Source organism: Triplophysa rosa, linkage group LG5 (genome assembly GCF_024868665.1).
Source record: "Triplophysa rosa linkage group LG5, Trosa_1v2, whole genome shotgun sequence".
NCBI lineage: Eukaryota > Metazoa > Chordata > Actinopteri > Cypriniformes > Nemacheilidae > Triplophysa > Triplophysa rosa.
Genome location: NC_079894.1, coordinates 29,069,874 through 29,172,373, shown reverse-complemented (window position 1 = coordinate 29,172,373; position 102,500 = coordinate 29,069,874). Strand labels below are relative to the sequence as shown.

The following is a 102,500-nucleotide window of genomic DNA, read 5'->3' as shown; positions in this document are numbered from 1 at the left end:
GTATTTACATGAAACCCGAACGCCCTGTGTTTGTCTCTGGTAAGCGTGTCAGGTTGAAATGGAGTGGAGAGGTAGAGGGTTGGGTGCTGACAAATAGATCATGTCACTGCCAGTGATGGGGGAACACTGGTTTGTCGTGAGGCTGCTGGGAAATTATACAGCAGCTACATCGCGAACGACACGGAGCGACAGGAACAAGCTACCGAGGACGCCCAACATTCTGAGATCGTCCCCATACAAGACAGGATCAGTGTCAAGAAAGATTTGACTCACAATTATTGTGTTTGGTCACCGTCTCCAAGGCCCGCAGCTGTTGCCGTTTCCCATTGTAAGGAGCCATTTTTACTCTGCAGGCCTATATGCAAATGTTTTAAGGGCCAATTCTCAAACCTGACACCTTAACTTTATGGGAAAGTTGAGAATTGTCATTTTAGTGCGCTACTTTCCCATTAGCTTAAAAACAGACATATATTAATTTCACGTTCGGGGAGTCGGTTTCAGACATTCTCAACCTACCTCCTGAACTTTTATGATTTACATTATTACGATATAATTTAACATAATAAAATCAGGTTAATCTGACTAATTCTATATAATCACTTTCCATAAACTGGAGTCTGAAGAAAATGATTTAGAGCTTGCCTAAAGTGGGGCTTATTTTAATCATCCTGCTCTATTTTTTTGTGTCTGTGTCTGCATTTCTTTTGGAAGAAGTTAACCTTTAACGTTTAGTACTTAAACACATGAGTCATACCTGCGCAGTTTCTCATGAGAATTCGTATGTATTTTGCATAAATGTGATTGTACAAAACGTACATTTATGTTTGCACAAACAGTAAAACGCACAATACTGACGTATTGACGACAAAATTTACAGATGAATAACTTTACAGAAAGAAAAATGAATCCTTATGAATATCGTAATCGCGGCATTAACAATTATCTTATTATATTGTATTTATTTCTCATATCGATGGCATTTTGTTTTCAATTGTATTTATTAAAGTGGTAACACTTTACATTACGGTACCCTTTATGAATAATTTATAAATGTTTTCATTAATGATTAATGAGTAGTTTACAAATGCATTATAAAGTAGTTGTAACCGCATGAATAAAAAGGGGCATTCTAACGAAATACCTGCCAAATAGTGAGCCATTTTTAACTCACATGTTATAAAATGCTTAACAAATGTATTTATTCATTATTTATTTGACTCGAATGCAGATTCATTATTATCTTGATGATGTTTTCTAAATAGGCTGTCAGACTGGAGAATGTAGGGTGTTATGTTGGTTTTTCTTAGTATTGTATATTTCATTTTCACAGGTTACTAACCTTCATAACTTATTAATAAATGGTATACAGGTAATCACTTTACATTAAGGTACATTTTCACAGGGTACTAATGTTCATAACTCATTAATAAATGGTTCACATGAACCCACTATATTAAGGCACACTTTCATGGTTTGCTAAAATGTATAACTCTTAACATTTATAAGTTAGGTATTTTGAATTCATGGGCTGTCAATGCCTTTAAATGTATGATTCACATCAGAGATGTAGCCTTGTGAGCAAGCATTCTGTTTCTACAATAAATAATAGATAAATGTTTTCTGGTTTTGATTAACTATTGGAAGTAATTGAATCATTAATCAGAATCAGAAGAGCTTTATTGCCGAGTGTGCTTGCACACACAAGGAATTTTCTTTGGTGTTGGAAGCTTCTAGTACAGACATTCAACACAATGACAATACAATATAATACGATTTACAGTCGAAAAGATTCTAAATTGTGCATATATAAAATAAAGACTATTTTACAGAAAATGGGGGATAATAACATATAAGAGACATTGTACAGGGTAGTATATAGTAGAATAAACATATTGTATGTACACTTGTGCAAATGGATAATTTAGTAAGTAGAGGTAGTGTTATATGCATGTATACATAAGATGTAGATATAATAAGGCACTATAGTGCACACTATAGGAGTAGTGGAAGTGGAATATTGCTCTTAAGGAGCAGTTATCTGTTTAGGAGGGAGATTGCCTGGGGGAAGAAGCTGCTTCTGTGTCTGGAAGTCCTGGTGTTTGGTGCTCTAAAGCGCCGGCCAGAGGGCAGCAGATCAAAGAGTTTGTGTGCTGGGTGTGTGGAGTCAATGATGATTTTTCTTGCCCTGTTTTTCACTCTGGAATCGTACAGGTCCTGAAGTGTGGGCAGAGGAGCACCAATAATTTTCTCAGCACTACGAACTGTCCGTTGTAGTCTTCGTAGGTCTGATTTGGTGGCCGAGCCATACCAAACAGTAATTGAAGTGCACAGAACAGATTCGATGACCACTGAGTAGAACTGGGTCAGTAGCTCCTGTGGTAGGTTGAACTTCCTCAATTGACGGAGGAAGTATAACCTCTGCTGGGCCTTCTTTACAATGGAGTCTATGTGGGACTCCCACTTCAGGTCCTGAGAGATGGTGGAGCCCAGGAACCTGAATGACTCCACAGTATCCACAGTGCTGTCCAGGATGGTGAGGGGAGGAAGTGATGGAGGGTTCCTTCTGAAATCCACTATCATCTCCACTGTCTTGAATGCATTCAGCTCTAGGTTGTTTTGACTACACCAGGCAGCCAGCTGAGCAACCTCCTTTCTGTAGGCAGATTCATCACCGTCTTGAATAAGGCCAATGACTGTGGTGTCATCTGCAAACTTCAGGAGTTTGACAGAAGGGTCTGTAGAGGTGCATTCGTTTGTGTAGAGTGAATATAGCAGTGGAGAAAGAACACATCCTTGAGGAGCTCCGGTGCTGATGGTACATGTGCTGGATTTAAATTTTCCCAACCTCACTAGCTGCTGCCTGTTCGACAGGAAGTTAATAATCCACTGACAGGTAGAGGTTGGCACAGAGAGCTGGGTAAGCTTGGGCAGGAGGAGGTCTGGGATTATGGTGTTGAAGGCCGAGCTGAAGTCTACAAACAGGATCCTGACGTAAGTCCCTGGTCTGTCTAGGTGTTGTAGGATGTAATGCAGTCCCATGTTTACTGCATCGTCCACAGACCTGTTTGCTCGGTAAGCAAACTGGAGGGGATCAAGAAGTGGTCTGGTGATGTCCTTCAGGTGGGCCAGTACAAGTCTCTCAAATGACTTCATGACCACAGATGTTAAAGCAACAGGCCTGTAGTCATTAAGTCCAGATATTTTGGGTTTCTTCTGTACAGGGATGATGGTGGAGCGTTTGAAGCATGAAGGGACTTCACACTGCTCCAAAGATCTGTTAAAAATATTAGTGAAGATGGGCGACAGCTGCTCCGCACAGACTTTCAGGCAGGAGGGTGAGACATTGTCTGGGCCTGGTGCTTTTCTGATCTTTTGTTTGCGGAAAAGCTGGCAAACATCCTCTTCGCAGATCTTAAGTGCAGGTTGAATGTCAAGAGGAGGTGTTAATGGTATAGCAGAGATAGGGTCAGGGCGGGTGTGAAGGGTGAGACTCTGCATTTCAAAACGACAATAGAAGTCGTTCAGGTCGTCAGCCAGTCGTTGATTACCCATAGACTGAGGGGATGATGGCTTGTAGTTGGTAATGTCTTTCAGGCCTTTCCACACCGATGCAGGGTCGTTGGCTGAAAACTGGTTCTTCAGCTTTTCAGAGTAGCTTCTCTTAGCTGCTCTTATCTCCTTTGTCAGTGTGTTTTTGGCCTGATTATACAAGACTTTGTCCCCACTTCTGTAAGCATCTTCTTTGGCCTGACGAAGCTGTCTCAGTTTCATTGTAAACCATGGTTTGTCATTGTTGTATGTTAAGCGAGTCCTGGTGGGAATACACATGTCCTCACAGAAGCTGATGTAGGATGTCACTGTGTCAGTTAACTCATCCAGATCAGTGGCTGCAGCTTCAAAGACACTCCAATCCGTGCAGTCGAAACAGGCTTGTAAGGCCCGCTCTGTTTCGCTGCTCCATCTCTTTGCTGTTCTTGCTACAGGCTTGGCAGATTTAAGCTTCTGTCTGTAGGTCGGAAGAAGATGAACCAGGCAATGATCAGAGAGACCCAGAGCTGCTCTGGGAACAGAGTGGTATGCATCCCGTATTGTGGTGTAACAGTGATCCAGAATGTTGCTGTCTCTGGTGGGGCATGTGATATGCTGCCTGTATTTTGGCAGCTCACGGGAGAGGTTTGCTCTGTTAAAGTCCCCAATAATAATAATAAGAGAATCCGGGTGTTGCTGCTCCGTGTCAGTGATGTAATCCGCCAGCTGTTGCAGCGCCGCGCTCGCACAAGCATGTGGAGGAATGTAAACATTCACGAGAATAAATGAGGAAAACTCGCGTGGCGAATAAAAAGGTTTGCAGTTGATAGAGAACGCTTCTAAGTACGAAAAGCACATCTTCTTCAGTGTTGTTATATCTCTGCACCAACCTTCGTTTATATAAAAACATAATCCACCACCACGTGTCTTCCCTGTTGACTCGGCAATGCGATCCGCTCTGAACAGCTGAAAACCCGGCAGATGTAACGCGCTGTCCGGTATGGTGTCATTGAGCCATGTTTCTGTGAAACACAGCGCAGCGGAGTTGGAAAAATCTTTGTTTGTCCTGGTGAGTAAGAGTATTTCGTCCGTTTTGTTGGTAAGGGAGCGGACATTCGCCAGGTGTATACTCGGCAGCGGGGTCCTAAATCCGCGTCGTCGGAGTCTGAAGAGCGCACCCGCTCGCTTTCCCCGCTTGCGTCTTTTAGAGCGTTTGTACAGAGCTGCCGCTCCTCCGAGTAAAATGTCCAGTAAGACGTCTGAATTTTCAAAATTAGGGAAAAGATTGATAGAAGGGCATTGCTTAATGTTAAGCAATTCGTCCCTGGTAAAGGTGATAGAAGAAGAGTAGCTTAAAACAGGAAAAACAAACAAAAAAGACATAAGTACTAGAGCACTCCAAACCGAGGCAGCCATCCGCGGCGCCATCTTGGATATTTTGAATCCAATAATAAAACATCGTAAACAAACAAGTGATCAAAAGTTTGATGAATTTATCTTGGTAAGCAAGAAAAAAGTAGGACGCTAAAAAATGCTGCAAATCAGACATGCCATGTTGCTGGTGAAGTGTTTGTAGGAGAAATGCGCGCTTTTTCACGGAGGGTCATTTCACTGCATATTTTGGTCTATTACATTTTATTTATTTTGATATTCTCTATAAAATGGTTAGGTTTAGGTTTGGGGGTAGGTTAATGGGTCTTAAAATATAATTTCATTTATCGATACGATTATAAAAACAAATATCTTAATGATATAAACACTTTGTAAATATTCTACGTTTTTAGCTAAAAATATGTAACAATTTTTACGCTTATACGTTGTAGTACGTCTCAATTTAACATTTCAGCATTAATAAAAACATACAAAAATATAAGTTTTATGCTTGTAAACTTATATGTATAAAAATGAGACTAGGCTGTACAGGCATAAAAGATACTTCAAATCATATGGCTTGAGAAGGAGAGGTGTGCATTTACTTTTCCAAGCAAACAAACATCAAACATGAGTCATGTCTTGAGACCTCAGTATCACAGAGACTAGATGCATTGCTATTTATTTTTGGTCTGGCCAACCACTCAGAAGCCCTCAGCAGCATTTTATTATTTCAAAGTGCCAAGCATGCGTCACTAATTGGCTTTTTCTTTAATTCATACATTAACTCTGACTGCATGTCTATGTTAAAGGTCCTGTAAGGTTAATTCACATTCCTCCAGCAAACATTTTAAGTTCACTGAGAGATTTAGAATCAGCGAGTTTATTGCCATTTTTTTAGAGTGAATTAGGCTTTACAGGGTTGCAAAACATTTTTGGATTCATGAGTTGAATTTGCAACAAGATGTTGGACATCAAACATTAAAATCAGAAAAAAAGTTCATCATTTTTTTCATCAAAGCATGCTTACTGTGGATTGGACCTTTGACTCCATTTTGAAGACGATGGTCCACTAAAATAAAGCTAATTTGCCCTTTCAAAACATTGATTTGCTTTTATACCATACACTATAATCTAAATATAATTATTCTGGTAATACATCATATGCTGCATTTATGGTCTATTTTATATAGACAATTCTGGAAAATTGTACTTCTTTAAATGTAAAATGCTGCCTCTTGTTTGCTACCCAAATTCTGTTCTGAAATGGAAGTCAGTCACTTCTGTGTTGTACAGCACCTCATATTTTTATGTTGCACTTTTTAATGGATACGAACATCCACTGCTGATCAGTCATGATGTCACAAATCCATCAAAACTTATTCCTTCATCGAATACAGTTTTTTACGATCGCTATGACAATTTGTTCAATACTTTTAACAATTTTGCTAAACTCTTAACACAGTTAGCACAACATCTGTCTGTGTAGACTATACAATTAACACATTTATTGTTGCTTTGACACAAAATGCATACAGTTAACACAAATTTAAAATGCTTGAACTTCTTTTACACACAAGCTCAATCAAGACCAAAACAATGTAATTTTACTGCCAAATTTTCATATGCTTTCACACTGTATGTCAGAACAGATAACATCATGTTCTGAACCTAACTTGTAGGCTAGAGCCAAAGTGAACAGCTGTATATATATATATTGTGAACTGAAACACAAATATACCCCCTGTATTTTATTCCATTGCTAATGAGAAACAGCTGATCAAAGTTATGCAAATATATACATCACAGCTGAACACTGCCAGGGGTGGATAAGGCATACCAAAAGATTCTTCCCAAGGTGCCTTGCCAGAGAAGATATCAGATGTGATGTGGATGAGAACATGTGGCCAAACGCAGAAGACCGGGCCGATTAGATTACAGTTTTTTTTTTATTTTTATTCTTCGGTGGGTTTTTTTGTTTTTATATTCACATAATACAGTAAATGACAGCTATCTTGCATATGTTGTTTTCTTGCATTCTTGTTTTCTTTCTTGTTTTTCTAATGCAAATAAAGCCTTTACTGCAGCAATTCTGTCTCTGTCTCTTTTTTTCCCACATAAACCGCTCATTCTATAAAGCTACTCTGAGATTGGTCATTCCATTTTTGTATTTAATTTCTGCAGCAAAATAAACAAAATAAACCCAAATAGAAAAATAAACTGTACTGTAAAACACAATCTATGATCAATGCAATATACTCTCTATTTTATAAGGTCAGACCTGACACCTAAAACAACGCAGATTCTGTAATTCCATTTGATGTCAGTGTTTTTATGATATTGTGCTATGATTGATTAAATGTTCCTGTTGGAAGATAACATGTATTAGTGTTTTGAACTAATAATTTGATTTTGAGACATGTTTGCGGTGTTTTTGTAGATGTAGTGTATTGTGTTAGTATATTATTGTAATTTGAAAATTAGTGTTGGAGTTTAGTTTGCAATGTGTGAATTAGAGCATGACATTAACTGTTTTGTCAATTGTGTGTTGTAGGTGTGTTGGTGCGTTAAGAGTTTAGGAAAATTGTTAGAAGTATTGGAAAATATGTCATAGCGATCGTAAAAAAACTGTAAATCACCAAAGCATATTGATCTAGTGCACATTAAATGAAACATATTTTTACATGCACTATTCAGATTTTTTTTCTATCCTAATGCCATACTGGATGCAATATATAAATATATATATTAGATACTTGTAAAGTTTTGTTCCATCAAGTTCTGAATAATGACCTCAGAATAAAATGTGAGTGTTTGAATAGTTGGAGTTGTGTTTCCAGCAGGCAATATGTGTTTTGCTCATCTAAGTATTCCCATTTAAGTGTCCAATGCTGTGCTTTATTTTTATTCAAACCATCTGTGCTTCAGTGCTCAAATATTTGATAGCTTGAAGGTCACTGCAATTTAATTTTAATTTACTTAAGCCTCTTCTCTCTCCGTGCAAAACGACTCCTTTTGTACTAGACCTTATCTGAATACTGCTAAAACATCTCACTAAAAACATTCTGTTTAAAACTTACAGTAACAGATGTAATGCAGCTCAGTCTTTTCTCTTCTGATAAACAAACAGGCGATTTTCTTTTCAAATAGGGGACGCTAAAAAATGCTGCAAATCAGATTGCAGTAGATATTCGCACAGATAGAAGACACACAGGTCAAACCAGAGCAGTAAAAAATAGCAAATTATGAAATACTTGGAATTATTAGTTTTTTTATAAGATGATATTGACGTATAGTGTCTAGAGAGCACATAACTGGACAAAACTGTAAACGCAGTGCGAGATGAGTCAATGTTTTGTCCGTACTTCTGGAAGAGACAGACTTCGAATTTTAAATGTCTGCCAAAATAAATTTGTGTCACTGACATGAGTTTTTATGTCTTGTCAGTTCAAGGCAACATTCACTTGCTTACCATGTGCTTTTCTCATAAAAAATACAATTGAGAAAACTGAACAAAGATGTAAAGGGATCAATTCACTTGAAGAACTTTTTGTCATCACAACTTGAGAACTCTTCTGAAAAAAGTCAAATTAACAACAAAATAAACTGAAATGTTTAGTCAAGACACTTCCATAAAATAAAAATTATTTGATTGAAAGAGTAAATAATTTCTTTTTTATTAAACCGTTTAATTTTAATAATAAACAATAACTTATTATCATTGTTATTATTGGCTTCTTTGAGAGTAAATGTCAGCAGTCACAGCAGACGTTAAATCAAATTCATTTTGATTTGCTGTCCTGCGATGTCCCGTCATACTTCAGTTTCATTCCAGTGCTTGTCTAAATCCCACAGAGATTTAGGAGCCACAACAGAGGAATGTGTGAAATATTATTAATGCAATCAGCCAAAGCAGATAAATGCAACATAGTCGTCCAGGACAAACATTTACTCAGTTTGCATTTAGAACATTTATTATTACAATTTTATACAGCTAGTAACCACTATAAAACATGTGTTGTGTTTAATAAACGCATTATGTGCTATTCAGGGTACTGCATATTACTATATTTCATTTAATAACATTAAAAACTTTTGACTTTTAGTTCTGTCTGTGTGACAGCATCCTCTTTGACATTAAAATCACATTAAAATGACATTATAATGTAATTTAATTTATGCTTTTCACAAATGACCAAGAAAGAATGCACAGCAACGCATTTCAATCTCAAACTTGAGAAACTCAAGTAACATTTCATTGATTAACCTAATGCATTTAATTTAAATGTTGACTGAACTGTAAACAGAAAATAATACTAATTATTCCCAAAAAAATTAACCATGGATTTTTTTCATGGATCAAGTCTTCACTTTTTATAATCCTACCATTGCTGTGCCCCCAAATCCCTCTAAATTTGGACATGTTTTACACTGATGGCTAGAAATAGACTCCATGCAAATGTGCTGGCTTGAAAAATCCTTCAGAACTGCTGGAAAAAACACAGAGAAAAGTAGGTCAACATCACAGGCCCTGCAGTTTGCATAGATAGACACACTCTCTCTCTCTCTCTCTCTCTCTCTCTCTCTCTCTCTCTCTCTCTCTCTCTCTCTGTCTCTGTCTCTGTCTCTGTCTCTGTCTCTGTCTCTGTCTCTGTCTCTCTCTCTCTCTCTCTCTCTCTCTCTCTCTCTCTCTCTCTTTCCACCTCATAGACATTGCTGCATATAAAACATTAGGGTGTAGTGCATGATTATAAAACACAAGAAGAGAAACAAGTAGTAAAAGACCATACAGACTCAACTCTATTCATGTCATTCATGTCAAAATGAGCCGGCAGCTTTTGAGAGAACATGGAGTTCAGAGCACAAAGTTAAAGTGAGGACAAAAGACAGTTCAGAAAAGTTGATATAATCACTCATATAAGCCTCTATAATCACATTCTTACATTCATTGATTCATCACTAAACCTGATAAGTTCCTTTTACACAAACACACGCTCACGCACACGCACACGCACACACGCACACATCATTTAGCTTAGTTCTTCAATAAATGATTATTGCTGCTTTAGCCTCGAATTACATGAGGTATATTTATGAGGTATAACTAAAATCCGTCTACTTTACATGATACAGTATACATTTAATAAATGTGTGAATCCAAACATTTATTCATAAACATTAATCATCTTAGAAAAGTATATCAGATATTGTAGACTGTCAGTGTACACAAAAATGGGGTCAGTGCACCATAAAATGTATGGTGTGTTATGTGGCAATGTGCAGAGTGATCGGCATGCCCGTTTGAAATTTTGTCCGACTTGGGCCAGCACTGACTGTCATGGTCCTGCCTTCTTGTTCATGATTTTCTAGTCTTGTGGCAGGATTGTGACAGATCCCTTATGTTTAGTGTGAGAAAGTCATGGGGTGTTTACCTTTGACAGCCCATGTGCTTTCTCGTGTCTCGTCATTGGCCCCGCCCCTCTGGTTTCCCGTATCACTTCCCAGCCGTGTTTCATCACCCTCACCTGCCCTGTGTTATCATCCCTCGTTTGTGTTCCCTTTATATACTGTAGTCCTCATGTTTCATTGTCCTGTGTTCGGTCATTGTGTGTGGTTGCTGTGTTTGTACACTTGTGCGGGCTGCTTTATGTGCTTGTTCCTGCTCTGGATTACCTCGTTAAGCCTTAGTAAGTGTTTAGTCTAGTTTGTGTCAAGTGTTGTTTTAGTTAAGTGTAGTTAGTCATAGTCCTGTCGTGTCATATTATTATATTCCCCTGTTTCGTTGTGTTACCCCCTCGTGTGTTTTTGTTTTGTTTATTGTTTAATAAAAATCTTTTGTTAACCCCTTCACTCCCGCTGCCTGCAATTGGGTTCTTCTCCTCTGTGACCGTGACACTGATGTCATGTCACTGTGATGTGTGGTATTAACGTGTGGTAAGAACGATTTGAGAGATATTCTAAAGCACAGATTTCTGATGACGACACAGCTTTTAATGATTCACTGTAAAAAAAAAACTTAAAAAAAGTTCAAACAACTAATTTTGTTGTGTTGGTTGTGCAAAAGTCCATGAAAAAGTTCACAGAACTTCTTTTAATAAGTTCATTCATTGTAACCAAACATTTTCCTCATTAACTTAAAAACATGAGTTGTATGAAAAATTCGTTGCAAGTTCACTCAAAAAGACCTCTAAAAATGTAAAAAAAAAATAGTTACGTCAATGTACAATGAACAAACAATATTGCAAGAGTTTGAAAGTTCCCAAGATGCAGTTCTTGCTCGCTTAATTTACGCTTTAATCTCGTTGTTATTGTTTGTTATCTGTTGTGTTTAGAGTTTTTTTAATGAATGATGGTTTTTGATTGTTACCATGGTTGAGGTTTGTGTGTTCAATGTTGAGGTGTAAGTGCATGATCCAATGCCTAAACCGGTATAAAGGCACTCAACACAAACTGTTCAAACAGTTATTTGATCAAAGTTTTGGTCTGTTTGAGGCAGAAAACAAGTAGCCTACAATTGTAGTAAAGGACAAATATATTTGATTACTTTTAAATAACCAATTTATATTCTTTATGTTCAGCCAACAAAACATATTTTGTTCTGTTGTTCATTAGGTAAACATGAATATGTTGTGACAACTAATGACTTAGACATAATTTTTTGTATCTCTCAAGAAAACCAATACTCCCAAATTACCTCAATTAAGTATTTTTTTGTATCTCCAATTAATTGTTTTAAGTCAGTAGAACTTCTATTCCAAAAAGTTGAGTGAACAAGAGAAAGCAAGGGGAAATTAGTACTAAGATTTTTTTTGTTATGCAGGCTTAATTTTTTTACATTGTTGGTTAGACTCACTTAAGACAACATTTCATGTTTATTCTAACGCCTTCATTTCCACTAATACTCATTAATTTAATTTTTAAAACAGGTGAAGCTCTGTTCACATAATCGTAATATGTTACATTGTGTCATTTAATTGAATAAAAATTTAGAAAACATAGAAAAAATAGAACCAACTCTATTGGTACTTTGATTACATACTTTCCTGTTATTTTTGGCCATACAGTAGTAAGCCACTCATATGTCATATATATATATATATATGACATATTGTATATAAACTGCTTCTGGTTGCTACTTTTTAATTGAAACATTTGCTTATTTGACAAATATCACATCTAATCCACTTCGTCTGCAATTAAAAAAGGAAACAGCACAAACATCACGTCTCCCTTTTTCATCTAGATCGTATGTGATTTCACTGAGGAGACATACTGTAGCCTATAAATATAAGAGTCTAATGATATTTGGAAATAAATGCAAAAGGCCCTTTTTGCATAGCAGCTAAGAACTTTACAGGTTCCCTCCCATTAGTACATACACATTTGTTATTTTATGTTACTTCAATGTGCATGTACTAATGTGACTACCCGTTCTCATCGATCTGCGTATAAATAACACTCTGTTGCAATATTGTGTAATACGTACGCCAAAATTCAATTGTGCGTGCATATGATACGCCAATGTCTGTGTGCACCTCGATGGAGAGCAGCCATTTTGTAATGTACATGAAGAGGAAACACTGAAATAATTAAAATAATAACATTAGGTTTGGGTTAAGGTACAGGTCAATAGGACAAATTGCGTTTAATATGCACGCACGCTAAATGTGAACAGATACAAATGTTATTAAAAAATGTTAATATGAAATGTATTAGTAAATTCACATTAAATGTACATAACAGTAATAAATGCTCTTTTTATATTTATTTCATTTAAGCATTTGTTAACTAATGTCAACACAGTCTTGGGGGTGGTTTCCTCTCAAATTTTGCTTTTAGCAGAAAAAGTGGTCATATTTTTCAAACCCAAAATTAATTTCCCCCAAATCCTCCCTGCTGAAAAATGTGCCTAATCATCAATGAGTAACTTCTGAAAAACATGTTTCAATACATCATGAATCTCTGAAGGTATATAACACATAGTGGGAGCTAAACATGTTCTCCTCTCTCTCGTAAAGTAACATAAAGGGCTACAAAGTTGTAAAAGACTCTTTGTTGTCATAAATCAGAACAATACAAACTTGAGGCTAATTGTAATGAGGATGAATGTTTGAAAGGCAGTTCTTGTGGGATTCTAAATGTGTTTTCAGTTCAAACTCTCTATAATGTTGCATTGCTCAACGACTTCAAATAATCAGTTGCCAGGGTAACACACCCTTTAAATACATTTCACAACCGCATGCTTTCAGCTAAATCTGTTTGCTTTTAAAAAGCTATCAAAAGATTTTCAAAAAACTGCGCCCAACTTAAGGAACCCAACTGGATGAACTTTGCTGTCATTTATGACAAAGATGAATTGTGTGTCAATAATAAGCCTCTATGTTGATTTGACTACTTAATTTGATGATTAGCATGTAATAAATAAATATGCTACACAAAAGGCTGTAATTCACATGGACACTAGCCAAGGACTGTGATTGTACATGACTGTGAGGATTTTTGTTAATAGTTTAGTTGGCTTTCGAATGAAACCATGGCAGAAAAACTTAAAAAAATAACTTTCAATTGAATTCTTCATTTCTGCCTCATAATCTCTTGCAATATATGAATGTAAGATGATCATTGATGATCAAAAGACATTTCCGTCTAGCTGTTTTTCAACATTCTGTACTTGTGACTCAAAGTAAATGTTTTCTCTATACTGCCTAAATGAATGTCTGAAGGATGAGTCTGGGGTCTGCTTAAAGACACCATAAAAATTGATGTAGGTATATGTTGATGTGAAATTGTATCTATTATATGTTGCTTTTCGTTAACCCCACAGTACTTCAGAAGTGTGTTTGATAAGTGATCATTCATAAACTCTTCATTCAGATCATGGTCATGGTCAGGCCAACAGATCCAGTTTCTTTTGCTCTATGACAGTGTCAGCAACTTGAACAGGCATCTACAGGCAGCTTCCAGCAGGAGAAACGTGAAGTGGGCAATTGTGGGTTCACTGCAGACTAGAAGCGCCACATTCTGGATCTCAGACTTTTTGAAGCTGCGCAGCATGTGCAGCCGACATGAGACCAGTTATATCCTGATGTTATAGAGTACAAATCTGTAGTAACAGCAGTCAGAGCACTGGAGTAACTGAAACAAACACTTCTTTGAATGGTAATATTAAACATTCTGGAGTCAATATAAAACCTTATTTACAAAGACTTTATTTGCACTGGGGTTTAAATACATAGAACCTAACAAGACACACCTGGAGGAACTAATTAAAACTAAAAACTACAAAGGACTACAAAACATGGCAATGAACAGGAAGTAACAGAAAAGTTCACCAACACAGGGGAAACACGGACTGGGATCGTGACAATCTTTAGTGTTCTTTAGATTTGTTCAAACTACATGCCATCCCAACATGAAAAGATGAACCTCTCAAAAAAGACACCCCAAGAGATTGTTTGTGCGAGCAGTTTATTACAACCTATAGTTAGAAAAACCACCCAATAGCTTTTGTAAAAACAAATCAAAACAACAGGATGGGGTCGTGTAGTGTGACATCATGAAACATGGTTGACAAAAAAATAACTACAAACACTGTAAAACACTTACTGTAAAATTCATAAGTCCTTATTCTTTCTTTCTCTGCTTCCCATGATTTTTAGAATTTCTAATATTTTACTTTATGGCGATATTTTCCTTGTTAAAAAATGAATGTTACTCATCCTCGTTGCAAATCGTCCTTATTTATCTTTTTGTAAAATGATGACCGATTAATGGCCATGGATAGGTTTCTGTTTGAAACCCCAGATAAAAAATATTGACGGTGTCTTTGCATCTCTATTAAAAAGCACACTGGTGGCCTAAACACAGACAATAGAGGAGGTGTGCTCAATGTACAAGAGACCAACATCCGCTTTAACAGAGAAAAAGTGCTGTACTGTATGTACAGTAAATGGGACAATGGGGGGAGAGACATCAAATGAAGATCTAGCTGATGAAATAGATTAAATGGTGTTAAAGTCTGAAAGGTCCAATAAATCTCAGTCTTAACGGTCGTGATGGAAGTCTTCACCAAAGCTCTCAAGTGAACCATTGCGCTGATGTGCCAAGGTGATATTAGAGTACCGAATGGCGATGTCAATCAGTCTGAGCCCTCTGCAGATAAAACATGAACATTTCCCACACCCGCTCACTCTTCTTTATCCCTTCATAACCTGAAGTAGTAAAGCTTGCTAGACAAAGAAAGAGAAGGAAAGACAGACTGCACTTGAAACGGGTTCAACTGACTCAAAGTCCAATCAGACCAATTTTGATCAACCTGACTTTAGCATTGCCTTGCACATCAGGATAAAACATTGTATTCATTCAGCAGATAAGATAATTATACAACAGTGGGGATTTCTTTAAGACTGCAACGGAAGCTCGGCTTCCCCTATAATGTCCAAAAATTAATGGTCAAATATGTACTATTGTGTTAACATTTTGTTGACTAAAAATGCGTTAGAACACGTTCATCACGAAGACGAGTTCGTTCAGAATCAGCTACATATAGCAGGTCGGCTGACTCGATTTCCTTCTCAAACATTCCCGTAGTGTAACAGTGCATTTCCCTGTTGAAGCCTAGCGTCCATTGACTTCAATGGGGCTGCTTTGAACAGTTTTTTTCAGTGCTTCAAAACTAGACGGTCATTGGATAAATGCTGCGATTATGTCCCGCCCACGGACGCTCAGCGTCTCTGGGGGTGAATGGAGGAGTGGGCTGGCTTGGACTCCGGGCTTCTGCGTGATGATTGGAGGGTCTGTCGAAAGACTGCATCTCCTTTTGATTGACAGCGATTTTGTACTATAAAAAGTCGCTATTCGCTATTCGGTGAAGCTATTCGAACAGGAGCTGGTGGCTGCCGTCGCGGTGTTGCCGGGAAAGCAGGCGCTGATGGATGCCGTGGTCGTGGTAAGGAGGCACCCTAACATCACCACAACCATGGCACTATAAACAGGACTGTGCTTCCCCGGTTTGGTGGCCTGGACCGGTAGCACCGGGACGGCCACCACAGACCGGTAGTGTGCCCCCCCAAAAAAAATCCAGGGGAGGCCCCCCGGTCGTAACTACCGCCCAGATGCACGCCACTGCAAAGGTGGCCACAGCGGTGACCTCGGGAAGACCGGACAGGACCGGCTGGGAGGACATCGGAAAGCCGGAAGGGACCGGCTCGAAGACCGAAGCGCTGGTGCATGGGTCGGAGCTGATACTGCGGGTGTTACATCCTGTCAACTCTGTTATTAATAAAACAACTAAATATTGTTAAACATAGATTTTTGGTTTATAAACATGTGTAATTATGTCCATATTAATTGAGATATTATCTTATTTGCATATTTACACAGTTTTTACTTTCAATGCAAAAAGTAATGCTAATTATACTAATATCTTATGGGTGAAGTTTCATGATAATATTTTCATGTTCAAAACTTACCAGTATACCAGTAATCACCAGTAGTGTCTTGCCTTAATGTTTAAGCAGGTTTCTGCACTGAACCTGACCCCTAACCCGTAATAAAACCATGTAGTTACCAGTTGTATAATTACATTGTAAATGCATGAGCTGTAAAACGTGTGTATTTTATCCATCGAGAGTATTGTGACAGGTATAGAAGCAGCCTGAAATGTTGTGATTATTTCAGCTCACAGGCTGTGAGTTGCCACACTTACAGGACATGACTAGATGTCTGAGGTAGGCCAGGTCTATCCTTGAGAACTCCAGTCACCCGATCATAAGCTCTTTGATCTCATACCATCTGGCAAACGGTGCAGAAGTGTTTCATTCAGATCAAACTGACTTGGAACGTTTACATTTAAGCATTTAAGTGCTAACCTACAAAGTTCACATGATAAATGCGTTAAATATTGTGAGGATCAAAATTAATCATGTATGAGTTATAACAGACAAGAAATGAGCGATAAGATCACAAAACGTCTTTGGAAACAGCAGTTATCTTTCATACCAAACAGCCATCATTAAAATGATCAACATTTTTAATGGACTCCTAACAGTCATTTCTGCACAGCTGTTGTTGTGTATGATGTATTTGTTCCAATGAGAGTAACAGTTAAAATCAATATGAATTAGTTGCTAGGAGAAGGCTGCACCTCCTACATAAAACATTTAACAACTTTCAGATGGATTGCCTCATTATTTTCGATCTTACTAATGGTTGAGCAATATAATAACCTGAGTTTCAATTACTCAACATTCAACGAGATTCAGAAACATGATCATGATCCATTTTCCAATGATAACAATCAACCAAAACCAAATGTCACAGACTGTGTTTCATACAACTCGTGTTTTAAAATCTGAATCCAGGTAAACTTGCAAGGGTAAAAATGCACAAAACATTCAAGCAACTTGCAAAAGCGTGGTTACTCAGTGTCCATGTTAACAAGACATCTGTACATATGTGCCAGTGAATAAAGGATATTCATTACCACGGTAACCATGGTGCTGTCATCACTAACCTAACCATATTGTATTGTACAGCGTTGTTACAATTGAATGTTTCTTGGACGGTTTCAGGTGGTATTAGCACAGCGTGCTCTTGCAGTAGCAGGTCAATTAGCACTGAGATTTTTCTTTATAAAGTGCGATGTATACTGAACCTAATATACAAGAAGCATGTTTGCACTGAATATAATGATAAGTTAAACACTCAAAGCACAGTTTTAGTTTAGCTGTGTAATTCAGCGGCTGGTGGAACAGCGTTGCGTGGGGTAAGTCAATAAGACGCACTATTACTTTACTGTTTTATGGAATTCACGGTTTGTGTTCATGAACATGAACATTTTTCAATCAAAGAAACATCAATGCAAAGCTTTTTTCCATTACAGTTTGTTTAAAACAGATCAATATGATCATGTTTTCATTGCCTTTAATAAGGCAGGGAAAAACACACATGTAGATAATGTAGCGTTCCTGTAGCTCAGTGGTTGGAGCATGGCGTTAGCAATGCCTAGGTCATGGGTACGATCCCAGGGATTGCACATACTCAGAAACAAATGTATAGTATAATGCAATGTAAGTCTCTTTGGATAAAAGCATCTGCCGAATGTGTAAATGTAATGTGTAAAAGCTTGGTGATTGGGTGTCCATACTAACAAAGCATCATTACACATCAGAAGAGCTGCATTTGTATGACCCAATGAACAACAGGTATTCATTACTGCAGTAACCAGAGCTCGGTATACAGAGGTAATGGTCTTGTTGTGGGGTAGACATCACAATTGGATAGGATCTGACATGATCAATAGCAGAAAATATCATACAAACATAAAGATTCTTTTGTGTAGGTCACAGGATCATTTGGAAACCGGTCTTCCACAGATGAACCTCCAGTCGTGTCTTTAGACACCAGCTTGTGTCAGATGTTTAATTAATACCGAGAGCTCCAATTATTCAGCAGCGGCGGAGAAAGGCGGGCAGCGACTGCTGTACATTATGCACGGTATCCTTGATCTGCTATGCTCTTCTCTAGTCTGTATTCTTCCTCAATGCTCACATAAGCTAATGCCTTTGTGATCCCATGCACTGGCAAACAGCTTTGATGTTAATACCTTAATGTTTCCACTGCCTCCCTTGTGTGTAATCCTCATGCTCATGCTCATCCTCTGGACTGCGCAAGCAAGCAGCGCTTTACAAAGAGAATTACAGAGCAGCTTCTGCATTAACAAGCAAGTGTACAGCGTCAACAACACATCTGAGAGCACACAGCAACAGATTTCCACTGATGAACTGGCCAAGCAAACAACCAATGACTCAAACACTGACATTTCAGATCGAATATAAGAAGTCCACTGATGAATGTAGCTTTTCTTTTTCTGTGAAAACTGTTGTGACTTACTGGCAACACATGACCAAGAGGTTTCTGTATTTGCAAAGTGACAGTGCAGTACTTTATAGCTGTGGCCAAATATTTGGCGGCAAACATTATGGGGCGGGCTCCCGGACAGGGATTGTCTTAAACCAGGACTAGGTCTAAGTTAAATGATGATGTTTAAGCCGTTTTTAAAAACATACTTTACAAAAACACATTACTGTGTGCATCTTCAGACAAAACAATCGCACTGCAATATTTTAAGATATGTCAGTGCTAGTTATTTTCGTTTAAGACACCTCTAACATTTACGTAAATTAGTCTGGCACTAGGCTTATGCCCTGTGCAGCAAACCTGTGCCCCTAAATGGCAAGCCAGTTTCACAGCTGTTTATTGTGCGCATGTTAAAATCTTATATAATAAATATACATTTAAAATATTATGTAACAAAGATAAAATATAATACATTTTCATTTCAATTCATTTATTTATATAGCACACATAAACACAACAGAAGTTGACCACAGTGCTTTACAGAGCCAGCATAAGCAAGAAATACATAAACATAATAAAGATACATTATTATAAATAATAATCTTTTTATCAAATAAATCTTTAAGAAATCGTAAAATCAAAAACGGAAATGTTTTCATATTTCGATGAAATGCATTGACCTCACAACAATACGCAATATAAACTTGATATCAGCAGATCAGAAAGAAACATTTTGTAGTAATGTTATTGCAGCAAAAGAGTGGATGTCGAAATTGTACATTTGTCAAAAGTTGACAAGCAGTAGTTTACGGCTTAAAAAAAATTGCAGGTTGAATGCGTTAGTAAACTGCAAAATACAAATAGTTGAAAAAAAAAGTAAAAAATAAGGCAACCTGCTGCAATGCGATTTTTGAGTTCAATAATTTTTTTAACATTTAGTTAACATAAAAGTATGTTAATTCCTGCAATGCTTGGCCACATTTTTAGGAAATACAGCATTAGTTTTCACTGCTATGCCGACGACACCCAGCTCTACTTGTCTTCTAAGCCAAATTCTACCCTTCCCTCTTCCTCTCTCTTGGATTGCTTAGAAGAGATTAAATCCTGGTTTACATGTAATTTACTTAAGATGAATACTGACAAAACAGAAATTCTCCTCGTTGGAACCACATCTAATTTCTCAAAATCCAATAGTTTTTCACTTTCAGTTGATAATTCTATAATTTGCCCATCTACTGAGGCCAAAAGTCTGGGTGTTGTCTTCGATAGTACTTTATCCTTTGAAAAGCATGTGAATAATATTACTCGGTCCGCATATTTTCACTTGCGGAACATCAGCCATCTCCGTCCATTTCTCATACCAAATTCTACAGTTATTCTTGTACATGCTTTATTTACTTCACGTATTGACTTGTAATTCCCTTCTTTTTGGGTTACCTCATAAACTTCTTTACAAACTTCAAATGGTCCAAAACTCAGCCGCCCTGGTAATCACTAGAACTTGATCTATCGATCATATCACTCCTGTTCTTCACCATCTTCACTGGCTTCCTGTTAAATACAGACTAGGCTACAAGATTCTACTTCTCACTTTTAAAGCTCTTCATAACTCTGCGCCACCATATCTACGTGATTTGCTCCATATCTACACCCCGAAGCGTAAACTCAGATCTTCTTCATCTGTTTCCCTCGTTGTACCTTCTGTCCGTTTAGCCACTGTGGGGTCTAGGGCATTCAGTTATGATGCTCCTAATCTTTGGAATTCGCTTCCACAATCTATCAGGGAAAGTGACTGTCTGATTACTTTTAAATCATGTCTTAAAACTTATTTGTTTAGATTAGCTTTTTTCTAATCAATTTTAAATTGTGTTATACTTTTGGTTTTGTTGTATTGTTCACCATGTTTTAATTTCATTATTTTACTGTACGGTGCCCTGAAAGGCACCTTAAATAAAATGTATTATTATTATTTATTATTAGGCCTATGCTACTTTTTATTTTGCTAATCAAGTTAAATATTTTATATTTACAAAAATACAAAAATATGTTTTGTTTAAATATTTTTAGATGATACAGCTTCGCACTGATTCAACAAATGCCAACAGTTTTACAATGATTCAACAAAGAAATGTATGGGATCAGTGTGAATTAGTCTATACACATTATTGTCTGAAAAGACACCAAACGATTTGTCAAATAACTGTTCAAACTCTTCAGGTTGAATGCGTTTTCAGTAGCAACAGTGTGTCACTGAAAACACAAACCAACTTTTAAACATCATTCATTAAAAAGCAACTTTAAACACAACAGGCAACCAACAATAATAACAACAACAGCAGCATAAATAAAATCGGGAAAACCCTTTAAAAAAGTTGAATTAACCACTTAAAATTGTTCATCCAGTCAACATAAAAAATCTTAATGTTTAAGCTTCAGTGTAATCTTGTTCAGTGTATGCAAAATAATAAATGTTCAAGTTACACTGTTTCGTTTGTTAGGAAATTATTTTGAAAACAGATTTTTTTCATGTATGCACCTAACACAGAAAAAACATTTCTAAAACGCAATGCTGCTGTCTGTATGCCCAGGGCCGGATTAACACAAGGGCTATGTGGACCTGAAGCAAGGAGGGGCCCTTGATTGGCTGGAGGAAATGGGAGCTATCCTTACATCATTGATTGACAATTCATATAGGCGGTTGATTATAAAATAACAAGAGACTATTGGAAAATGTTCCAGACTGATATAATTCACCGTCCAATCAAAATCACTTTATAGTTTGCGCCATTACGTCAGGAAACGCCTCTTTGCGTTATGCTTCGCATGTCCAGAATTCCGTTTGGCTCGCTGGTGTTCAAACTAGTCCTAACCCCCCCCCCACACACAAACCTAATCCTAACACCTAATGTTAGTGGGGAATGGGGGAGTCATAATTTGGCAGGAGTCAATTTTCGGCACCACACCGGCTCTTACATCAAACAGCTCATCTGATCGGTAACAAATGCGATGGAGTGAAGAGCACTCCTTCTCAAAATGATCTTTTATTAAGTCTCGTTTGCGGTCATCAGTGGGACAAGAACGACTGAGCCATTTAACACAGATTTTCATGGAATGCGACACGTCACATGGTTAAAAGCATGGATTTTAACACATCATTGGGGGTTTGTGCTCAGCTAAAGTTCGAAAGAAGACTTTTTAACATTAAGACCCTATTTAAAGTATTTATTGTAAACTACTCATTAAGGAAGTGATTGCAAATGTTTTTGCTGATTTTGGAAACCTGTTTGTTTGAAGTTCATATCTGGAGTTAATGTTAATGTTTTTTAAATAGCCTAAAAAGTTTAGTAGGCTTTGCAAACTTGTGCTTATATAAAATAGAAATGAAATATAAGTATTAAATGTAAAATTAAATTACTGTAATAGAAAATTAGATGAAATAATTAGAAAAGTAAATATAAGAAATAAATATAAAATGAAATTCAAACGGTAGAAAATTAGATGCAACAATTAGAAAATGAAATATAATAATACTAGCAATAAAATGTAATAAACACTGCAAAAGACACTGTGGCGTGGCAATAAAATGAAGGGGGCCCTTGGGCTTGCTATAGCCCCAGGGCCCAATGTGTTCTTAATCTTGCCCTGTGCATGCCATACTACTGACAGTGTTCTCGGTGTGATTGTCAGTGGGAAAGGCATCTGACTAAAATCTTCCTCCAAATTGCTGAGTCGCTCACATTCTTCTGGGCCAGCTCCAACTGAGAAATGATATGAGTTTCTTTCAATAAAGGCTTCTCTATCTGCCACCCATCCATACCAGCAAGATTTATGAAGGAGGAGCGCTATTGTTCTCATTCAGAGTCTCGCATCACCGTTAGGGGAGAATGAAACATCTTTAAATTGGACTCTTAGAGCCCAGATAGTCAATTTCGGTGGATGACCAGTCCTGGCCAGATTCATGGTTGTTTCACGTTGTCTGACTTTTTCCAGTGCCTGGGATTTATTCCCAAATTTTTGGCCACATATTTCAAGATTCCTGTTTTAGGTCTGCTGGGAATATTCGTGGGTCTTCATGCTGTATTGTGAAGACGCGTTCATGTGCAGATGTGTTTCATCTGATATGGTGCTAATACCAAACATAAAGGTGAATTCCTGTCAAACAGATGTGTGAGTTAGTGCTGTAGAGGTAAAGTGCGTTAGATGAGTGTAAGATGCTTTGCCTATCTTCACATCTTTTCTCCTACCCTAGTTTAATATGTAGAGACATGTCAACTTTTGAGTTTAGGGAGAGTCTATTTGTCCTACCAACCGCGAGGGAATGTGTTTGGTAACCCATCTGAAATAGAATATTAAATGAGAAAGAAAATGTAATCCACTGGGAAATTACAGGATTATGAAAAATGGGTGTTACGTACCAGAACGGAGCCAGGTGTTTTAGAGGCGGAGCAAGCTATTGTATTTTTGTGATATATCACATAACATGAATTGCACGCATAAAGACTTTCAGTTTTTTATTACTTGATTTCAAGTGAAGTAAAACATGTCATTCTTTACTTTTATATTGAACAATTGATTTTAATGATAGAAGGCAGAAACATTTGAGGATGAACACATTATCACAGTCTCTTTGCTGTATTGAACATGAGCCCAGTGTTAGGCACGCTCCTGAAAGAAAATGTGAACTCCCTGTACAGTATTTTATGTTTTTTTGGACAAAGAAAGGGATAGGATTGTGACAGCTGACCTAGTATGTGATTGGTGCCTGTCTGTGCTATTGCAGTATTGCATGGCAGCGCTCGTGGGGCTGTTGCAGGGGTATCAGTGAATATTGCTCCAAAGGGACAGTTCACAATCTCTTATGTGCTCTAAATTGCTATGCCTCCATCAAAAGCGTAACCAACAGCTCCCAAAGGAGCAATAAAATGCATCCACTAACCCATTTTAACACTATTATGGTCAGATCCATACTCCCTTTATAAAGGATGTTTGTCTGGTTTGAGTAATTCTCAGTTGTCTCTTTTTGTAGGGCAGCAGCATGTGCAGCATATGTGTCACAGCTCTCCTCTTCTGCACCGATGTGATGACTGAATTTCAGTAAGGATAAATTCAACATATACTGCATATACATTGCACCTTGTCTAATTCATTTAATTCAAGTAACCTCATTTGTTTCCAAATTTAAATGTGTTCAGTGTGCATATAAGATTTCCATTTCGAATCATGCTTTGCAGAGAACCATAAACGGAGTGTAAAGGTAGAAATAAAGTGCTTTTTTTATCCAGTAAATAAAATGAGACAAAGAGAAACATGTTAGTGTTTAAGATTCAATTTTTTCATGTTGTTTTTTTGTTATGTTTTCGTTTTAAGTTTGTTTAATTACTGTTGTGCTGAACAACATAGCATTTGCTTATTTTTGTAGTCAACATCAAACAGCATTTCATAACACGTTTTGCTTTTGTAATCTGACAGACTGGATTTGATCCATCGGGAATTGATCAGATTGTGAAAAATCATCTCTAAATGACAGGTGGTAAAATCGTGATAGAACATGTTATTACATTGTGGGTAATTACTACAAAGCACAGACACCGTAGGATCAATAGCATGCATTAAGAAATTGAATAGCACTGATTTAGATTTACTGTATACATATTGATAATATATTATCGGGATACCTTATATTTTCAAAAAACATTTTAAATAGAGCTGATTTTTCCTCAGATTAAAAACAATGAATTGGTGAAACTGGACCTTTTTCCAAGTGATTTTTTTACACATTAAAAATCTACTTTTATAACTAACCTACATGTAAATACCATTATTTTTGTCTTTGCATTTTTATGTTTAGTTAATTTTTCAAATGTAGGCTTCAGGACTGTCTACAGTCCCAGTTATTTTGCATTTGGGAATCTTAAGCATTCATGTCTTTTGGACTTTCTTTCATGTCAGGTCTTGCTAGCTAAAATCAAAGCTTTTAATATCTATACTGAGCATTTAAACTACACTGTAAGACTTTGCTGTAATTTCGCTGCAGGTTTGCCAGTAACTAACTGTAGATTTAATGTACAATTTTGTTTTAAGCATAAACTTACCTAGTTTATATACAAAGTATTTTTCTTTCATAAAACAAGACTAAATATATTGGGTCACTTTTCTTTTTATGTAAATGTATCGTAATTTAAGAAGTTTTAAATATTTTTACAGAAAACAAGAGAAAAATGCTCAGGAAGAATGCCATTTGTTTACAGTGTTGCTGTACTAATGCCAGTTCGAATTCTTGCTCATTTTGAATCTCAAAAGTCAAAGTGTTTGAATTTTGATTAAAGTAATGGAAAACTGTACTAATTGTAAAGTACATTAAGTAGTAATTAACTGGCAAACCTGCTGCAAAAACTACAGTAAAGTTTTACAGTGTAGTCAAAGCTCATGATAAAATGCATGAATCTAACAGATTATTGAGGCATGGGCATGTACATCATATTTTATTGTGACTTCCGAATTATGGTTTTCATAACCACATTAAATAAACTGGAGAAATCAATGACCCAAGAATTAATCGAATAGAAGAGTCTCAGGGGAGCAAAAGCCATTTGATTTATTGGTAATAAAACCAACTGGTTTGCTGCCATATGTTAGTGTTTCCTCTCTGAGACGACTCTTCAAGAGACAGAGAAATCTAAGCAGTCAAATTATCAACGTATTGTATAAGTCTTTGCTACTGGGAAGCAGGCAATGAGTAATGTCTAGATCTAAAGCATGAGTAATTGTATCGTGTCACGCTATTATACTCCATGAACAGAGTGCCCTCTGGTGGTTGTTTGCTGGAATGTCAAAAAACAAGAACAGCAGGAAAAAAGTGACATGAATTAAAGAAGTTTTTCCTGTCACACCAAAATAAACCCTCACAACTGAAAAAATAACAATAAATACATTCATCTTAGTTAGATTTTGATATATCATTTTGAAAGCTTGTGATAAATGATGCCATCTTGCTAACATATGTTCTTCATCAAACCTATTACATTTAACAAATGTGTGGATGTTCATTTGATTTAAAATATAATTTCTCTTTTGTTTCCCTCTCTCGTGTATTACCACTATGATGAACAAGCCCATAATTGTGGGAACTGTACCCAGAGAAAAGTATCAAGGAATAATTGTAGTGTTTGTCAACCCCAGTCTCCCCTATTCTATATAGGACATTACATCATCTGATAGGCTGACCATTCATTTATAGGGACTCATATTTATTCTAAGAAACATATACCCAGTGGAATCAGTATCAAGGTTGCATCTGTTTGCTGATTGCATGATGAGACTCCAATTGCAGTCATTATGGACTGAATTGTAATAATCCCCAAACGCACACTAAGACTGCATATCTGGGTTGAAAAGGACACAAAGTTAGATATTTATTCTAAAAATACGTCTGTGTCGTTGTGCTTGGTATGTAAACTCAAGCTCAGCTTTAAGAATTTAAGAAGGTTTGGGGAAAAAATGATACACAACACATGAGTAATGCTTACTGAGTCAAGTTCCAGGAGAATGGAACAATTAAGTAATAACTGATTAAATTGTGGTCAATGTATGCTTGATTTTGTTGTTTGCCTTTTTGTATTAAAGTCGGCATGAAAGCTGCAATGGTGTTTTTCCATTGAAAATTCCATTTCCAAAAAGTGAAGGCTTGATTTGAAGAATGCAGACTTGACTGATTTGGTCCTTCGGGATTGATTGGAAGCTGGAAGCCTTGCACGGGACAGTGTCGAGACATACATCATGCAAAAAAGAAATGTCATGTGGAGGGAGAGGAGAGGTTACGTAACGAAAAAGCACTTGCCAAATGACAGTTTGGTATTTCCTTATTAAACATAATATAACTGAACATGTTGTTTAATACTGCTAACTATGTTTAGAAGGGAACTTAATGAGCGATTTGTCGTAAAACTCAACAAGAAATGCATTACACAAGTTTATAGGCCAGATTAATACACAAGCACACAAATGCAAACTAGACATATCAATTCCAATAATATAAAAATAGCAAACTAAATGTGAGAACGATTATCTCAAATGATCAAAGAAACTCGAGGAACGTCTGGAATGTCCGATTAAACCACTTCTTATGAAAGAAAAATGAATGCCATTATTCATTTCTGACCCATACGTTATAGGCCTACATTCTCCTCACTGGACAGTTAAACTTCCCCATAAACTTTTCCATATGTAAAGAGGAATTGACTACGTGTTCATAAGTTCAGAAAGTTATATAATGGACAAATACACTCATGACAGATCGACTATTAATATGCACTTAAGCAATGCTCAGATAACTCACACAACATAACACACTGCATTCATATTACACAACAACAAACCCAAGTTACATTTAAAAGAAGTACTTCTAAGCCCCATGCAGTGAATAAAGTGTAAATACAAGTGTTTCTGTCAAATCGTTCTGCCCCCCGGTGCCCCTGTCACGACCACAGACGAGACGGTATGTTAACAAGGCATCCTCTCTGTCTAAAATCCGGGATGAAAAGCACATGAAAACCAACAGCGAGATGAAACATCTCTGTAGTATTTGAACGCAGGGTGTCCTGCTGAGGAGCTCTGCCCATGCCTGCAGCTTTGCTCGGATTTACTTTAACATTGCTCTGTCAAACACTGGATTTGTTAGCAGCTTTCAGGAGATTCAAAGCTTTGACATATTTGTTTGATGTGACATAAAGTGAGAGGTTTTAATGGACGCAGCGGGGAATGTATGAGGATGCTCGACAGGTGGGCAGCGGCGGAGAGAAACACACAGATGAGCCACAATGACTTTATTACATCTCTCAGTTTATTTTCAGAATTTCTGCCTCCCAAATACCTGTGACAAAAATAAGACTTTAAGTGGATACATATGTCTCCCATTTAGTAAGGGAATAAAGCTTCTATATAATTACTTCTTTTGTGTTTCTAGGGAGGAAAAGACCACAGCAAAATCAAACTACCTCCTACAAAGATTTCAGGAAAAATCATAATCTTTTGACTGCGCTCATGATACTATCATAATAGAAACTTCACATAAAATTCCCTCAAATCCAAATTTTCCAATTTAAACCAAACCTCTCTAAACCTCATCTAAAAAAGTAACAGTAGCAGAAGACAAATGTGATGTCTCCATTAGGTGTTATCTGCTATGAAATAGCAACCTCTGAAAAATATTTTCAAAATATTAACATGTTATGAGTCAATGACGTACGACCACTTATCATGTGGTGCGACCAATAATAATACCAATAATTGTGTTAAATAAAAAAATAATTATATCTAATTTTTGTGGCTGAAATATGAACCACTGATACAGTATGCTTCCGTTTTTAAACATTTATATCAGTTTGCGATTTTCAGGAAAAATAAGTTTGTTAATTTAAGAAGACAAAATTATTGAACAAAAATATCAGATGATTACTTACCAAAACTCAAAGAAATTCAAATACTTTGTTTCTAAACACTTTAAATACTAAAGAAATGTAGAAAAAAACTAAATACTAAAGAATTTTAAGATAAACTAGATAAGTACATTTTCTGAAGAAAATGTGAGTGATGCTTTGAGGCAAACCGCGGAACTGGGCAGGGTGATAACACATTAAGCCACGAATTAATCTAACCAACCCCCATGTCTCTACGATGTTCTGATCCAGAGATATACATATTGCTAAATGGTTGCTAGGCTAATATGTTTGGTTGCTATGGGCGTGGCTTGGCATCTACAATTGATAATACTCTAACCCAGTGTTTCCCAACCTTTTTTCTGCCGCGGCACAGTTTTAATTTGCAAAAAATTTCACGGCACACCAGCATCACATTAACCACTAAAATATAACAAAATTGCACTAAACTGCATTGCTTTAAATTGCTCGTTAAGACAGCATATTATAATAAACGTAGTACTCACATATGATGTCAATGTGAAACTTGAGCTTGTTTTGATGAACACAAAGATGATATCCTCGCTGGAATTGATGACAACGACACACGGAGCTCTTGGTCAACTGCTCTCAATCTTTCTCTATTTTTGTTCTTTATATAAGTCAAACTGGAAAAGCTGAGCTCACATAAGTAGGTTGTGGAAAAAGATAACAACACTGAGATTGCACTGTCTGCAATGACTGGGTACTCTTTGGCAGCAGTCAACCAGAAACTGTCCAAAGGTAGGTCACTGAATGTCATTTTCAAACCACGGTCCTGTCTCATTTCAGTGAGCTGCTCTCGTTGCTGCAGCGACAGTCCATTTGCGTTATCCATTGCAGATGAGCTAAATGGGTCTCGAACCCAGTCAAAGGCTTCAGGTGATGTTAAGGGGAATTAAAAAGAGAATTTTTCTTCGAGAGTTGATAGATGCTTATAAATTACCTCACACAATGCTGCAAAGTTGTCTGAATGTCCAGTTTGGGCAAGGGGAAACATCTCAAGAGAGCCTTTTTCCACATGTTGTCGCCAGAGGGCAAGCTTTGATCTGAATCCTTGCAGTTTGTCTGTTCTAGTTAGTACATTTTCATTTCTCCCTTGCATTCGCGTGTTCAGTTCATTGAGGTGTGCAAAAATGTCCGCCATGTATGCCAACCGTGCACACCATTCCTCATCTGCCAACAGCAATGCGTACTCCGATTTTTCCGCTGTTAAGAAGGTTTTCAGTTCTTCCCTCAGTTCGTACACACGCGACAAAAGTTTACCACGGGACAGCCATCGGACCTCCGTATGAAGCAATAAAGTCTTATGGTCTGCCCCCATCTCCTCACATAAGATAGCAAATAGTCGGCTTTTCAAAGGCCTTGTTTTTATAAAGTTGACAATACGCACTGCACCATCCAACACATTCGACAGCTCCTTTGGTAACGTCTTGGCAACAAGTGCCTCGCGATGCAAAAAACAGTGCGTGACCGTGACGTTCGGATTTTTTTCTTTGACTCTACTGACGAATCCCTTGGTATTCCCAGTCATGGATGCTGCTCCGTCGGTACACACACTCACGCAGTTTTCCCATTTTAGTCCTCCTTGTTCAATGTAATCGGATGTCACCCGAAATATTTCCTCTCCTGTTGTTTTTGATGGCAACTCTTTGCAAAAATAAAAATTCTCTCTGATGATTTCACCATCCACAAAGCGCACGTTTGCTAATAGCTGAGCATTCCCACTTATGTCTGTTGATATTAGACAGCAACCTGTCATTTAAAAATCACATCTCAAATGTCACAAAAACAGCCTTCTTCCACCTTAGAAATGTTGCCAAATTGCGAAATATTTTATGTGTGGCTGAGCAGAGAAGCTTATTCATGCATTTGTGACCTCAAGACTTGACTACTGTAATGCACTGCTTAGTGGTTGTCCTGCAGCATCAATAAACAAACTACAGTTAGTTCAGAACGCAGCTGCCAGAGTTCTAACCAGGTCCAGAAAATACGATCACATAACCCCAATGTTATCAACCCTTCACTGGTTACCCATTAAGTATCGTATTGACTTTAAAGTTCTTTTAATTACTTATAAAGCCTTAAACGGTTTAGCCCCTACCTACATAACAGAGCTTCTACCACACTACAACCCATCACGCTCTCTAAGATCTCAAAACTCCAGACTTTTGATAACACCTAGAATAACTAAATCCACCAAAGGGGGTAGAGCTTTCTCATACGTAGCACCTAAACTCTGGAATAGCCTCCCCGATACTATTCGAGGGTCAGACACACTCTCCCAATTTAAATCTAGATTAAAGACACATCTTTTCAGCCAAGCATTCACTAAACATAGCTAATGAACAGCAGCTACGCTAATTATTCTCTTTCTGCCCTCGCCTCGGGATGCCCATCCCGAGGTAGGGAGAGATTCCGCCAGGCCCAGATGAACGTCATATGCCCATCCCCAACTAGAGATTACGCCAGCTACATCGGAAAATCCCGTCCATCCTCCTGCGAGAGCCTGGGACTGACTGACCATCCCAGCTCCATCCAAGGCAATCCATCACCACCCAAGAAAAAGGCGACCATCTGCCGGCCCAGCTCAGACAATTCCATCCCCAACCAAGAGCAAAGACGGACTACCTGTCACATAAATGCTAAATTTACAATACTTGGTATTTAATGCTAAACTTACATCACATGACAGCAGTTTGAAGTTATGGCTGCACTCAGTGACTTTGATTGGAGGTAGCTGGGTGGGTGTTGTAGGGAGTGGGGGGGCTTGTTGGTTGTGGTTCGGGGCGTTTCATTTGTTGGGACTGTGTGGGTCTGGTCTGGTTGGTCTTGTTTTGTGGTCGATGTCGGACAACAGAGGAATAAAGTTAATTATGCCATTACTACTTTTCCCTGGTTGTTCCTCTGTTGTCTGTTGTTGATCGCGGAATGGGACCGGGTTGGACCTGCACGGTTTCGGCGGGTGGGGCTTCCTGGGTCGCGGCTCGTGGGCTCTCCCTGTTCTTCGTGGACGTTGCTCGGTGGCTTTGGTCGGGGTCACTGATTGCAGCTATGACACGTCAGAGGAGATCTGGCCCTCCCGGCTCAGCCTGGTTTCTCCCGAGTTTTTTTTTTCTCCATTATTCATCATTGGAGTTTGGGTTCCTCGCCACAGCAGAGCAGTGCAGTGTTGGCTTGCTCACCGGGAGACTGCATTTATTAATTCATTTATTTATTCGATATTATTTATTATAATGATCTTGCTTGGTCTATAAACACCATGCACTGTGCTGTGTTTTACCTTTCTGTGTTTTTCTTATTTGCTCCTGTAAAGCTGCTTTGGAACAATGCACATTCTGAAAAGCGCTATATAAATAAAATTGAATTGAATTGAATTGATTCATCAATTTGGAGTGCAAATTTGACGCTAGTTTTTATTTTTTCTAGTACAACACTCTCAATGTCAGCGAACATATCATCAATGCGTCTGGCGATTGAATTGTTTGAAACGGGCACTTTTGCAATTTCTTTGGCAGCATTTGGACCCAACATAATTAATGACTCCGCCACCGTATGTGGCTTTTTCGATTTTGCCACTAAATCAGCAACCAGGTAGCTAGCTTCGAGAGCTTTTTCAGACACTGTGGTACTCTTTCTCATCAAAGAAGCCTGTGTCTCCGTTTGATCTCTCAAACGCACAAAATAGTTTATGTCTTTTTTAATAAGTGATGGATGTTTTGTTTGTAAATGACGTTTAAGCTTGCTAGGAACCATTGCATGGTTAGATAGTTTTTCGCCACAGACTAAGCATAAGGGTAGTGCTGCCGAGCGATCCCCGGTGAAAGTGAATCCATATGACAGATAACTGTCGCTGTATTGTCTCGAGCTCACCGTTTTTGCTTTCTTTCCTGTGTCTCCGCTGCTAGAGGGCCCAGGTTCCGATTTAAGGTCGTTAGATTTTCTTTTCAAGAATTTATCCATGTTTTCCCGTTGGTTTTAGTAGCGTGGTCGTAATTATGTGTGGAATTCGCACATGGGAAAATTGCGGGCTACGAGGTCACGTATACGTACAGTCTCCTGGATGAGGTCACGTATACGTGGTCAAATACGTGATGAAGTCACAGTTGGTTTACTTTTAATTGTAAAACATTGCTGTACATCTATATTTTATTTATTATTATTAAAAATTGGCCATTTTCCACGGCACACCGGACAACTAGTCTTAGTTGTGACTTGGTATATGCCATTGATGATGCTCTAAGCTATGAGTGTAAAGAACCAACCCCCGTCTCTCTATGATGTTCTGTTGCAGAGATATAAGTTTTGCTAAACGGTTGCTAGGCTAACCTGTTTGGTTGCTATGGCTTAGCATCTGCAAATTCATAATGCTCCAAGCCACAAGTAAAACGAACCAACCCCCATGTCTCTACAATGTTCTGATGCAGAGATATAAGTCTTGTTAAGCGGTTGCTAAGTTAAGATGTTTTGTTGCTATGGGCGTGGCTTCGTAGCTTAATGAAGTTCCTGGGATACTGATTGGTTGCCTGAGTCAAATGAGCCCACCCCTTGTCTCTACGACACTGTGTTGCAACGATATCCATATGGACTTTTTATAATAGGAGTCTATGGGAGCGGTTGCTAGGTTGCTGTAAATGGTTGACATGTTAATAACATGATTAGCATGTTTGCTAGCATGAATAAAATGGTTGCTAACATGATTAGCATGTTTGCTAGCATGAAGCTAACACGATTAGAATGTAGCTAACATGATGCTAACGCGATTAACATGTTTGCTAGCATGATGCTAACGCGATTAGCATGTTCCTAGCATGATGCTAACGCGATTAGCATGTTCCTAGCATAGTTTTGTTATTTAGTCCTGTCCTTGTTACCCCATCGTGGGTTTTTGTTTTGGGTTTAAATAAATCTTGTTTTTTTGTTAACCCCTTAACTGCTGCCTGCATCTGGGTTCCCTTTCTGTCGGTCTCTCGACGTTGTGTCGAGCCGACAGATGGGGTTCGCTCTTGAGAACCTATCAAATTCTGACTAGTTTAGAAAAGGCCAATGAAATTGGCGAATGAAATTTGCATGCCGGACTCCGCCCCCGGATATCCGGGTATAAAAGGGAGACGGCGTGCTGCATTCATTCACCTTCTATTCTTCGGAGCCTTCACACTGATCGACTTCGAGACTTCAAACTCTACGCCGAATTACTGCTGGAATCTTATGACGTGGTGCAGCGGACTGTCCCTTCCTGCAGCTACTTCCCCTGGGCGTCTCGGCAGTGCCAGAAGTGCTTGAGTTTTTTTTTCTCTAAAAGAGCAAATTTCTCCAGCGTGGCATGTCCCGCTGTTCTCATGGGTGCAACACACTCATCGAGGAGGGGGACGGACACGATGTCTGATTCCAGTACGCTGGGGCAGACGTTGTGGATACGTCCTGCCCGCACTGCGGGCGTTTGACGATTCAGACGTTGCGTCACGGGTGGCTGTTTTCCCATGGGACTCAGCCACCACCTCGTCTGCTCCCCGTTCCGTGACGGCAGGACTTCGGCCCTGCCGCCCACTACGGCAAGCAGCGAAGGTGATATGAGGATACTGTGAGCGTTAATCCGCCAGCCACTGGCTCACGGACCGTTCGCACCTCGTCTCGCTCGTCTGACCGTTCCCCAGGAGGCGGTCCCACCGTCTTGTTCCTCAACCACGTATTCGGACACGATGCGTGATGATGAGATGTCTCTTGCAGCATCGGGGGGTGACGTACTGCCATCCGACACCGACGATTCCTCGGGCTCCCTCCCTCGGGGGGTCGGGCCCAGGAAGAAGCGGACGTCGAAATGTCAGCCATGCTTTTCCGGGCCGCTGTGAGCGTTGGGTTGCAGTGCCCACACTGCCTCTCCCAGCGCTCGCGGCTGGCTACATGGTGCCTCGGGTTTGAGCGCGGCTCCAACCCGCGTCCGCCCCCAGTGCCGTGTTTTCCGGAAGTGCATGAGGAACTTAGTAAGACCTGGAACGCCTCCTCTCCGACACGTTCACGTCTAACAAGTTCTGTCACCCTCTCTTCCCTCGAGGGTGAGGCAGCTAGAGGATACGTCGATGTCCCCCAGGTGGAGTGTGCCGCCGTGGTGCACTCGTGCCCACAGGCGGCGGCCACCTGGGGGACTCGACCTAGACTCCCATCCAAAGCATGTAGGGTCTCGGCAACTCTCGTGTCGAGAGCTTACATTGCTGCGGGCCAAGCTGCATCCTCTCTCCACGCTGTGGCTCCTGCCAGGCCAAGGCGTTGAGAGAGCTGCACGAGGGTAAGACCGCCACCGACCTCGCTCTATGGGCGACCAAGGTGACCGCGCGGGCCCTGAGTCGCGTATATGTCCACACTTGTGGTCCATGAGAGACACCTCTGGCCAAACCTTGCACAGATGAGTAACGCCGAGAAGGTCCGCTTTCTCTATGCACCCATCTCGCAAGGGGGGGGGGGCTGTTTGGTGATTCTGTCAACCCGCAGTTCTCGACAGTAAAGAAGCAGACAAAGGATATCAAGCATATCCTCCCGCGCCGTGACTCGGCCGCCTCGGCCGTCGAGTCCCGTGCACCGTCTGCTTCCCAGCAGCCCTGGTCCTCTTCGACGCCCTCCGGCTCTGGCACCCCCCACTCAGGCGGCCCCCCGGAAGAGACATCGAAGAGGAGACCATCGCCCCGTCAGCAGCCGCGGCAAAAGCAGCGGCCCTCATGGGCACACTCGCGAGATCTGTTGTGTACACACAGGGACCTAATGCTTCGACACCTAGATCGGTTGGGACCACAGGTCAACCAAGAAAAGAGCACGCTCTCCCCTGTGCAGAGCATCCTTTTTCTCGGAATGGAACTCGACTCTGTCTCCATGACAGCGTGACTGACTCAGAGCACGCTCAGTCAGTGTTGAACTGCCTGAAACACTTCAGGCAGTCAGCGGTCCCTCTGAAACTTTCAGAGGCTCCTGTGCACATGGCGTCCTCGGTGGGGGTGGTCCCCCTCGGGTCGATGCACATGTGACCGCTCCGACACTGGCTACAGAGTTGGGTTCCCTGGAGAGCGTGGCACACCGGCAGCAGGTGTATGGTCATCACGCCTTTCTGCCGACGCACCCTGACCCCCTGGTCTTCAATGACAGGGTCCCCCTAGGGCAGGTGCAAGACACGTCGTGGTGACGACGGATGCCTCCCTGCAGGGTTGGGGTGCCGTGTGCAACGGGCACGCAGTGTCGGGCGGTGGACGGGCCCCCGCCTGCGTTGGCATATCAACTGCCTAGAGTTATTGGCTGTGCTACTTGCACGGAAGAGGTTGCAACCTCTTGTGCAGGGCAAGCACGTGCTGGTCCGGTCAGGACAGCACAGCACAGCTGCCGTAGCGTATATCAATCGTCAGGGTGGCATTTGCTCACGGCAGCTAACACGACTCGCCCGACGCCTCCTCCTCTGGAGTCAGCAGGTGATCAGCTCCCTGCGAGCCACACACATCCCAGGCGACCTGAACCAGACAGCCGATGCGCTCTCTCGTCAGTCAACGCCTCGCGGAGAGTGGCGACTCCATCCCTGCGCAGTCCAGCTCATATGGGAGCAGTTTGGCAAGGCGCAGGTGGACCTGTTTGCCTCCCCGGACTCCTCCCATTGCCCGCTTTGGTACTCCCTGACCGAGGGACTCCTCGGCACGGATACCCTAGCGCACAGCTGGCCGCGGGTTAAGCGGAAGTACGCCATCCCCCCAGTGAGCCTCATGGCACAGGTCTTGTGCAAGGCCAGGGAAGAGGAGCATCAAGTGGTACTAGTTGCGCCCTATTGGCCCAACTGGACTTGGTTCTCGGAAATAAGGCTCTTAACAACAACTCCGCCCTGGCCTCACCTACAGTCAAGTCTCCGCCATTATTGGCTGCAATCCCGGAGGGCTGTTCCCTGGGCATGGTCACCCTGGGGGCGACTTTGACGCTCCCATCAGTCTCCGTGGCAGGTGAGGTCGAAGGGAGTCGTGGGACTCCCCGTCCGACTCCTCCGGCACGGAGCTAATCGGGCTACCCGTCGCTTCTCCGCAGCCGGCCACATGTCCAGTGGGCCTGTCTAAGAAGAAGAAGCCGAGGAGGGGGTTGCGGAGTCCTGCCCAGCCACAGGCGTCCAGTCCTGTCCCGCAGTCGGCATTCCAGCCGATGTCCAGTCCTGCCCAGCTGCAGTCGTCCCAGCCGGTGATTTAGCCGGCACACAGTCCTGTCCAGCCAGCATCCTGTCCTGTCCAGCCGGCGATCCAGCCGGAGTCCCAGCCGGTGACTCAGCTGGCATTCCCGCTGGCGACTCAGTCGGCATTACAGACGTCGACTCAGCCAGCATTCCCACCGGCATTCCAGCTGGCGATTCAGCCGGTGTTCCAGCCGGCGATTCAGCCGGTGTTCCAGCCGGTCACTCAACCGGTCAAATTCCATTCCAGCCGGCGACTCAGCCGGTGTTCCAGACGGTCTCTCAACTGGCTCTCAGCCCTGCCTTCAGTCCGGCACCCTGTCCGGTCCTGCTGGCACTCCAGCCGACAGCCAAGCCTGCCCCTGTCAAGTACCCCCAGACTTCACGGTCCCGAGTCCCCCCCCGAACGAAGTCTCCCTCACCTAGCTCTCACCCCCCCTCCCATGTTTGTTATTTTTATTGTCTCATCCCAACCCATTTATTGTTATTTCTTGTTTGCCCTTATTAATGTTCACAATGTTTTGTTGGTTCTTTTCTGTTACCCAGTCGGCCTTGTCTCGTTAGTCGGCCCCTTGGTGAACACCTGGGGGCGTTCATTAAGGGGGGGCTTCTCTCATGATTCTGCATCATCATGTCATGTCTTTCTTGGTCTTGTGGCAGAATCATGGCAGATCCTCTTGTTTTGTGTGGAGAGAAACATATTATTGTCGGTTCTCTCCGGTCTCGTCTTTTGCCCCGCCCCTCTCATTCTCTCATTTAACTTTCCTTCAGTGTTTCATTACCGACACCTTATCCTTTGTTAGTTCCCCTATGGCAGGAGTATTCAACTAAAATTGCTTGAGGTCCAGTAAATGAACCCTCCTTACCAGCCAAGGTCCGGACAATTAAATACCTAAAAATATGAATAGATGTTTTTTTATATCTATATGATGGCATAACAATGTCTGACAACAATATAACGAAGGAACATGTGCAAAATGCCCTAATCTCTAAACCTGCACTGAACATACATTCATTTCAACATTAACAACTTTAAAAGAAAACTAAAGTGTTGTTTTCTGCTGAACTGAGATTAATAAATAGCAGCATCAAGTTGTGGCTGATCATCCTCTGATAACATTTCAGCTCTTCTTGTGGCTGTTGCAGCTGAAAGGGGGGTTTGTTTCATATTTTCTTTTAGTTCATGTCTTTATTTTCCTTCTAAAAGTGTTTCACAGAAGCCTCCATGCATTCTTTTACTTTTTTCCCATCAGTAGAGGGCTTTTTATGTTTTCCTAAGATCCACTGTATTCTTAGTGAACATTCATATGCTGGTTGTTGGGTGGTAAGTGAGTGAGGGAGGACCCGTGTAGATCGCTCCTACTGGGCTTTGAGCTCATATATTTTCCGTGTCCTTACCTCAGACTGCTGCGGGTAAGTTTCTTCAAAGTGTCCACGTCTAATTTCATAATGCCGTTTAAGGTTTCCAATTTTGACAACCACAACAGACTCCGAGCAAATGAGACAAACCGGTCTCGTGCATGTCGATGCAGGAAGAATAAATGCAAATCTCTCCACCCACTCATCTCGGAAAACATGGTTGCTTTTCTAACTTTTCTGAAGCATTTCTAAATACTTTTCTAACTTTTGAAAAGGACATTGTTTTTCAGTCACTGACTGTTACATCTGTCTGCGCGCTGTGCAGCGAGTCTGTCTCGACTCTCTTCACTCAACGACGTCTGAACGTAGCGACAGTGCGCATATGTTAACTGTCCGTGGCGCCATAGGACCCAAACTGCTACTGAGCGGACCTTGATGTGCCTGCTATAAATTTGATTGCATTAGAAAATAATGTTAGGCGTTCATTTTTTTTATTATGTCAAAAGTCTTTGAGGTCTGGACGGACGCATCTCGCGGTCCTCATTCGGACCGGAGTCCGCTAGTTAGTGACCCCTGCCCTATGGCATGCAAGGGAAGGGTACACCCTTCAACAAATTGCACCAGTGTTACATGAGCAGTTGTTAACGGTTAAACTAGCAGTAGCTGACAGGGGAAGCATTCGCCATGCAACGAATAGCACTGGGGTTACATGAGCAAGTGTTAACGAGCTGAAAGGGTTAAACTACTGGTAAGCTGGCAGAGGAAGCGTACACCCTGCAACAATTAGCACCGGAGTTACATGATCAAGTTGTTAAGGAGCCAAATGGGTGAAATGAGCAGTAAGCTGGCAGGGGAAGCATACACCCTAGTCCCACGTAGTCAGACCTTCATACTGAAAATTCTTGAAGTGCACTATGGGTACCCGGATGATGCACTCATTCGACGAAAATATGGAGTGTGAAACTCTGGACACTTCACGCACTAACAGTTGCAGTTCGCTTATGTGTCGGAAGGGAGGCTGAGCTATCAGAACTGCTCAAGCAAGTTCTCCTGCAGAGTGATTATCTTTGCTAAGCTTGACTTCAGTCAGCATTAAATTGAAGCATAAAGTTACATTATTTGTACATGTACAATTTGATTTCATTGACATGCATTGAGTTGTGAGATTGACGTCATTTACCCTCGTCTGGGAACCACGCACACTTCCGGTTAGTATTCTATTGGGATGATACTATTCTTAAATGCATACACTATCAGCCCTTCTCGAAGTCCGGACTTGGAGGAACTTCGATCCGGACCCACCAAGTGCCGAACACGCATGCAGGCACGCGTGTACACCCACACACGCATGCGCGGCACGTGCACAAAGCAGTGTAGGGGGCCGATCACGTAGAAAGCGTTTATTGCTGTTATACGCGCCTTTTTTCAATTGTTTCAGTTGGCAGAGAGCTTTTTGCGCGTTGCTTATGCGCGCCGGGCGTCTTGCGTTTTTGCCGGCTTGCTGTGTTTACAGTTTTCTTCGGGTAAAGAAATGTTGTCGGTACAGTCCCACGAGCGCGTTGTTTTGCTTTGCCGACGCAGCTTGTCTTTCTCTTGCTCTATCTGTGCAGCGACCAGCAGAAAACAGCAGCACATTCAACTGACCGAACAAAAAGCCATTTCCAAAACTCTCACTGTTACAGACTGCCTGGGCAAATGAACAGGAACGTAGTTTGTGTGTAATTATTCGCATGGTTGTTGCACAGACGCCATTGTGCTGCATGATTCACTAAAGTTACACTGAAGTACCATTTCATAAACCGAAAATATGTAAATGAAAACGAATTTTTTCATTTGTTGTATAAAAAGTAGTACTGTAACAGTTAAGACAGTAAACGCAAGTACGACTTGACACCATGAATATGATTAACATATGAAAAGTTGATTTGCTTAAAATAAAAGCAAGCAAAAGCAAAAAGCTTGTTTATAAGATGTCCAAAAACAAATGTTTTTTACTGGGCATTCAAATTAATATCAATGAAACTGCAATTCGGACCTTGAATGTAAACTTGAGAACCCCTGCATAGTTTAACTGCATAGCATGTCATTTGACATGTCATTAGGTCTGGGAACTTCGCTGCTTCTTTGGCCAAGGCCCACCGAAGAGGCCATATAACTGACAGGTAAAGAACACAATCGTGTTTTGTTTTGTGCCACGTCATGTTTAGAGGCGTGGAAATGTCCCCGCAGTATCAGACCGGTGTACATTCATGTGCGTGTCAAAGATAACCAGCAACGATTATAAGTTTATGCAATTACCTAGAGTAATTTTACGAATTGGCGTTTAGTCGATTGTGATGAGTTCCTATTGCAACCTTTTAAAACCTTCTTAGATCAGACAGCTCATGTTGTTCCCAGGCAGACCGTTAAAAACGCGACACTCACGTCTCCCGGAAATCCTTTAAAATTCAGCCAATCAGATGATGATTTTGAACGTTCCGAAGTGTTCCCGAGAAAGTGTGCCTTGCATCAGATGTTTAGCCAACCGTCTGTGAGGCTGTGCACATCCTGCAACAAAAGGCACTAGAGTGTTATGAGCAAATTGATAACTGTCACGGAGAGGTGTGGAGAGAACCCAAGCGCAGGCAGGCAGTGAAGGGGTTAACACAACAAAGCTTTATTAATACACGAAACAAAAACACCCACAATGGGGAAAACGAAACTGAGATATATATATATATATATAAAACAAAAGACTTCCCACGTGGGGGCAAAACGTAAAACAAGAGAAGCAAAAAACCTAACTCAAAATCTCGACCAAACGTCTTAGAAAAAAAACACGACAGGGTAAACAAGGCAACATACAAAACTCACGATTCACGGACAAGGCAGAGAACAGGAACAAGGGTAACAACACACCAAACGAAGTACACGCATACACAACGAAATCCACGAACTCAAGACAAAGAAAAAAGAGGGGGGAAGACAAATGAGGGATGACACAGGGCAGGTGTGGGTAATAAAACACTCAGGGAAAGATAACAAGGAAATGAGAGGAGTGGGGCAAATGACAAGACACTGGAGAGAACATATATTATTGTCAAAAGGACAATAATATGTTTCTCTCCACACATAACCAAAGGCTTTGTCATGACTCTGCTACAGGACCAAGAAAAACATGACTAAATGAAGCAGAGCCATGACAGATAACGAGACGAATGGGTAAACTAGCAGTTAAGCTGGCAGGGGAAGCGTACACCCTGCAACAAATAGCACCAGAGATGAATGAGCAAGTGTTAACAAGCAGATAATACATTGTGACTGCATTGTATTATGTACAATTTTGGCTATGTAGCTTACCCCTACATCAGCTCTCACTATCATGATTGCATACGGTTAAAGGACTTACCTACCATGCTTGCAGAAGGATCACACGATTTACCTGTACACACTTTTAAATTGTATACTCTCAACATCCATGAACTCGGCAAAGAACTCCCTCTGTATGCTCCTCGTATATTAAATGTACGGTGTGGGAAATGTATCACCGGGCCTTACTTCTCAGGGTGATAAATGAGGTACGGTTTATGTGACTGCTTGAATGACTCGCGGAATTTTTAGAACCAGCAAGCAGAGCGCAAACAGCAAGCAGTTGATGAGAACGCGGATAATGAGAGTGTCTCTTAAAGTTCACTATGGTGGATTCGCGCTATCGCGATTGTCTTGTTCATTTTCAAAGGGAAAACACGCGGTAAGCGGCAAAATGCAGGCAATTCGTTGGCGCAGCGGATGCAATTCCACCGCTCATGTGAATAATGCGAAACACTGTTGTGACTTATTCTGCAAGCGTCTATGTGCCAATTATAATAACATCCAGGTGTAAACTTACTTCTGGCTCGCAATGTCTGATACACGGTGTTCGCGTTGTGCAGACAAGAGAAGTAACGTTAGATCTCGCACTTAATCACTGATCAGGTACGTCCTGCTCTTACATAGAATCTAACGACTGCCCGAGTTATTCTGGACGAGACATCAGCGGAACAACATGCAATGTATAGCTAAATGTATAAAACAGACAGTTCACTTATGGAAATACCGTCATGTTTGCATTCTCCGGTGAGCTTAGTATGGTCAGCTCACTGCCGCTTGCTTAAAGGAACAGATGCCGAGAGAAAACACCCGTGCTGGCAAGCGAGATCATCACTCGTGCACAGTAGTAGCGATGGTGGAGGTAAAGATAGATCCATGATTGCAATAGCGCGTTGCATATCCGAAAAACTAGTGAGCGTATAGAGCGAAGTAGTTCGTAAACGGGGGCTTAAAACCCATGCTGCTTACATACACCTGGATGAGTGGCAACAACGTGTTGCATATACATCCAAACAACTTTCGAGCTGCACAGAACAGCGATCGTGGATGGCGATACAAGTTTTAGGTGCAACACGATTAAGCAGCAGATAAGGAGCAAAGAATTGCAACTTACATAGGACGCAGTCTAGTGTGTGTTGTATGACTATTGGTTAACGTTGATTAGCTGCACCTGATGTGATCAGCTGATGCAAGCTGAACTCACGTGACCTGCCAGAACTAACGCTACACTTGATGTGCATTTAAACTGCCCGCTTACGCTGGAAACTTAGAAGAAGCGAATATCATCACAGGTCTGCGGTAGTGCGTGAGTCTGCTATTTACCCTGTTACGTTGTTTTAACTGTTGAACTGGACTGTTGACTGTTGTTAGTTAAGATTATTTGAGCTTGTTTATTTAATTATTTGTTAGACGTTGACTGATTGCTTAGGTGTTAGCATTTTTGTTCCGTTGGTACTGAAGTTGTTGTGATTATTTTTTCTGTGAAGAATCACTCTCAAAACTGTGAGTTCCATTGCCAAAGCAAGACTTTAATATCAAATATATTATATTCTATCCTTACTGTCTGCTTTTTGGTCTTACATGGCCACATCTGACTTTCATCTCTTAACTCCAGAAACTTTTACAATTCCTGTGGGTATTGGAAATTTGACCTTCAGAGGTCACATATGGAGTGGGGTCTGCACACACACCCTTTTGACAAACACTCACATTCCTTCTGTGTTTCTCCCTCGGCTTCTTGGATTATTTTTCTTGCCTGTTTAAGTACAAATTTTGTTATTTTTCTCTTTTTTCTGTTTTATTTTTCTGTTTTTACCCATATCTTAAATTTTGTGAAGTTTAACCAATGTGTGCATCTCATCACACAAAGCCAAATCAAAGGAACCCTCCCTTGGCCAATTTGTAAACATGTTTTTTGATCTTATCTGCCATTTTTTTTTTTTAGATATTATTTATAAGTTCTTTACACAAGGGTACCCAACAGCTCTACAAGAGTTGCTGCCATAATTTTTTAATACAGCCAAATTTCCACTTTTAATAGTTTTTTTTCAAAACCTTTTTAAAAAAATTCGGATTTACAAAACTCTTTCTTTTTACCTACTTTTTTTATTTTTTCCCAAGCATTATTTAATACAGATTCTCAAAGTGATACAAATGTTCTTCTAATTTATACCAAACAGCAATATTAACCACTTTTTCCTCAATCCTAAATTTTACACATCATTTTTCAAGCAATCATAGATTATGCAAATGTTTTAAAACGTGTTATACACCTTATAAACAATAATAGACTTTCAGTAAAACAATAAAAGCACTTTTTGTTAACGATATGATAACAGATCATAAAATAGACATGCTCTGTTTGACAGAAACATGGCTAAAACCAGATGATTATATTATGAGTCTGTCCCCCAAGATTATTATTATAAACACGAGCCTCGTCTAAAAGGCAGAGGGGGAGGTGTCGCAGCACTTTACAATAACTCTCTTAGCATTTCCCAGAAGTCGAACTCTAAATATAATTCTTTTGAAGTCATGGTTCTTCATGTTTCAACACCTAATACTAAAGATAAAACACTTTTTAAATTGATTCTAGCTATTGTATATAGGCCTCCAGGGCACCACACAGATTTTATTAAAGAATTTGGTGGGTTCTTATCAGAACTAGTACTGGCCGCAGATAGACTCCTTGTCGTTGGTGACTTTAACATCCACGTAGATAACGTTACAGATGCCTTAGGAATGGCTTTCAAAGACACTCTTAACTCCATGGGCATTAGTCAACATGTGTCAGGACCCACTCACCTTCGTAATCATACTTTAGATTTAATACTGTCTTACGGTATAAATGTGGACGACGTTAAAATCCTTCAGCAGAGTGAAGACATTTCGGATCATTATCTGGTATTATGTTTGCTTCACTGGCCTACGGCTGCAAATAAAACTCATTGTTACAAATATGGTAGAACAATAACTTCAACTACCAAAGATGCGTTTCTCGATAATCTGCCCGAATTGTCTCAAATCATGAGAAATAACGTTGAAGATCTTGACATTACCACTGAAAATTTTAATTCCACCTTCTCGGTAACGCTAGACAAAGTTGCTCCACTACGTTTAAAGAAGATTAAAAATGGCAGCCCCACACCGTGGTATAATGAACACACTCAGGCTCTAAAGAAAGCGGCCCGAAAAATGGAGCGCAACTTTAAGAAAACTAAATTAGAGGTATTTCGTACAGCATGGAAGGATAGTATTCGAAAATACAGGAAAGCCCTAAAAACTTCTAGATCCGCCTACTTTTCATCACTAATAGAAGAAAACCAGCACAACCCTAGGTTTTTATTTAACACGGTGGCTAAATTAACAAAAAATAAATCGTCAGTGACTTCTGATCCTGTATATCAGCATAGCAGTGATGAATTTATGAACTACTTCACATATAAAATCCAAGATATTAGAGAAAAAATTATAACAATGCAATCAGAAGTGAAACCCGCTGAACAAACTAACTACAGCGCCCTTAAGGAGAAAATGCAATTATTTTATACCGTAGATCAAGATGAGCTGTCTAAAATTATTAGATCATCTAAATCAACAACATGCATACTAGACCCTATACCTACAAATCTACTGAAAGAGATGCTCCCAGAAATTATAGATCCTCTTCTTGGTATTATTAACTCATCTCTGACATTAGGACATGTGCCTAAAGCATATAAGGTGGCTGTTATAAGGCCCCTTGTCAAAAAACCCCAACTCGACCCTAGAGAACTAAGGAACTACAGGCCTATATCGAATCTACCTTTCATATCTAAAGTTCTGGAAAAAGTAGTTTCAACTCAATTATGCTCCTTCCTCCAAAGGAATGACATCAATGAAGAATTCCAGTCTGGATTTAGAGCATGTCACAGTACAGAGACTGCTTTGATCAGAGTTACAAATGATCTGCTATTGGCGTCTGACCGAGGTTGTATCTCGTTATTGGTGCTGCTAGACCTTAGTGCTGCATTCGATACCATTGACCACAGCACACTCCTACATAGACTCGAAAATTATGTCGGCATTAAGGGAATAGCTTTGAAATGGTTTAAATCTTATTTATCCGACCGTTTTCAATTTGTAGCAATAAACAATGAGGTGTCACGCAAATCGCAAGTCCAGTACGGTGTACCACAGGGCTCAGTCTTAGGGCCTCTGCTCTTCGCATTATACATGCTACCTCTAGGAGATATAATAAAGCGACACGGAGTTAGCTTTCACTGTTATGCTGATGATACTCAACTTTATATTTCCTCGAAGCCTCATGAAACACAGCAGTTCCATCGAATAATGGAATGCATAGTCGATATAAAAAACTGGATGAGTAACAACTTTTTATTACTGAACTCGGACAAAACGGAAGTGTTACTTATTGGACCGAAAACTGCTATAAGTAACAACCAAGAATACTGTTTAACTATTGACGGATGTTCCATAAAACCCTCGTCGTCAGCAAAGAATCTTGGCGTTCTATTCGATAGTAATCTGTCATTTGAGAGCCACGTCGCCAACACCTGTAAAATTGCGTTTTTCCATTTTAAGAATATATCTAAACTACGTCATATGCTGTCAATCTCAGATGCAGAGAAGTTAATTCATGCATTCATGACATCAAGACTAGATTACTGTAATGCACTGTTAGGTGGTTGCCCTGCAGGCTTATTACAAAAACTCCAATTGGTCCAAAACGCGGCAGCTCGAGTTCTTACACGTACAAAAAAGTATGAACATATTAGCCCGGTTCTGTCAACCTTGCACTGGTTACCTATAAAGCATCGCGTTAACTTTAAAATCTTGCTTATTACCTATAAAGCCTTACATGGTTTAGCTCCTCAGTACTTGAATGAACTCCTTTTGTATTACAGTCCTTCACGTGCATTACGCTCTCAGGCGTCCTGTCAGTTGGTAATACCTAGAATTTCAAAATCAAGTGCAGGTGGTAGATCCTTTTCCTATCTAGCGCCTAAACTTTGGAATAGTCTTCCCTGCACTGTCCGGGAGGCAGACACACTCTGTCAGTTTAAATCTAGACTAAAGACGCATCTTTTTAATCTTGCATACACTACTCTTCCATAATATAAATCTTCAGAGGGTTTAGGCTGCATTAGTTAGATCAACCGGAACCAAAAACACAACTGATGTACTTGTTGCATCAAAGAGTACAGAACAGTACTCTACTCTCAGCCAGTCTTGTCTCATTGTTCCAAGGTTACCACAGCGAGCAGGATGCAGTTCATGGCCTGACCTGATGGTAGAGCGGAGAATGGGAAGTGGGGACCTGACAAGAGCTGAGATGATAGAGCTGGATAAAGAAGGACGCGGTCTCTTGACATGTCTTCACCACAAAACTTCAAATGCTATTAGATTATTAATGATAATCTTAAACTATAATTTATTTTATTATTAAGTTTATTTATTTTATTTAGCCTTGTTGTGCAAGCTCTCTGGAGCTTGTGCAGAGGCAGCAGCTTTTGCCAGAGGGGAACTGGAATCCCCTGGTTGGGCCTGGGTTCTCCTGAGGTTTTTTTTCTCGATTAGAGTTTTGGGTTCCTCGCCACCGTTTGCATCTGCCTGACCGGGGAGGCTGCTTTAGAATTTTAAAGTTTTACTTAATTAATATTGCATATAGGAATTTATAGTCTGTTATATTTGACCTGTGCTTCTCTCTCCTTTATCCTAAATGTGTGCTCTCACTGAGCGTGTGTGTGTGTGCGTACTTGTCTGTGTACGTACGTGTGTGTGTGTGTGTGTTGTGTGTGTGTGCGTGCGCATCCGTGTGTGTGTGTGTGTGTCTCTGTGTCTGTGTGTGTTGGTGCGTGTGCGTGTTGTGTGTGTGGAGTGTTTTGTATGTGGGTATGTCTGTCTTCTGTGTTTTTAACCTTTTCTTGTTTTTGCAGGTACAACTTTGATTGTTTTGCTTATAGTCAATGTGTCTCATGTGCAGCTGCTTTGTAACAATGAAAATTGTAAAAGCGCCTATAAATAAAGTTGAGTTGAGAGTTGAGTTAATAACTATATGGTGTAGATTAATAAACCATCTGTATCATCACTATCCAACTCAATACCTTAGTGCATGCACTTATTTCCTTTGGAAGTGGAACCCTTTAATTCCTATTAATCGTTTTATTCTTAAATTTGGAAGAGCACTGTGAGAATCCTTACCACCACAAGCTTCACATTGATGAACAATACAAACTTAGTAAATAAGCAAAAATGCTTACCTCATGTTTTAGGTGGCCACTCGTTTGTATTGCTCATATATTCAGCTTGCCGTGGTCTCTCACTTTTGTGCTCTCATCAAATCCCATCCTCGTCGCCATTATGTTGTGATTATTTTTTCTGTGAAGAATCACTCTCAAAACTGTGAGGTCCATTGCCAAAGCAAGACTTTAATATCAAAGATACAAAGCCGAGTTGCCTGCAGAACAACTGCCCCACTCTGGTTGGGGGAAGACCTTTATAGTGGTCCACACACACACACATACGTCAACCTAAGTTATTGGGGGTTACCATTATCACTTGAAACAGATATCTGACCTCATCAGTCCTTGCTGGTGAGGTGGCAATGATAACAAGGGCTCTGGTACTTTTGACTAGCGATGAACTAACAAAGTCCAGACCTCACTATGTAGAGATAAACTTATAATAGTAAAACAATGTGTACATGATTCCGTTATATTTTGGTCAATAAAATCTTCAACAAAGTCACATTAAATTCCCGTTAGCCACTCGTTACGGCTTGACATCATAATTTTGCACTTAAAAAGCACGGAGCAAGTTTGTTTGCCGTTTGATCCGTGGCTCATTCAAGTCGTTCAGGCTTTGTTTTGCTAATCGAGAAGGCGTGTTCCAGCGACCGTAAGTGCATTTAAACTGCCCGCTTACGCTTGTAACTACTGCGGTAAAGTTGGTTTCATATTCGCACATTCGGACTTCCGCCTTCAATAACTTTGTTAATAAGCATTTAAAATGTGCAATTAAATTTTATTATAATTTCCGACTGTTATGAGCATTACCTCCAATGTTGTTTTCTGCAGAAGTCGATGTTTTAAAAACGCTGAAAACACGTTCATCTCTATGGAATGATGTGACGTCATCCGCCTCAGAGGGACCGTCTACAAATTTCATGATACATTCATGGCAACTGGTTAAAGACTACATTAAGATGAAAAAACAGCTTACTTTCATTTTACGTTCCAGAGCATGTTAATAAATGTGATACAAGTATTATTATACAATTTCATAAACAGTTTGTGCCTCAGATGTTAAATTTCTACTATTACTGTGTTAATTAGTGTGTTTTCTTCAATGACGCATTATCCAGTTCAATAGCTTTTGAAATAAATTAATGACTGCTCTAAAACGAGTTGGGAAATCTTTATTTTACCTTAATGAACACAATACAACCCATTAATTCGATATTATATGCGCGTGGTTGTTTCACACCTATTGCTGACATTTTGAATGAGTTTTCCCATGGGCACATGATTCGCTTCAATAGCATTTAAAAGGATGGCCGTTGCGATGCAGAACGAGTTGCAGAATATTATTCTGAGCCTAACAAACACAGTCCAACCCTTTAATTCAATATCATATGAGCGTGGTTGTTTTACACCTATTGCTGACATTTTGAATGGGTTTTCCCATACGCACATGATTGGCTTCAATAACATTTAAAAGGATGGCCGTTGCGATGCAGAACGAGTTGCAGAATATTAATTTGACCCTACTTGGTTTGTCTATTGCAATTTCAAATCAAATTTCAAATTTCATTGGGGCTCATGTATTATCTATCTTACATAGACAAAATGTTTATTGTACACATGCATTACTGGGCAGAAATTAATAATAAGTTTCGTCATTGCAAAAATGAACCATTAAAATGACAAAGGTACTAGGTAATCAATCCAAATTCTCAGCAAATCAGGAGTATTGCACAGTACTGTTGTTGGAATAGATGATAGGCAGTTTGTTTGATATATAAACTTTATGTGAGAATTTAGGTTTGCCTGTGTCCCACACCTAGTATCGCACACTGTTTTATGCATTATGATGTTTCTCACTTATAAGTTTCATTGAGAGTTATGACCTGAAGTGTTTGTACCAGATATCAGTATGTTCCAGATGTTAGAACAAGGATCTAACGTAGTGCTAACCTTAGCAGAAAATACTATCAACGAGGTCTCGTGATTTTCCATGTACTAAAGTGTCTGGATCAGAGCATTACCTCACTTCCTCATTTATTCTCATATATTGGACCCATCTTAATAAACATTGGACTTTGAGTGAACTGCATTTCGGTGTCTGTGTCATTCTTGGTCCCTAAGGCCTGAAACTTTGTGTGTTCCATCAACTAGACACTACAACTCTCTACCTAGACAAAAAGTAATAATTTTAATACTTAATCTTACACTTTATAAGAGCCTGAAACCTTTTAATGGTTCCTCTAAACAATTAGTGGATAGTTCACAGTCTTCTCACAGAGGAAATCATGACTGCACTACTACAGCAGCAGGAGAAAGACGCTGACAACCACCAAGTAAGCATTTTGGCCATTTCTCTTCCAAACACAGTATTTTTACTCTGCCTGAAATGCGAAGTAACTTTCATCCAGCAGTCCAGCAACAACTATCCTTTGTTAAAAACCATAACCTGCCCATATCATTTTTTTCATATTTACTTTATAAATATGTGTTCAGTCATTTAATTTTTGTACTGTAGTTATTTTATTAATTTAGTAATTAAAGTTTAGGTGCAAATACCCAGTTGTCCTGCAGGTGATCTCATAACTCTTTCTTCTTAAGAGGCACGTATGGATTTACGATTACTCCAGAGCACACGTATCTACGACAATTTTCAAGTGCTACTTAAGTTACAATGCTTTTGAGAAACGGTACGTATGTCTCAGATGAGTCATACGATTGATTTTACGATCTGCGTAGCCTTTTGGGAAAACGCAGCTCAGTTCATCAGCTTTTAAAATACAGTAGGCTACTGACGTACTGACGTACCATACTACAACTCTTATGCATAATTATTTGCTGTATATATCCAGTTGTGTTATATTGGTTTCTTCAATTACACATTATCCAGCTCAATAGCCTTTTGAAAAAAAAAAAATCAAAAATGTCAAGCATATTTAAAGCTGATTGTCCTGTATATTTTTTGGAACTTATGTTCAATAAAACAATGTAAAAAGCCAACCTGCAATTTAAATAAAGTTGAAACCATTCATGATAATTTGTGTCATATTGCTAACATTTTAAGTGAGATCAGAATGAGTCTCTATACCAAAAGGTCTTGATGAATTTATCCCAATAGACATCCTGATGTTATGTTCTATCGTGTTTGATGTAAAATCTGTTTAATAATATGATGGGTTCAGTCTCATGGACAGTTATCAAAGATTGAAAACATCACTCAATGCAAAAAATACATTAGAAAGATGTAAAAGATGATATCCAGTCTGTTTATTCAACACCATTTAGGAATTTTCAGTGTAACCATTTCAAAACAATCATTTTGAAAGAAGAAAAAAAACAAAATTTAGCATCAAATACATATCAAATTAAACAACTACATTATAGGCACAAATCACAAAACCATTCTTGGTCTTTTGATGGGAGCACTATCTTGAGACAATCTACGTGGTACCACCTCTGGCACAATTCACATTGAATCTGGAACAAAAAAGCCAAGTTGTTAAATTTGTTTAATGTTTAAATCACTTTCATTTTTCACCAGTGAAATCATGACATATGAATTATCCAAATGCAGTGCTTTTGTGGTTGAGGTCTGTCTTTTTGTCCACAGATGGAACAATATTCATCCCTTGACACTGCAATAATTAAAATGAAGATAAGGTTATCATTTTAATACATAAATGGTCTGTCCAAGAAATACACAAAGGGCATTAAAAAGTTAAAATACCTGATGCTAGTAAAATTTATTTTGCCACATTTCTCCTGCAGTGGGACATCCAGTCCTTGCTGGGATCATTATTAATGCTTTCTGGAATTTTCGGAAAGTCTTCCACAACCTGCCTGGCGCCATCTACACAAAAAGCAGGACATCTCAGTAAATCGATGCAGAAAAAGCTGAAAAAAGTATATAACTATTTTCAATACCTCCATCACAAACACACCACAGCTGCAACCATCTTCCTGAAAAGTATGTTTTATTGTGGCAGGCTGCCATTTGGTGTCTACCCAGTCTTCTCTTCCATGTTGATTCCTCCTCATTTTTAAGTACTCCCTGTTGTTGGAGAAATACAATTCACTGTAATTTAGGTTTTCTTCAGCAAAGACCCACCAAAAATACAGTGCAGAAAAGTTACAGGTTGTTTAAAAGGAATGCTAATGTAGCCAAATTTTTCACACGCCTGTGTGGCTGCCTCCATTTCGTCATTTCCATATTGAGGGTCAACCACAAATATTTGTTGTGATACAGCATGGAGATACTAAAATAAGACATTACATAATTCATTGGAACAAACATTACTATTGTAATGTGTTCATGTGTAATACAAGTTTTAAAGCAAACAAGATACTTATCTTCTACTTACCGCAAACCTCCAGTGTGCATTGTCAACATTGACAGCGGTGATTACGCCATCATATTGCTCAAAGTCAACCTGCATGACATTCAAAAATACAATAAATGTGCACGTGTGTGTGGCATTGTTTTTACATCCCGGTGGGGACCTACACTGTAAAAAATGATTCATGGCCATAGTAAATATGGGTAAATTAAATAGGCTGATTTTCCTCAAAAAAATAAGTTTTGCACATTACTTAATTTCTTGCTACAAATGTTACAAAATGTACTGAGATTGCAGTTTGCTTAAAATAATGAGTAAACACAGCAAGTAATTTTTTGTAAAGTCGTATGAATCTGGTCATTAGTCAATTTGACATAACATTCTAAGATTCGGTTAGATCATGTGACACAGCGCTTGACTGGCTTTCAAGGCTTGTTGCGGCCATTTTCTGAAAATCATCTCCTCAGACGATAAAGATGAGTAAACTAAACTTGTTTTATACTAAAATGTTTTATCAAATAAATCCCATCAATAGTGTGAAGATACATGTTTCTAAGTTTTTTCATTTTAAATAAGTTTAATTGTGGTGGTGCACGTTTCTTAGTGTTTTAAATAAGCTCCTAGATATCAAATGTACAGAAACATGCGTGCACACTGCGTTTCAACTTTTGTGAGAAGAAATTTTATTTACGTTGCTTAAATGAGATTTATGGTAAACAATCACGATTGCCTACTTTTATGGTGGCATGAAAACACGTTGATAGTTATATTCGCCGTCCAACTCCTTGCGCTTTTTAGTTTAAATTTGACACAACGCGCCACATTAACAGACAGTGTTTTTAAGTGAGTTAAAAAGAGCGCGAAGCCGTCATTGCTTTATTTCAAACCTTTAATCTGTTTATCTATACCGCGTGCGACAAACGCCTTGTTGTTAATGGTTTCTGTTATCTTTTGTCATGTATGTCGCATCTTGAGGTGAGGACAGGGTGTGACCGTTTACCGTGAGCTAGAAGTGCGAGGCGGAGGCTGGAACAGCGGGCTCAAATCTCTATGCATTGTGTTGGTTAGAAACCTCCTTAAAACGGCATACTGTCACTTTGCAGACACGATAGAGGAGAATTGTGTCGGCTACCGCTAGTAATTAATTATTTTTTATTGTAGTACTTGTAAGGGATAATCCACAGCTAGCCGTGCGTTAAAGGGTTTTAATGCACGACGCGGAGGCCAAGAACCACCCGACGCGCAGCAGACCTGTGTGTGAAACATAACAGTTCATATTGATTCTTTAAATTCTTTTAATTATCAGTATGTATATGTATATATTTTATACTATTCTAAATTGATATTATACATTAATATCATATTGTTTTGTTTCAGGACAATAATGGTGAAGTTAATCAACCTTGCAGAGCACACAGTAATCACCAGAGGGGGCATCTCCAGATCTCCATATTCAGCTCAACACCACACGTAACATGCAAGCATACAAGACCACACACAAACATAACTCTACACTGTTATCAAACGCACATACACACTCATGCAAACAACACCACAAACATAAAAACCATTAAAAACCACTACCCTTAGCCATGTTGATGGTTACTGTTGTTATAATGTTTCAGAATGTCTGTTGTTTAGTATCGTTTATTTGTTTTTGTTGTACAATGAAATTTACACTTCTGAACTGCTGTATGTTTCATGTTTAAATTCATTCAGTGAAAAAATAAAGCTTTTAACATTTCACAGCTGTCCATTGTTTCTGTATTTTAGGTGTTAAGAACATAAAATTATTAATCTAAATGAGCTTATATAACAAAAATGTGTTAGTAAAAACAACTTAAAATTGTGAGTCACACCAACCGAAAAAATTAAGCAAAATCCCTTGCTGGGAATAGGGTTAGGGTTACTCAAAACTTTAAGCAATGCTTACTAAAGAATTTTAGGTAATGCAGCTTAAAATTTCATGTAGAACTTGCTTAAAAAATTGGTCACAAAAATGATGCACTATATTTTTAAGTAACTTCAGCGTAAATTTTTTTCAGTGTAAACCTGAATGCACACCAACTAATGGGCTCGTGTTGACAAAATGTAGGTCCCCACGGGCAAAAATAAAACAATTTATAAATCATACAGAACGATAATTTTAGAAATTTTAAAAATGCAAAAGTTGTCTATATGAATTTAAGGTTTATGGGTTGGGTTATGGGAAAAAAATATACACACTGAAAAAAAATACGCTGAAGTTACTTAAAAATATAGTGCATCATTTTTGCGACCAATTTTTTAAGCCAGTTCTACATGAAATTTTAAGCAGCATTACCTTAAATTATTTAGTAGGCATTGCTTAAATTTTTGAGTAACCCTAACCCTATGGCATGCAAGGGATTTTGCTTATTTTTTTCGGTTGGTGTGACTCACAATTTTAAGTTGTTTTTACTAACACATTTTTGTTATTTCTACCAAAAAAGTCTAGTTTACCCTCATGATCCAATGTAATCTCATTTAGATTAATAATTGTATGTTCTTAACACCTAAAATACAGAAACAATGGACAGCTGTTAAATGTTAAAAGCTTTATTTTTTCACTGAATAATTTAAACATGAAACATACAGCAGAAATGTAAATTTCATTGTACAACAAAAACAAATAGACGATACTAAACAACAGACATTCTGAAACATTATAACAACAGTAACCATCAACATGGCTAAGGCTAGTGGTTTTTAATAGTTGTGGTGTTGTATGCATGAGTGTGTATGTGCATTTGATAACAGTGTAGAGTTATGTTATTTATATAAAGTTTGTGTGTGGTCTTGTATGCTTGCATGTTACGTGTGGTGTTGAGCTGAATATGGAGATCTGGAGTATCTGGAGATCCCCCCTCTGGTGATTACTGTGTGCTCTGCAAGGTTGATTAAATTCACCATTATTGTCCTGAAACAAAACAATATGATATTAATGTATAATATAAATTTAGAATAGTATAAAATACTGTATATACATATACATACTGATAATTAAAAGAATTTAAAGAATCAATATGAACTGTTATGTTACACACACAGGTCTGCTGCATCATGTGGATTCTGCATAAGTTCTTACCTTGTTCTGTATAAGTTCCTCACTATGAAAATTAGGTCTCCCAAGATTTTTTAACATTCATTCAGGAATTGGCTTTCCTAAAATATAAAACAAAGATATTAAAGTCACATAATTGAACTTTACCAGAAATCACAACATTGCCATAGTGTAATGTCACACTAACAAAGTTGATTGTACTTAACACTACTGTGTTTTGTTCACTTCCACTCCTCAGTATAAAAATATGCGTTTATGACACACACAAACAATTATATAAGTACTACAATAAAAGATAAATTAATCACTAGCCTTAGCCGACACAATTCTCCTCTATCGTGTCTGCAAAGTGACAGTATGCCGTTTTAAGGAGGTTTCTAACCAACACAATGCATAGAGATTTGAGCCCGCTGTTCCAGCCTCCGCCTCGCACTTCAGGCTCATGGTAAACGGTCACACCCTGTCCGCACCTCAAGATGCGACATGACAAAAAATAACAGAAACCATTAACAACAAGGCGTTTGTCGCGATGCATTGCAACGCTCGCACGTGGTATAGATAAACAGATGAAAGGTTTGAAATAAAGCAATGGCGGCTTCGCGGTCATTTTAACTCACTTAAAAACACCGTCTGTTAATGTGGCGCGTTGTGTCAAATTGAACCTAAAAAGCTCAAGGAGTTGGACGGCGAATATAACTATCAACGTGTTTTCATGCCACCATAAAAGTAGGCAATCGTGATTGTACCACAAATCTCATTTAAGCAACTTAAATAAACTTTCCTCTCACAAAAGTTGAAGCGCGCTGTGCAGGCACTTTTCTGTACATTTGATTTCTAGGAGCTTATTTAAAACACTAGGAAATGTGCAGCACCACAATTAAACTTATTTAAAATGAAAACGCTAAGAAACACGTATCTTCACACAATTGGTGGGATTTATTTTATAAAACAATTTAGTATAAAACAAGTTCAGTTTACTCACCTTTATCGTCTGAGGAGATGATTTTCAGAAAATGGCCGCTGCTGTGTCACATGATCTAACCGAATCTTAAAATGTTTTGTCAAATTGACTAATAACCAGATTCATGCGACTTTACTAAAAATTACTTGCTGTGTTTACTCATTACTTTAAGCAAACTGCAATCTCAGTACATTTTGTAACATTTATAGCAAGAAATTAAGTAATGTGCAAAACTTATTTTTTTGAGGAAAATCAGCCTATTTAATTGAGCCATATTTACTAAGGCCACGAATCATTTTTTACAGTGCAGTTTTTGCCGTATAAAAACCATTACTCCTACGGACTCTCTCCACAGAGATAATAAACCAGACGTGTGTGTTTGTGATCTAAATCATCAGAAACATAATTGGAGTTGCACTCACTTTTCGTAGTCCTTGTCAAGCCATCTGCTCTCTTGGGCCATTTATAATTGCACCAGTAGTGTAATGACTGAGTAGGTAGAGTTTCGCAGAATCAGCCTTTGCATTAAGAACCGCTCTAAGGTAACAATCAATAGTCTGAAAGTACAAACATGCAAATTATAATTCAACAACTTAAATCAGTTTATACAGTAAATTGCACATACTGTACATTTACTCTTTTTGGCATTCATATTTTATTCCTGATAGACATACCTCTCCAAATAACCACTTATCGGGCCTCAATGTTTGGAAAGCAGCATGATGCAACAGAAACTCCAGTTTCTCATCAGGGGACCTCAGAATGGCAACAAGCAAGTTTGTAAAGGGTTTTGTCCATAGCATGTCAACCTGCAATAACATTTGCTTTTTGAATTACTTTTCCTCAAATTCATTAATTAAATATAGTATATGGTTTTAAATGTTTATATTAATGACAGTATTACCTCATCTTCTACATCTTCCACTGCAGCTCGATAATGATGGTTAAATTTTGAACATGTTGCCTGGCTCTTTTCCAGGTCCTTTCTACACTTCTGGGTCCTTTGGGTTTTTTGTGGAACTGGTATGGTCTGTGGTGCTGAAAAGTATTTAGATTTTTTCCCCCGTTTGTTTTACCTTTCTTTTCATCCATTTTTCTTGAGAATGACTGATATCCATTGGTGGCAGAAGCTTTAGCAATAGATTTTCTGATAGGTTGTGTTGAATTATGTGCTCGGTGTACCTTGTTTGGAGGGAGCAATGCGTTTTTCTGATGAATGTTCCTGGTCTGAACTTTTTCTTAGATTTCAGGATGGTATGTTTGACCAATCCAAACCACTTTTCAACGTGGCAGTTAGTGTTTCTTGTTTTGTGTATTTTTGTTTGTGGCATGTCCTTCTGACCATGTGATGCAAATTGTGGATGTCCTAACAGTAAACCACTCCACATAGGAAAAATGGCAAGGTAATGCCCAAAGAGCACATCTATGATACCTGGACAAAAGTATGGATTGTTGTCCTTAGGGAAAGATGTTTCACTTGCTGCCTGTTCTGTGGCCTCTTCTAAGAGATGTCTGAAATACGGTGTGAATGGTGAGCTACCGACAATTGTAGTAGCATTATTTCTGTCTTCACAGCCCCATTTTTCCCTGTCTCCAATTTCCATCGTTTCGTCAGATTTCACTTCTTGGGGTGTAGCAATTACATGTTCAAAAATTTTCAGGCTTTTCTTGACATTTTCATTGCTCTGTGGAGTTGTCAGGACAGAACACAGTGCACTAAAGATAGGTCTCGTTTCAGCCAGCGAACAGGCATTCTGCAGTCTAGCAAATGCAAATGTGACAAAGTCTCTCAGGCCTTGGTCATCGGTTTGCTTTGATATTGCCTGTCTGACTGCTTTAAGGATGTGAGCGGAACATACTGTATGTGCAGCACAGTGTAAGGCTTGATGTTGTCCTGTGTTTTTTTTGCCTGTGCAAATGTCAAAAGCTCTTTCCAGGTAGGATGTGATTTGCTCCCTGTTGAAAGCTATAAGAACACTTTGCATGAGAGCCCAACTATAGTCGGTCTCAACCAGGTGTATGTGCATTTTTGTGTATTTGGACAGATGCAATGTAAATTTGTAATGGGAGGTACTGAATGATCGTTTGACAACATCTCACATACTGGTAAAGGGGGTGCGTCCCGACCCCTTCCTGGAAGAGTGAGTACATAGTATAAGACTTGCTTTGGTTGATCTGCAATTTTTGAGACCACTCCTCCAGTTGCATCGAGATACAGGGACACAGGAATCCTACTGCGTAAGTGGTCCACAAGAATACTCATTCCAATCTCAGTGTACATATGAACACCAAAAGGGTCCATGCTAAAATGCTGTATGCATCCAGGTAGTTTAAAATATCTGGTGTCAAAATCCCTTAGTATGCCTTGCATGAGATGTAGTTCCATTAACACATCAGTGTGCAGTTGTTTCTTTTTACTAATTTCCGATGTGATTACCTTCAGCACATTTCTGTTGAGGCAGCTGGACATATTTCCAGACAAAAGTTCTGCTTTGGGTGTGGTTTTGAGTGTTTTGTAGAAATAATGGCTGGGTCCATGCGTAATTGCTCTAGCTAGCTTTCCTCTTTTGAGGTTTGTTGCTGGCCTAAACCTTTTCTCACACACTTTGTGCTTTATTTCTCCATGTTGAATGACTAGCATCGTCACCATTTTGCACAATCTGTCTGGCTTGTTTTCCAGTTTGAATTTGTATTTTGCCTGGCATGATGGCATTGTGCAAATTGCCACAATGTGCAAATATGGACCGTTTCTTCTCCTGCTGTGGGCAGCGTTTATGTTCTGATATTTAAAAGACAGAGTGCAAATTTTTGTTTTTAAATGCATTATAGACATAGTGGGTCCAGGGTGGCCTTAATTTAGTAGAACCTTTTGAAGATCTTATTTTGTGTCATTGGTTTCTAACAAGGGCGATGGTAAACATTTTACACACCTTTTGTACTGTCCTCCAAACATTTACACCAGCATCTCCCTGTGGTGCATCCTCCCCAGTTTCACTTGCATCTTCCGGGTGCACACTGGAATCCTCTGGGCCAATGTCATTTAGATCTCTACCATCCGTTGCACTCTCTTTTTTTTAAAATCCGCTCTGTTCTCCTCCAAGTCCATGTTATTTAGGACAATATCTGCCCCAGTGTCCTCTTTCCAATTCATTACGTTGTCTATGGAAGAGCAGATTGAACAGTAAGTGTATATTCATGAATTATTTGACATAATTAGTTGTTGTTGTGTAAATTAATTTAGATCAAAATAAGAATAAAATAAGTGGTACATGGTAAATGGAGATAAAAGTGTGGTGAGGAAACAACAATGGTTTGAACTGTAATCACTATGTCCATGATTAATACATGATGCTGTGTTTAAATTACATCAAAAACAATGAATACTATATTAACAAGAAGGTTTAAATTCCTTATAGAAACAGTCTATGATAATTTGTTTATGGTTAGGCCAGGTACTATTTAGATTGTATGATTCTTAAAGCAATTAATTATTTAATAATTGCTTTAACAATAAGTTTGGCCACAGCTAAAGTGTCCTAATATGTTTGGGTCCACTGGATACAATTGCAATTGGATTACATAATTATAGAGGCAGAAAATAATAATTTACCTTCATTTGTCAAAATGTCTCCTGGCTCCAGTATCCTTATCCCGCTTGTTTGCACACTTGGATTGCTCATGGCAAATTGGTCCCTTACACCATTTCGGTTTTCGGTCCATATGACCCATAACCAGTGCCGATTTTGTCTTGTGTTCTCACCAAATAATGCGATAGATACATCTGACCATATGTCAGATGAATATCCCTGGTCCCGGTTTAGAATATCAGCTTTCAATAGCTGAAACACTACAGCATCCTTTCCTCCGGCTTTTGCCCATACACCTGTCCTTTTTTCTCGTTGGCCTTTCTTATACCTACAGTACCTGTCATGATCCGGGTCTGTCTGGTTTTGCTATACGTCCTCTTTGTTGTGTCCCTCAGTTCTTGCTGGTGCCTCGGATCCCTCGGCTACACGGTTCCACACTCTTTTCCCCTCTGGACGGAACCCGGCAGCACTGAGATCTCTTCTGGTTCGAACCACCCAGACTTCTCACTCTTCTCCGGCGGAGAGTAACCTCCGGGTCGGAGGAGCGTCTCATCCGTGGAGGCCGTCAGGCTGAGCCAGTTCCTCGTGGATTCTCACGGCTTTCAGAGGATAGTGTGGGGCTGAAAGAACATTGTACTTTTGGGACTGTGCTGCTAGTGTCTGGAAACCGATTTTTTCCCTTTTTTCTCCCTGTGTGTAATAAAGTTTCATCACCTGCAATTGAATCTCCGTCTCCTCTCTGACTGTCATGACACCTACCCATGATTGACAAGTTTTCACCTTAGTCTTGTAAGTCTTATGAACTCTCAAGGGCTTTAAAGAACCAGCAGTATTGCATCTTTTATTTGTTATGGAACACCTGCTGTTCATCAGATGATTGCACCAATTACATTGGTACCTCCCACAAAATGTTATGTGAACCCTACAAATAAAAATCTTAAGCGTCTGCCAAATGCGTAAATGTAAATGTAAAAAAAAGGATTCTGCAGGATGAGCTAAGTTGTCTTAATAAAAAACTCATCCCATTTACTTCCTGGTGAGGACTTTAAACATATTTTTTAGAATATTAAGATTCCATTATAACACGAAAAAGCCTAATGAACATTCTTAATGTTGTTGAATGAACTAAGTTAAGATTGTCACTTTTATGTAATCATGTTGTGTTGGGCATTCATTTAGTGATGTTTACAGCCTTTCAGAACTGTTCATGGTACTGAATTCTTCATGTTATTGAGAACACTCAGAAAACACAACATCAAACACAATGTTTATTTGGACAAACACTTCAGTGAAATATAAAAAAAACATTTTGGGACTCTGTTGTTCAATTTGTGCCTGAGTTGTGTTGTTCATTTCTTCAATGACACATGACAAACCATAAATTGATAACTTTGAAGTAATTATTTTAACTGTACTAGGTATGAGGCCCATATTTTTATCTGTTTTTTGCTGTTCAAGTCTGAAGCATTGTGAATGTGTGGTCATTATAATGTAACAGTGTTCTCCAGGTCTTACTGAACAGACTGGATTGTGTTTTATTATCTAAATTAGTAGTTCAAGACAATTTCCTGGAGTACCCCTGAATAGTTTACCCAAAAAATGGTCACCTTTCCATTGGAAGTAAAACAATATTTGAATCTGTCACCTCATTCAGCTCATTAGTAGAGACTGCAACACCTGAATCAGATGTGCCAGAGGGAGGGTCCCGCAAGGACTGGGTTGAGGACCACTCATCTAAATTAATTGATGTGAGACATAAAAACCCTACTACCCCAACCAACCAGTAATGAAGCCTCAATGATGAACATTACCTGTGATGCAAGGTATTTTAGTTTCCAATCAGACACTCTTGGAATTCCAACTTAAAGATTTGTAAGATAAGTCTTATTTGTAGTTAAGGGGTGAGCTTATGGCAATGCAACATATTTGGCCTCAACAACAGTTTACTTTAATTTTGTTATTTGTATTTTACAGACACCCTCTTAAAAACAAACAATAAACTCTTTAACTTGGCTTGTGTATTTAAGCATGTAGAAAGGTGCACACTTTTTGTATATTTATGCTGTTTAAGCTACCTGAGGTTTAAGGTGCCCTGATCCATGGAGGTTACTGGATGCATTCAGGTATCAGCAAACAAAAGGGAGATTGGGTGTTCCCGTCACATATTTATACTGTGTCACAGGAAATAGGACCATACCATTATGTTCCTAAGGGTAAAGTCTTTACTGATAAAGTTTTTTTTCTTGATTATTTGTTTATTTGATTTGATTTCCTAAGCCTAGGTTGACTGTTCATTTAAAGTGTCTTTTGTGTATGTAGAGTGAGAAAAGTTTGAAACCCTTTGTTCCAGCGATTGTTACCACATGGCCAGCAAAACTGCATGCCGCATCTGGAGGTCAAAGGAATTTATGGAATTTATAAGAGAACAAAAAGGTATTTTGTGGCCATTTTTCTTTTAAACAGTTTTATTCTTTTTATGATCTTCTTGCCTGACAATAGGTGTGAAACAACCACGCCCATATGATATCGAATTAAAGGGTTGGACTGTGTTCGTTAGGCTCAGAATACTATTCTGCAACTCGTTCTGCATCGCAACGGCCATCCTTTTAAATGTTATTGATGCGAATCATAGGCTTATGGGAAAACACATACAAAACAGCGGTGGTAGAAATAGACATCTGGGTAGAATAATAATTATTTGAAGAGTTGTAGAATGTACTTTAGAGTAAAATGACAATGTACAACGTGTAGTGGGCAGTCAGTCCTTTTTTAACCTATTGACCTGGATGATGTGTTATTAAAAAAAACAATAGAACATTTGCTAGTGGATATGGAACATCTGATGTACACATTTTACCAAACATTTTGAAGAAATACCAGTTAGTGAAGTGTTTGTTAAAAAAATAAACATCCTGTTTGATGTCATGTTTTCTGAGTAGATGCCAGTAATATGATGGGTTCAGTACCATGGACAGTGAAACTTCTCTAATTTCAAACATCAGTCTATTCATGTAGATTACAATACTGTAAGATTAATGTTACATAAAAGCAAAACACAACAGGAAAGCATGACAATAGTACATCCAGTTTGTTTATTCAACACACAGAGAACACTGAAATATATTCATATTATAATGATCAGAACAATCTTCATCACACTTTAAACTAAATAAACAGAGGTGAAAACAAGAAAACATGGACTGTTGTCTGTTCTGAAGAGTCCAAATGTGGATTTCCTCCAGTCAGCCTATTTTTTTCAAAACCTATTGAGCAGAAGCATATGTTATTTTGAAAACCAACAGACCAACATCTAAATATAATTTTAATGCAAATTGAATTTGTTGCTAAATGTATATCGAAATAAATACAATAGACAACACATCAACCCGATAGTTGCTGGTAGACCTGGGGTGTATTCCAGAAAGCTGGTTATGTGACATACCCGGGTAAGTTTAAGGGTTAGTTAGCGGATAACCCCAACTTTCGGTTCCAAAAACGGAGATAACTTTCAGGGTATGTATGTAACCCTAGCAAAGCCACAGCTCCGGAGCAGGTTATGTTCCAGGGTTAGTTCATTTGAAGGAAATGTTACTAAGCTTTAGGGGTTGTCTGCGCATGTGTGCGTTTTTGATGAGCGTCAAGTGGGCGTGGAAGCACAGATTACTTATAATATATTATCACAGCAATATTACAATTACATTTCCAATCTCACCCATCGCAATTCAGCATTCACAGCTAATTTTATTATTAACTTTACTATTTAACCTTTTAAAATGAAATAATCTTTAAATAACATAATGTAAGCTGTTATTGTTAAACTTTATGTAGGCTATTTATATTAAATATTGTATATACTGTACTTTGAATTAGGTTTATTAAAACATCTCCAAATATCACTGGATAAATATACACATCTTACAATTTCCAACAGTTAAAGGATGTTAATAGTGAAGTATTTTAACTCCAGAAGATTGCATATCATTACTCTTGTCCACTTATTAGGCAATATTTGATGCATTGGGTCAAAGATAGTTGTGGCCTAATGGTCAGAGAGACAGATTTAAAACTTGATTCCCAGGCTGGCAGGGTTCCAAGGCTTTATTAGGTGACACCCAATGGGATTACCATGGCATATTGTTCACATATTTAAATTCTTATTATAATTTTAAATCCATTTACATAAAAAATACATAAAAAACTTAGACTTAAGGTTTTTCATACTGACTGTATTCCTTTAAAATGTCGTTCTGATCCTGAGCCTCCTCCTACAGTTTAGTATTGAAAGGCCTTTCTCCAAATTACAATTAGCCTTTCAGGATAGGCCGTTTCCACCTCTTTTAACATTTGGAAAGCCGTGGCCTTTTAGCAAACAAAGTCAAAAGAAACAAACAAAAAACTAAATGTATGTGTATTTGAAAGGGATATATAAAGGCTACATGATTATTATGTATATATGACTGGGCCTAACATATTAAACCTCTACCTCATGTCACAGCAGACCTTCATCCTCTGCTGTAAATTAATTATATAGTGTAGCGTACTGAAAAGTATTGCACATTTTTTTCCCCAAAGTTATGACCAATGTAGTCGTTTCTAGAATTAAAAGAGTCTCTATTAATATGACTATATCAGCAAATGTTGCAAATAAAGCTGATACAATGCAAAATCAGTTTTCAGAAAACCAAATAAAGATGGATTTTTTAAGGAACATACAGAGAAGGAACAAAAAAGAGGTTTAATAATGCCTTCAAAATGACCATTGTGATACACAACACAATTTTGGTAAAATACCATGGTAAACACGTTAAAATTACAGTTACAAACATCTCAACAAATCTACAGTTTATGTAACAAAGATAGCCATGATGAGTATATATTTTAAATATTATAGTATAAAAATAGTGCATATATTTAAAATATTTATATCTTTAATTAAATAATTAATTTATAGCGTTTATAGTTTTATAAACACATAACCTAAATAATTTAATTTTATGATTTTGATCTCACACTTTATACACTGATGCAGATTTAAGTCTGTGAAAAAAACTCTGATTTATAACGTTGTTTTACAAAACAAAAACTTTAAGCGTCCCGGCCGTTTCCATGGTTACTCGTGAACTCTGTGATCCATTGACAATGTCTTCATGTTGTTTCTGTGAGCGCGCGTTAACTCTGGGTATCTTTCGGGAGGTTGATTAAACTAACTCTTCTCAGGTGATTTGGAACCGACATACCCCGAGTAAGCAAGGTTTGGGTTAATCAACCGAGAGTTCAGGGTTTAGCTGACGGTAAGTTAACCCTGCTTTCTGGAATACACCCCTGGTGTGAGCAAAAATGCTTTTGATGTTAGGTATTTGCTTACAATTACAAAAAATGAACACTTTGTAGACGGTCCCTAGCTGTGTCACGCCTCCCAAGACTGACATCAGTGGACAAATTCGCATTCGGTAGGACATTAAACGAATGCTTGCGCACTTTTTTTTCTATTTTGCAGATTGGAGTTGTTTGTCATAAATGCCGGAGATTATTATTTGTAAATAATAATCTTCTTGTACGTATAATTACTAAGCTATAATTAATAAGCTATTGAAGGCAGAAGTCCGAATGTGCGAATATGAAACCAACTTTATCGCAGTGGTCCAATAGCGTCTGGCTGCAGACGAGCTGCACTCTCAGACACATGCACTCTCAGCCGCGCATGCGCACTCGGACACATGCACTCTGAGCCGCATGCACTCGGACACGTGCGCTGTCAGACAGACGCTTGTTTTAGGTACACGCATAGGCCACTTGTAAGTATTTTTATTCATTTCGTACAAGATTAAGTTGAAGTAAAACTGTTGAAGTAAAAGTGTTGTTTTTAATTATCAGGTAAATGTTATTGAAAACGATCCTGATATTTAACGTTATCCTATATATCTCGCAGGCACAGGCCCCTCGATGTTGTTAGAGGGAGCCCTTACGAAAATTGACCATGGTTTTACTAGAGTTAAAACCAAAAAACTTGGTTACTGTAGTAAAACAATGGTTATCACAAAATAACCATGGTTTTGAAAACCATGTTTTTGTAAAAATCATAGTAAACGATGGTAACTGTAGTAAAATCATGGTTTTGCCCCAAGTAATCAATGCACCAAAAAACCATGGTTACTACACTTGTACCACAAAAAAACATGGTTTATTTTCGTAAGGGAGGGTTCAGCGACTGCTAAAAAAAGTAAGTATATTTATTTAATTCATAGAATATTAGATAGATGTAAACGTTTTGTTTTAGTTTATGAGACAATGTTATCGAAAACGATCCTGATATCTATCTAAATATATCCCGTCTGTGCTAATTGGGTACTTTTCCTTCATACAGTAGCTAAATTAGTGAAGAATGATCTAAATTCATTTTCTTTTAGACGGTTAAAATATTGAGTGTTTCACTGGCTCTGGGCTGTTGTTTTAAAAAGTGACAGGGAAGTTTTAATAAGACTAGCTTTATTTAATTGTTTAGACGAAGTGTTACTTAACATGATTTAATATGAAGTGGGAATCTTTAAAAGAACAAGTCATTTTTATATTGTTAACAATGGTTCTTTAAAACGAGATATACATGGAATACGACAAAAATGTAAAGAATATAATACACATCAGAATGATTTTCATTTCTGTTTTTTCAATTTATGCTTACAGATGCTGTTCAGGAAGTTCAGGCTGACTGGAAAGTGCATATAAAAAATGCAATCATTATTCAAGGTAAAGATTAGTGTATTTCAAAATGATTACAATGTGTCTGTTGCCTTTCAAGACATATTGCACACTTACTGTCGCACACACTATCAAACTCTCTCATACACTACTATAATGTCTCTCAAGCACTATCAAACTCATTCACTATCAATCTCTGTCGCACATATAACTAAAGTCATTTATGCTCACACTACCAAACCATAAGCGTAAAAATGGCATGTTGTCATGACAAACTAAGGATGTATTTTTTCCAATAACAGGAAGAGCCTTAACGTACAGGTAACTTGAACACATTACTTTGTAGCAGCTCCTCAGGAAAAGTACCAGTTACTTTTAAAAAAATGTAGTACTCAAGGAAACAGGCTCAAACTTCATATTTGCTTTTTTAGGTAGATGAAACCAGTCTCTTCACCCTTGAGTTTCCACTGGAGAAACAGGTGGTTCAGTCTCCACGAAAAGTAGGTTTTGTTAGAGGGGTTGCAGCCATTATTGTTCAGCATATTTTTCCTTATCCTCATTTGCATTGTTCTTTTCTTAGGTGCATGTCATGACGGATCTTAAGACTGCCTGGCAGTGTTGCTTGGAGAACTCTGGGGATCTTCTTGTCTCACTTCAGCTATCTCGTATACTGTGCATGGAGGATGAAGAAGCTGCTGAGGCCTTGGAACGGTTCTTCAGTGCAGAGTTCATAGAGGACAATCTTGTAGAGCCACTGATATTTGTTTTTACATTTATGCAGGACATTTTGGTGCTGCCCTCGTCCACCCTCCAAGAACTATATACATCTAGAGCAGGGGTGGGGAACCTTGATCCTGGAGGGCCACTGTCGTGCAGTGTTTATCTCCAACCTAATCAAACACACCTGAACCGGCTCATTGAAGTCTTCAGGATTACTAGAATCTTCACGACAGGCGTTTGTTTGAGCTTGTTGGAGCCAAACTCTTCAGGACAGTGGCCCTCCAGGATCAAGGTTCCCCACCCCTGATTTAGAGTAAGAAAAGGACTGTGAAAATGACTATGGACCCCTCACATCCAAGCCATCATCTCTTTGAACTTTTAGCTGTCTGGTCGGCGCTACAGAGCAATAAGCACCAAAACAACCAGACACAAAAAAAATGTTCTTCCCTCACGCAATCTACGTCATGAAGTTAAATGTTCTACCCACTGTGCAATTAATAACATTGTGCAATAGTAAGCAAATGTAATACTAATTATATCCACCTGATAATAGTCTATTTTTATATCATTTTTGTGTAAATTATTTTTCGTTATGCTGTATATAGCACATATTTTGTAGATACAATATACATACATGCATAGTTTTACACTCAATCTTATTTTTATTCTATTCTTTTTTATATATAGAAAACCTGTGTATTGTATTGTGTTATGGACTCTGTGCTGCTGTTTTTGTGCAATGGATGCTTCTTTCACCATAACAAATTTATTGTATGTGCAGATATACTTCACAATAAAGCTCTTTCTGATTCTATTTTTTAGAGAATGTGGTGGACAACATGCATCTCGAAATCTTTTGTCAAGCACGAAATTGAAAAACATAGTTGTCCATTTTTTTAACGTTATGATTTTATATTATACATGGAAAAGTTTTATTTAATAATGTAATAACGTTAATTAGTAATGTATATTGCCATTAACCTTTTATGTAGGCACGTATGCGAAGTAATCAGACATTATTAGTGTAGATGTTCAATAATGTCTTTCAGGTAGAATTTTGTATAAACTGCGCCGTGACCTGAATCGCCAGTCTTTACGGTACTAGCAAAAATCTCCACCTGTTGAAGATAGTATTTTACAGTCCACATCGTGAAATACTTTTTCATTTTCATGTATTTTCAGGCGGTTTTAACAGGACGTTCTTTTATGTCGTGCCGTTTGTAAACGGTATTTTGACTAATTTCCGTCTTCGACCCACTTACACAGTGCGCATGTGCGGCTGAGAGTGCATGTGTCTGAGTGCGCATGCGCGGCTGAGAGTGCATCTGGCCTGAGAGTGCATCTGGTCTGTAGACAGTAGTGCGTGAGTCTGCTATTTACCCTGTTACGTTGTTTTAACTGTTGAACTGGACTGTTGCCTGTTGTTAGTTAAGATTATTGAGCTTGTTTATTTAATTATTCGTTAGTCGTTGACTAATTGCTAAGGTGTTAGCGTTTTTTGTTCCGTTGGTGCTGAAGTCACATTAAATTGCCGTTAGCCGCTCGTTACGGCTTGACATCATAATTTTGCACTTAAAAAGCATGGAGCAAGTTTGTTTGCTGTTTGATCCGTGGCCCATTCAAGTCGTCCAGGCTTTGTTTTGCTAATCGAGAAGGCGTGTTCCAGCGACCGTAAGTGCATTTAAACTGCCCGCTTAAAGGTAACTTAGAAGAAGCGAATATCATCACAGGTCTGCGGTAGTGCGTGAGTCTGCTATTTACCCTGTTACGTTGTTTTAACTGTTGAACTGGACTGTTGCCTGTTGTTAGTTAAGATTATTTGAGCTTGTTTATTTAATTATTCGTTAGTCGTTGACTGATTGCTAAGGTGTTAGCGTTTTTTGTTCCGTTGGTACTGAAGTCACATTAAATTGCCGTTACACCCGTTTCATACCGCACGCGTAACTGTGCGTTCAGACCACCGCCGTCGAGAGCGTCAAAAATCGCTCTGGCCGCCCTGCCAACACCGCTGTAGAAAGAGTATTGGGCGCGCTGACGCTCTGACGTAGATCGAAATCTTATCTTGTATTTAAAGGGGCCGCAAGCAAACAAGCTTGTTGATCTTGTGCAGACTGACCACAAGAGATTGATCGGTGGAAAAAACTTTATTGTAGTTACACGTTTGCTAACGAAATAAACCAATTAAAAGCCATTTGTGTGGTGTGGCTTTTGTGTTCATGGTTAAGTGCTAGTCTAATTTTAACATTATAGGAGGCATTTACTAGCCTTGGTCTTTAATTAACATTAATTTGTGTGCAAACCTACATTACAAACTCTCCTGGTCAAAGTGTAACGTTAGCTTTAATGCAGTTGGTCAAAGCTGTGTTATTTTGAGCAAATGAATTTCATTCCCGCTGGAAAACAAGCGTTCTGTTATTGCATATAAATGTTGCATATAAATAGTTTATTTAATATTCTGCAGCAGTAACACTGTTTTGCATGCTCTGGCGCTAAAGTTAGCATGAAATTCCCGCTTATTTACAGAAAATGTATAACGTTAATGCACATATTCAGCAACTCACCAGGAAAACAAACAATCTCAGACACCTTGGTCCACGGATATTTTTTTTATTTATGTCCCTGTACGCAAACAGGGACGCGTCGTTTAGGATTGGGAAACCCGCCACAGCAATTACCAACTTCTCCTCCATTTTGCTTGGGAACTAATGTGGTCGGAACCAAAGTTTACAGGGCTGTTTTCTCTGGAATCATCTCAAGCAATGGACTTCTACGTTCTGATTGGTTGCCGCCGAACCGCGTCATAGCTTATTACCATAAAGTTGAGAGACTCGGAAAGTCGGAGGCTCGGAGCATCCAGTACAATTTCCAAGAGCACTGACTTTCAGCCGAGCATTTAGATATAATTCATTATATCATAATTTAAAATGAATTATATCTTGCTCGGCTGAAAGTCAGTTCCACACACGGTATAGCGTCAGTCTCTTCACGGAGGTAAATGGCAATATGTCCCGTAGGTAATGTGACTGGTAATTTAAGTGGGCAAGTCTATTTTTGCTGCGCTGCTAACGCTCAATTAAAGCGACAGTGCATTCTTCACGGGCAAAATCCACATGGATTGACAGGAAAAAGTAACACTTTTACCTTTAAAGCACGTAAGTGGTGTCAAATGTGTTTTTAACAGTCGCCATGAGTTTCAAAAAGACTTTTGCCAGGAGTTTGTTTTTTGCCAAAACCACAACAGCACATTTAAAGGATTTATAATACAAGTATATCTTAGATGTTATGCTTATATTGCAAATGAAGGAGTGGAAAACGATCGCATTAAGCTGTCAGTGTACTGTCTGAAATCCACTGTCATCATCACCTTCTGAAAAAACAGATAAAACTACATAGACAACGTGTTATATGCTTATATTACATATGTGTGAGAAAAGCGATCGCATCACAAGTCAGTCACTCTCTCCTATGGTGAGTTGACCACCTTAAGTGACTTTGTATCCTTCAAAGCACGATGGGGTTTTTATTTATAACTTGTACTACACAGATCTAAAAGAGCATGAAACAGGCGGATATAACAAATCATAGTTATGCAATCTACTTAAAAGGCTTTGATTGAGTTCTGGAAGATATTTTGCTCATTGATGTATGTAAATAACGTAATGTGAAATTGCATTGTTATACTGTGGTAACAGTTACCCAGGCAGCGCGGTGCACAGTGCATACGCTGCCGGTATGAAAGGACAATGAGCACGCGCTGCTAACGCTTTCCCTACGTGCTGCTGCCGCTCCGCCTACGCTCTGCTTACGTGTGCGGTATGAAACGGGTGTTACGCTGGTAACTTAGGAGAAGCGAATATCATCACAGGTCTGCGGTAGTGCGTGAGTCTGCTATTTACCCTGTTGCGTTATTTTAACTGTTGAACTGGGGCCCGTTTCAATAAGGAGGTTCAACCCAACCCTAGGTTAAACCTTGAACTCAGATTTGATTTACTTAGAAATTAGAAACTTTGAGTTTTTGGTTTCAGAACAGCTGATTTGAGTTAGTTCAATTTACCCTGGGTAGGCTTACCCTGGGTTAAGCATGTGCACCACGACTATAAAAAGCCATCATCAATGGAGCTCCGATATTACGATTCACCATGGCAACGGCACCAAAAAAAGCAACATGGCGGCAGAAAGCACTTGAGAGTGAGGCACACTTTCCGCTATGCATACAGTGGATTTACAGATGTCCTGAAAATGACTTAAGTTTTAATGAATAAATTGATAAATGTACCAATAAACAATCAATAATTAATCATTAAATGAATGAAACAACAGAAATAAAACAGAAATAATAAAAAATTGTATGTTTTCACTCGCCATGAGTGCTCTAGTTACGAGAATAACAAGTCATGGTGTATAGGACACCTGTAGGGCGTCAGACTCTCGTGCAAAATTATACTGATCGCCGGTTCGAACCCTGCTCTGAACAGATTTCGGTTGGAATGGCTGCACATCAGAGTGACTTGTTTTTATTACCTTTATCGCTTCATGTATGTCTGTATTTATTAATTTCTTTATTCATGCACTTTATTATACACTTTATTAAGTCATTTCTCTTTGTCCATAGAAAATTACGCTCTGATGTAATACACGTACGGTGGCTGATGTTATTGATGTAAGGATGGATGAGATATAGTTTGATATATCTAATTCACTGTAAAGAAAAACGGTACAGTTTTAATAAAAATGCACAGGGAAATGACAAAATTCCACTCGGTTCCTAAATTGCTCTCCTGAAATCAGAGAACATTCCAATGAATTAATGCAGCCACTTCATGAATCCTCTATAAAAGCACATATGACACATAAGTCACTGAGATGGTCTCTTTGTGATCATAATGTGTGCCATGAATGACTGTATTAATGAATGAATGAATGAGTTACACCACTTGCGCTTTAAAAGGGGGAGGAGATCGAAATAAACTCTGGGTTTACCAAAGAAAACCTGCTCCCGACCAGGTTAGGTTCACAGAGTAAGTTACTATGGTTACTGACTCTGAGTAGAAGTTACCTCTCCTTTATAAATGGGCTTGAGTTACCCCGCTTTCTCGGGTTTGACATACCTCACATTCTGAAACGGAAAACCCAGAGTTTCCCTCATTTCAGGGTTAATATACTCAGAGTTTTCACTAAACCTCCTTTCTGAAACGGGCCCCTGGACTGTTGCCTGTTGTTAGTTAAGATTATTTGAGCTTGTTTATTTAATTATTCGTTAGTCGTTGACTGATTGCTAAGGTGTTAGCGTTTTTTGNCTTGTTTATTTAATTATTCGTTAGTCGTTGACTGATTGCTAAGGTGTTAGCGTTTTTTGTTCCGTTGGTACTGAAGTCACATTAAATTGCCGTTAGCCGCTCGTTACGGCTTGACATCATAATTTTGCACTTAGAAAGCACGGAGCAAGTTTGTTTGCTGTTTGATCCATGGCCCATTCAAGTTATTCAGGCTTTGTTTTGCTAATCGAGAAGTAGGGCTGTGCAATTAATCGAAAATTAATTGTAATCGTCAATTTTGGCTTCAACAATTACAAAAACAAAATAATCGAGGTAAAACGATTATTGTGCCACATTCCATTTTGCATGGATCCTCTCTTTTCTCGTGGTATAAATCCACAGCGCACCCCTTTCCTTACAGTGGTTCAGCTGTGCTATTTCTTTGCATTTATTTTTCAGTTGAATTCACAGTTTAAAAGCAAAGTTATTTATTTTTTATGTTGTTTTAAAAGTTAATGAGTAATCGTGTTAAATAATCGGGATCTCAATATTGGCCAAAATAATTGTGATTATGTTTTTTGTCATAATCGAGCAGCCCTATCGAGAAGGCATGTTCCAGCTGTAATCTGTTCGCGCTAATCTCAACACATAATTAAGCAGTGCCTCTGCGCTGGTGCAGTAAGCGTCAGCCCTCCTCGTGTGAAGATCGACGAGAGTAAAGACCTGCGACTCTACCTGCGCGACTCCACCGAGCAAAGACACCGGCAAGGCACATCACTACATTTAACATAAGTTTTGTTTTTATTTACGTGTATACTAACACTCAGCCACACCCGCTGCTCTCTCCACAAACTACTCCTTCTCTCACTCTCCCCGCCAAACTGGAAGAGGAGGACGCACAGGTTTGCTTATCAACAAAATATTCCCCACTATCTTCCCTATGCAACAACTATTCATTTGAATACCATGCTGTTAATATCACTTTTCCCACTCAGATCAGTTTTGTTGTAGATTACAGCCCCCCAGGTCCTCTTCACAACTTCATTGAAGAGTTAGATGTGTTGCTCTTGTAGTCTTCGGGGACTTCAACATCCACCTAGAGAAACCCTATGCCTCTGACTTCCACACCCTCACCGCCTCGTTCAACCTCAAGCGCCTCGCCACAGCCTGTGCTCACAGATCAGGAAACCAGCTTGATCTCATCTACACCCGTAACTGCACCACAGATAACATTCAAGTCTCACCTCTTCACATTTCTGACCACTTCTTCATCACTTTCAACATGCTCCTTCCTATATGCACTACACCAACACCTTCACCCGTTTATTTTAGACGGAACCTTCGCTCTCTCTCCCCTAGCACCCTCTCTGCTAAAGTCACATCCTCTCTTCCCTCCAACTTTGCATCTCTAGATGTTGACACCGCCATCGACACCTTATGCTCAACACTTACATCCTGTCTAGATAACCTTTGTCCTCTGTCCTCCAGACCAGCTCGCGCCACCCCCTCCTGCCCCTGGCTGTCTGACATCCTCCGTGAACAACGGCGTACACTCAGGGCTGCTGAAAGGAAATGGCGCAAGACCAAGAATCCTGCTGAACTAGGGGACTACCAGTCACTACTCTCCTCCTTCTCTGCTAGTGTTACCACAGCTAAAACTTCTTTCTATACCACCAAGGTGAGCAATGCACCTAACACTCGGCAGCTTTTCAAGACGTTTAACTCTCTCCTTTGCCCCCTCCTCCCCCACCCACTTCATCTTTGACCGCGGAGGACTTTGCTGTATTTTTCACTGAGAAAATATCATTCATCAGCGAACAATTCTTAGCACGTCAGACCTCGGTAGACACCACCCTCACTTCAAACATTGAACTCTCCTCTTTCACCCCACTGACTGACACTGAAGTCACCAGACTTCTCTCCAGCCACCCCACCACCTGTCCCCTTGACCCAATACCCTCCCATCTCCTTCAGGCAACATTCAAGTCACACCTCTTCACATTTCTGACCACTTCTTCATCACTTTCAACATGCTCCTTCCTATATGCACTACACCAACACCTTCACCCGTTTATTTTAGACGGAACCTTCGCTCTCTCTCCCCTAGCACCCTCTCTGCTAAAGTCACATCCTCTCTTCCCTCCAACTTTGCATCTCTAGATGTTGACACCGCCACCGACACCTTATGCTCAACACTTACATCCTGTCTAGATAACCTTTGTCCTCTGTCCTCCAGATCAGCTCATGCCACCCCTCCTGCCCCTGGCTGTCTGACATCCTCCGTGAACAACGGAGTACACTCAGGGCTGCTGAAAGAAAATGGCGCAAGACCAAGAATCCTGCTGACCTAAGGGACTACCAGTCACTACTCTCCTCTTTCTCTGCTAGTGTTACCACAGCTTTCTATACCACCAAGGTGAGCAATGTACCTAACACTCGGCAGCTTTTCAAGACGTTTAACTCTCTTCTTTGCCCCCCCTCCCCCACCCACTTCATCTTTGACCGCGTAGGACTTCGCTGTATTTTTCACCGAGAAAACATCATCCATCAGCGAACAATTCTTAGCACGTCAGACCTCGGTAGACACCACCCTCACTTCAAACATTGAACTCTCCTCTTTCACCCCACTGACTGACCCCACTCTCCAGCCACCCCACCTGTCCCCTTGACCCAATACCCTCCCATCTCCTTCAGGCCACATCCAGCACACTCGCACCTGCACTCACACACATCATCAACACTTCCCTGCTCACTGGCACCTTTCCAGCCACATTCAAAGAGGCCCAGGTCACACCCCTACTGAAGAAACCCACATTGGACCCCTCTACTACCGACAGTTACGGACCTGTCTCTCTGCTCCCATTTATTGCAAAAACACTTGAAAGGGCAGTTTTCAACCAGGTGTCGTCCTACCTATCCCAGAACAAACTACTGGATGTCAAGCAGTCTGGCTTCAAAACAAACCACTCCACTGAGAGTGCACTGCTATCGGTCACAGAAGCACTGCGGCTAGCCAAGGCGGAATCTAAATCCTCGGTCCTGTTTCTGCTAGACCTTTCTGCGGCGTTTGACACCGTCAATCACCAGATACAGCTAGCAACCCTGTCATCTCTAGGAATCTCAGGCTCTCCTCTCCGCTGGTTCAAATCCTACCTCTCCGGCAGATCCTCCAGGGTGTCATGGAGGGGCTCACTGTCCACTGCTCACCACATGATCACTGGGGTCCCTCAGGGATCGGTGCTTGGACCGCTGCTTTTTTCCATATACACGACATCCTTGGGACCCATCATACGGGCACACGGCTTCTCCTATCACTGTTATGCTGACGACACCCAGATCTACATCTCGTTTCACCCAGACGATACCACTGTAGCAGCTCGCATTACAGCCTGCCTAGAGGACATCTCGGCTTGGATGAAAGAACATCACCTCCAGCTGAACCCGGCCAAGACAAAACTACTCGTGTTTCCGGCACACCCCACGGTGCAACACGATCTCACCATCCAACTTGGCAATACCAGAATCACTCCTTCCAAAACAGCCAGGAACCTCGGAGTCATATTTGATGAACAGCTGTCCTTCAATGATCACATTGCAAAGACAATGCGGTCATGCCGATATGCCTTATTCAACATTAGAAAGGTTAGACCCTATCTCACTGAGCATGCGGCACAACTCCTTGTCCAGGCCCTGGTAATCTCAAGGTTGGACTACTGCAATGCTCTCCTTGCTGGTCTTCCTGCAAAGGCTATCAAACCGCTCCAGCTGGTCCAGAATGCAGCAGCATGCTTCATCTTCCAACAGCCCAAAAGGGCTCATGTGACGGCCCTTTTCATCTCTCTCCACTGGCTACCAGTTGAAGCCCGTATCAGATTCAAGTCACTAATGCTTGCCTACAGGACTATCACTGGATCTGCACCGACATACTTTCACACACTCCTACACCCCATCAAGATCCTTGCATTCAGCAAACCAGCGGCGTCTTGTACTGCCTTCCCATAAGGGCAGTAAATCTCTTTCCCGCTCATTCTCATTCACAACTCCTTCCTGGTGGAACATTCTTCCTAATTCGGTCCGGTCAACCACATCTCTCACAACATTCAAAAAACTACTTAAAACCATCTCTTCTGTGAATACTTGACAGACAAATGAAAAAAAAAGCTAAAAAAAAAAAAAAAGCTAGACCACTACCTGTTTATCTCAACAGGTATTGGTCTAGCTTTTGTTGAAACTAGTAACTTTGTATTGGCACCTATTGCATTATTGCTCCTGTATGACATATCTCTTATTGCTCCTTAAACTCTTTGTAACTCGCTTTGGATAAAAGCGTCTGCTAAATGACTAAATGTAAATGTAAATAATTAAACATCATTAAAAAAACAACAACAAGCAGGCCACGTACAGGAGGGGAGATAATGGACACCCCTGACGGACACCACTGTGTATATCAACCACTTTTGAAAGATGCCCATTTACAAGGATTCTGCTGACAGAGCCGTTGTACAGCAGTCCCACCCACGCTATAAACCTCCCTGGGAATCCCATTTTTTGCAGTACCCGGAACAGGTACTGGTGCGAGATTTGGTCAAATGCTTTTTCAAGTCTAAATTTAGAACTGCTAGCCGAATGTTTCTGTCTCTCACGTAACAGATAGTATCTCTGATCAGCACTAAGCTGTCCGTGATCTTCCTCCCAGGCACAGCACAAGCTTGATCCGAGTGGATTACGTCCTCTAAAACCGTCGACATACGGGTTGCTAAAACCTTGCTAACAAGTTTCAGGTCGAAATTTAAAAGTGTGATCGGTCTCCATTTCTTGAGGACAGTCTTATCTCCTTTTTTATACAACAAAGAAACTATCCCTGTTCTAAAACTGTCAGGAAGTCGGTCAAGAGTCTCAAATTCTTTAAAAACTGTCAGTAAGTCTTGTGCTAAAATGTCCCAGAACGTCAGATAAAACTCCAGTGGGAGACCATCCATGCCTGGAGATTTCCCCCGCTTAAAATTTTTTAGAGCTTTTCCCAATTCTTCATTGGTAAAATCTTGGGATAAAAGCACACTGTTATCAATTTTCTTTTCTAAAAACTCTAAAACTTCCTCCAAGGTGTCTTCTTGTACATTTTTTGTCATATATAAATTTTCATAAAACTGTTCGACAGCCCCTAAAATTTCCTCCGTTGATTTAGCCTCATTTCCATTTGCTTTCAAATTTGTAATTGCCCCACCTCTTGTTATAATTTTCTTAAAAAAGTATCTAGTACATTTTTCTCCTTCTTCTATCTCTTGTTCTTTACTTCTTAGAATTACACATTTGCTTTGAATTTCAGATAAAACCCCCATTTCCTCTTTGACCTCTTTAATTTCTTGACTAAAATCAAAACTATTGTTTAAAAGATTAAAATACCTCTGCAGCCTTTTTTGCAGCCCCAGCATGCATCTTTTTCCTTTTCCCTTCTTCTCTTTCCCTTTCTCTCTAAAAAAATGTCTAGTCCTATCCTTCACCATCTCCCACCACAATGTACGTGATTTAAAAATGTCCTGGAGGGTCTGCCATTGGCTGAACTGCTCCCTGTATTCTCTAACTATCTCCTCATCCTGCAACAGAGAGCAGTTCAGCTTCCACAGCCCTCCACCTACCCCCACACCTGTGGGAAAAGAAAGGGTGCAAGATAGCATCATGTGGTAGGAAAAAAAGACAGGTGTCAATCTAGCATCAGTCGGCGGGCAGTCTCTTGTAAGAACATAGTCGATTCTAGAGGCTCTGGTGCCATCACCACTAAACCAGGTGTAGCCCTCCTCTCTTTGATGCATCATTTTAAAACAGTTGACTAATTTAAAATCCCTTATTAAACCCTGCAATAAAACCGATGTCTTGTCATGTTTAAAATCATCTCCTGCCCTCTTCCTGTCTTTTAGGCTTAAAACACAATTAAAATCCCCTGCCACCACAAGGGGAGCCCTACCTAACATGTGGGGCTGCAAGTCCTCTAAAAGCTCATACCTGTTATTTTTGTCTGTAAAACCATACACATTAAGAACATTAAAATCTTGATCTAAAAAGGTAATGTTGGCTAAAATGGCCCACCCATCCCTTAGCACCGTGCTCCCCTTCACCAAGACGTGGATATTGTATTAATAAAGCAACACCATCATTTTTATTGCTATTAGATCCGCTCCACAAAGGTCCTCAGTGGTCCTGAGGTCCACATCTCTTCCCACTTTCTGTATTGTTCGAGAAAAGGTAGAGCACACTCTTGCAATAAAACCACATCTGAATTCAAATCCTTTAAAAATGATAAAAAGCTCTGTGCTCTTGTGGTGGACCTCACACTTCTCACATTGATGGTGGAGATAGTGAGGGCCATGAGCAGTGTGGTTAAAAAGGTATGAAGCTTAAAAGCAGCGTTAAAAGAACATTGAAAGGCTACAGATATGGTTAAGATCATACAATTTCCACAGACATCTGCTCCTCCTTTATCCTCACTGTGTTGAGGTCAGGAGGGCTGATGCTTGGTGTCTGAAGAGCTGCAGAGGGGGCGTCTTGCAGCTCTTTTGGTGATGATGTTCTTAGCTGTATGTGCAGAAAAGAAACCTCATTCGGGGTCTCCTTGGGCCACATACGGTTCAGATCTTCTGAGGAGGAACTATCTGACCGATGTGTTGCCCTCAGCTTTTTGTCATCGATTTTTGACAATGGAGAAACCGCAGGCCGTTTCTGCACCTCTGCATTAGGGAGTGAGCAATCAGTGTTGCTCCCATCAATTTCCGAAACTGTAATGAGGGAGGAAGTCAATTCCACCTCTTCATTTTCTCTTCCCTTTTCCCTTTGGGAGGTGACTTCCTCCCCCTGTTTCAATAGAGCATCTGGCTCCGCCCCTGTGGCCGCCCCACTTCCTCCTCCCGGACCAATCCCTGGGGCTGGCTGGGATTTGAATTTCCCGCCTAAACCCCAGGTACCGCCTCCTCTCTTTGTCGAGTTGTTTGGTCCATCTGTGGGGCGGCCATTTTGTTGCTTTTCAGTTTGTTGGCAAAACTTTTAGGGCAATCTCTGTAGATGTGGTTATATTCTCCACACAGATTGCATCGCCTGCCATTGGTACATTCATCAAAACCGTGACCAATTTCTCTGCACTTCCCACAAACTATTTCTTGGCATGCTTCTGCTAGATGCCCAATTTTGCCACATTTTCTACACAATTTGGGCATCCCTTGGTAATGAATGTATCCCCGGTTTTCTCCCAACACAATCATGGATGGCAGATGCTTCAGGCCCTGGTAGCCCTCGGCGTCTTCCCATTGTTTAATGGGAATTCGCCAAGAGCAGTTCCAGATGCCATCTTCATCCACAACTTTGACCGGTTGGCCTCGAACCGTGCAATATCTACCCAGCCATACACAAATGTCATCTCCAGTTACCGTTTCATTAAACATTCTAACAACCACAGTTTTAAGTGAGTTATCAGAAAGTTTTTCCACATTAAACATGGAGAAATGGGTCTTAACGGAATCAAACCTTTGCCAAAATTCAGTTAACAGGGAAGCAGTCTTAAAACTTAAATCAAAACCCTTGTTCTGGGGCAGCGTCATCAAACAATTCCAATCCACCGGCTTAAAATGGAGAGCTTTTTGAACATGCTTCCTGGAAAATTCCAAACGGGACATCCCTAAGAGCTCTCCATTAACTTCTTTGAATAAAAAACGCACACTGTGGTGGCTCCGCATGCCGGCACGAGCAGCCGACATGGTGGAGGCACCCACAGCAGACTATAAAAGGAATAAAACAACAGTAATGAAAGCACAATAAATAAGTAAAAAAAGAAAGACTGATAAGAACAGATACTACACTTGATCTTAGCCAAAAGGCCGAGAAGCGATGCCCACAATGGGCGGCGAGCGGGAGAGCCCGGGCCGGCACTGACTATTGCGGTGGCGGTGCACATGCGGTTCAAAGGTCAGCCGCCCTCTCCAAATCTAGAAGAAAGTTCCTTGGGGGACTAAAAACAGAACATATCAATAAAAGCAAGGGTAAAATCACAGATTTAAAAATTAAAACCTTACCTTCCAATGTCAACCGTCTTAGTCCCCAAAACCCTAGTCTTTTCCTAGCCTTCCCTAACAAGTCAGTCCAGTTTTCTCGTCCACCTGCCTCTTTGTCAAATTTAACCCCTAAAACCTTAAGATCAGTTTCTTTAAAAACCAAATCGAGTCCTCCTAAGTCAGTGCCTCCCCATGGTCCAAAGAGCTGGGCCTCGGATTTATTTCTGTTCAGTTTGGCGCCTGAGGCCTGACCATACCATTCTGTTAAATCCATTGCTCTTTGTACCAATAAAACATCTGTGGATAAAAGGGTCACGTCGTCCATATATAAAACACAAGTCGTAGTCAGTCCACCCGTCCCAGGAACGTCTAGTCCTTTAATCCATTTGTCCCTTCTCAAGATATGTGCCAGTGGCTCAATGCAAGCCACATACAGGAGTGGAGATAAGGGACACCCCTGACGGACACCACTGCGTATGTTCACGCTTTTGGATAAATGCACGTTCACCAGAATTCTGCTGACTATGCCATTATACAGCAGTCCCACCCAGGCTATAAACCTCCCTGGAAACCCCATTTTTTCCAGTACCTGAAGCAGGTACTGGTGCGAGACTCGGTCAAAAGCTTTTTCAAAATCTAAATTTAGGACTACTAACCTAATATTTCTGTCTCTCGCATAACAGATGGCATCTCTAATCAGCACTAAGCTGTCCGTGATCTTCCTCCCAGGCACAGCACAAGCTTGATCCGGGTGGATTACGTCCTCTAAAACTAATGACCTTCGTGTTGCTAAAATCTTTGTAAAAAGTTTTAATTCAAAATTTAAAAGCGTAATAGGTCTCCAATTTTTTAAGTCAGTCTTGTCGCCTTTTTTGTGTATTAAAGAAACTAACCCTACTCTGAAGCTGTCAGAAAGTCTGTCAAAGGTCCCACATTCTTTAAAAACAGTCAGTAAATCAGGGGCTAAAATACCCCAAAAGGTCACATAAAACTCTAGGGGGAGACCATCCACCACAGGAGACTTACCTCGTTTAAAACCTTTAAGAGCTTTGTACATTTCTGCAATAGTAAAATCTTGGGATAAAAAGGCATGTTGATTGTTGACCTTTTTGTCTAGTGACTGTAAAACTTCTTCAAGCGTATCCTTATTTACACTCACCTAAAGGATTATTAGGAACACCATACTAATACGGTGTTTGACCCCCTTTCGCCTTCAGAACTGCCTTAATTCTACGTGGCATTGATTCAACAAGGTGCTGAAAGCATTCTTTAGAAATGTTGGCCCATATTGATAGGATAGCATCTTGCAGTTGATGGAGATTTGTGGGATGCACATCCAGGGCACGAAGCTCCCGTTCCACCACATCCCAAAGATGTTCTATCGGGTTGAGATCTGGTGACTGTGGGGGCCATTCTAGTACAGTGAACTCATTGTCATGTTCAAGAAACCAATTTGAAATGATTCGAGCTTTGTGACATGGTGCATTATCCTGCTGGAAGTAGCCATTAGAGGATGGGTACATGGTGGTCATAAAGGGATGGACATGGTCAGAAACAATGCTCAGGTAGGCCGTGGCATTTAAACGATGCCCAATTGGCACTAAGGGGCCTAAAGTGTGCCAAGAAAACATCCCCCACACCATTACACCACCACCACCAGCCTGCACAGTGGTAACAAGGCATGATGGATCCATGTTCTCATTCTGTTTACGCCAAATTCTGACTCTACCATTTGAATGTCTCAACAGAAATCGAGACTCATCAGACCAGGCAACATTTTTCCAGTCTTCAACTGTCCAATTTTGGTGAGCTCGTGCAAATTGTAGCCTCTTTTTCCTATTTGTAGTGGAGATGAGTGGTACCCGGTGGGGTCTTCTGCTGTTGTAGCCCATCTGCCTCAAGGTTGTGCGTGTTGTGGCTTCACAAATGCTTTGCTGCATACCTCGGTTGTAACGAGTGGTTATTTCAGTCAAAGTTGCTCTTCTATCAGCTTGAATCAGTCGGCCCATTCTCCTCTGACCTCTAGCATCAACAAGGCATTTTCGCCCACAGGACTGCCGCATACTGGATGTTTTTCCCTTTTCACACCATTCTTTGTAAACCCTAGAAATGGTTGTGCGTGAAAATCCCAGTAACTGAGCAGATTGTGAAATACTCAGACCGGCCCGTCTGGCACCAACAACCATGCCACGCTCAAAATTGCTTAAATCACCTTTCTTTCCCATTCTGACATTCAGTTTGGAGTTCAGGAGATTGTCTTGACCAGGACCACACCCCTAAATGCATTGAAGCAACTGCCATGTGATTGGTTGATTAGATAATTGCATTAATGAGAAATTGAACAGGTGTTCCTAATAATCCTTTAGGTGAGTGTATATCTTTGGTGCTATACAAGTCTTCATAAAAACCTTCAATTTCTTTTAAAATATTTTTCGTTCTGTGTACCTCTCCTCCTTCTGTTTTAAAGCGGCAGTCCGCAAGTTTAAAGCTAAAACTAATTATTGAGCAAGTACATGAAAGAACGGTGTTTAAAACTGTGTCACTACCCTTGCTGGATTCACCACGGAACGCTTGTAATAATGGTTTGTAATTTGCCCTGTCGGGTCGACTTTTCCAGAGATCCTTTTATGACGTCTTTCGTCTGTGCGTCATTTTGTCACATTCGTACACAGAACTAAGAGGATCCGGCTGCTAGCCAGCGCGTGGATGCTGCGAGTGACAGGCGATTTGTAGCGTGTACTCACAACTGTTGGGTAGGATTTTATACAACTGTAAGAATTATTTATTGCGGTGTTTAGTACTTTTACCTTTAAACGGCAAGCAGCGTTGGCATCTGGTGATTCATCAGGTGTGAATACCAAGAAAGTACGAACTGATGACAGTTTAGTCAGAAAAAGGGAATTTGATCGGACTCGTGCGAAAACAAGGATTAATATTGGCAAGGCATTTCAAATGTGGCATGAACTCCGTGATCTGAAAGGATTGAAAACGGATGCAGATATGGCTTTATTCCTTCTGAACAGGTAAGACATTTCAATATTTTAATAGATAACAAAAAACCGTAGCTTACTGGTTGTGTTAATACAGATGGGTACAACGTTTCATCGGTTGTTCTTTCTGTCTTTATGTTCATTATGATAAATGTACTTTGTTTTGTGTTAGCTACGAGCGAGAGCAATTTACCTCTACTCCAAGAAAAACATTTCCGCCTCCGCTGTCAAGTATTGGTGCTGATTCAGATCGGTAAAGTGATTTTAGTTCTGTCACAAGATGTTTATGTCAGTTTTGTTATGTCAGCATTTTATGCATATCGTATATTGCACTGGTGATGCATAACGCGAACTCCGTGCATACACTGTTCAGAGCATAGCGCTTTTTGGGTCTGTGTATGTTCTTATTTGTTTTGTGTTATATCATCTGCCATGTTATCCGTTTCGTGTTACTGTATATGAACATACATAACACATGATAACAATGATTTGCAACATTTTACTCGATCTGATTTAACAATGCGCTCATTAAATATAACAACCTTTTGCAACGTGATTACTTATAAAATATTTATTTTACCATGTGGTCAAAAAAAATGCGTTAAAAATGTTACATACTTATTCAGATGACATTTTCCAGAAAACTTCCAACTGTGGATATGATCCAAAACGTAGTAGATGCGTTACTGAAGATTCTCACCGGTGCACTGTCACAGGCTACACGTCACATACGACTCAAAACATCAGACTCATCCGCGCAGTTGAGCAGTGCCGAATCACAACTCATGTAAAGAAATATCTCCGCACATCACCTGCAGTAGCAATTACAAACTGAGACGGTGACAAAGAGGCCAATCCTACGGACTGCCACTTTAAGGGTCATTATAGCCCTTGCTTGTGAAATAGCTTTTTTAAAGAAATACCTCGTACACTTTTCTCCTTCCTCTATTTCTCTTTCCTTACTTCTTAAAATGACTCCCTTACTTACCGTTTCCGCTAAAACTGACATTTCTTTTTTAACCTCTTTTATTTCATCATTAAAATCAAGTCCATTGTTTAAAAGGTTAAAATACCTTTGTAGCCTTTTCTGCAGCCCCAACATACTTCTTTTTTCTTGTCTTTTTTTTCCTTACCTATTTTTTTTTTTAAATCATCCTGTCTGTTCCTTCACCATTTCCCACCACTGTGCAAGTGTCTCGTAGAAGTCTTGGAGGGTCTGCCATTCTCTAAACTGTTCCCTGTACTCCCTAACTACCTCTTTGTCATCTAAAAGGGAACAGTTCAGCTTTCATGACCCTCCTCCTATAGTCACTCCAGTAGGAAGTGAAAGAGTGCAGGAGAGCATTACGTGATCTGAAAAGAAAAGAGGGGTCAATCTTGCATCGGTTGGCGGGCAATCTCTTGAAAAAACATAATCTATTCGAGAGGCTTTGGTACTATCACCACTGAACCAGGTGAAGCGCTCCTCTCTTTGATGCAGTGCTTTAAAACAGTCAGTCAAATTAAAATCTCTTACTAAGCACTGTAATAAAACTGAACTTTTGTCCACTTTTAAATTTTCTGCTGTCCTTTTCCTATCTTTTCCGGTTAAAACACAGTTAAAATCGCCTGCCACCACCAAGGGCCCCCAACCTAGCATGTGGGGCTGCAGTTCCTCTAAGAGTTCATACCTTTCGTTTTTTTCAGTAAAACCATACACATTAAGAATGTTAAAATCCCTATCTAAAAAAGTCAGGTTTGCTAAAAGTGCCCCCCCATTTTTAACCACAGTGCTGCCCTTCACCAAGACATTGGGGGTTTTAATTAAAATAGCAACGCCATCGTTTCTGTTAGAATTGGAGCCGGACCATATTGAGGGACCTTCGGACCATAACTCCTCCCATTTCCTATAATTGGTTAAAAAATGAAGAGCGCATTCGTGCAGTAAAAAAATGTCAGACTTAAAGGATTTTAAAAAGGATAAAACACTTTGTGCTCGCATGGTGGACCTCACACTTCTCACATTTATGGTCGAGATGGTGAGGGCCATGAGCAATAAGGTTTTAAAAAGCATGAACATAAAAGAAAACATTAATAGGCTACATCACACATTTAAAATCATAGAATTTCTTGTGAAATCTGCTCCTCTTTTATCTCCATTGAATCTGGAGGAAGAGGGCAGATTACTGGTGCCTGCGGAGCTGCAGAGGGAGTCTGTTGCAGCTCCTTTGGCGATGATGCTTTTAGCTGAACCTGCAAAAAGGAGACCTCATTTGGGGATTCTTGGGGACACATACGATCTAAGTCTTCCGTAGAGGAAGTAGGAGTATCTATTTGCTGTGTAGCCCTCGTTTTTTTTCTCCTCTGCCATCAACAGAGGAGATCCCACAGGTCGTTTTCGCATCTGTGCATTTGGGAGTGACCAATCATTTTCAGCCCCACTGGACTCCATACTCATCTCAGGTATGGTGATTAGGGAGGAAGTCATTTCCTCTTCTTCATTTTGCTCTTTCTCTGTTTGGGGTGTGACTTCCTCCCTCTGTTCCTTTAAAATCTCCGCCCTTATGGCCACCCCACTTCCGTTCTCTTGTCCACTCCCTGAGGCTGGTTGGGGATTTGAAATTCCCGCCAAAACCTCAGGGGCCGCCTCTTCCTCCCTTTGTTTGCCTGTTTGAGGTGCATGTGGGGCGGCCATCTTGGTTGCTTTCAGTGTTGGCGAAGCTTTTAGGACAATCTCTGTAGAGATGTTTTGATTCTCCACAGAGGTTGCACCACCTGCCATTGGTACACTCATCAAAAAGGTGACCAGTTTCTTTGCACTTCCCACATATGATTTCCTGACATGCCTCGGCTAAGTGTCCTATTTGACCACACTTCCTACAGAGTTTGGGCATTCCTTGATAGTGAATGTAGCCCCTGTTCTCTCCCAGCACAATCATTGAAGGCAGATGATTCAAGCCCTGGTAGCCCCTGGCATCTTCCCATTGTTTAATTGGAATTCGCCAGGCACATGTCCTAATGCCGTCCTCATCTAACACTTTAACTGGCTGACCTCGAACAGTGCAGAATCTGCCCAACCAAACACATATATTTTCTCCAGTCACGGTCTCATTAAACATCCTGACAATCACAGTTTTAAGTGTGTTGTCAGAGCTTTTCAACCGTGAACATGGAGAACTGGGCTTTGACATTTTCAAACCGTTGCCAAAAATCACTAATGAGGGAATCCGTCTTAAAACTTAAATCAAAACCTTTATTAAAAGTCAGGGTCATCAAGCAGTTGACATCCGAAACATTAAAATGTAAAGCTTTTTGGACTAGCTTCCTAGAGAAGTCCAAACGGGACATCCCCAGAAGTCTTCCTTCTACCTCTTTGAATAAAAAACGCACACTGTGGTGCCTCCGCACGCCGGCACAGGCAGCCGACATGGTGGAGACACCCACAGCCCTCTAAACAAGTGTTAAAACCAACAATAAATAAGGATAAAATATAAAAGATAAAATGCTTACCTTAAAACGAATCTAATAAATAGTCGTCTGCTGTTTTAAAACCTGTGAAAGCAATGAACAAAGCAATGTAAAAAATACAACGTATACCTCCTGAAGTTTGTAGACCCGTGAAATTGAGATTCGCGAGCCAGAGAAACCTTCGAGAGGCGATCGCGACACCACCTTCTGACCAGATACTGGATCTTAGCCAAAAGGCAGAGAAGCGATGCCCATTATGGGCGGCGAGCGGGAGAGCCCGGGCCGGCACTGACTATTGCGGTGGCGGTGCACATGCGGTTCAAAGGTCAGCGTGCGAACGAACGAACGAACAAACAATCAAATGCATTGTTTAAACAATAGAATCAATAGACCAATTAACGAACGAACAAAAAAGTCTCTCTTCCTTTGACAAATGATCAGAGGAGAGCGCGAACACAGTCCCCCACTACCAGAAATTATGCAGTCGAGATTCCCACATTTGGGGAATTCGCAGAAGTCAACACAACCTGAGTGCAATGGCCGAGCCTCGTCCTGGGTGAACCGCCTTCGTGATCATGGTGTCTCCCCTGCCAGGTAAGTATGATTGACTCCATTCGGGCCAGAGATCCCTTACTTGCCTCTGCGATGCACATCAACGCTGACCCCAAGCGAGCGTTCGGCAACTGCAAAGTTCCAGTTGAGTGCTCTGTAGAACCCGTCGGAAAGCGCACAAAGGCGACAGTCCACAAACAAACATAGACATGGATAAATAAATAATAATTAAACAAACAGTCCACATATTCTGAAAGTGTTTCGTTTGCTGTTGGAAACCTTTTCTCTCTCTATGTCACTAGACCATGTAAGCCATGCGCAAGCGTCTCTAATAGGAACTTCGCTCTTCAACACACAACTATCTGCATAGCCTACATGTAGGGCTATACACGTACACAAACAAACAAGCGTGCGTGCGTGTGAGTGTGTTTGTGTGCGTGTGTGTGCGTGCACTTATATTAGCCTACATAGTTTCTAAAAAAGAAAATCACGTGACACATTAGACTTCGGGTTTCCTGAACGCTTCTTTTCAACACACGGTTTTGATCCCTGAAAGGGGAGTGCACCGTTCCTGGAAACACTGCAATACCAGGTCGATGCGTGGAGTGGGCGGAGCAAGCCCCGCTTCCAGCTCCGTGCTTCAAAAATCCATTTAATATATGGTCCCCACGACCCTGAGTGTCCTCCTTGCCTGATGGTGGCAGACTGTGGGAGGAGAGTATATAAGGACTGGGAGTGCTCCTCTTGCTCTCTCTTTCTGGCTAGCTGGCTCGCTCACGTTCTTCCTTCTCTCTCTCTCTCTCTCTCAGGAGCAACAGATGGCAGAAGTTGCTCCCGTAGAAAAGATCATGTTTCTTTACTGTTTGGCTTGATATCCACCTAATATATATATATTCTCTTTTTGTTCGTTTCCTTTGTTGTTTTGGTTTACCCCTAGACTTTGTTTTATATATGTAATAATTGTGTTCAAAATTAAAACCATATGTTAAGTTTGAACAACCGTGTGTGACCCCATCTTTGTGTTGCGGTTTTACAAACGAGCTGGCCGTTACAAAAAAATGTGGGCTCGTCTGGGATTTCTACATGTATAAGTGAGTATACAATATTACAGTGTTTGCTAATGTAAATGGAATGGTCCTCAGTTGGGTTTAAAAGAATCCTTCCGTCGAGGCACTGTTTGTTATTTTTGTTTGTTATTTTGCCTTTATTGTTTTTGAAGGTTAATCTGGGCGGAGGTTTCTAATCTCTGTTGGGGTTACGCGTCAGGCTTTTGGTATAAATGTACCGATTGTCCTTGAGCTTAGCGTTTAAATGCCGCCTCGAGCCCGGTACACCTTTGAAGACAAGGTAGGTTTAGGTAGTTTTGGTAGGAACTGAAGTCTATTTTTTTTTTTTAGGCGACACTGTTTATTGTTTTTCCATGTCTGTGTTTGTTAGTAGTGTTTATTAGGAATACAAAGACGAATAGGGAATGAAGGGTGGTAAGTTTCATCTTTTCTAAACTCATTATGCTGCAGCGATAAATGAATTTGAATTTGGAATTTGTAGTCTTAACGTTGTAGCTTATAGTAGTTCTCACGTGTGTTGTTTGCTTTAGTTACACATTGTTTAGTAAAATGCCTTCAATAATAGAAGATTTCTTCGCGTCTCCTTCAGAAAAATTACTGGAGAGATGCACAAAGGAAGAATTGTTACAGATTGCAGAGCATTTTAGTGTTGAGGTATTAAGTACTGATAAGAACCTTAAGGAAAAGTTGAAGCAAACTGTGAGAAAGTGCCCTTTTTGAGCAGGGTATTTTGGAGGTAAGAGATTAAGTTGTTATCCTTAGAGAGTCTTTGGCATTTCCTTCTGTAGACGCAGACAGGAATGTACATGAGATGCCTTTGCAAGACAAACAGGTATGTGTCGATGTGGAAAAACTTTGTGTTGAACGTGATGCTTATGCTTTGAGGGAGAAAGAAAATAGAGAGAGATCTTGAGATTGAAAGGTTGCAACATCAATTTGAGATGCGAAAAATGGAACTGCAGTTTACAAAGGAAAGGGATGAAAGACAGTTTCAGTTGAAGAAACTTGAGTTAGAAGCGGCTGCGAAAACTGCTGAAATCCCACCTTCTGGGTCTTCTAATAATGACCCAGTCTCTACTGTAATGGGTTTTGATGTTTTTAAAAACATTAGGATGGTACCGCCATTTTCTGAGAGAGAAGTAGAGAAATATTTTTCTCATTTCGGATGTGTTGCGGAGTCACTAAGGTGACCCGGAGAGTTTTGGACATTATTGCTGCAATGTGTGTTAACCGGGAGAGCACAGGAAGTTTATTCAGCTCTGACTGTTGAGCAAAATGGTAATTATGAAACCGTTAAAAATGCAATACTACAAGCGTATGAATTAGCACCCGAGGCATATCGTCAAAGATTTCGAAATTTTATGAAACCGGATAGGTGTTCTTATCTCGAATTCTCTAGAGAAAAGGAAAACATGTTTGATCGTTGGTGTATCTCAGTGAAAGTGACTACTAAAGAACAACTCAGAAAGTTGATTCTTTTGGAAGAATTTAAACGTTGTGTACCAAATCCTGTTGCTATGTACTTAAATGAGCAAAAGGCGAGTAAAGTGTCCGATGCAGCTCTCATGGCTGATAAGTTTGTTCTTACTCACCGAGGTTCGACTAGTCATTTTAATGATTTGTCTCAGGCTAAACCTAGGATGAGTAGGAATAAAGAGACGGGAGCACGTCAAAATGGTGTTTCTAGTCCATCCATTGATCATGCTGTTGTAAATAAACATGTGAAAGGAGATATGGTGTGCTTTTATTGTAAAAGAGCAGGACATAAAGTTTCTGATTGTCTGGTTCTTAAAAAGAAAGATAAATATGCTAAAACTGTTGGCTTAATTTCTACCTTGTGTAAAAATTATAGGCCCGACCAAATTGGACAAAAACAAATTCAGCGAAGTGATATCTCTGAAGCTGAGGAAGGGAATGTTAGGAGTCATAATGAGTATGCACCATTTCTTACAGAGGACACTGTGTCTTTATCTGGCTCTGAGAAGAGCGTCCCTGTTTGTATCCTTCGTGATACTGGGGCTGCACAATCCTTTTTGCTGGGAGGACTCCTGCCTCTGTCGGTTAGTACTGCTACAGGGAATAGTGTATTGGTGAGAGGCTTTGAAATGGGATTTGTGGAAGTCCCTTTGCACTGGATAAGTCTTACTTCGAAACTTGTGTGAGGTAATGTTGTTGTTGGCATTCGTGCAGTGCTACCTGTTCCTGGTGTTACTTTTATCCTTGGCAACAATCTAGCAGGAGGGAATGTGTGCGAAAAGCCCGATAGCGGGGTACCACCAATAGTGGCTCCAATTGTAAAGGAAATGGATGAGGTTGCTGACTGCCCAGATTTATTTCCTGCTTGTGTGATTACTCGAGTCAAGTCTAAGAAGATGATCTTGGATGAAAAGGAAAATATTCTTAGTGATACTTTTTTCTCTTCTGTGAATTCCTTCCTACCGGAAGGTGATACTGAGGTTATTAAAAATGTGGCTGATAGTTCTGAGACGGGTCTACAGCCTGTCATTGATGAAAACGGGGAAAAATCTGGATCCATTTCTGAAAGCTCTTTTCATTGTGATGGTCATGATAATGTTTGTTCTTTGTCTCCACTTTATAGTATTACTCGAGATGACCATATCAAGGAACAACAGTCAGATGACACTTTACAAGGTTTGTTTTCCCGGGTAGATGAGGAGAGAAGAGAAAAGGATTCATTTCCTCTCTATTTTCTTAGAGATGGACTGCTTTGTAGGAAACCACCAAAATGTACTGACGTTGAAATAGATTGCCAGATCCAAATTTTTGTACCACTTATTTTTCGGCAAGATGTGTTACAGTTATCACATGAGGGTGTTGCTGGTCACATGGGTGTGCGGAAGACTTATAATAGAATTTTGAGTAAATTCTATTGGCCCAAAGTCAAACGAGATGTAACTAGCTATATACGTTCCTGTCATACATGTCAAATGACGGGAAAGTTGAATCAAAAAATTCCATTGGCTCCTTTACAGCCTATAGCTGCGGTTACAACTTTTGAATATTTAATTGTTGACTGTGTTGGCCCATTACCACGATCTAAGGCGGGACATGCTTATCTTTTGACAATAATGTGTCAGTCTACCCACTATCCTGCAGCTTATCCTTTAAGGTCAATCACACGCCGTTACACCATATAAGGGACGTATCGGATATTAAACTGATAAGAACAGATTTTTTCTTTCGAAAAGGTTTTATTGTCACAGTTACATGTCTTATTTACATGGCTTTTCTCTTTAAATGCATTCCAGTTACCTGTAAAAAACATGTATATTATGCAGATTTAAAGGTAAAAAGCAATGCAACAGAAAATAAAATAGCTTGTGACTAAGAAACAACCATTTAAACAAAAACCACAATTTAAAAAAAACAAAGTCTCTCATCGTTTGTTGTACAGAATCGGGGTGAGTCCCTATTTAAAATGTCCATCACACTGCTCTGCAGTACAGACCACGTTCTTTCTCTTTTTCCTTATTTTGGGCCCAGCGGAAATCCTGTCCCTCCGGCCCGCTGTTCCCGTAGCCGGTGGTGGTGAGGGTGCATCTACGGGCAGCCGGGACCCTAAGCGTGACCCCAGCCCCCTCCTCCGAATGACACGGCCCGGCATCCCTGCAGCCTAGATGTAATAATTTGCTCGCAAGCGTGGAGGGGCACCATAACCTGTTTCCCCACCAGCAGGTTTCTGGTGGTCCAGGTGACTTCCTTTATGATGTTCAGGATGAGCCAGAGCGAGATGAATTGCTGTGACGACAAAGCTCTCAAGCTCCGACCCACCCTGTAGATGGCGAGCTTGTAGTCCATCTGGACCCCACCTGCTGGGAGGCACAGGAAATACAGGGGGCTAGTTATGGCCCACAGGCCCCGCGCAGTGCCGCACTCCCAGAGGAGATGTCTCACTGTCTCCGGGGGCATTACACCCCAGCCGTGGACAGATCGGATTCTTGGCCATTCCTCTGGAGTGCCTAACCGCCCTGACTGGGAGGATTTCATGGGCCGCCATCCATGCCAGGTCTTTGTGTCTGTTCTGCAGAGCGGGGTGGGCGGCGTTCCTCCAAACTTGTTCGGCCTCACTTGTTGTGAAGCCTGGCACTGGACTCACGAGTTCCCGGTTCTGCACAAGGGAAACAAGAGACCTGTGCTTAGTTAAAACAGTGACATCTTCCTTCTCTAAAACATGTTTTTTTTAAGAACTTTTTAATAAAGGTGTATGCCTTGGGCAGGTTAAAAGCCACTGGAGTTCTTAGATCACTTTCTAAAATGTGCAGACATCGTAGGTATGACCCCATCCAGAAGCGGGCCATGGCCACTGTCTTGTTTTCTCTGGATGGGGTTACAGCATATCTGTTGTGCAGGGCGACAAAGCGACTTCCTAAAAACAGGTGGGGGTCTGGGAGGCCTTTTCCTCTGTTTTCTGGCCTTTTCTTCATCACGTCTCGTTTGAGCCTTTCCCACTTGGACCCCCACAAGAAGTAAAACACTGCCCTCTCCAAATTTAAAAGAAAGTTCCTGGGGGGACTAAAAACAGAACACACAAGTAAGGGTAAAATAACAGCTTTAAAAATTAAAACTTTGCCCTCAATCGTCAGCTGTCTCAGTCCCCAAAATCCCAGTCTTTGCCTAACTTTCCCTAAAAGGTCAGTCCAATTTCCCTTTCCACCACCCTCTTTATCAAACTTGACTCCTAAAATTCTCAAGTGAGTGTCTTTAAAATCCAGGTCTAGTCCTTCTGTTAAGTTTGGCGCCCAAGGCCCGACCTTACCAGTCAGTCAGGTCCATCGCTCTTCGTATTGATAAAACGACATCCATGTATAAGACACAAGTCGCTGTCAGTCCACCAGTCCCAGGCACGTTTAGTCCATTGATCCGTTTGTCCCTTCTCAAGATCTGTGCCAGTGGCTCAATACAAACCATATATAGGAGTGCAGATAAGGGACACCCCTGATGGACACCGCTGCGTATGTTTACAGCTTTGCATAAATGCCCATTAACCAAAGTTCTGCTGACTATGCCGTTATACAGTAGTCCCACCCAAGCTATGAACCTTCCTGGGAAACCCATTTTGGCCAACACCTGAAACATGTATTGGTGCGAGACACGGTCAAAGGCTTTTTCAAAATCTAAGTTTAATACTGCTAACCGAATGTTTCTGTCTCTCGCGTAACAGATGGCATCTCTAATCAGCACTAGGCTGTCCATGATCTTCCTCCCAGGCACAGCACAGGCTTGATCCGGGTGGATCACGACCTCTAAAACAGTCGACATGCGTGTTGCTAAAATTTTACTAAAAAGCTTTAGGTCTACATTTAAAAGTGTAATTGGATGCCAATTGCTAAGGTCAGTCCTGTCTCCTTTTTTATGTAGTAGTGAAACTATCCCTAATCTAAAGCTGTCGGGGAGTCTGTCCATGGTCTCTATAATTCCTTAAAAACAGTCAGTAGTTTGTGTGCTAAAACATCCCAGAAAGTCAAGTAAAACTCTAAGGGGAGTCCGTCCATTCCTGGGGACTTCCCCTGTTTAAAACTTTTCAGAGCTTTTTGGATTTCTAAAATATTAAAGTCTTGGGATAAAAGCACGTTTTCATTACTTACCTTTTCCTCTAAAAATGTTAAAACTTCCTTCAAAGTGTCATACTCTACTTCTTTTTCTCCATATAGGTTTCCATAAAATCTTACAACCTCATTTAAAATGTCATTTATTGTGTGCACCTCCTTCTCTCCGCTCTTTAGTGATGTTATAGCTCCACCCCGTGTGATTATCTTCTTAAAAAAGTATCTAGTGCACTTTTCCCCTTCCTCAATGTCTTTTTCTCTACTTCTTAAGATGACACCTTTACTTTGAGTTTCACTTAAAACAGACATTTCTTTTTTTACTTCTTTTATATCTTCACTAAAATCAAAACCTTTGTTCAGAAGATTAAAATATCTCTGCAGTCTTTTTTGCAGCCCCAACATACGTCGCTTCTCCTTATTCTTTTTCTCCTTCCCCTCCTTTCTAAAAAAAAGTCCAGTCCTATTTTTCACCATCTCCCACCACTGTGCCCGTGAGTCGTAAAAGTCTTGGAGGGTCTGCCATTGGCTGAACTGCTCTCTATATTTCCTAACTATTTCCTCATCTTCTAAGAGGGAACAGTTCAGCTTCCACAGTCCTCCTCCCACTGTCAAATCTGTGGGAAATAAAAGGGTGCAAGATAGCATCATGTGATCTGAAAAGAAGACAGGTGTCAATCTAGCATCGGTTGGCAAGCAGTCCCTTGTAAAAACATAGTCGATTCGAGAGGCTCTGGTGCCATCACCACTGAACCAGGTGAAGCCCTCCTCTCCTTGATGCATAGTCTTAAAACAGTCGACTAATTTAAAATCCCTTGTGATGCCCTTCAATAAAACCGATGTCTTGTCCATCTTAAAATCATCCCCTGCCCTCTTTCTGTCTTTCTGGTTTAAAACGCAATTAAAATCCCCTGCGACCACCAGGGGAGCCCTACCTAGCATGTGGGGCTGCAAGTCCTCTAAAAGTTCATACCGGTCATTTTTATCCGTAAAACCATATACATTAAGAACATTAAAATCCTTACCTAAAAAAATCATTTTAGCTAAAATGGCTCGTCCGTCTCTTACCACTGTGCTCCCCTTCACCAAGACTTGTGGATTTTGGATTAAAATGGCAACACCGTCGTTTCTATTGCCATGGGAGCCACTCCATAAGGAGGGCCCCGTGGTCCACAGCTTCTCCCATTCTCCGTAATGTTTTTTAAAAGGCAGAGCACACTCTTGCAGTAAAATGACATCGGTGTTAAAATCTTTTAAAAACGATAAAACACTCTGTGCTCTCATAGTGGACCTCACACTTCTCACATTTATGGTGGAGATAGTGAGTTCCATGAGCAGTATGGTTAAAAAGGTATGAAACTTAGACATAAAATAACATTAAGAGGACATTAAAAGACTACAGATATAAATGAACTCATAAAATCATAAAATGTCTTGCGTTACCTGCTCCTCCTTTATTTCCATGATGGTGGGGTCAGGAGGGCAGGTACTCAATGCTTGAAGAGCTGCAGAGGGAGCCTCTTGCAGCTCTTTAGGTGATGATGATCTTAGCTTGATGTGCAGAAAAGACACCTCATTTGGGGACTCCTGGGGCCACATACAGCACATATCTTCCGATAATGGACTATCTGACCGATGCGCACCCCTCTGTTTTTTGTCATCTGTTTTTGACAAAGGAGATCCCGCGGGTCGCTTCTGCACTTGTGCATTTGGGAGTGAGTACTCTGTTTCACTCTCACTGGTCTCAATACCGTAATAAGGGAGGAAGTCATTTCCTCAGATTCTTGCTTTTCATTTCCGGTTTGAGAGGTGACTTCTTCCCCCTGTTCAGTTAAAACCGGTGGCTCTGCCCCTTTGGCCGTCACATTTTTTCCTTGACCACTCCCTGAGGTTGGCTGGGATTTTGAATTTCCCGCCAAAACCTCAGGGACCGCCTCCTCTCTTTGTTCTCTTGTTTGCACTTTTTGTGAGGTGGCCATTTTGTTACCTTTCAACTTGTTGGCAAAACTTTTTGGGCAATCTCTGTAGAGGTGGTTGCTATCACCACAGAGATTGCACCTTCTGCCATTGATGCATTCCTCGAAACTGTGACCAATTTCTCTGCACTTCCCGCACACAATTTCATGACAGGCTTCAGCCAGGTGTCCCAATTTCCCACACTTTCGAAACAATTTGGGCATGCCTTGGTACCGAATGTAGCCTCGGTTTTCTCCCAGCATAATCATTGAGGGTATTTGTTTCAGGCCCAGGTAGCCATCAGCGTCTTCCCATTGTTTTATGGGAATTCGCCAACAGCAGTCCCAGATTCCATCATCATCCACCACTTTGACTGGTTGGCCTCGTACCGTGCAGTATCTACCCAGCCAGACACAAATGTCTTCTCCACTCACTGTTTCGTTAAACAGTCTGACAATTACCATTTTCAGTGAATTGTCAGAAAGTCTCTCAACAGTGAACATCGAAAACTGGGTTTTACAAGCCTCAAACCTTTGCCAAAAAACGTTTAACAGGGAAGCACTAAGAAAACTTACATCAAAACCTTTATTCAGGGGTAGAGACATTAAACAATTTAAATCGGTAGGATTAAAACCGAGGGATTTTTGGATAAGCTTCCTGGAAAAGTCAAGACGTGACATTCCCAGGAGCTCACCATCCACCTCTCTAAAATGAAAACGCACACTGTGGTGCCTCCGCACGCCGGCACGAGCAGCCGACATGGTGGAGGCACCAACAACGCTTTAAAAAGCTTTTCAAACAGACAATAAATAAATAAATAAATTAAGAATGCTTTACCTTTCAATGAATCCTTCAAGAAATCACTCGCCTGTAATAAAAAACCTTTAGGAACAACAACAATAGCAAAACAAAATCAAGTGCATTCTTTAAACAATAGAATCAATAGACCAATTAACGAACGAACAAAAAAGTCTCTCTTCCTTTGACAAATGATCAGAGGAGAGCGCGAACACAGTCCCCCACTACCAGAAATTATGCAGTCGAGATTCCCACATTTGGGGAATTCGCAGAAGTCAACACAACCTGAGTGCAATGGCCGAGCCTCGTCCTGGGTGAACCGCCTTCGTGATCATGGTGTCTCCCCTGCCAGGTAAGTATGATTGACTCCATTCGGGCCAGAGATCCCTTACTTGCCTCTGCGATGCACATCAACGCTGACCCCAAGCGAGCGTTCGGCAACTGCAAGTTCCAGTTGAGTGCTCTGTAGAACCCGTCGGAAAGCGCCCAGAGGCGACAGTCCACAAACAAACATAGACATGGATAGATAAATACATAAATAATTAAACGAACAGTCCACATATTCTGAAAGTGTTTCGTTTGCTGCTGGAAACCCTTTCTCTCTCAATCTCACTAGACCACGTAAACCAGGCGCAAGCGTCTCTAATAGGAACTTCGCTCTTCGACACACAACTATCCGCATAGCCTACATGTAGGGCTATACACGTACACAAACAAATACGCGTGCGCGCACTTACGTTAGCCTACGCACAGTTTCCAAAAAAGAAAATCACGTGACATATTAGACTTCGGGTTTCCTGAACGCTTCTTTTCAACACACGGTTTTGATCCCCGAAAGGGGAGTGCACCGTTCCTGGAAACACTGCAATACCAGGTCGATGCGTGGAGTGGGCGGAGCAAGCCCTGCTTCCAGCTCCGCGCTTCAAAAATCCATTTAATATATGGTCCCCATATAGGGGACGTATCAGATATTAAACTGATAAGAACAGATTTTTTTCTTTCGAGAAGTTTTATTGTCATCATTTCACAACTTAATCACATGACTTCTTTTCTGTACATGAAATAGATTTTTCCGTAAATAAAAACCATTCAGGAAATAAAATCATGGAATAGTAAATACAGTAGCATTAAATAAAAGGTAATAATGATAGACATAAAAAACCTGTTAAAAACTCCCCTGAGATGTTTAAAAGTATAAAACAAGAGAGACAAGACAATAGATACTAAAACACACAATTCTAAAAAACCACTGTGTCTCGTCATCTGTTGTCCAGAACCGGGAGGAGTCCCTGACAAGATGGCCATCTCCCCGCACCACAGAACAAGCCAATTTCCTTCTGCTTTCGGCATCCAGCGAAAATCCATTCCCTCCGGCCTGCTGGCCCGCTGTTCCTGTAGCCAGATTGGTGAGGGTGCATCTACGGGCGACCAGGTACGGGGGCAAAGCCAGGACCCTAAGCGTGACCCCAGCCCCCTCCTCCGAATGACAAAGCCCGGCACCCCTGCAGCTTTGATGTAATCATCTGCTCGCAAGCGTGGAGGGGTACCGTAACCTGTTTCCCCACCAGCAGGTTTCTGGTGGTCCAGATGACTTCCATGACGGTGTTTAGGGTGAGCCAGAGCGAGATGAAATGTTGTGCCGTCAAATCTCTCAAGCTCCGGCCCACCCCATGGATGGCGAGCTTGTAGTCCATCTGGACCCCACCCGCTGGCAGGCTTGGGAAAACTAGGGGGCCAGTTAAGGCCCACAGGTCCCGCGCAGTGCCGCACTCCCAGAGGAGATGTCGTACAGTCTCCGGGGCATTACACCCCGGACGTGGACAGATGGGATTTTTGGCCATTCCTCTGGAGTGCATAACCGCCCTGGTTGGAAGGATTTCATGAGCTGCCATCCACGCCAGGTCCTTGTGCGTATTCTGAAGAGCGGGGTGAGACACATTCCTCCAAACTTGTTTGGCCTCACCTAAGGTGAGGCCTGGAATTGGACTCACTGCTTCCCGGTCCTGCACAAGAGAAACAAGAGACTTGTGATTAGTTAAAACCTTGACTTCTTGGTCCTCCAAGCTGTATTTCTTTAAAAATTTCTTGATAAAATTATACTGTTTGGGCAGATTAAAAGACACTGGGGTTCTAAGATCAACAGGTAAAATCTTTAAAAAGCGCAAGTATGACCCCATCCAGAACCTCGCCATTGCTGCAATCTTATTGTTGCTGGATGGGGTTGTGGCATATTTGATGTAGAGGGCGGTGAATTTGCTCCCTAATAACAAGTGGGGGTCCGAGAGTCCTTTCCCTCCATTCTCTCTCCTTTTCTTCACCACGTCTCCCCGTATTCGTTCCCATTTGGACCCCCAGAAGAAATAAAACACCGCCCGATCCAACGCTAAAAGAAAGGACCTTGGGGGGCTAAAAACAGAGCACAATAATAAAAGCAAGGGTAAAATCACAGCTTTGTATATTAAAATGTTGCCCTCTAGCATCAACGTCCTTAGTCCCCAGAACCCCAGTCGTTGTCTTACTTTCCCTAACGTGTCTGTCCAATTGCTTTGTCCATCCCCCTCCCTGTCAAACATCACACCTAAAACCTTCAAATCAGTTTCCCTAACAGTCACGTCAAGTCCTGCCAAGTCTATACGTCCCCATGGTCCGAAGAGCTGGGCCTCAGACTTGTCTTTGTTTAACTTGGAGCCTGAGGCTAGTCCATAAAATTCTGTCAGTTGTAAAGCTCTTCGGACCGATAAAAGTTCAGTGGTTAAAATCGTAATGTCATCCATTTATAAAACACATTTCAACGTCAGTCCTTTTGTCCTGGGTAAGTTTATTCCTTTAATCCATTGGTCCCTTCTCAAGAGCTGTGCCAGTGGCTCAATACAAGCCACATACAGGAGCGGAGATAGCGGACACCCTTGGCGGACTCCACTGCGGATATTTACCGCATTTGTCGTGTGCCCATTTAAAAGAATTTTGCTGGTTATGTCTTTGTACAGCAAGCCCACTCACGCTAAAAACCTCCCTGGAAACCCATTTTTTGCAGTACCTGAAGCAGGTACTTGTGCGAGACCCGATCAAAAGCTTTTTCAAAGTCTAAATTTCAGACTATAATCCTAATGTTCATGTCCCTCGCAAGACAGATGGCGTTCCTAACCAGCACTAGGCTGTCCATGATCTTTCTCCCGGGCACAGCACAGGCTTGATCCGGGTGGACTTTTTGAAAAAGTAACGTGTGCATTAAAATCACTCCTTCATTCCTTTGTTTCTCTAAAACAGAAATTTCTCTTTTGACCTCTTTAATTTCCTCATTAAAATCCAAGCCATTATTTACTAGATTAAAATACCTCTGTAGTCGTTTTTGCAGCCCCAACATGCGTCGCTTTTCCTTATTCTTTTTCTGCATGCCCTTCTTTCTAAAAAAATGTCCAGTCCGGTCCTTCACCATCTCCCACCACTGTGCCCGTGAGTCATAAAAGTCTTGGAGGGTCTGCCATTGGCTGAATTGCTCCCTGTATTCTCCAGCTATCTCCTCATCCTGCAACAGGGAGCAATTCAGCTTCCAGATCCCTCCCCCTACGGTCACTCCTGTGGTGAACGAAAGGGTGCAAGAAAGCATAGCGTGATCAGAAAAATACATAGGTGTCAATGTAGCATCAGTTGACGGGCAGTCACGTGTGAATATGTAGTCAATGCGAGAGGCCTTGGCGCCATCACCACTGACCCAGGTGTAGCCCACCTCTCTTGGATGCAAAGTCTTAAAACAGTCAACTAATTTAAAATCCTTCATTATACTTTGCAATAAAACTGATGTTTTGTCTACCTTAAAATCTTCCCCTGCTCCTTTTCTATCTGCTCTGGTTAAAATGCAATTAAAATCCCCTGAAACCACAAGTGGCACCCTCCCCAGCATGTGGGGCTGCAATTTCTCTAAAAGTTCGTGCCTGTCATTTTTATAGTTAAAACCATACACATTTAAAATATTAAAATCTCTATCTAAAAAAGTCAGATTTGCTAAAATTGCCCGCCCGTCCCTCACCATAGTGCTGCCCTTTACCAAGATGTTTGGGTTGTTGATTAAAATAGCAACACCATCACATTTATTAAAAAGTGATCCACTCCACAAGGAAGGGACCCGGGGTCCACAGCTCTGTCCACTTTCTATAATTTGTTAAAACTGGCAGAGCACACTCTTGCAGTAAAAACACATCTGACTTAAAATTCTTTAAATAGGATAAAATGCTCCGTGCTCGAAAAGTAGACTTCACACTTCTCACATTGATGGTAGAGATTGTGAGGGTCATGAGCAGTATGGTTTTAAAAGGGCATGACATGTTAAGGAGGGATAAAAAAAAAACGTACTACAGACTTAAATTAAAATCATAAAATTTCTTCTGATACCTGCTCTTCCTTAATCTCCACTATCCTGGAGTCAGGATAGCAGGTTCTTATGGCCTGCAGAGCCGCAGAGGAACTCTCTTGCGGCTCTTTAGGCGATGATGTTCTCAGCTGAACTTGCAAAAAGGACACTTCATTTGGGGCTTCCTGAGGCCACATACGGTCCAGATCTTCCAAAAGGGGACTATCTGGCTGTTGTGTGGCTCTCGGCTTTTTCTCCTCTGCTTTGGACAGAGGAGATCCCGCAGGCCTTTTTTGCACTTGTGCATTGGGGAGTGAAGCATCAGTTTTGCTCTCACTGGACTCCATACATATCTCGGGGACTGTGATAAGTGACGAGACACTTTCCTCTTCTTCTTCTTGCCCGGCATCGTTACCCATTTCCTTTCCTTCAATATTAGGGTCCGCCACTTGGGCCGCCCCACTTCCTTTCTCTTGGCCAATCCCTGAAGCTGGCTGAGAGTTTGAATTTCCCGCCAAAACTCCAGGGGCCACCTCCTCTTCCCTTTGTTTTTGTGTTTGTGGGGCGGCCATGTTTGACGCTTTTAGCTTCTTGGCAAAACTTTTTGGGCAGTCTCTGTAGAGATGGTTTGAATCTCCACAAAGATTACACCGCCTGCCATTAGTACACTGTTCAAAACTGTGCCCAATTTCTCTGCACTTCCCACATATCAATTCTTGGCATGCTTCAGCGAGATGCCCCATGTTACCACATTTTCTACACAATGTTGGCATCCCCTGATAATGGATGTAGCCACTGTTCTCTCCCAGCACAATCATGGAAGGCAGATGTTTCAGGCCCTGGTAGCCCCTGGCGTGTTCCCATTGTTTGATTGGAATTCGCGAGGTGCATGTCCAAATGCCATCTTCATCTAACACTCATATAGGGGACGTATCAGATATTAAACTGATAAGAACAGATTTTTCTTTCGAAAAGTTTTTGTCACAATTTCACTGCAAACACATTTTCTTTAAAATGACCTTTTAACACAACAGAGTTTCATAAAAATAAACAGAGAAATAATCTAAAAACATCCATACATATGACATTTCTAAAAAGTGTTGTATTTAAAAAGGCATATTTAAAAAACTTCACGTGTTTAAATAAAAAATGTCCAAAACCACGATAAAAAGTTCTTTAAAATGTCCTGTTGTTCAGTACCGGGCTGGGTCCCTACTAAGATGGTCATCACCCTGCTCCACAGAACAGGACATGTTCCCCCTATTTCTGGCACCCAGTGGAGATCCCCCTCCTCCGGCCCGCTGGCCTGCTGTTCCCGTAGCCGGTGGTGGTGAGGGTGCATCTACGGGCAACCAGAGCTGGTGGTGGCCGGGACCCTCTCTGTGTGACCCCTGCCCCCCCGTCCGAATATCGATGCGCGGCACCCCTGCAGCGTATATATATATATATATATTTTTTTTGCTATCTTTTCAGTTGCGTGGAGGGGCACCGTACACGCTTCCCCACCAGCAGGTTTCTGGTGATCCAGACGACGTCTTTGCCTCACTCTGGCTCACCCTCAACATCATCAAACTGTTGTGTGTGTTGTGAGAATTTCAAAATCAAGTGCAGGTGGTAGATCCTTTTCCTATCTAGCGCCTAAACTTTGGAATAGTCTTCCCTGCACTGTCCGGGAGGCAGACACACTCTGTCAGTTTAAATCTAGACTAAAGACGCATCTTTTTAATCTTGCATACACTACTCTTCCATAATATAAATC

The 102,500-nt window shown here is 40.5% G+C and overlaps 2 non-coding genes and 4 pseudogenes across 2 annotated transcripts; 1 reads left to right on the top strand and 5 right to left on the bottom strand.

Annotated features, from left to right (window-relative positions):
• Positions 1 to 16,013: 16,013 nt before the first annotated feature.
• Positions 16,014 to 75,819, top strand: LOC130554839 (uncharacterized; annotated as a pseudogene).
• Positions 75,820 to 79,687: 3,868 nt separating this feature from the next.
• Positions 79,688 to 79,857, bottom strand: LOC130555166 (U2 spliceosomal RNA; annotated as a pseudogene).
• A 7,037-nt stretch (positions 79,858 to 86,894) lies between these two features.
• On the bottom strand, positions 86,895 to 87,058 carry LOC130555151 (U1 spliceosomal RNA). The gene has a single exon (XR_008963076.1). It is a non-coding gene; the product is annotated as a U1 spliceosomal RNA (small nuclear RNA).
• Positions 87,059 to 87,563: 505 nt separating this feature from the next.
• LOC130555167 (U2 spliceosomal RNA) lies at positions 87,564 to 87,730 on the bottom strand (annotated as a pseudogene).
• An 8,859-nt stretch (positions 87,731 to 96,589) lies between these two features.
• On the bottom strand, positions 96,590 to 96,753 carry LOC130555150 (U1 spliceosomal RNA). Its single transcript, XR_008963075.1, has one exon. It is a non-coding gene; the product is annotated as a U1 spliceosomal RNA (small nuclear RNA).
• Positions 96,754 to 97,230: 477 nt separating this feature from the next.
• On the bottom strand, positions 97,231 to 97,405 carry LOC130555163 (U2 spliceosomal RNA; annotated as a pseudogene).
• Between the last annotated feature and the right edge of the window lie 5,095 nt (positions 97,406 to 102,500).